Source organism: Astatotilapia calliptera, chromosome 14, assembly GCF_964374335.1.
Source record: "Astatotilapia calliptera chromosome 14, fAstCal68.1, whole genome shotgun sequence".
Lineage (NCBI taxonomy): Eukaryota > Metazoa > Chordata > Actinopteri > Cichliformes > Cichlidae > Astatotilapia > Astatotilapia calliptera.
The window spans coordinates 36,626,421-36,770,599 of NC_137435.1; the positions used below are offsets into that span (position 1 = coordinate 36,626,421).

General features: G+C 40.1%; 4 protein-coding genes and 1 long non-coding RNA gene across 10 annotated transcripts; 3 read left to right on the forward strand and 2 right to left on the reverse strand.

Moving 5' to 3' along the window:
- Nucleotides 1-15,350: 15,350 nt before the first annotated feature.
- On the reverse strand, nucleotides 15,351-49,523 carry ngef (neuronal guanine nucleotide exchange factor). Its single transcript, XM_026193035.2, has 15 exons — nucleotides 48,604-49,523; nucleotides 43,668-43,773; nucleotides 37,003-37,350; nucleotides 36,613-36,677; nucleotides 32,680-32,930; nucleotides 31,645-31,805; nucleotides 31,391-31,543; nucleotides 29,466-29,595; nucleotides 23,295-23,369; nucleotides 21,616-21,705; nucleotides 19,390-19,547; nucleotides 18,228-18,386; nucleotides 17,519-17,598; nucleotides 17,334-17,438; nucleotides 15,351-17,200 (listed from the first exon to the last, which is right to left on the reverse strand). Exons 1-15 carry the CDS (start codon nucleotides 48,809-48,811, stop codon nucleotides 16,986-16,988), a joined length of 2,304 nt encoding a protein of 767 aa, XP_026048820.2. The 5' UTR covers nucleotides 48,812-49,523; the 3' UTR covers nucleotides 15,351-16,985.
- An 8,814-nt stretch (nucleotides 49,524-58,337) lies between these two features.
- mrps23 (mitochondrial ribosomal protein S23) lies at nucleotides 58,338-66,473 on the forward strand. 2 transcript variants are annotated; one of them, XM_026193335.2, is made up of 5 exons: nucleotides 58,338-58,743; nucleotides 60,434-60,613; nucleotides 61,828-61,905; nucleotides 63,926-64,049; nucleotides 66,071-66,473. In XM_026193335.2, the coding sequence occupies exons 1-5, from the start codon at nucleotides 58,700-58,702 to the stop codon at nucleotides 66,182-66,184; spliced, it is 540 nt and encodes a 179-aa protein (XP_026049120.1). In that variant the 5' UTR covers nucleotides 58,338-58,699; the 3' UTR covers nucleotides 66,185-66,473. The 2 variants fall into 2 exon arrangements, with proteins under 2 accessions (XP_026049120.1, XP_026049121.1); XM_026193336.2 differs by lacking the exon at nucleotides 61,828-61,905 and having other exon boundaries at nucleotides 58,556-58,743.
- On the reverse strand, nucleotides 66,255-79,297 carry LOC113035656 (gap junction delta-2 protein). Of its 2 annotated transcripts, XR_003274368.2 has the most exons (3): nucleotides 79,121-79,297; nucleotides 70,195-70,366; nucleotides 66,255-68,021 (listed from the first exon to the last, which is right to left on the reverse strand). XR_003274368.2 is itself a non-coding variant. In XM_026191257.2 (2 exons), exon 2 carries the CDS (start codon nucleotides 77,180-77,182, stop codon nucleotides 76,076-76,078), a length of 1,107 nt encoding a protein of 368 aa, XP_026047042.1. In that variant the 5' UTR covers nucleotides 77,183-77,190; nucleotides 79,121-79,295; the 3' UTR covers nucleotides 75,309-76,075. The 2 variants fall into 2 exon arrangements, 1 of the variants encoding a protein (XP_026047042.1); XM_026191257.2 differs by lacking the exons at nucleotides 66,255-68,021; nucleotides 70,195-70,366 and adding an exon at nucleotides 75,309-77,190 and having other exon boundaries at nucleotides 79,121-79,295.
- Nucleotides 79,298-81,024: 1,727 nt separating this feature from the next.
- Nucleotides 81,025-119,571, forward strand: vezf1b (vascular endothelial zinc finger 1b). Of its 4 annotated transcripts, XM_026191968.2 has the most exons (7): nucleotides 81,037-81,170; nucleotides 86,901-87,658; nucleotides 103,858-103,927; nucleotides 104,366-104,534; nucleotides 113,171-113,212; nucleotides 113,816-113,881; nucleotides 114,072-119,571. In XM_026191968.2, exons 1-7 carry the CDS (start codon nucleotides 81,138-81,140, stop codon nucleotides 114,437-114,439), a joined length of 1,506 nt encoding a protein of 501 aa, XP_026047753.1. In that variant the 5' UTR covers nucleotides 81,037-81,137; the 3' UTR covers nucleotides 114,440-119,571. The 4 variants fall into 4 exon arrangements, with proteins under 4 accessions (XP_026047754.1, XP_026047755.1, XP_026047753.1 ...); XM_026191969.2 differs by lacking the exon at nucleotides 113,171-113,212 and having other exon boundaries at nucleotides 81,025-81,170; XM_026191970.2 differs by lacking the exon at nucleotides 113,816-113,881 and having other exon boundaries at nucleotides 81,026-81,170.
- Nucleotides 104,545-107,253, forward strand: LOC145419995 (uncharacterized). Its single transcript, XR_013901272.1, has 2 exons — nucleotides 104,545-104,878; nucleotides 105,300-107,253. It is a non-coding gene; the product is annotated as an uncharacterized LOC145419995 (long non-coding RNA).
- Nucleotides 119,572-144,179: the final 24,608 nt, after the last annotated feature.

Here is a 144,179-nt window from a genome sequence, read left to right on the forward strand (position 1 = left end):
TGGGTGTCTAATAATTTTGTTAGACACCCAAGTTATGTTGTAGAGAAATTGATCAATTTCGTTTTTAGATGGGTTTATTTGTGGTGTATTCGTTTCAGTTTTGCCAGAAAACATCTTGATGAAGACTGAGGAAAATACTCTGTGTGACGAGACAAAAGCTGAACATTTTGGAAGATGTGTGTCCCATTGCATCTGGTGTAAAAGTAACACAGCATTTTAGAAAAGGAACACATTACCAACAGTAAAATATGGTGTTGGTAGTGTGATGGTCTGGGGCTGTTTTGGAGTGGCCTAGTCAAAGTTCTGACCTGAATTTGATTGAGATGCTGTGGCATAACTTTAAAAAGACAGTTCATTCTCGAAAACCCTCCAATGTGGAGGATTTCTGAGCTCATTAACTTTTTTTTATCTGGTCTGGTCCTCACAGGACACCTACTGCAAACATGTGCTCTATAGCAGTCCCCAAGACCCAGGCCACGGACCTGACAGAAATGACCTTTTAGAAATGGCAGTTGGTGGAGGAATTATTCATATAACTCCTTTAGGAAAGGAAGCAATAAAATATAATGAAAACACCTCACTACATGTAAAACTATATAACTGGAAAGTTGTACATAAAGCATTAAAAAAGTAAAAATTGTAATTCTGCAAGAAAAGTTCCCTATCAGTGTTAAATGGATTTATATTACTGCTGCATATGTTTACAACTGAGGTCAAACCAGTACTGTTACCAAAAAAAGAAAGAAGATTTATTCATAACACACAGGAAAAGACCCAGGGAAACCAAGTTACAATAAAAACAATAAAAACCCTGAAAACCATCAATTTCACACCCGAACCTCAACTCTCGCGTCCCGGTACCAAACGACTCACAGACCGGTCCGGGGGTTGGGGACTGCTGCTATGGAGCTGGAGCCAGAGATGTAAATATGGGAAAAGAAAGGGGAAACTGTCATGATTTGGGTGAGTGGGTGAGTGGATATTTTTCCATAGAGCTGGAGTTTCCACCCCTGGGTGGAGCTACTTCATTCAAATCACGATCTATCTTCTGCTAACCTGTGTTAGTGTGAAGCCACCAATTTGTTTCTATGCATCTTAGTTTTTGGCGTATGCTTACCTGATGTTCTTCTCCCTGTGGTTTTCAGGAATCCTCCGGTCCACCATTTCACTCTCGGCCACTTCAGGATAGAATAGAATAGAATTCAACTTTATTGTCATTGCACATGCACAGGTACAGGGCAACGAAATGCAGTTTGCATCCATCCAGAAGTGCTTTAGTGATATAGATATATTACAATATATATTAGCAATAATATAGATATGTGAATATATTACAGAAATAGGTCTATTATGGTATGTTATAATGTACATGGTAAGAAGTATGTTGTGAATATTCTATAACTATAAGTATGTACAAGCTATGTACAGGCTATGAAAAGGATATAAATATGAAAAACTATACAGAATATGAAATAAATAACTTTACAGAATCTGAGATATACAGTTATACAGAAATGGGAACTATGCAAGTTGTAAACAGTTGTAGGATTAAAAATTATCAAATGTACAGAATGATTATTTACACAGAGCTATACAGTAGTGCAGTTAAGATAAGTGAGATATACTGTAATTCCTACAGAGGCTATATAAAGTGCTAGTGGTTGTGAGTGGTGGTTCAGTCCATGTTATTATTGTGTGTTTGAGGGTACAGTTGTCCATTGTGGGTGTGTGTATGTTCAGTCCATGTGTTAACGTGGGTCAGATGTCAGGAGGCAGAGTTCAGGAGTCTGACGGCTGTGGGGAAGAAGCTGTTCCGGTACCTGGTGGTCTTAGTCCGGAGGCTCCTGTAGCGCCTCCCAGAGGGCAGGAGGGTGAAGAGTCCATGTGATGGGTGACTGGGGTCTTTGATGATTTTCCCAGCCTTTTTCAGACACCGCTTCCTGTAGATGTCTTTTATGGCAGGAAGTGGTGCTCCGGCGATGCGCTGGGCAGTTTTCACGACCCTCTGCAACGCCTTCCGGTCCGAGGCAGAGCAGTTCCCGTACCAGACTGTTATACAGTTGGTCAGGATGCTCTCGATGGTGCAACGATAGAAGTTCACCAGGATGTCTGAGGACAGGTGGTTCTTCCTCAGAGTCCTCAAGAAGAAGAGGCGCTGGTGAGCGTTCTTGACCAGCTTGGAGCAGTTGGTCGTCCAGGTGAGATCCTCGGAGATGTGGACTCCCAGGAACTTGAAGCTGCTCACACGCTCCACAGCCGTCCCCTTAATGTGGATGGGTGGATGTGGGTCAGCATTCCTCCTGTAGTCCACGATGAGCTCCTTGGTCTTCTCGGTGTTAAGCAGCAGGTTGTTTGTGTCGCACCACTCAGCCAGACGATCCACCTCCTCCCTGTAGGCGGCCTCATCGTTGTCACTGATGAGGCCAATCACCGTGGTGTCATCTGCAAACTTAATGATGGTGTTGGAACCATCAGCAGGTCTGCAGTCGTGGGTGAAGAGGGAGTAGAGAAAAGGGCTCATCATTGTGATGGTAGATGAGCAGCGGTTATCCAGCCGGACGTGTTGGGGGCGGTTGGTCAGGAAGTCCAGTAACCATTTGCAGATGAGGGAACTGATGCCCAGGTCTGTCAGTTTCCTGATGAGTTGTGAGGGGTGGATTGTATTGAATGCTGAACTGAAGTCTATAAACAGCATTCTGGCGTATGTGTTGTTGTTGTCCAGGTGTGAGAGGACAGAGTGCAGTGCGATGGAGACTGCATCCTCTGTGCTCCTGTTCTGGCGGTATGCAAATTGGTGGGGGTCCAGGGTGGGGGGGGGGAGACAGGATTTGAAGTGTGCTAGGACCAGCTGCTCTAAGCACTTAGTGATGATGGGGGTGAGTGCTACTGGGCGGTAGTCATTGAGGCAAGATGGGTTGGAGTTTTTGGGTATCGGGACGATGGAGGTGGATTTGAAGCAGGCCGGTACCACAGCGTGGGCCAAGGACAGATTGAATATGTCTGTGAGCACTCCTGCAAGCTCCCCAGAACATGCTCTGAGAACACGCCCGGGGATGCCATCAGGACCTGCAGCCTTGTGGACATTGATCCTGCTCAGCACCGCTCCTACATCGGTGGGGGAGAGAGTCAGAGGTTGGTGGTCTGGCGTCACGTCTGCTTCGGTTGTGGTTGTGGGGTTCCCTCGCTCAAAACGAGCATAAAAGTTGTTGAGCTCATTGAGGAAGGAGACATCAGAGGATGCAGGGGAGGGTTTGGTGGTCCTGTAGTCTGTAATGGTCTGGAGTCCTTGCCACATGCGTCAGGGGTTGGAGTTGGAGAAGTGTTCTTCTACCTTCTTTTTGTAATGGTGTTTGGCTTTTTTGATGCCCTTCTTTAGATTAGCCCTGGCTGTGCTGTAGGCGTGTGCATCTCCTGACCTAAAGGCAGTGTTGCGGGCCTTCAGGAGGAGACGAACATCCCGGTTCATCCAAGGCTTCTGGTTGGGGTACATGGTGATCCGTTTCTGGGTGGTGACACTGTCTGTGGTTTCGGAGATGTAATCCAGTACAGATGAGGCGTACTGGTCCAGGTCTGTGTGGGTGAACATATTCCAGTCTGTGTTTTTAAATCTGTTCTGGAGCACTGCGTCTGTCCCCTCTGGCCACACTTTCATTGTCCTCACAGCAGGTTTCACATGCTGTGGATGTGGATGCTGGTCTACTTGGTAATCACAGTCACAGCCAAGCTCTGTTGGGTTTTCATTCACCTGCCTGCCTCCCTGCTGCTGCTCAAAGGGGCCCTCGGCTTCTGGACACTCACCCGGACCACTTTGACTGCCTTCCACTAACGCCAGCCTCCACCTGCAAAACCTGTAAAACACTTCCTGTTTACTTACTCCTCTTACATGAAAAATCGCTGCCATCACTTATATTTCTCTTTCTGTGTTCCAGTGCCACTGACCTCCGCTGCCTGAGCCACCATTCTCTCCCTGAGTTGTCTCCATAGCTTATGTGTTCACTTCATAGTTTCTAGTTCATGTTCCATTTCTTAGTTCAGAGCTCATGTTCAGACATATTGCTCACATTCGAGATTGTGTAGTTCATAGCCATCACCTGACTGTCAGAGTGATTTCTAAATAAAAGTTTGGTTATCACTTTTGAACCTTTTGCCTCCGTTGTTTCTGTGTTTGGGTCCAATGAACTGGTTTTAGCCAACCGGCCATAATAGAAAGACCGAACACAGAGCATGTGGGGAGGACGCAACAAAGATGACACAGGAGATTAGGACAACACAGCTGAACAAAACGTAACTAGGAAGGCAGAGGAAGCTACCTGAACACAACACGCACACAAAAAAGCTAAACGGGAAGAAACAGAACTCGGAAACACAAACGCACCTTGACAGAGTAAAGAGATGGTACAGGATACACAGGGATAAGATGCAGGAATCTCTGAAGATGACTTGGGGGACAGAGGTCATTGACCCAAGACATGTTTGAGTTTTGTTTTTTGCCTAAACCAAGTGTAATGTTTCTAAAACAACCGGAAATAAAGCTGTTTCGTTTGTGGGCAAACAACTGAGTATTCTGTTTATGACCAGTGATAAAAAAAAATAGTCTCCTTCGTGCGTCCAGAAATGCACATTTCTGAGTTTGAGCTTGCGGGGTTTTGTTTGTTTGTTTGTTTGTTTTGTTTTTGCCAGCTAAAGCAAAAACAATCGGTGGGGTATCTGAGCTGGTCAAGTATAACATTGCTTACTTTCCAAGACCTTTTTTTTGTGAGTGTTGTATGTGGGCTGTGATGCTTCTCCTAGGGCCATACCTGAGCTTGTCCTTGCAACTGTTTCTGTTCCTCGGGTGAGGGAGGCTAAGGTTCAGGCAGTCCTTTCACCTATTCCTGTACCTCAGGTGAGCCTGGGTTGTCAGAAGAAATGGCTCCGAGGCCCACCTGCCTGAACTGTTGCAGTCCACACCACCATAATCTGGGCCAGAGCTTGGACCAGCTTTCCCACCACCAGAGTCTGTGCTGGGGCCAGAGGTCTCCGCTCTGCACCTTTGACCAAGTCTAGCCCAGCTCAGTCTAGTCCTGAGCCAGAGCCAGTGCCAGACGGTCCTGTGTTTTCTGAGCCAGCTCCACCTCAGCCAAAGGGTCTCGGGTTGCCTGAGCCAGAGATCTTGGCCCAAGATAACCCCTTTGAAAATATGTTGCAGTAGAACAAATACTAAAGAAAATCATCAATCAACATATGGACATTACCAATGCATGACTGATGCTGTTGAAGTGAAAAACAGCATAGCTTGATGTTTTTCAGTTTGGCACAATTCAGCACCATCTCTGAAAGATGAAATTGCTTAGGTATTGAATAGCAGAAATTAGGCTTTCCTGTTGGTAATTCTAGCAAAACAAAAAAAATACAAAAGAAGACAGCCATGCTTTAAACAACGGCGGACTGGGGCTTTAAGTGTAAACCACTGAGCAGAAAAATAATGTTTTCAATGGGAAACTGCTCTTCAAGCACAATAGGAGATAGATTTTCTTTGGAGCAAGACAGTAAAGATAAGACAGAATTCATGCTAACGTTCTTCAAACGTAAAAGGTAATTTTGGTCTCTTGTTTCTTGTCTAATGAATATCTGCTGGAGCGGACAAAAAACTGATATCTGTGAGATCTGTGCATTCAGCAGAGACATTGTTTGTCCATTTTTATATGCCATCTTTTGAACGTAGAAATCGGCACTTTGTGTTTAGATCTTTTTGCAGAATCTGTTTACCTGCTCTTTAATTATTTGTTGTTTTAGCTGTGTTTAGTAATCAGGAAATTGTTTCCTAAGCTTTTAGCTGATATTCTGGCATTTCTGTAAATACCATAAACACCTATATTTAAATAACGGAACTCGTGGCACAGCCTGTAAAACCAGATGTTCCCCATCTGCCCTGGTACAGGGGGCATTGGGGTTCAACGGGTTAACAATTATAGGAAGTGCTGGCTTGGAAACAAAAACAGGATGATTAGATTAGCAGCAGAAGACATTGTCTCTTTCCTAATAGTTAGCATAGCAATAGAAATGTCAAAGACTGGTTTGTAGTCTACACACACACTGGTGGGCAAAGAAAAAATAAACCTCTTTTTACTTTCTCAGAGACACCAAACATTGTTTTATTAGAGGGGCTCTCTGACATGCCAAACAATGTTTTTTTAATTGGAGATTATGTATCTGAATTTCAGGAGCGGGACCACGCCTCCAAACACGCTCCTTTCAGTTGCCATCTATATAGGTTCCCCCCAGTTCTGCAACTGTTCATTCTCGTTTACGTGCCCCACCCTCCCTCCTTGTTCTCAATTCTTTAACTTCTTCACTTCTATTTAGTACATGGGGATCTGCCAGGCCCGGGAGCCGTCGCCAGTCCCCTTCGAGGCCTTCCCCAAACCGCAGCTCAATTCATGTCCAAGCATTCAGCTAGTGTGTCTTTTCACAAACACATGAAAAGATGTTGCTGTAGCTCAGGAGACAGAGCAGATTATCTGCAAATCAGAAGGTTGTTTGTTTGATCCCTGGCTGCGCCAGTCCCCATGCCAAATATCACTGGCAAGATACTAACCTCAAGATACTCTCTGATGCATCAGAGTATGAATGTGTGTGAATGTTATATAGAAAACACTTGCACAGAAAAAAGTGCTTGTATGAATGTGTGAATGAGGCAAGTTGTGTAAAGTGCTTTGAGTACTCAGAATAGGAACGCGCTATGTAAGAAACAGTCCATTTACCATTACAAAAATCTGCTTCTTTAGTTTGGAAAAAGTCCACAGAAACAAAGCAAACAGTCTTTGAAATAGTGGCACACTATCAGTTCTTGTTTTACTTTTTGTACGATGACAGCAACGACAGTCTTCCCTGGGAAGAGGGGACTTCTGGTGTGAACATCCAACATGCTGCATGGGACTGTTGTGGCAGAGTTGATGGGCAACGACGAGGTGGAGGAGTAGACCCTGAGGTTCCTTGCCTTGTTACTGCCTTACAGCTCTCCAGGTGTCACCTTGCTGCTTTCCCGCCATCAGACTAGTCCTCCCCAGCTGCGTTTATGGCCAGAATGTGGGGTGAGGATGAGGAGTCAGCTGACCCAGTGGCTTCCTCTACACCCTTGGCAAGAAAGAAGCGGTGCCTCCGCTGTCGGCTCACCCCATCGCCATAGGAAACCATAGCCTCTCTGAATAGAGTGGACATCAAGCCATTGGATCAAGTAGTGGGGTAGAGTAATGGCAGCTTCTCGCCATCAGCTCTCTCTAGAACTGAGAGAGCTGGGATTCCTTGGGGGGTCCTAAAAAAAGTACCCCTTATGAGGTCCTAGAGCCAAAAATCGACCTTGCCATAAAAAGTGCTATAAAAAGATTATACATTAATATTTTTTTCCACTTTAAATTAGCCAATATTTTAGACCTACTTCTCCTTGAAATATTCATATAAAGTTTTAATTATATTTCGCGGATTTTAACCCTTTATATCCCGGTTTTGTCACATGAGCGCACGGCCGTTTTTGGCGAAAAAAAATGAAAAAATGAAATATTTTCCATAAAATACATTTGAAAGTTATATTTTATTGTACTTTTAATTAGGCCTTTGGATGGACCAAAGATTGGCACCAACAGTCATTTCGATCGCCTTTTATTTTTTTTGCAGGAGCGCATTTCATAAAATGCACACACTATCGGTCCCAATCGACCACGCCCAAAAAAGTGCTATAAAAAATTTATACATTAATATTTTATTCCACTTTAAATTAGCCAGTCTTTTAGACCTACTTCTCCTTGAAATATTCATGTCAAGTTTTAATTACATTTCGCGGATTTTAACCCTTTATATCCCGGTTTTGTCACATGAGCGCACGGCCGTTTTTGGCGAAAAAAAATGAAAAAATGAAATATTTTCCATAAAATACATTTGAAAGTTATATTTTATTGTACTTTTAATTAGGCCTTTGGATGGACCAAAGATTGGCACCAACAGTCATTTCGATCGCCTTTTATTTTTTTTGCAGGAGCGCATTTCATAAAATGCACACACTATCGGTCCCAATCGACCACGCCCAAAAAAGTGCTATAAAAAATTTATACATTAATATTTTATTCCACTTTAAATTAGCCAATCTTTTAGACCTACTTCTCCTTGAAATATTCATGTCAAGTTTTAATTACATTTCGCGGATTTTAACCCTTTATATCCCGGTTTCGTCACATGAGCGCACTGCTTTTTTTGCCCCAAAAAACATAAAACTTGAATATTTTCCAAAAAAAACATTTGAGGTAATATTCAATTGTTATTATAATTAGGCCTTTAGATGGACTAAAGATTGGCATCAACAGTCATTTCGATCGCCTTTTTTTTTTTTTTCAGGACCAGAAAATGGTCTCCAGGCGGCAAATGCTCCTCCTCTAGGCCGAATTAAGTGCATTCTTGCCGGGGTAAGTCGCGACGATTACCGGGGCACGATCACCGGGGACTCATTTTTGCAGCACACACATCCGATACCACGTGACAACAAATACGTCATTTCCTGTTGACTAAAAAAAAAAAGCACCCTCATATGGTCCTAGGGGCCGAAAATGGTCCCGCCCGATCAGCGGGCGAAGCCGCTGCTGCACGCCGGAAATGAGGCTTCATTCCCCGCAGGTCTGTCTAAGCAGCCCGCTGTTTTCCAGCCCCGGGTCAAATGTGGAGCAAGGGCGCCACCCGGTGGACAAATAAAAAAATTACAATTCTAAGGCCTCTTCTACAAAACAAAAACGAAACCTAAGCCGTCACCCAGATGTTAACGGTAATAATTCTGCAGTGAAAAATAGCGTTTATAATGGAAGTCAATGGGGCGATTTATGGCTCTAGGACCTCAAGTGGATGGCGGTTTGTAGCTTAGCCACTTTAAGCTAATCGAATAAACGGAGACTGCAATTCTAAAGAAAAAAGGAAAAAAAAAAGTGTTGGAAGGTTTGGCTATATTCTATTCAACACAGTGAAAATGGCCTAATATTAAAAAACGCTGAGGACGAAAAAATGGCCGTAGGTCTCCCTGAGGGTTTAAGACAATACTGATTTCAGATTCTGTCTGTCCCATGCACCGCCGATCCAGCGGAACTTGATTCACTAGGTTTTGTTTTCAGGTCGGCAAATAGAGAGATTGTGTTGCTTTCCTCCGTGTTGACAGAGTCGTAGGCTGTAAATGAAAGACTAAAGTCAGATTTTGGGAATATCAGGGCTGAGAGGGAAAAGGCTGCCTTTCTAATAAATGAGACTGCTGTCTCAGAGTGTGAGCTTAAGAACAACTTTGCATCTTGGAATCTGTTCGTGATACCTTACCTTATGTTTCCAAGTTTGCCAGTGTTAATTTGTCCAATTCTGAATCAAATGTCATGCCTGTATGTAACATGTTGGGGCCTGTCATGTTTCCTTCTGAACCAGAGAGATCGGTTAAGAAGTAGAAAAACAATTAAGCAAAGCAGCAAACAATTAATTTGTGTTAAATATCCTGCCAAGTTAAAGATAATTTTACCTTCCAAATGAGCATTTCCAAAGACTTTTAGTTCATTACAGTCTGCTGTGAATGAAACAGTTTGTCGGAGAGCACATTCCAGGACTGAATATTATACTTCTGAAGGGTCAAAGTCAGCTTTCATGGAACTAGGACTTGTGTGTTTAGAGACTGGCTCTGGTGTTTGTGCAACCTTGGCAATGTCTAGAGAGACAAGCTTTGCTGCTAACTTGGTGTCCTCAGAGACTAAGGCTCAGCCCAGGCCCTGTGCAGAAACTGAACTGGCAGCTTAATTTCTCGGTCTCAGCTCGGTGCTCAGGAGAGTCCACCAAGCATCTTGTTGTGTCAGCTGGGAGTTTAGGGCCCAACCAGCAGCTTCGTGTGTCATGTTGGGGTTCAGGAGAGCCCAGCCAGCAGGGGGACAGGATTTTTGTCATGTTGGATGTCTGTTATGATGTAATGTTTGTACATTTAAGATACAACACCCCAAACACTGGATGAAAACAAACCCACATACACATAGAAATATATGTATATTTCTATGTGTATTTGTATACAAAACAACAGCTTATGTCACTACAGAAAAGAATATAGCCCATATGGTTTTCACTGCCCTATGCATAGCCAAGAAAACAGTCCTCATGAAGTGGAAAATAAAAATAATCTTAATTCTAACCAATATAGAAATTATCTAATAGATTACATTAGTCTTGATACAGCCTCTGCCACCACATCAGATCAATTGCTCTGGGCTCCTTTGATCAGCTCCATCACCTAGTGGGGGTGGGGGGGTCATAGTTTGGTCCCACCTTCGCTGTTGTGATTGGTGTGGGGGTAGGGACAGGCTTGGGGCGTCGGGGGATTCCCCAGAAGCGTTTTGCTTGGAGGGCTCAACCCGGGGTTGTGGTCATGGCCTGTTGAATGAATATTCTTTATTGTCATTGTCACAGGTTAAGGGCTCTGTTGGCTCTTAGGTGACGGTTTCCTCATGGCTGCGTGCAGCGGGGCTAGGGGAGGGTCTGTGCTGACGGACGTGGGTTACTGACCTGGGAGCCTGGCTCTCCCTGGGTGGGTCCAGGGCAGGCGGGGGGTTCTGGGGGTGCTCCGTCTCCGGGCTGGGGCCCTGGCTGGGCCTTGGGGGCTTGGGTCCTGGTTGGTGTGTCACCGGGGTTGTGGGCAGGTGGGTGTATGGGGGCTCAGCCCTGGTGCAGGGTGCCGCCGGTGCATCAAGCCACCTGGGGGGCTCTTCAACTGGTGGGGGAAGCTGTTACATCTTGCAGGAGGTCTCCTCTCTCCAGGAACTGACTCTGCAGGTGGGGAGAGATATAGGAGAGGTGGAGGAAGATCCTAGCCTGGGCGTCTATGTCTGGAAGATAAGTGGATGACGGGGTGGGTGCAGTTTTCTCTGTGGTGGGGTTGGGTGGGCTGCCCCGGGCTCTGTGGGGCCGGGCGGCGCTGCTGAACTGGGCCCCGGTCCGGATGGGCCTGGCTAGGAGGAGGAGTTGGCCGTCCGATTGGGGTCTGGAATGTGGGGCCTCCCTGCTGCTGCCGAGTCGGGGCAGTCTGCTTCTCTCCACCCCAGGGAAAAGGGTAACACTACCTGGGTCTAGGTGCAGTTTCCCCCTCCAGGGGCAAGGGTACCTAGACCTGGGGCTTAGAGTACGCTTGGGGAGTGTGATTGTGTGTACAGTGTCTCTTTATGTCTGTCTCCACGTTGGGTGAGTGCTGAGTAACTGCATATGAGAGCATGAGGGTGGGAATGGATGTCTGTATCTGCGTGTGCCTGTTTGTTTGTGTCTATATGTCAGGTTGGGTATCAGACGCCACCTCACTAGGGACATCTCAGGCCCTCCATGGTATGGAGGCCTTTCTCCCCCCACCACTCCCCCTGCCAGTGGCAGACATCGGTGCATTGGTGGTTCTTTGTGTCCGGGGATGGGCGTCCAGGTACCCACCGGCTCACTCCTTGGCGGCCGCTTATCGGGGCCTGGAGCCTGGGGCTCGCTCGGGCTCCTTCGGGGGTGGGGTGCCCTCGGCCTCTCGGCCTGGGGCTCGGTCACTCTGGCACAGCTGGCTGCAACCCCCCCTGGCTTCTGCTCCATGGCTGCTGAGTGACCCCTCATCTGGGGCTCTCCTCAGCTCTTTCCGGGTTAGTGGCACGGTTTCCCCTCCGTTGGTCTTCCTTGGTCTCCTTTGCTCTTACGGCCTCTGGATGTCTGGAGCCTTGATCTCCTCCATACCTGCTTCATGCCCAGGAGGATGGGGCTTTGGCTCCCCACACCCTCTAGCAGATCATTATATGAAGGAACCTTTTAAATACAAGCGTGGTCACGCTCACAGGTATACACACGGGTGCTCACACAAAAAAACGACACCCTTTTTGGCTCCTACCTCAAAGCACACTGTGCGCTGTGGATCTTACGTGCTGCACAATAATATTTAATATTTAGTATTTACTGTTATATTCACATAGATCATCGCGATGTTGTTTGGTTTAAAATGGAGCACTGTAACAAAAAATAATTTCCCCCAGGGATCAATAAAGTATTCTGATTCTGATTCTGATTCTGATTTATTATATTGCTCTCTTTTTCTTTGCTTGTTTTCTCTTTTTTCTTTCTCAACAGGTGATCCAGGTGATTGATATATGTATTTTTTGTCTGTTTGTTTTGTTAGTTTTTGCCCCTTATCACCGTCCCTCTTCCCCGCTCTTTTTCTTTCCCTCTTTCTTTCTCCCTTTTCTTTTCCCCAGTCAAGTCTGTCCCACAGTCGATGGTCATTGTGAAAAATAAGTCATCTTTAAATAATCAATCCCAGGTGTTATGGGGAACATCATGGGAAAATGTCAACCATCGCCATTGCTGAATAAGTGTATTTGTAATATTTTATTATAAGTTTATTCAATAAATGAGTTCAGGTTACTGAGAATTTAATTTGGAGAATAAGAGTTGTTTTAGCAAATCTCTACAGCCCCCTCAGACAATAAATGTTTTTTGTTTGTTTGTTTTTAAAATAATCCTAATCTTCTAATAATCTTTATTTATTTATTACTTGGAAATAATCATAGGAAAAAAAAAGACTTGGTCTGAATAGTGTCAGCCAATGATTTTTGGGAAGTGTTTATTACCCTCTGTGTAGCTTACCTGTTCTCACTAGTGGCCCCTAAGTACACTGCACCCAGGCAGTAGGAGAGCATGCTCTCCACTGAGGAGCAGTGCTGCCGGCAGCAGCTTCCATCCAGGTTATTTTTCCTCAGGACATGGAGGAAGTGCAGCCACTGCTGGGTTTTCTTTACCAGGGCATTGGTGTTCTGGGTCCAGGTGAGATCAGCAGAGAAGTGGATGACCCGAAACCTGAAGGTGGAGGCAGATTCCACCTTTTCTCCATTTATGATGAGAGTGGAGTGGATCTGTCTGTGCCTCCTGATATCCATGAGAAGTTCTTTCATTTTAAGGACTTTCAGCTTCAGATTGTTTTCTGGTGACAAATTCTGTACCTCCTCCATACCTGTGCAGAGGGGGTGGCAGAAGGGGTTTGAGCACCTGCCCCTTTCCAGAAGGGTGCCCTAAGTGCCCTTTTCTTGAGACATTTATTTTATTTATTTTTTTTTAATGTGTGTGTGTGCGTATGCAGTCCTGCCTGTACCCCTCAACAATAACATTTTATTATTAATTACAATTTTGCTAAATAAAAGGATCTGGCTTGTGTTAGTCACATGACGACCATTAACCAATGCTCGTCCTTGAGCAAGCGTGCTCTGCCATCGAGGGTGAACAAGCTCACAACGAGCATGCACATTTTTTGCTGTTTTCAAACATGAAAATTGTGAAAAAATTATGATAACTATGAAAAAACTATGATGACTATGAAGAACTGTGGCAACTATGGTGAGCATAACAGATGACCTGACAGTGAACAAAGGAAAACAGAGGACTTAATACACACAGGAGGTGATCAGGGGAAGTGGGAACACATGGGGAAACAGCTGACTGAAATAAACATAATGACACCACAGGGGAGGTGAACCTCTGGAATATTATCAAGAATTTGGAGACTACTGCTCAATTCCAGGTTCTTAAACATCAGTGTCTCCGGTGTGGGTAGGAGTGTCCCATGAAACGTGTTGTCTTCTCCCTGAAGAATGTCGAGGGCCACTGTAAATGGCCTCATGACAGTGCAGTACTCCCTTTAGGACTCATGTTCCTGCTCTGTCATGGCTGTCAACCCAAACTTGGAGAAGATGGTGTTCAGCTCAACCAGAGAAATCTCGCAGATTTTAGCCATGGAGTCATAAAACGAATTCCATCTGGTAGTGCAAGGAACTAGCAGTTTCTTTCCAATAATGCCATCCACTGTCTCTGCGGCCACTTTTGAATGACTGGCCTTGTTCCATAACCCTGTGCACTTTGTGGTAGCACTTCTATATACCACTTTTACTTCTGGTCGTGATAGTAACTGCTTGTCAACATCATTTCAAGAAACAAGGTTTAATGTGTGCGATGCACATCTCTGATGTGGTCGCAAAGTGATCACCACACCAACATTATCATCATTGTCATTATCACCAACACGGTTTTTTAAGGCATCGTTCATGTTTGTAAAAGTTACCTCATCCTCATCCTCATCATTCTTAGAGTCATCCTCCTCAACTGGCTGGTACTTTTTGAAGGCCTTGACAAAATTAAGGCCCTTGTCCATCACAGTTGATGTTATTTTGTGGGATATGCCGTAGTGTGAGTGAATCTTGTCCAACTCAACAGCAATATTATGGTAATTTTACACCAAAATTGCTTTTATTATTTGCTGTACAGATGTTTGGTGACTAGTTTTGTTGAAGCATGTGACGTTGAGAGGTGCTTTATAAGATTCGAATTGCTTACAACTTCTGTGTAGAACTTCAAGGTGAAATAAGTGAACTGAATCCACTTATGAATAAGGCTGAAACCTGACAAAATCTGGAAGATATGAACTGCTGTGAATATTATATTTCCCTGTAAGTTCTTGTTTCCTCAGAACCAGGCAGTCAGTGATGGGAATAATGACGTTAAAATAAACGGCATTACTAACACTATTACTTTTTTTAGTAATGGGTAATCTAACTAATTACTTTTTCTATCATTACAAGGCAAATGTGGTGCAGGCACTCAATCAACAGAAGCCCCCAACCTGTTCACATCTCTAATCATTTTGTTCTTCCCCACTCGGTAAAACACCAACCGATATTGTTTTCCACTGTTAGTTTTCTTCCAGGAGCCAGACCAGGCGACACAGAAGGAACCCTGAAACTGCTGCCTAAGGATAAATATGTTTTTTCAGCCACTGTCGTTTCCCTCTCTTCTTAGATTGCCTGAGATCTTCAGCCTGATTAGCTCCTATGCCTTGTTATTTTGCATTGTGATTTACACAACTCTGCGTGTTTCAGTGATATTAGGGTGATTATGGTAATCCCAGGCAGTGTCAAGCAGCCCAATGACAACGAAGGTTGGTTAAGAGAAAAGAGAATGATTGAGTTGGATGGCAAAAACAGACATTTTATTGGGCATTTAGGGTTATTTTTATAATGTTTTTTTTTTCTTTTCTTTTTTTTTACTGTTTTGTTTTTGCTGTTTGCTGTGTTGTTTTCTGTGTTACATACCAATATTTGGATATGCACTGTTTACTGTAATGACCCTAATATCACTGAAAAGCACAGGGTTGCTGCCAAAGGTTCAAGATTATGGTACTTTGGCCTAAACGTTTGACCTAAAACCAATGGGAGCACCTGCGCTCCCATCAGATTTAAGCTGTTCTGTTTTTTTGGGTCCATCTCTGTGACACATGACAATGGCTGCAAGTGCAAGAATGCAACCAGAGAGTGGAAAAAAAACAAAAAGGATTTTTAATATTTTCTAAACCAATTATATTTTCTACTCTAAGCACGCCATTAGTTCCACTGGCATATATCAAATCAACAAGGGCTTCTGGAAGTGTGTATTGTTCCTTGCACTGGGTAGACAAAAACAAACTTTCAGATTTCTAAATTCAGTTGATATCAGCAAGTTTCACACATCTGTTTTTATTAACATTAGTATACATCTTACAAATTACTAATTGTAATCCTTTAGATCCAAGGATGAAAATGCTTCATTACTGTGCACAAACATTATATTATAACAGAATTTTGGAGTCATGCATAGTGAATAGCTGTTCATAGTTACATTCTAGACAGTTAATTTAAAATCAATTGCTTTTGCTTTTTTTTTTTTTTTACCCTTTTGTGTTTGTTTTCATGAAATTTTGTGTTTTATGTGCTATTTCACTCCGAATAGTTTTTTCTTTGACAGCAAACAAGAGTTGCAGCTTGAGGTTATTGTGGTAGAACAGAAATCAGGAGAAAATCAGGAGAACTGTGTGTGTTCAACACACACTAGAAACAAAATAGCCCCTTTTTGTACAACAAAAGCCATGCATGTGGTTTTTAATTACTTGTATCTGTATATATATATATATATATATATATATATATATATATATATATATATATATATATATATATATATATATATAAAATTGTACATACGTACACATTTAAAGTGCAGAAAATGTTTATCACAATTATAGTACAGGTCTGCAACGAATCAAGCAGATAATGATGGTTATAGAGAAATGGAGAGCAGCAGAGTGGTCTTGACATACAAATCACTGGCAATGTTGTAATCAGAAGTTGTCAAATTTCTTTTTCATTAGTTGTCAGTCTAAAGAGGGTAGAGCTTATTGTATGTGAAACTTGAGACAAAACAGAGTGAGTTTAAATGAACACTAGGAATCTTATTTCTGAGTACATTTTAGTTCTTGAATGCATTCTGTTGAACTCATTAAACTGAAGTCAGCATTAGGTCCTCCTTCTTGGTTGCTGATACAAGATTTAATTTAATAATTGAAAACTTCATTACTTTATAATATACAGTGATAGATAGCTTGACCGCCAAAGAGAAACAAAACAAAGCGTTCTTTGTTTTTATTGTTATAGTTTCCGTAAATTCTGTAAATTGATGAACATCTTTTCATCATTTTGTCCATTTGTAGTGTGTTGGGTCTTTTTATGTAAGTGTAATGAAAGTAACTTTATAATGAAATGACTACAGCTTTACAGTTTTAAAACCTTCTCAATAAGGGGGTTTGACAACATTTAACTTATTAATCCATTGCACACAAATGTGCGGTCCTGCAAACACATGTAAACATTTATGCAATATGAAGCATTTCTTGCACCAGTTGTGCATGGTGACTTTTAGTTTTAGTTTTATCTGCCTTGCTTGCCCTGAAAGAATATCACTGGTTTGAGTTTTTGACTCAAGTACTATATTTTTTTTCCCTTTTCACGCTACAATTGTGGAGTTTCAAAAATATTTTATGTTGTGAGGGCATACGATGCAATTGTCTAAAAATAAAGTTACATTACTGTTATAAATTAACTGCTATTCTTCACTGCTGCCCCCATTTGATTACTTCATGATTTGGAGAAGATGGAGCCTTTTAGTGCATGTCTTCCTGCCCTTACGCCACTCTTGGCTCCAGCATGAAGGCCACCTTCATGGGCCTGTTGGATCCTGATGGCTTCTCTCAGGTTCTGAGCTCGGACTTCCTTGTTCTGGATTTCCTCTGCTACTCGACTAGGGAACCATCCCCTTTCACCATCATGGAGCCGTTCACCCATCATCCAGCCTGGAATAAAGAAGACCAGACCCAAGGTGACCAAAGACAAAATTACAGAAAATAATGCAGAAACCAAAACGTATTAGGTAGAAAAAGCAATTGTTTTTGATAACAAACATAAGCAGATTTTGTATCTACATACCATCATCTGTTCTCTCTAGGAGGTTCAGAACATCAGCCATTTCAGTAGAGAGTTCATCTGGTTCCTGAGCTGAGTATGACTGAATACACTGCACCTGTGGAGAATCTGATAAAAGTCATAGACAACTTAAATTCATGTCTACACAGACAAAGAAATTTACTTGTGGGTTCCGTATTCTGTCTCACCTGGTTGGTGGGCACTAGTAGACATAAAGCGTGTGCGCCGGTTAGGAGTGAGTGCACATATCCATCGAAGCTTATCACTCCTGCCCACATGATAGTACTGATTAATAATCATTTAAAGAAAACCGACTACCACGTTGCTTTATGGTATTTTCACCTTTTTTTGCAAGCAGACAGTCCATACAAAACAATTTAAACCTGTAAGATCCAAGCCAATGCCATGACTCCTTCCATAGAGGGAATTGTAGAACATGTGATCTTGGACCATACTTGGAGCATGATTATTCCTGCTCCCCACTGACCTGCACTTACTCTGCATTTAATGATCCAGGCAAATGTACACTTTAGTTTGTCTCAGTAGTTCAGCTTATCAATATCATGCACAGACTTGTTTCCTACATGAACTTATGGAAATTTCTTTACAAACTACAATGAAGTTCATGATTTCACCCATTCTGTGGCATAACTGGAGACATTTCAGAAGTGGTAAAAAGCTTCAGAAGGACTAAATTGCTTTACTTAAACAATTTTGCAAAGTTTGCTCACATACAAAGGAAGGCCCAGTCCTTTAGGTTTCTTGACTGTCGCAATATTTTTCTTGCCTTGTCATATTTTTCCTGTCTTTACACTGTATTTTACAAATAATGGAAATAGAAGACATGATAGAAACTGCTTAATGGAATCCTAAGAGGATTCTTCTCTGAATACTCACATACTGGAGGTCTTGAGCATATAGTTGACCTCACGCTCATCTTGGTTCTCAAGCAGCTTAAGATTAAAAACATTGGCCAGCTGCTGACCTTGGTCTTCAAGATCTTCTGTTCTCAACATGGCCCGTGTACAGGAGTCAATAACCTGGAACTTGTCCCCACTGGTAACAGTGTAACAGAATTAATATCCCCTGTTTTACAGAGCAACAGTAAAATGATCTGTTGTAATCTAAACATTTCGCAGTTTCCACTTTATTTGGCACACTTTAGTAAAGTAGTCTAAACAGTAATCCTTAGTAAAGATAGCTTTTAGTTTTTAGTGAAGCTGTTTTAAACACATTATTTAATTTATCGTCAGTACAGTAGGAGGGAATATCAGCTTATTATATAATTATATAATTGACTAAACTAGCAAAAAAGGTAGACTAATTAACTAGTCTAAAACTAAGAAACTAAGAAAATTTGAAAACCATTTATGAATAATGCAAGCTGTTCAAAAATTCATAAAAATCACTTAAATAAGAGTTAAAATCTAAAATAACAAAACAATAACTCATCGATACATTTTCTTCCGCTTATCTGAAGTCTAGACTAGCTAATCTTAAGCTAGCGTGTTGTAGGTTCGACCCTCCTGTTCCAGAAAGAAATTAGCAGGAACACCAGAGGGGCAAAATACAAGCTACAACACAACGCTCCAGTGGACATCAACATATATGTCCTACCAAGCATGGCCAAACAATTTTCTACATGTATATCACACCACAAACATAACTAAGTGTCTTACTGAACATGATCCGGAATCAGAATCAGATTACCTTAATAATCCCTAAGGAAATTATGTTATGTTATGTTATGTTATGTTATGTTATGTTATGTTATGTTATGTTATGTTATGTTATGTTATGTTATGTTATGTTATGTTATGTTATGTTATGAATCCTACCATCCATGAGCAGGAAAAAGATCTCGGCTGTGGGTATACCCTGGATGTTTAGTTTGGTTGATGAGATTTTTAAGAAGTGTTATATTTGACCAAGCAAATAAAGGTTTTTGTCAAAAGACTGAAATTCAGAACTGAACCTAAATCAATGTCAGGTGCCAATTAAATATCTATTCAAAAAATTTACAAAACTATTGTGTTAGAGTACTTTACTAAATGCTTACCTGCGTTTGGTGACCAGCAACAGATTATTGAAAAGGAACAGGTAGACAGGCTGGTAGAGCTTACGGCTTCGCATGGTCCTAGTACTCTTTGGTCCACCCATTTGCTGTACGTCGCCCTTCTTTAGCAACCAGCGTGAGTGGGAAATGATGGGCACAGACTACAAGGTTAAGAGAAATAACAAACAAAAAGGGGTACAGACTTACTGAATTGTTCCAAAACAGAATACATTTGGAAATTCAATTAACATAGCAGTGACCATTTACCCACAAGCAAAGAGAAAGCAGTTGCTTTGGGTGATATGGAAAACATCTCAGTCAAAGAGATAAACACAACTGTTTATTAATGAATGTTTAATTAACAATGAGAATAATAGCCAGCTCAAGATGTCCATAAATCTAAATCAATTATCTGAAACAATACATTTTCTCTGTGTGTCAAAAAGAAACAGGTACATGTTGGAACCAGAACTTGACCAGAATTCTCCTTAGACTTCTCATTTGCTGCATGTCTTGCAACAAATTAACAAATGAAGGTCAAACAGTTCTTGATCTCCGTTAGGTGTTTTCTTTGCTTCAATTTGAGCAAGAAAACCTAACTCCCGATGTTAAAAGGAGTCTGCTACTTGACCTCTGTGAAGCATTGATGATTAGGATGGTAATTGTATCCTCATTACCAGAAGTACCCTACCATTAAGACCATGTCTGATGAGGCTTTAGTGGACATGCATCTCTCTTCTCCTGTGTCAGGTCTCTGCTGAATGTTTTTTGTTTCCTATTTTTAAGGACATGACTTTTAGGTACTTTCAGGTACTGTTCATCTACTGCAGATCAGTTTTTATGCCACTTCTTCTTTTACCATCCACTTGCTAGTTTCCTCAAATTTCAAATGTGTTCCACATAATGCCAAAATATCCCAAGTTTTCAGCTAATAGCTATTTGGTAATCACCTTTTGGGAGAAAAAATATTATATTCTATGCCCTTCAAACTGTGTTATTATTGATAAATATGTGATGATCATAGATTCAACTAAAAATATTGGGGAAAAAAGTGTTTTTCACAGTCCCCTGGTCCTCCCTTGCTATCGAACCTGTAGCCCATGCCGTCATTCACAGCTGTCATCTTAAGGCTGACGTTTCTCCACAGTCACAACCAGATTGTTACAGTCCCAGTCACAATTTAATGGTCTAAAACAGTTCTTAGTTTTGTGTCTGCTTCCTGGTATGAAATCTTTTTATCTTAGTGCAGACTGACCCTTAATGCTGACCTTTTGTGTCCAGCAAGTGCATCTTGGCCTAGCATTGGCTTGGTGACAGAATGATTATGGCCATTATGAACTCACTGGATTCAGACTCCCTCCAGAAACCCCTCTCCACACATGGAGCTCAGCTGGAAAAGCAGAGATGATGGTTCTCTACCACCTCACTTCCAAACAGGAAGTAATTATCATCTCCATGTATCCCATTAGAGTCCTATTGTGTTTCAGTCTGGTGAGAGGCAGAGCACTCAATGTGGCCCAAGCAATAATTAACTCCAATGATGACTGCTGCTATGCTTTGACTCAACAGAACTCTGACTTTTTGTCATCCTGGCTATAATGCTAAAGAGAACCCTTAGCTACAGCACTTTCAGAAAGACATCTACTGTTGATGAAATGTGTTCCTCATTATTGTAAATTTAAATATTATTATGAAATAATACACATAAACAGCTCCATTCAAAGTGCGATGGATGTCTCTTCTAACAAGACCAGGTTTTCCCCAGAAAGTTTCTCAATTAACTTTAAAGTCCACATCAGTTTTGGACACCACTCAGACAGACAGAGAGTGACTGAAGGGGAACTGGGAAGGGGAGCAGAGAAAACTATAGAGTCCGGCATTGTTTTGGCCAAGTTACACACCAATTGACTAAAAGTGATACTGTACTGCAGAAAGTCAACACCAAGTGAGAGTGCCACCTAAACGAGGATCTCAATCCTAAAGAAAACCTGTGGAGTTAGCTGAACCTTTGAGTTGCCAAGAGGCAGGCAAGAAAGTCATTGTGCTGTGAGTTTCTATAAAAAGACATGGGCCAGCATTTTTCCTGAGATGTGTGCAAACCTGGTGACCAACTACAAAAAAAAGTTATTTTTTGTTTATTCACTCTGTCTAATGAGTGTGCACTTCGGTCCAAAAACCAATATACTCCCCCTTGATTGAAAAAGCTTGTTACAATAACATGTATTTTACCTTGGATTTAAACTCAAGTGTCTTTTCAATGCTGATAAGCTCCTCGGTGCGACTCATTTTCCGCACCCCTTCATTACACTCTTTTACAATCTGAGAAAGAAACAAAAATTAGAGACAAAGAAAAAAATGATTTACCCCATAAAACAGGAAAAGACTAAACATAAATTCAAACTGTCCATAGTGTTATATTATTATGTATGTTGTATATATTGCAACCCCAACTCTATAACATTTTAATGGAATTAAACAGAATTCAAATACCTGCAGATCTCATAAACCAATATTTTAGCTACAATACAACACAAGGAATGAAATAAGTATAAAATAAAACATTTGACTATTTCATGAAAATATTTAATCACTTTGAATTTGTTACATTCTCTAAAAAGTTGAAAAAAGCCTGAAAAAGTAATGCTAAAAAGAAACAAGGGGAGGAACATTTTGCAGCTAATTGGTTTAACTTGCTGTAGACAAGTTAGCAAAAGTAAAGATGTGATTCACCAGTTTCCACAAAACTGGCCGTCCAAAAAATACAGTTTAATACTCTAAAGCCTAACATGTTGCTGGTGTCAGACAGTTATTTTGCAAAAATTTTTTAAAACATCTGTAATGATTTTAATGTGGCACCTTGACTGGGATTACTGTAATGACCCAAATATCAGTTGTTGCTTTCAGGAACCATTGGAATTTTACTATTGCACCAGTGGTACAAAAGTTACCGTACTAGTTTGACCTAAAAGTTCTATCGTGCAAAGAGCATTATGAATCAAAATTTGAAATTTGTTTTTTAAATGATATTCATTGTATCCTTCAGTCTAAAAACAAGAGCGATCATCTGACTAATGGGAGCTTGCTTCAAAAGCCTGCATCTCTGACAATATGAGGCCTCATTAGTGATACTGGCAACCTTGCACACCAAGGTATATACAACAACATATGCGCTCATCCAGATAATGCCTTATGTGAATTCCATTTTAAAAATGCTGAACTGCTTACTGTAGATATTTTTAAAAATCAAGGTTTCATCGTATAAGAGTCTAGATTTACCTGCCTGCAGTCAAGACTTCTCACTAACTGAAAACACTAAACATAATGAAACAAAATGGGAAATAAGACCTTTTGATTGTATCTCTTAGGATTTTATATCAGACAAGAATGGGAAAGCATTCTTCTCCTCAGTTCCCATACATTTCCAGACTGTTGTTAAAAGAAAAGTCGATGACGCTACACAGTAATAAACCTTGTCAAAACTTTTTCGAGACATCCCATATGGAAAAGAAATAGTAAAAACTTATATGTGATTACTCATGAAAGTGGCCACTTTCATGAGTAAATCATATAAGGCTTACATGATTTACTCATGAAAGTGGCCACTTTCTCATTACTTTCATACATTGTTTTAGTAAGTATCCAAAACATACAAGTTTCATTATATAATTTTTCAAGGGATCTTATATCTGTTTTCACTCTTGTATGCTTTTCATACAAGTTTCACACAAGACAGATACAAACTTTATAAGATTTATATATATCTTTTCCATATGGGATGTTGCTGCCACCAAGTTCAAGTTCAACTAAAAATGTTTTTAAAATGGGGCAGTAGTAATAGTGTCATAAATCAATTAATTATTAGAAAATCAAACGCTGAAAAAGGAAATAAAATGAAAAATGTTGCTCACCTTCTCCAGTTCATGATGTGCTTTTATGGCATTTGCTTCCCTCTCTGAGTTTTCTTCAGCTTTTTTCAGAATGTTCTGTCGAAGACAAAGTGGTCATCATCATCATCATCATCATATACATTTTCTTTGCAAGCGTTCACTGCTTAAAACGTTAAAGGAACACTTCAAAATCACATCAGATTTCACTGGAAAAAAACAGCATGGTAGATAATGTTGAAATTTAAAGTCAGTTGGGATAGAAAGGACCACATCATTTGATGGAATGTAAAACTATTCACCTATAAAAAGTCAAACTGAAACAAAAAAACAGCAGGCTACTTGTGATGGTCCGTTTTGAGTTTTGGGGATGCTTAGTGGTTTCTAGTTTTGATTATCTTTGTATTATAGTTTTTACATTTTGTACTGTTGTAATTCTGACCTTTTATTATAGTGTCATTGTTATGTCCCAGTTATTTCTGCATTGAGTTACCGCAAGGTTGTTTTTATTTCCTTTTTGTGTCCCCATTCTGTCCCCTCAGTCTTGTCTCTTGTCTCTTAGTCTTGGTCTCTGTGTTCATTACTTCCTGTTTTATTTTGACATCCCTTGTTCTGTGTGCATTCAAAATGAAAGATTCTGAGGTCTAACCTGGAGGCATTGGATGGAGTGAAAGATAATGTCCTAGAGGTGTTCTACTGTATTCAAGTAAGTGTGGGGGCCAGTCAATAGTATCAATTCCTTCATCCTCCAGGAACTGCCCGCATACTCTAGCATCATAAGACAAGGCATTGTTGTGCATCAGGAGAAACCCATGAACCACTACACTAGTGTAGAGTCTGACAATGGGTCCAAGGATCCTGATAACCCTGGACCTCAAGTTGCTTTTGCCTAGCCTGTAGGGGTCTGTACGTCCCTTCAATGATATGCCACCCCAGACCATCATTGACCCATCAAAGTGGTCATACTGAATGATGTTATAGGCAGTATAATGTTCTCCCCAGCTTCTCCAGACCCTTTCACATCTGTAACATGTGCTCTGAACAAACCTGTTCTCATATGTAAAAACCACAGGGCACCAGTGGTTTGGCAATACCAACTGGGATCCAGAATTCTGGGTAGAGAGTAGAAGGGTCTACTACAGGATGTGGGGCCATCAGGCCACATTCATGAAGTCTGTTTCTGATTGTTTAGAGACATTCACACCACTGGCTTGCTGGCTTATCCTTGAACTCATCCTGTGCCTCCTTGCACAGAGGAACAGATTACGGTCCTGCTGATAGGTTGAAGACCTAGAGCAGGGGTGGCCAACTCCAGGCCTCAAGAGCCGGTGTCCTGCAGGTTTTAGATATCACCCTGGATCAACAAACCTGAATCACATGATTAGTTCATTACTAGGCCTCTGGAGAACTTCAAGAAACGTTGAGGAGGCAATTTAGTCATTTAAATCAGCTATGATGGATCAAGGACACATCTAAAACCTGCAGGACACCGGCTCTCGAGGCCCGGAGTTGGCCACCCCTGACCTAGAGTAACTTTCTGTTTTCTTATGCTACAAGTAGTGGCACTGGCAAAATGCAAAAAATAGTGAAAAAACAATCAGGAAAAAAATGTCAGTGGCTTTCACCTTTTGAGGAATTGTCTTGTTACACATCTAGTGAACCTGTTGTTAATTTGATTAACACCAAAGCAGCTTAAACTGTTTAAGAACCCCTTGTTTGTGTGTTTGTGTGTTTGTTTATTTGTTTGTTTGTTTGTTTGAGGTGTGTGTTTATGCAACACTGTCTTTGGAACAAAATCATGGTCCCCCATGGTACCTAAGCCTACCTCAAAGTATGAACAAGAGACAAATAACTGAAGTCTAACTGACTCAGATATTGCCCAGATTAACAAGGTCCACGTCAAGTTTTCAGGAAACAGGACATACTGATGAGTAGTGGGATAGGGATACTGGAACAAACCATACATAACTGATAACACAGAATGAATTGGTTGTTACTATGCCAGCAAACCCACTGAGGGAGGTTATTTACAACGCATATGGGAACTGTGGATGAAGTGAGAACCAGCATTCCTCACTGCCACCTGCTCCTGGATCACTGTTTGGTTAGAAATAACCAAACAGCATCAATCAGTCCAACTCAGTGTGTTCCTTCTTCCTAATGTTGCTCTCACTTGGTATTACTACGTCTATCACTACAGCCGTCTTATTCTGCATGTCTACCACTACTATGTCCAGTGGTTAGCCACCACCATTTTCTCTGCCTGTATCTGGAAGTCCCACGGGATCTTAGTTCGGCAATTCTCCACTACCCCTGGGGTGTCTCACATTTTGACCTCGGGACTTCCAGGCCATATTCGGCACAAACACTTCTGTATACTATGCCGGCCACTTGGTTATGGCGTTCCATGTATGTTCCTGCCTGCTAGCATCTTGGACCCTGCTGTTATGTGCTGGATTGTCTCAGGGGCATCTTTACACAGCCTGCACCTGGGTTCTTGCCTGGTGTGATAGACCCCAGCCTCTATGGATCTTGTGCTCAGAACTTGTTCCTCTCCTGCCATGATTAGTGCCTCTGTGCTGTCTCCTTCACTCCAGGCATACAGCTTGATTTCGTCTAGCACTCCAGCTTTGTCCAGCCACTGGTGGGATTTCTGGATGTCAGCCAATTCCTCTATCTGCCGGTGGTACATACTGTGCAGGGGCCTGTCCTTCCATGATGGTTCCTCCTCTTTAGGGATGGGTATCGAAAACCGGTTCTTGTTGAGAACCGGTTCCCACTGTTTCAATTCCTTGGAATTGTTTGCCATTTTTGCAAACGATTAAATAAATAAATAAATAAATAAATAGAAGTAAATAAATATAGGCTTTTTTATAGTCCATCCAGGCAGTGCACAGGTTGGTCTGGTTTTATGGTCTCGAGTGACTGCTTTATCTATCAGTAGATATAGCTTTGCCCCTCTGGTTTTTCTGTCTATTCCTTTCTGAGCCATATAGCTGTTCATCTTAGCTGCTACAATGACAGGATCTTTCATGTAGTGTTGAAGCAGGTCTTTAGGGTTTAGGACTGTCCTGCCTTCACTTAGCCAGTCTGGGTATGTCTCATCCATTAACAGCTGGTTCATTTGTGCTGCCAGGTGCAGTTAACTTCTTTAGACCGTAGATGTACATGTAAGAACTGTCCAACTCTTCAAGCTGTCCAGCTCTTCATGCTTGAGTCTATTTCTTGGATGTCTTCTCATTATGATGGTTACTTAATCCTGTTTAGGGAGGTTACTTTGGTCTGTTATTAGCTCCACGGGCCACTGAGCATTGTTATTATAAGTTGCCGCCGTCTCCGATATGCTCTGTCACCACCCTTGGTGGGGCTGTTCTCATATTGTTCCCCTGCCACTGAGAGCACATCTTGGATGGTTCAGTGGAGTACAGCTGGTTTATGCTCCTGGCTCCTGGAAACAGCCTACATACCAAATGAAAAGGATGGGCATGGCTCCAGACAGTTCTGTGATATAAAGGTCATTTGAGGTCAGCTTCAGTCTGAGATTTGATTTAGCATTCAACATGCTTGTCACAAATGGAAAAAGAAAGTGCATGGCTTTCCCTAAAGTATTTACTGGGCAGCTGTGTCCAAAAGTCCAACCATGTCTGATTTCTGAAAGGGGACTTCAGTGTCTCGTCACAAGACAGTTCTATTAAACTCTCCTGCTGAACAACTGTAAAATCTTCAGACATGTCAGATGCTTTGGTGCTGATGCCGTTTCTCATCCAGCTATTCACTTCTGCTGTCCCTGGAAAATATTTACTGAACTGTTGTCTGAAAGAGACAAAGAATGTATTTTTTTTGTATGTAATTTGTATAGTTTTTTTTCTCTCTTATTTCTTTTCTAAATGTACTTGTATATTGTTCACATGTTGAAATAAATTACCAACCAAACCAAAGAGACAAAGAATGCAACAATGTTGTCTATGACTCCATTGGCAAGGTTTAGGTTGTTGTCAGACAGGAAACTCTCCAAACTGGGGACAGCTGCCTTTTGCTGCTCTACACACCCCAGTTCCTGCATCCTACTTAAATTCAGATATTCAAATAACCTGTCTTAGGAAATCAGCCACAAGCATCTGCGCCCATGGCCTATGGATCACCTTGAACTTAAAAGACTGGAGAGCCAGATATCACTGGTTGATCCAGGTATTGGCATTCTTCATGCGATGGAGTGAATTCAGCCGGGATCTGAACAGAGGGTAAAAGGGTTGCCCAGGAGGCAATAACGAATATAGTCGACTGCCCATTGCATGGCGAAGCACTCCTTTTCCACTGTACTGCCCCCAGCCCCTTATTCAGGCATCAGTAGGCAGAATGAAAGGTAGGAAAACATTAGGACTGTGGAGCAGGCGTTCCCCATAAAGAGCCTTCTTTACTTGCACAAACCCTGCCTGCCACTGCTCTGTTCACTGGACCAGATCTGTGAGGGGCTGGTCAACTAAGTCGGGCATGAACCACCAGTAGTAACCAGCCAGCCCCAAGAGCCATCTCACCTCTTTTTTGGTCTTGGGATGCAGGCAGAATGTGAAGGCTGCTGTTATTTCTATCTGAGGGTGTATCTGACCACTTCTTAAGTGGTACTCCAGATACTGTACATCTGGTCGTCCTACTGCACTCTTCTTTGGGTTGGCTGCGAGCCTCAGAGACTCCAGGACTGTGGCTACTCACATACTCTGGTCAGATTCCACTGGTGATGATAACGTCATCCAAGTAGATGGAAGGATATGCAGCATGACACAACAGCCATAAGGCATTGAAGGGTGGTTGGGGCTTCAAACGAGCCGAACAGAACTGTGACTTATTTTTACAAACCGTACAGAGTGCAGAAGGCTGGTTTTTCCTTGAACTATAGAGGCAAGGTAATCTACCAGTAGTCCTTAGTTAAATCCAATGTTGTGAAAAAACAAGCAGTGCCAAACCGATCCAGGACCTGGGGCATGGAGTAAACGTCAAACTGTGACACTGTCACTGGCTGCAGCTGCTGTCATTGCTGTAGTAAGGACCCAAATGCAGACATTCTGAGGGCAAAACTAGGTTTTAAGGCTATTGAGGCTAAATAAAGATGCAAAACAATGACAAGAGGTCACTAGGAAACATTAACTGGGCATGAACTAAATCATTAAGGATGTGACACATGAAGCAAGGAACATGAAACTAGAAACATGAAAACCTGGAACACGTGAGGAAGATGAACAGATGATCTGACAAAGGGGTGAGGAAGACAGAGACAATATATATGACATAATGAGACAGGGGAAGCATTACTGCACACATTTAGCACAGGACGAGTGACTGTCAAAATAAAACAGGAAGTACATGAACGCACGAACATTGACAAGGACACACAAGCTTGACAGTAGAAATGGGGATCTACAAAACATGGAGGCATATAACAGACTCGGGGAGACAAAGGATGAAACACAAGGTGAGGAAAATGGGAACAGGTGAGGGAGATGAAACACAGAGACACAATTAAGGAACCGAGAAACAAATAGGGAACACAAACATGAGACGGAGAGGGAATAAACAGAGACATGACAGGGAAAACATACACATAGGACATGACAGACTCTCAGAGGAGACACAGAGATGAGACAAAGACATGAAAACATGAACCAGAAATAAAAATAATCTCTGAGGGATGAAAGAACTAACTCAAGACTAATCTGTATAAACTTGAACTTAAAACATCTTCATGATGCAACGGAAAGAATCACGAATACAAAATAAACTAAAAATGCTGGGTCAAAGACCCAACACCCTGACTGACACCTCATTCACCTACCAGTAGTCTACACAGAACTGTATAGACGTATCTGTCTTCACCACAAGAACTATGGGGGCTACACAACATGCTATGTGACTTGTTTTACTCCCAATTTTAGCATTTCAGCCAATTCTTTCTGACGCTTTGTCTAGCAGGCTAAAAAATTCCAAGGAACTGAACTACTGGAACCAATTCTCGATTTCCATCCCTACGGATGGATGGATGGATGGATGGATGGATGGATGGATGGATGGATGGATGGATAGATAGATAGATAGATAGATAGATAGATAGATAGATAGATAGATAGATAGATAGATAGATAGATAGATAGATAGATAGATAGATAGATAGATAGATAGATATAACAGTGTTGGTAAACTCACCTGAACAAGAAGCTTGAGCCTTGTAATCCTTTGAAAAGGAAGGATGAGGAAAGATGTAAAGGACAGGCCCTTGACACATGGATGGTTTTCTAGTGTAGCCATGGTGTCCCGAAATTGCTGGTTTCCGTCTCTGGACAGACAGTCATAATCAGAACTTGGACATTCAAACACATTGCTTATTTGAATACTATATGTTCTCCATATACTATATGTTCTTCTCCTTATCTCTATATGTGTTGAGAGTTAAGGAAAGTGGCAGTGCAGCAGTATGTCTATGACATGTCTTTGGCCTGTACATATTTAATGGTAGGTTAAAAGGAGGTTCTTTGGAGAGATTCATACTAGAATCAAGAGCAATCAGCTGCACCCTTTAGGGTTCATAAAAGCAAATCATTAGCCTCCATCTCAATCTGTTCCTATCCTTTTTTGCATACCCACTTTCTGCATATCCTTCTTTACTACATACAGTACATATATCTCCTCTCTCGTCTTCTGCTATTCACCCTTCCTCATTGCAAAGCATCTTTCCAAATCATTCAATCTGAGGTGCCCCTCTGATGTATTCATTTCCAATCTTGTCCATTCTCATCACTCCCAATAAAAATTTTAACATCTCTGCCACCTCTAGCTCTTTCTCCTGTCTCTTTTTAGTCATATATAACCAAAAGAAATATGGCCCTACCAAAGATGATACAAATAAGGTCCCTATATGGTCACTAATGACATCAAACCTTTAGTGTCCACCTACATAAAATCAATAACTGCAGCCTTTAAATGCAAAATACTAAACATTTGAACAAGAATGCAAAATAAAAAATAACAATACATGGCTAACACCAAACATTGTGAAGAAAAAAAGCAGTCTTACATGCAATTAAATATGAACTGCCTTTTGCATGAATAAAGCAAATAAAATTATTTTCCCATGAAACTTGTATATGAAATGAAACCAAAATTAGATATGAGATAGGCAGAAAAGCTACAATACAAACAACCCACAATCATTACCTATCCAAACTGACAACATTTGGAGAGCACATTTTGAAAATCACTACAATGACATACATATGAACCCCGTTAATTAAGACAATGTAAAAACACTTTCAAAAAAGTAAGAAAGAAACCAGAATCCCCTTAAAAATTTTCCAATTACCTGGAAAGAAGTGAAAACAAAGGAAAAAAATTAGAAGCTAGAAAGGGATTAAGCCAATAATCTGGGTTTTATAAATTGGGTTAGGGGTTAGGTTAGGTTAGGTTAGGTTAGGTTAAATTGAGTTTATTAAAGACTTTTCTTAAAGACGTGTAAGCCAAAATCCCTCCTGAAACCTGGTGACCAACTACAAGAAATGTCTTTCTATTGTACTTGGTAACCAAAGTTGACCCAGTCATGTTTTGCTTAGAGATTAAATACTTATTTCAGTCAATGGCGTGCAAATAAATGTATAACTTTTATGTAAAAGCATCTTTTTTTTGTTGATATTTTGTCTGTCTCTATTAAAAATTTATTAACAGATTTCATTTATAAGCAAATTTACAAAATTCATCAGGCATCAAATAATTATTTCTCCCATTGTACTGGTCATACCCAACAACACTGTGCATTTTCTCAACATTTGTCATTACAAAAACTTGCTTAACAGAGACTTAAAACATTAACAGATGATATTTATTTTAAAACTTTCTCTAATTCCAAGCATGTATTTATCATTAACAGCAATGCTTACAAAAATAGCAGGAACTATATTGTGTTGTTTTAACAGAAACAAAAACACTATGAAAAATGAATTTTTAAAAAATATAAGTGTAAATAAATATAAATTACGATCATTCATATTTTTCTAACAACAACAAAAAAAATGACTCATACAACACTCCATAATTTAACTATTTGTGTATGAAGAAGGCATATGAAATATAATACTCACAAAATGCGTCTGTAGTTCTTCTCCTGGTACGCCTGATTAATGACGTATGTGATAAACACATTGAAGTGTTTTGCTGCATGGTAATAAACAATGTCACACACATCAGGAATCAAAATAGACTTCTCAATTCGGTGTTCAAGATCCATCAGGAACCTGAAAAAATTATGAGATTTCTATAACTCAAGCACATTGTGTGGCTAAACTTCACAGTTAAGACTTAATAAACTGATTTTGGTTAACATATACTGTCCCACCTTTCACTGGCTTTCATCACTTCCTCGATGTTGGAAAACAGAAAATGCATGTCGGACTGGCTTAGCGTGTTCACTAAAACAGGGTTACGTAGGAAATGTGTCTCTAAAATTTCCAGACTCTTGTAGTAGGATGCCTCTGAAGTGACCAGCTCAAACATGGCCTAGGGACAAAAGGAAATTTCAATACAGTATAAACAAATCACTACCAGGGCAGCTGTCTTTTAATTTGTTTCTCAGCAGCATTGTCAGTCTGTCTACCAGTTGGGCAAATAGTCTTTACTTAGTCCTTTCTAACCATTGCACTTTACAGTGTGTTTTTACTATCTAACCATTCACACACCAGTTCTAGTGGTTTGCTTGGGAGCAACTTTTGGGTTCAGTGTCTTGCCCAGGGCAATTTTAACTTGTAGAAGGATCAAATACCAAATGACCAACACCACAATTAATTGATTATCCACCTTATCACATAAGCTATGGTCTACACTGAAATATTTTAGTATCACTTGGTACATTCGTCTATTTGTATGCCATTTATATGTTTTGCATGCACACATATGCTAAGATCTCTTTATTAAGTGCCTGTTGTGATTGAGTCTGCTAAGGTCAAACGTACATATCGTTACACTTCCTGGAGCTTAGTGTATTTTTTCTAAAGGATTTCCCAAGTTTATGACTAATAAAGTACACTAAACATAGTGGGCCAGTCCTTTTAAATTTTAAATGCAGGTGTTTTCAGTCCCATTGCCACAGGTGAATAAAATCAAAACCTTGGATTAATATAGCGAGTTCATAACCAGCTTCATGTGACTGTTTATCCTGATTGTCATTGTAGGGTAAGTGAATTCAGATAACAGACACATAATCTAGTTACACTTAACCCACTTTGCAATAAAGGTCTCTCGCCATACAGTCTGCCTTTACAAACATTTGTGAAACAAGGAGTTGTTCTAAAGACGTCATTGAAATCAAACATGTTACTGTAATAAATAACGTTACTCAATCCAAATAACTTTTTGGCATCACAAAATTGCTCACCTCTTGCATTATAATTTCTTTGTGCGGTAACTGAGTAAGCAGACCGCTTGCCTGCACAGCTTCCAGGTTCTGCCACAAGGTCAGTGACTGAGCACTATTCCTCAGCTGCAGCTGTAACACTGGTGGAGACATTACACCAGAGTCTGTCCCCACAGTCCCTGCCTTGACCCCAGGAAAAAGGTTGTCACGCTGACGCCGCTGCTCAATCTCCTGCTGCTTGGAGGTGTCTCGGTATTCCTGGTACAGGAAGGCTAAAGAGTCAAAAAATGATTAGTGCGCGTTAAGTATGCATATACAGCTTATTTTTTCAGTGGCTTCAATTACCATTCTTTCATACGGTGTCTAGACAGAAGGCATACACTATTGTATATGGATAAAAGTTCTGGGTTAGTCAGTTAAACTGAAAATGTACTTGTTTCTTTAGTCTCATTGCCACAAGTGTATAAAATCAAGCACCTAACCATTTAGTCTGCCTTCACAAACATTTGTTATAGGGTTGTTTTAAAGAGTTCACTGAATTTGAGTGTGGTGCTATAATAGTATGCCACTGTTAGAACAAGTTAAAATTCCATCACTTCTAGATGTCATTGTAAAATGAAATTGGTTAGAAACCACAAAACCTATACTATAATTCAGTTTTAGCTCAACTGACCACTAAATCAGATAAAAGGTCTGCGAAATCAGATAGAAACAGTGAGGATAGATAGCAACAAATAAAACTGACTTTAGAGTTTTCCATTTAGGGTGGACAAAGGTAAGTGTGTTAATTCAGGATCAAATGAGTTAACACTTGGGAGTTTGGGGGCATTTATATAATTTACAAACAGTCATTTAGAAGAGAGACCTTGTGTTTAATAATCCACATTTCACTTTTAGGTACAGTTGAGGATAGGGATGGGTATCAAAACCCGGTTCTTGTTGAGAACCGGTTCCCACTGTCTCAATTCCTTGGAATTTTTTGCCATTTTTGCAAACGATTCCCTTATCGATTCCAGTCGCCCCGAATGACGTCACCACGTTGCGGAGCGTCATTTACCTGGCAGGAAACACGGCGGCTCAAACGCTCAAAAGTTTGATTATACTTTACGAGAACGGATGACAACAGGGCAACTTGCAATACTTGCAAAGTAGATATTTCATTTAAGGGGGGAAACACTATGAATATGCAAAAGCATTTGCTCACAAAACACGTGATAACCTTAAATGAATGTCATGTTTTTAATTCCGCTCCAGACTCGTGAATCTCAACCCAGCACCACTCAGGTACCCGAGTGGTGTCCAGAAAGTCCAGAATGCTGTTTATAGAAAACATGTGCTAAAGAGTTTTTTCCTCAGCAGATGTGTGAATGGGGAAAATCAATTTGAAATGTGCAGAGACTGGCGGTGTACCAGGGGCTTCTGTTTAGGGCTACACTTCACTGTCACCCAGCTGGCCTAATGTCCCATCTGCTTGGGATGGCTAACAGTGGCTAATTTACAGTAAGTTGTTCCCCTGTGGTAATTTGTAAATTTTTTTGAAAAGTCGATTTTAGCAGTTATCTCAAAATTAACTGTCATATAGTCTATCAATCAATTCACTGGTTGTGAGGTGCCAGTGCTAATCACCATTCCACCAAAGATACTTACAGATTAAATAAAAATAAAACCAAAATATACAGGAATTGTTTTTGGTATTAGTATGTGTCGGTGTTTCCAAATAATCAATAGAACCACGATCCAGAATTTAGGCAAATATTTATTGAGAATGGGGTGTCTAAATTACTTTGTGTGCATGCTCTTTGTATTGTTATATTATCAAACTCTCATGACATTTTTTAATTTCTGTGTAGGTTCTCAGTCATCCGGGCCTTGATAGTCTAAGAAGTTTGGAAGAAAGTGACTGGACTTCTTTAAGTTTTGAGAAGACACCTCTCATCCAGGAGGCTTATTCAGTTCTAAATCAAATGGTGGAGAGTCCCAGGTATTTAAACCCATACTGGGTGTTGTCCCTTATCACCAGAAGTTTCAAGTGAAACCATTGTGAGATATTGTCTCCACCTTTTTTGTGACCTATTGAGGACACCTGACCTAAGATGTGAGTGCAGTTTGAGGCGCCTGGGAAATGATCTCAAAACTGCATTGTAGGTGGCTGACAGTTGGTGTCATAACAAACCCTCGCTGTTTAATGATGGTTGTTCACAGTGGACATAGATGGCTCCTTTTAGTTTTCAGTCCAAAATGTGAACACTGGCATCCTCAAAAGAATGACCTTTATCCTTTAGTTGCAGATGTACAGCTAAGTCTTGTCCTATTGAGGTGGCTCTTCTATGTTACATCATGCATTTATAGAGTGGCTGTTTGGTTTCTGCATTAAAGAAATGTAGTGCAAATGTGCTGCACTGCACAGAATACGTTATGTTGCTTAGTTCGTATTTTTTAGTTTTGTCTTTGGATTGAACCAGTTTTTCTCTGAGAGTGTAGCTGGATCAGTTTGTCTGAGTATCCTGCTACATGAGTGACAACAGTGTTATGTTATGTCATGTTATATTATGTTATTCTGTTTTTCTCCCTGCTTGGGGTCTGACCTTTTTTCCTGTGCATCTTTTCTGATTCATCACAAGTTGTTGTTCCTGGTGGTGATGGGAGTGAAACACTAGATACCAGACTGTGTGGGGGGCTTCTGGTAAACTCGTTAAACAGTGTTAAGGCTTATATGCTCCTCAGTGCATTATCTTTTGAGTCTTCCCTGTATCTTTCCTGGTGAACTATGTTTCTATCTACTGAGTTGATATGATATGTGGTGATACCTGGGTCAAAATCAAAACCGAAGAAGTAGAAAAACTGGTTCATTCCATGGATAAGTTTTAGAACTGAAGAAAACGTTTAGAGGTGAGACGTCTTCACAAAACATAAAGAAGTCCATTTACTTACTTTTCAAGCTCCTTAGAAAAACTTAAATATATACTAACAAAATATTAATAGAAACTCTGGATAATTAAAATTTGTTATTAATAATTGACTGGTTGGTTCTTATATAGCTCGTTTCTATTCTGCTTGAGCATGCAAAGCCCTTTACAAATTCACACATTCACACACAATCAATCCCAAACCCAAACAATCATTCAAGCACTATTTTTCCTACACCCAAGTGCTTTCTATCTAACATTCACACACATTTATACTTGAGGAGCATATCTTCAGAGACCACCTTGAGATTAAGTATCTTGCCCAAGTATACTTAGGCATGCAGACTGGAGACTGGAGCAGCCAGGGATATAAACTACCAACCTTCAAATTATAAGATGAACCTCTCCACATCCTGAGCTACAGACACCCCAACACAGCTAAACTGTGCTTCTCACAGGTGGGCTGAAAGTTTGCTGGTGCAGAAATTGGAACATGTTGTGTAATCTTCCTCAGTCATATACTGCAGATTACTTTTGTGGGTGTAGAACTGGACTTGAATTACATAAGAGCAGGGTGAAAGTACAGTCTCACACATAGCAAAAATAAATGCACAGACTTTAGAGAAACATATGGTCTATGTGTACTGTATTGTTCCACTTCTTAGTCAATTTTCAGGCTTCCTCTTCTTCATTTAAGATTTAGAATTCTTTATTATATTCTTAAATGCTGCCATCATGAGTAAATTTCTACTAATCCCTGTAAAAATCATCCAAAGTGAATTAGACTGTGTGGAGTAGTCTATCAATCCAGGAAACTCTATATGAGGCACAAAATTGCTTAACCAGTCAGCGATCTGAATCTACATACAGGAAGATTTTATCATGCATATTATTGAATTAGTAAAGTGCTAGAGAGCTTACATGAATGGTGTGACTTACCACTGCTTATATTAGCCATAATATAGAAACAAATACAAAAGGGTTTTCTAGCAATAGCTCTGATGGTGGGTGTAATATATGCACTACTCTCACCCTTTGTCAAACTCACCAATATTTTTGATGATTTTGAGACTGTGGCAGATTGTCTGTGAGCATTCTCCATTTCTCAGCACCCTACGAAGAAAAAAAGGACATACCTTTGTGAAGAGAGCGCTTATCTCTCGCTTTCTCTGGGTGTGTGTGTGTGTGTGTGTGTGTGTCATCACTACTAAATTTCAAATCTTTTCATAAGATAATATAATTCATAATATACATTCTTACAATGTGTAATTTTATTTTGTGAAAAAACAATAAGCATTTTTATCTTATTTATTTGTCTAATTTCTCGTCATATTATTTGCTTTCATCAGAATTCAAATGATTTTTAATTTTTTTTATAAATTTATATCTCTATTTCTAAAATATTTATATCTCTATTTCTAAAGTAATTTGATCTGACCTGTGGTTCATGTGGATATCCTGGTCTCCTTCAGAATTAGGCTGTTGTGAGTTCATGGTCTTCCTTCTGGTATCCTTCACAGTGCAAGCTTTAGCTGTTTGCTCAGAAAGCTCTTCTATGGCTTCACTGTCACTGTTGTGAGTCCAGTCCGTGCTCATTTCTGCTGTAAAATCTCTTTGCTGGCTGTATGAAGCAGCTGATATTTCCACAGTCCTCTTTCCTCCCACTCCTCCTCTTCTCTTATCCGCAGCATTCTGGTTGTACAGAGCATGTGTGCTACTGAACTCACCATTGCTTGGCAACAAATCTCTGGAATGATGAGGCTGCCGCGAGAGCTGAGGACTACATCTGACAGAAGAAAAACAAGAAACACACCTTAGAAATACATGTACAGAAGCCATTCACATCATCTAAAGCTTAACTGACAACAGCAAATTCTTAAATTTGTGTGCATATTTACTGGATATTATAATTAGGTTTTTTCATTATCACAGGAAAATATATTGCCCTTGTGCATGAGAAATCTTTAAATTAGCTGCTAGTTTATATAACTAGTTTCATGTAGATGTAAGTGAAGAAACTTGGAGAAAGACTTGGATTAACTTGGTCAACGTATTGTTAATTAATTAGCGAGGTGAGAATGGTTCAGGCATTATTGAAGGGCAAGATGAGAGAGGCTAAGGACAATTACTGGAGAAAGCTGGAGTGGAAACTCCAGCAGAATAGCATGACAGAGGTGTGGAGTAGCATGACCACAATCACTGCATCCAGGTCATCCAACAGCAAAGAAGCTGGGGCAGTGAGGACAAAGCCAATGAGCTGAATGTGTTTTTTAACAGATTCAAAACTGAGGTAAATGCTCACCCCTCTGACCTGACCTGTAGTCAGCCTGCAATCCACTCTCCCTCTGTCTCCACATTCCACCATAGCCTCCTGTGAAAGTCCTGACACCCCTCCCCCACCTGTCACTTTCACTCATGACCAGGTTCAGAGAAAAATGAGAAGACTCCACTCGGGCAAGTCTGCTGGACCAGACAAGGTGAGTCCCTGTGCCCTCCAGCTTTGTGGAGTCTTTCATAAACTGTTCATGATGAGTCTAAGTCCGCAGAGGGTCCAGTGTTGTGGAAGACATCATCCCTTATTTCTGTACCAAAAACGCCATGTCCCAGTGCCCCCCCATGGTTAGAGACCTGTGGCACTGACTTCCCACATCATGAAAACCCTGGAAAGACTTATCCTTGACCAGCCCCGACCTATCCGGTCTGTAAGTCTGATGTCATTAGCCATGTCTGGGCCCAAACTCCGCTGCAGGTCCATAAGTCAAACGAACACTGCAGCATTACTGAGAGTTAAAAACTGTCTAAATTCTTTCATCTGTAATAAAATGATCAACGTTCTGCTCTATCAGGTGTAACAATTAAGTTTAACATCCAAGCATCCATGAAAATGGAATTTATGACATTTAACAGAGTTAGAAGTTAGCAGGGAGTTCGCTTGCTAGCTTCCCTCTAAATATAATATACAATGAGGGATTTCTAAAACAAATTAAAACATACAGCTCTACTATCACTTCCAACATAAATGAAGACAGGAAAGTAAACAGCAGCAACGTTTGTAGGGTTACTGAAGTTGGGCTAGTTGGTATATAATGATGTGCTACGTGATCGCTAGCGCGAAAAAGCTATGCTAGCATAACATAAACAGTAAAGCTGGAGGACGAACGCTAACGAACAGAGGACTTTTTTCCACTCGATAAAAGTTAATGTGAGGGTTCCCAATGATTAGGAGCAAATGCAATCGCATGGCAGGATGCTGTAAACGGACCAAACGTCAGTCAGGAGAACCACAGAAATAATCCATCCACAATACGAGGTTAGTCATTAATATACTGCTGCTCTCCCCTTTCCTCTTCACCCGCTACACCACATACTTCAGCCACTACACAGAGACCTGCCATTTTCAGACGTTTTCTGATGACTCTGCAGTGACTGAATGCATCAGAGAGGGTGATGAGACAGAGTACCAGGCTGTGGTTGGCTCCTTTGTAACGTGGTGTGAGCAGAATCATCTGTAGCTCAACGTAACAAAGACCAAAGAACTGATCGTGGACTTTAGGAGGACCAGGAACCTGTGACCCCTGTTTCAATCCAGGGGGTCGATATTGTAGAGGACCATAAATACCTCGGAGTACACATAGATAATAAACTGGACTGGGTTAAAAAAAAATACCACTGCACTGTACAGGAAGGGACAGAGTTCTGTCTATTTTCTAAGGCGGCTGAGACATCTTTGACGTTGGACAATGCTCAGGATTTTCTATTAGTCTGTTGTGGCCAGTGCTGTCCTCTATGCTGTTCCACACTGGGACATCAGGTTAAGGGTCGCAGATGCGAAGAGACTCAATAAACTGATCCGCAAGGCTGGTAATGTTGTGGGGATGGAGATGGACTCCCTTAAGGTGCTGTTGGAGAGGCAGATGATGTCCAAGATAAGTACAATGCTGGACCAACCACTCCATTACGTGCTGACCAGTCAAAGGAGTTCAGTGTGAGACTGAGATTACCCAAATGCACCACTGAATGACACAGGAAATCATTCCTGCCTATGCCTCCCTGTACAACTCCTCCATCTAATGCAAAGTACACACTGCAATAGTTAAACCCTTTGCACTTCATCTACAGTAAAAAATAACAAATAAAATTTCACAGTTTACTTAAAACAACTGAATTGAAAAGGGGAAAAAGACATATTCTGACAATGTTGAAAGATGAGAAGTGCCCAATGACGGAAACTAGGACCACTGAATGAGATCAGTTCCTTGATCATTAATATGCAAATTATCATGACCATTGATCAACAACTACTGATCAAAGACCACTGATCAATGGCCATGACTACCATTCACAGAGGGTTGGGAAATGGCTGCAATCACAGCATTGTAAGATGGTGAAAGATGTACCCTTAAGCCACCTCCTTGATTCAGAGATGGTCTTTCCTTTTTCCCGTAAAGGAAAGACTCGACGCTCAAACCAGCGTTCCTCCCTGTCCAGGATTTGTACATCCTCATCATTGAAAGACTGCCCGCTGGCCTGTAGGTGCAAATAGACTGCAGAGTTGGTAGGTAGCTCTTCTGTGTTGTGCCATCCGAAGGTTGCTTGGTTTCCCCGATACATAAATCATGGCACTTAACAGCGTACGCTATATTACTCCGTTTGTGTTGGGGGACCCGATCCTTGGGGTGGACCAATTCTTGGTGCAGCGTGTTTTGGGGTTTAAACGCCACAGAGGGATAAATGCATCTCAACTGTTCTGATACTCCTGACACATATGGCATCACCAGGGTTTTTTTTTCCGCTTAGGCAGTGGTTGTCCTCCCCTGGATCGACTGGAGCTTTCTTTATGCGCCTTCCCAGCTTCAACAAAAGTCCAGCTGGGATAACCACATATTCTCAGGGCCTTCCTGATGTGACGTTCTTCTGCTTCCCTGGCCACTGTGTCTGTGGGGATGGTGTGCATGCTCCAGTGGATGATGAGAGTCGAACGTTAAATACTAATCCGTATGCGTAGGTTTATGGTACACATCAACTTTTAAATGTCCCCCATTAGTAACCTGGCACTTTTCATATTCTCCCTGGTGAACTTTATGTGTTGGTCCACTGAGTTAATGTGATCAGTGAATTGTGGTTGGTCCTGAGATTTGATTTTCACCCAGGTGCCATTACATACCTGAACCAATGACTTGGTGGTGTTCCAGGGTAAGATAACAAAGCCCTCTTTTTCACTTCTTCCATGTACAAGTTGGCCACAGTGGGTGAGATTGGGGAATCCATGGCACACCCATGTTTCTGTCTGCAGTACTGACCCATGTATGTGAACTACATACAATTTTAACCCACTTTGGCAAGGACTGCCTAAAGCTTGTACATCAGTATGAGCAAACAGCACATAAGATGGCTAATTGCAGGAACCACCTGAGAATTCAGCCTCAGATGAAGACAAAACAGGATTACTTCTAAAAGTCTGCAAATGAGCTCTTCAGTTAAGGACTTCCAGGCAACAAAAATCCTCCAGAAGGCACAGCACCAGCTGCTTAATGAACAGGTGAGACAAACAAATTTTACCAGAGAAGTGCTAAAGAAGAGCAGATCCGAGACTTTCTATGCTTCTAGATGAGAATACTCTTAAAAAGGTGTTTGAATTCATGGAGAAGGCTTGTTTAGCACAGCATGAGAAGTCTAAGACTAGGCAACAAAGAAAGTTTGACTTATTTGTTGTGTGTCAGAAACCACAGCAAAATACACAGAGTGTCTTCAACAGCCAGTAAAGTGAAAGTGGACACTTGTTTTCTTATCATAAAAATCTTTGTTTGTTAGTGTCCTTATTTTCTTCTGAGTTATCAATTTTCTCCTTAACTAGCTAGCATAAATTAATTTAAGTCTATTAGCCAACCAACCAAGCACATGACATCACTTATTGACAGAAGATGGCACTAAACATGTTTTTAAAACTTTAACTTTAAGCACTTATTTCTTAAATCCAGCTTCACAGACAGTGTTACATCTCTGTCAGTTTTTTAAGAGCAAGGCTCCATGATGTAAATGACATGTCATGTCATTTCTTTAAGTTTTGTGAAGAAACTTCAAAAGGACCAGTCGCTTTCTTTTCAAGCTCCTTAGATTATTTTACTTTTTATTCACGTTCGTCTTATACATGTTTATATTGCAGGTCCATTTTTAGTCACAAATGTAGGTGAAACGCTCACGTTTACATGGTGACAACTAAGTGTTACAGAGCTGTGCGTTAAACAAAGAATCAGAGTATCTGTGTAGGTTCTCAGTCATCCAGGTTATGGTAATCTAAGGAGAGTGGTGGTTTAAGTTTCTAGTTTTAAAACGAAATGGTGGAGTACAGATGGGACTGGGACACTTTAGTTTTGGAACTAAAGAAGCTTGTCGGATGAGAGGTGAAACATCTTCAAGAAATTTAAAGAAGTCCTTTACTTTCCAAGCGCCTTACAAAGAATCAAAGCAAAATAACAAACCAAAAAAAATGCATCAAGAATTATTAAAATTGAGAATTAAGTTTAAGCTGATGATGCTAAGATTCATTCACTGAGTTTCCCCTTCATACCAAAGTTATACCACCTACTATTAATACAGTATAAACAGTATGCTGTCAATGTAGGGGAGGGAAATTAGTGAAGACTGCTCATAAATGTGCTCACATCTTGCTGAATGGTCAGCTGATCACAGCCAATACACTGAAAATCCGATGGAGCCCACAAAAGAAATTATTGTGAGTTGTGATTTTTTTCCCCACCCTGAGCTGCTACAACCGATTTTAGGATTCTCCCACCTGCTGAATCCCAGTTTAACCCCGGAATGTACTCATGTTTCTGTTTAGGTGTGGAGGCAAAGTCACCATCTTTAGACGCAAGTTACAATACAGGCCTTTTTACTGTCATATGTATGGTTGTCAAATGTCAAATGTGACTAAAAAGTCAAATGTGACTTTTTAGGTCAAGCCAGCATATCTGGCAGGTAATCTACTAATCAGAAGGTTGGTGATTTGACCCCTGGATGCTCCAGCATGGCAAATATCACTAGGCAAGATACTAATCCCAAGTTGCTCTCTATATGAATGGATGAATGAGGCAAATTGTATAAAGCACAATGAGTGCTCAGGTAGAGCTCAGAGCTCATTAGAAAAGGGGTATATAAGATCCAGTCAGTTTAACATCTTTGCATTTTCAAATTTTTTCTTAAAATGCACCACTTTAGACATACTTAATCAGATTATCTTACACCTTTCACCACATGAATCCTTTGTTCTTATTAGTAATTTCAAATATTATAAATTTGCTTGACTTGATGGGTATTTTTGTCTTTTATTTTTTAACTCTTCTGTCAACAGAAAACCTACACTGGGGAAGACCACTAAAAAACAAGCACTCAGGAACTTGAAGACAAAAAAAGGGCAAGTGCTCTGACAAAGGACAGAGGGAAACAGAGAATATATACAGGAGACTAATTAGGGAGATGGGGAAATACCAGGGAACAGAGCTGAAGCTAATCAGGGTAAAGAAATTGGGAAAAGTAAAACTGAACATAAAGCACATGAGGCAAGGAACTATCAAAATAAAACAGGAACTAATACCAAGACTAAGACACCTGAGCTTGACACACACAAAAGGGTAAACAGACACAAGACAAGACCGGCTGAACATGGGAGATAATAAAGGCAAAACACAGAGATGAAACTAAGAGACCAGAAGGGAACTAACAAACATAAAGTAATTTATGACTATATCAGTTACATAAAATAATACAATTGGAAACAAACAGAGATAGGAAAACTCATAAGTGCAAAGATAATTAATAGAATCTAGAAACAAATCCCACTTCTTCAATCAAAACAATAATGAATTAACACGATTCAAAAGTCAAAACAGAAAACTCTTGATTAACGACCTAGAACCACGAGAAGAACAAAGACTTAACTTTCACAGAGACTTGTGTGCTTATCACAGATATGATAAGCCACTAAGAGTGCCAGGTGTTAATTATAAAGCAGTGTACAATGTTCAAGCAAGCATTGTTATGTGATTGTTTGTTTTCTGGGTGTGTTTGGTTACAGGGTTGGGCAGTGAAGGCATGCAGACTCACCGTCTAGCCCCTGGCAACAAAGGTGACTTGTGGGGTAAGGGAGAATGAGAGGAGGAAGATCCTGCACTACTGGATGGACTGTGGTCCAAAGTAAGCCTGGTGGAATCTGGAAAGTTAGAAAGGTAGAGAGTGTATTTATAGATATAGTAGGGAGGAATTTGAAAATTACACAGTAGTTAAAATGGCTACATTTTAATCACTTATTTCTAGTGGGTTACAAAAAATCTATCTGTTTTTCTGTCTTTCTCTTTCACTCACACCTGTTTCCTATGTGAAGTAGTTTGGGGGTTTTTTTATGAATTTTTGTAATTAAACTGGCTGAAGTGTTAGATTGTCATTGCTTTTCTAGGTTTTCAAACACTCAGAGCACCTTAAAAAGTTAATTACTCTGTACAGACACAGGTCACTGCCAGCAGCCATGAGATAAACATTTCAATTTTGAGGTAAAGTATTTTGTCAGAGTAAAAGGTGTCTACTGGTAATAGGAAATGAAAAGAATACTAAGCCCTCTTTGTTGACCTGTAACTCTGCTATTCAGTTATCACTAAAGTACTTTATCACTTGAATGTAAACATCCCTCCGCTATGAGTAACTGTCTTATTATGTTAAAGTGATTTAGGTGCCAAAGTGATCCTAGGACCTATGTCTTCAGAGGCAATTTGTGCCTGATAGGCTCTCCAAAGGCAAATTGGTGAGGGGCTAGACTAAGTGTAATTCAACAACAAGGATTCAGGAAATCTCACTGGGACCAGTAGTTGGATGAAGACTGAATGAATCAATCTCCATTTTTTCTTCTGGCTTTATAACATTTCAGCCCTGTGTTAGATTCCAGTCCCCCCGCAACCCTGATAAGGATAAGTGGAAGAGAATGGATGGATTAAAGGCCATTCCACTTGAACATCAGAGATTTGCTATAAAAATTGCAAGAGGAAAGAAACATAGCTTAAGGTAAGAGTGCTTTTAGACATGTTTTGAAGGTTTATATTAAAATTCCATTATCTAGGTCTGTAATTGTTTTTAGGTTAAATAACTGGTACCCAGGTCACCCCTGCGGGCGGTTTATCCTTCAAGCTCGGGTCCTCTACCAGAGGCCTGGGAGCTTGAGGGTCCTGCGCAGTATCTTAGCTGTTCCCAGGACTGCGCTCTTCTGGACAGAGATCTCCGATGTTGTTCCCGGGATCTGCTGGAGCCACTCGCCTAGCTTGGGAGTCACCGCACCTAGTGCTCCGATTACCACGGGGACCACCGTTACCTTCACCCTCCACATCCTCTCGAGCTCTTCTCTGAGCCCTTGGTATTTCTCCAGCTTCTCGTGTTCCTTCTTCCTGATATTGCTGTCATTCGGAACCGCTACATCGATCACTACGGCCGTCTTCTTCTGTTTGTCTACCACCACTATGTCCGGTTGGTTAGCCACCACCATTTTGTCTGTCTGTATCTGGAAGTCCCACAGGATCTTAGCTCGGTCATTCTCCACCACCCTTGGGGGCATCTCGGCACAGATGTTCCTGTACACTATGCCGGCCACTTGGTTATGGCGTTCCATGTATGCCTTGCCTGCTAGCATCTTGGACCCTGCTGTTATGTGCTGGATTGTCTCAGGGGCATCTTTACACAGCCTGCACCTGGGGTCTTGCCTGGTGTGATAGACCCCAGCCTCTATGGATCTTGTGCTCAGAGCTTGTTCTTGTGCTGCCATGATTAGTGCCTCTGTGCTGTCTTTCAGTCCAGCTTTGTCCAGCCACTGGTAGGATTTCTGGATATCAGCCACCTCCTCTATCTGCCGGTGGTACATACCGTGCAGGGGCCTGTCCTTCCATGATGGTTCCTCGTCTCCCTCCTCTTTCTTGGGTTTCTGCTGCCTGAGGTATTCACTGAGCACTCGGTCAGTTGGGGCCATCTTCCCAATGTATTCTTGGATGTTCGTTGTCTCATCCTGGACTGTGGTGCTGACACTCACCAGTCCCCGGCCCCCTTCCTTCCGCTTAGTGTACAGCCTCAGGGTGCTGGACTTGGGGTGAAACCCTCCATGCATGGTAAGGAGCTTTCTTGTCTTTATGTCAGTGGCTTCTATCTCCTCCTTTGGCCAGCCTATTACCCCAGCAGGGTACCTGATCACGGGCAGGACGTAGGTGTTGATAGCCCGGATCTTGTTCTTACCATTCAGCTGACTCCTCAGGACTTGTCTGACCCTCTGCAGGTACTTGGTGGTTGCAGGTTTCCTAGCGGCCTCTTTATGGTTCCCATTCGCCTGCGGGATCCCCAGGTACTTGTAACTGTCCTCCATGTCTGCAATGTTGCCTTCTGGTAGCTCGATCCCCTGACTACCTTCCCTCTCTTTGTTACCATCCGACTACACTTCTCCAGCCCGAATGACATCCCGATGTCATTGCTGTATATCCTGGTAGTGTGGATCAGTGAATCGATGTCTCGTTCACTCTTGGCATACAGCTTGATGTCATCCATGTACAGGAGTCTCGGCTGACTGTTCTGTCTACCAGTAGCTGGTGTTTTGTGCCTCTGGTATTCTTGCCAATCCCTTTCTGTGCCCCGCTCATGTATTGACCCATGTGCCTGTTCATCTTAGCCGATATGATGCCTGACAGGAGCTTCCATGTAGTATTGAGGCAGGTTATTGGTCGGTAGTTGGATGGGACTGGTCCCTTCTTGGGGTCCTTGGGGATCAGGACCGTCCGACCTTCGGTTAGCCATTCCAGGTGTCTCTCGTTAACTAGCAGCTGGTTCATTTGTGCTGCCAGACGCTCGTGGAGTGCAGTCAGCTTCTTCAGCCAGTAGGCGTGAACCATGTCAGGGCCTGGTGCTGTCCAACTCTTCATACTAGAGACCCTTGCATGGATGTCTCCCACCGTGATTGTTACTGGACCCTGTTCAGGGAGGTTGCTATGGTCTGCCCTCAGATCCACTAGCCACTGAGCATTGCCGTTATGGGTTGCGTCCTTCTCCCATATGCTCTTCCAGTATTGCTCCGTCTCTCTCTCTCTCTCTCTCTCTCTCTCTCTATATATATATATATAGAGAGAGAGAGAGAGATAGATATAGATATATATAGATATATAGATATATAGAGATATATAGATATATAGATATATATAGATATATAGATATAGATATATAGATATATAGATATAGATATATAGATATATAGATATATAGATATATAGATATAGATATATAGATATATAGATATAGATATTAGGATTTTAAAAAGATCCCTGCGTAGGTTTTCATTCATTCTGGTCATTGTAGTCACAAGCCACTAGTAACCATCTTGGCTGTCACATGAGCTGAGATGTGGGGAAAAAATAATTTTGACTGTAAGGGACCAAGGTGTAAAACCTCTGTATGACATTACTCCAACACACAATCATGTGAATTACTGATGGTGACTTGGAGCAAGGTGTAGTAGAAGTAGGAGTATAGCTGACTAATAGCTGGTGTCATAATCCACCCCTTGTGTTCAATAATGGTTGGTCACAGTGGACTTACTTGGCTTCTTTTTTTTGACAGTGTGACCTTTCTTCTAAAACACAGCTGAGTCTTTTCCTGTTGTGGTCAATACTTAGCCCCAAAATACAGTGAACCTGAACTTTCTAAGAAAGTAGTGACGGTGGTACGTCTTCTGAACAAGGAAGGATGTCTTGTGACTCCAGAAAAGGTCCTCTTAAAGATGTACACTGAGATCCTTACAGCTGGAGTCCTCTTCAACAGCTACTCCCTCGATGTATAGGAGTGTGACGGGGGGGATTCTACACTTCCTGAAATCCACAATCATCTCCTTGGTTTTCTAGAGCACCAGCCTGCTGGTTGTTTTGTAATTCCTGCCTGTAGTCAGACGCATCACTGTTGGTTCTCCATCTCACCACTCCTGTGTCATCTACAAACGTCACAATGTGAGAGCTTTGATATTCTACCGAGCAGTGTATGAGAGGTCTCATACACAACCTAGGGGGATCTAGTGATTAAGAAGTCCAGGAACCAACTGAAGAGGGAGAAGCTCAGGTCAGGTTTTGCAAGTTTTTGCTGCTGAGTTTGTTGAATTATTGTACTGAGGGCATAAGTGGTCCAAGAATAGGAGACATATATACAAGTCCTTATTCTCAAGGTTTGCAGGCTGTATGAAACACTGATGAGATCCCATTATCTGACAGCTGACTGGCACAATCTCTGTGTCCATTCTAGTATACTGTCAGGGCCTGCAACTTCATGTGGGCCACTTCTGCTGAGGTCAAGCTGAGTCGTAGTTCACCTGGTGTTGAAGTGAGTGTAGTCCTAGAGGGGCTCATTGAAGCAGACATGAAAGTCATTGGGGAAATCAGGCAGAGACAAATCCCAGTCTTATTTACACAGCATTTAAACAGCATGCTTGTTTGTTTGTTTGTTCAAAATTGGGGTTATATATTGGGGTTATATATATATATATAGCAAGACATTAAGTATATATACTTAACAATATATCGTTATCCAGGTAGGTTCATTTTAACATTTAAACTCAAGGTTGTTCTTGCTTTGATGAGGTCATAGGTTGAACGCCAGTCCATTTACCCGTGGGAAATACATTATTCACCGCTGTACGCGGTTCAAACAGAACCAGTTTCTCAGGTTGTATTCATGTAGATTTCTACTGAAGGATAGAAACTGCCTTTGTTCTACTTTCAATAACAACTGCACCATTAACTACAGCAGTCCCTAACACGATGCCTTTGATAACAACGTGTGAGAAATGAATTCATAACCTAGCTTAAGCACAGTTATATATAAATGATTAATTTAAAGTTAACTATACATCTAGCATCTAAGTAAAAAAAAAAGATTTTAGCTGGGCTTTTAGCCCAGCTAAAATTAACTTCAAATTAACTGCAAATTCATTGTTGAATTGTGGTCACAGCCAAATTCTGTACTAGTCTTCTTGTCTTACTTTCAGATTGCTCAGATGAGATCAGTCTCTTCTTCCTCATTGACCGGTAAAAGCGGGAGTTTCTGCGAATAGGTTCTCTACTAAATCCAGTGCTGGAGTCATCATCATCATGTTCCTCTTGGCTTGGTTGAACCACAACTGGTTGCTTTTCTGTGACGTCTTTTGGTTTCTGTCCCCACTTACCCCTGAACAGGGTAGCTACAGACATAGTGAAATCTATTGCTCAATTTTCGTGAAAAACTAAGACTGGAAAATGTTGTTTGGTGTTGAGGAAATGAGTGGAAAGAAATTTGCCATAGTTAGCCAGAATCCAGGAATAAATCCATCACTTGGAATCAGAAATTCACGTGAAAAATGAAAAGAAAAAAAAAGAATACAGTTGAAAACAATTTTAAGATCAGAAAAGGGAATCCTCAGCCCTCTCTTGCTCCTATCCGTACAGCAATAATGTTGTTAACTACATGGGTAACCTGTGGAAAGAGTGCTTGACGCTTATTTATGACTACAGTGTAATTATTACATTTATGACTCTCTCCTGTTCTTTGTCCCTCCTCTGTTTGTGTCCCTCCCTCTTTCTGCCTCCTTGCACCACCCTGTTATGTGCCAACATTCCTGAACTCAACCTAGTCTTACCAGCTTATAATGCCTTTCTGCTCTAAAACTTTCTCTGTTGCAGAACCAGAAAAGCCACTTGGAAATGCTTATAAATGTCTGTGCCTTCTACATTTCTCAGATCCCTTCATGAAATCAAGGCATGTTTTTGTTCTTGGCCTTTGTTCTTCAAGAGTTTCTGACCCTGTTGATCCGTTGTCCCACATAATAGTTTTATCTCTAGTCAGCTGACAAGGAGAGTTTAAAGTTCATCTTTTCCTTTTTTCAACAGAGCAATAAAGTTGCTTTCTCTGCCTTTGAACAGTACCAACCAAAAAAGGAAGTGCAAAGAATTTGTTTACTGGAATAACCTTTACTGTAAAATAAAGATCCTGCACAGTTTCTACAAACAGAAGATGGTTTACTGTGGAATTCACTAACCTACATGATTCCTGCTTTATTTACTCTTAAAGGAAAACAGAACGATTATGTTAATAATTATCATATAACTAAATAAAGAATGTGGAATTGACCGAATAGAATGGATGGATGAATGAATAATTATCACCTATCCATCCATTCTCTTATCAGGTTTGCAGGTTGCTGGAGCCTATCCTATAGGGCGAGGGGCGAGCTTCTCCCTGGATAGGTCACCAATCTGACGTAGGGCTAACACATAGAAACATAACCATTCACAACTATGGCAATTTAGAATTACAATCACATGTCTTTGGACTGTGGGAGTAAGCTGGAGTACCTGGAGAGAACACACACAAGCATAGGGAGAACATGCAAACTCCACACAGATGGTGGCATTGAACTCAGGCAACATTGCTAACCAATGCACCATCTCACTTCCTTGGATTAGCTTGAAGTAGCTAAGCTGGCCGATAACCAACATTTGCTCCCACATTTATCTTAACATCAAGGAATATTTTGCTCTTGTACTATTTACTTTGAATTTTTTTTTCTATATTTTTCCACCAGGTGGTAGTACTTTTTAACGTTTAAAGCATGCAGCAAGATTTCCCACTTTTTATTGTTTTCTGCAAGGGTGTCTTGCTACTGAAATGATAAGTGTGTTGTTACTGATGTTGGACAATGGTGGGTGCGTGTATGTGTGGATTTTAGTTCTCGCTACCTTATAGAGAAGTCTATAAGTTGGGGAGCAGCATTCCCACCATTCAAGTTAACCAAATCTCCATTGCTCACATAGAGGAGCCGTTGGTAAAGCAATACAATCGTGACTTCAATGAGAAAGCAAGAGAATTAACCTCAAATGTCTATAGAAGATCTTGAATTTATGAAAATCATGAATAATTCAGTTGTGCTTATCACTGAACATTACTGTTAGTGTGGCCTGAAAACCTTTAATTTGTTCATCCTACTGATGAACTGATGGTGTGGTCATGACTTTTTGACTGTCCTGAGTGTTTCTGCCACCTCCTTTAAACAACTGAATGCAACCATTGTTACACTTGTCCTTTTGTGCAATTAAAATATGTTATGTCCATATCCAAGCTGTAGACTGCACTAGTATTTTGCTCCTCCGACAACTGAAATCAACTAAATGTAATGTAAGAGTATGAACCGATAGGCTGAATCAATAGGCAAGCAGACTTGCGATTACAAGAAATTTAGACTACTAGAAAACATTTCCTGTAGAGAACAGGTTCTCGATTCCCATCCCTATACATGGATGATTAATGCCTTTGACCTGTCTAGTTTGCCTGCACTAGAGATGGCACCAGAAGGTACAAACTTTAATGCTGACTACTAGAGAAAAAGCAGGGCCATAAATCAGGTGTTATGGAATGGGCACTTTTCTCTACAGCCCTGAGCGGAGGATAGGAGCTAGTTGCCATGGTGATGTGAGAAGTGTCATCTCCTTATAGGGAGATATCCAAAAGGTGTAGGAGATGAAACTCGAGTTGGACATGGGGTCTAAGGGCTTCCCTTCAACTTTTTGATCAATCATGTTAACATTCTGTTTTTACCACATGCAATAAAAGTGTTTACTGCCTGGGTGCGCCAGCTTTTGTCTCTGAGCCAGAGAGATGAAGGTCCATCACATCATGTAAAACAATTTAAAATTCTAACCATAATTTATATATGATATAATATTTTCAATTTAAATATAGAAAGTTTAAAGTCCCCTGCCTTAAGGAGAAAAGCGACAACATATGTGTTGAGATTTTCCTTTCAGAAGCACGAGGACCTTATAAACTTTGTATAGCATTTAAAGCCGTGTAAGCTAAATCATTAGAAAAGCAACGACTACACATAATCGGCATAAAAGATATCGTATAAAGATGTTTGCAGGGAAAATTGAGGTCCGGTTAAAGCAACAAGTAATCACAGGATTTGAAACTGTGGGAAAAATTGAGGCCGGTAAAATAGTGGTCACTGCTTTTTGAGTTGTTTAATTTAAAAAAAATGTTATGAAAGCAACATGGTGACAATTGTATTGATATATCCACATGGTTTTTAAGTCATTTGGGTAACATACTTCCAATTTTTTTAAAAGAAAGTGGTGTAAATGTTTGTTATTGTTCTATGTCGTGTCTTTGTTTTGTTTAAAAGGTGCACGACTTCGTGTAAGCACGGGTCTATTCAACAGAGTGTGACATTGTGTGTTCAAAAGAGGGTATTACACATAAAAAAAATGCAACAGTGCTAACTAGTAGTAGGACTGAGCTAAAGCACCACCATCCAGTAGAAGGAGGGTGATACTGCAGGCCACTCCCCAGCCCCTGGTAGACATGGGTAGAATGGAAAAATAAGATTAATTAATTAAAAAATTAAGAAATATGATTTAAGGATTGAGAAAATAAGAAATTAATTAACGGATTAACAATGACCACAGTAATAACTAAGCATAAACTAAAACAGACAAATTTAAAAAAAAAAAAAAGTAATGAGAGAAAGAAACTGATGATGATGATGATGATGATGATGATGATGATGATGATGACGAAGTTGAAATAAATAACATAAAAATTAAACTTATAATTTGAGCAAATTTGTCTTCTCTCATTTAAAAAAAACCCCCAAGATATATAAACATGAATCCGTAAAGTGAATAAAACCCCTAAATCTAGTCTAAAATATTTATTTAAATCTAATTTGTCTGCAAATGAGCTCTTGAGTTAGGGGAACTCCAAGCAACAAAAATCCTCCAGAACACACAGCCAGCTGCTCAATGAATGGGTCAGACAAACAAATTTTACCATTGTGTGCTAAAATCAAAAGAGGGGCAGATCAAGACAGAGACTTACAACTCTTTCAGATGAGAATACTCTGAAAAGAGTTCTGAATTCACTGACAAGGTTCGTGTACCACAACATGAAAAGTCTAATACCAGGCAACAAAAGACGTTTGACCTACTTGTTGTGCGTTGGAAACACCAACAAAATACAGAGTGTGTCCTCAGTGGCTAGAGACAGGATGTCACACTAGGGACATGGACAAGTGGGGGGGAAATTTGTCTGACTAACTCACTCAAGCAGAGAAAAACATCCTTGCAAAGGGATGAACTTTACTGTGATGCTGAGACAAATCCTGGTGGTTTTCTAAAGGGAGACTATCTTGAGAATTTTGTCACTGCTCAGTGACAAAATCAGTGACATCTCTCTTACTTGTGTTCCAGTCACCGAAGCAGTGGAGGTCGTTTAAGAGTTTACAGGATGACCCCAACCTCAGCAACAGGACCACTGTCAGCACCAACCAAGTGTTTCACATACAAGGGTCAGACTCAGCACTATAAGCAGCAACATGTGTGCACCAAGGGTTCCCCAAAACCGTTCCACGGGTTTCCTTCTCTTTTTGGCTCTCGGAGGAGGCGGACGCACTTTTTCTCCTCTCCTCTCCCTTATCTTCCCTGCTTAGCCCTTATGTCCTTGTCTAGTCTCGTGATTTTTGTATTACTTTTTCCCTGGAACACTCTCTCACAGTCTGTTTCTAAAACCTAAAAGAGAATTATGGATTCAACTGGTCTCTGAATGCTATTGACACCCTTTTCTCAACGAGAAGTCTGGGCTCAGGAGAGCCTGAGTGCCCTGGAGGGACTTTCCCTGCCGGATACACGATGGACGGGTGGCAGAAATAGAGGATCGTGTGCCTGGCGGGACTGTCGATTGAGGACGCTGAAGATATCTACCTATTCAGAACCATGATAACAGGGTTCTTGCTGATCGGAGCTGGCTTGGCCCTGGCTTATCGGAGAATTAAGAAAGTGGAACCGGCTGTTCAAACCCCCCCAAGGCTGCCCGCTGGGATTGAAATGATGGGACGAGGCGTGACTTCTCAGAATGCGCTCACTGAATGCAGCATGGTTAAGAGCTTGGAGGAGCTAACAGCTGCAGTGAATACTCAGAATAACACCTCTGAGCGGAAGTTGGATTACATCTTGGAGCAGTTCACTGCGGTCGTGAGGTCCCAGAATCTGCTCTTTGAGCACAAGAATGACAAGACCACCGAGCGGAAATTTGATAACATCATGGAGAAGCTCGCAGCTCTCCAACGGGAGATTGAGAGTCCAGTGACGGAGTGTTAAAGAACAGCTTTGAAATTCTCATGAGTTGTTGCAAAAGAAAAGAAAAATCACCATCATAATGCGGTTACCCCTTCGGCGCCAGCCGTGGGCTCAAGGCTGGAGCTGAACAAAAACTCCCTGATAACGACTGTGTTTAGTCTGTTCCTTCCCGTTCCATGCAAGGCCACCTGGGTTGGCTGGAAGACTGTTTACTTAGCCTGGCAGGGCGAAGGACACTGTCTCAGCTGAACTATGGACACGCACACACATACATATACTGATACTGATAAGCACTCACTGATGCATCACCCTCCCTACCCCGGATCCAACGCCTCCTCCAACGCTTACCTACCATCCGATGTGGACACTGGATCAGCTGGAGGCGCAATCAAAGATTGCAGCGGTCCCAGATCAGTTGTACACACTGGAACACTTTCCCATGTTGCTTGTCTGTGTTTACTGTGCTATGGTGTGTTGATATCTGTGCATTCCTGTATTATCATTTTTGTGTTACACATTTTGATGTTTTTTTCCTTGCTACCTGGCCTGACCTGTCTCCCCAATGTGATGTTTGTGTATTGTATGTACGGTCGGCAAGGTCTGTCATCTCGGTTGTGGGCAAAAAAACTGCAACTAACAAATAAAGGCTATCTCTCTCATCTCATCTTATCTCTTAACAAAGAAAATAAAGGTAAATTTTCTTTCACAGATTCACCGGTCAGAATCACTTTACACACAACAATAATAATAATAATAATAATTATAATAATAATAATACATTTTATTTGGCCTGTATAAATACAGGCCATTTTGCTCTTCTAAAAGCCAAGGTTACCTTACAAAGAGAGAAAAACATATCAATAAAACAGTAGATTAAAATAAATTAAGATACAAAAAACAAATAAACAAGATTTGACAACAAGATCTGTATTAAAGTGAGTAAGCCAGGTTAAACAAGTATGTTTTGAGCTATGACTTAAATAAGGGAAGGGGATCTATATTTCTTATGACTGGAGGAAAGGGCAGTTGACTGGTCCAGACCACTTTGAGCTGGGAGGCATGAAAAGAGAAAAAGAGAAAAAGACTAGGTGCAAGCTTTTTAGATTCTGTTCATAGAGGGATATTTATTGGACAACCACTCTCTGGTCTGGTTCATAGCAGGGCAGTCAGCAATGCATTTATTCTGTTCCTTATACTGTTCTGGCACAGATGCACCTTCATAGACAGCGGCAACAACAAATGTGGTGCTGGACAGAGGGAACAGAGTACTTTTGAGTTTGTAGGTCATGGAGTTATGGGCATATTCCACCCAGAAAAGCTAGAAAATCCAAAGAGATAGCTTAGTAGATGTAATACAGCAAAAAGTGGCCTCATGCTCTAGATTAGCCAGCGCCACCTGTCGATTAGTCTGCAGTTGAAAACCAGAAGAGAGGCTGACCTGGGCCCCAAGTTTGGAACACAACTCCTTCCAGACACGAGCTTTGAACTGAGGCTCCTGGTCGGAGACAATATCCTCAGCGAATGCATGCAAGCGAAAAACACTTTGAAGTTGAGCAGTCTCAAGTTTTAAGGAGAACTATGAAATGGACAGCTTTGGAAAAAATATCACTAATAGTTAATATTACAGTATTACATGAGGGTGGTAGTTGTGTGACAAAATGAAACACAATATGTTCCCAAGAATGACCCAATGTGGGTAATAGCTTTAATAACCTGGTAGGTGGAGAACTGGAGGTTTTGTTGCATGAAAGAAGCAGTTAGATTCTCAACCTGATAGCAAGTGAATCTGGCAGTATGAGCCCAGTGAATCACTTTCCTCTGACCTTGGAAGGACCATACAGGAGTGGCGAGGGTCATGCAGAGATGTTTGAAGGGGCGGGTGCTCAAAGTTAAAAAGGAGCACATAGAACCAGGCTGAATAACAACAACCGACATGCATGAAGAGTCTAATATGGAATCGCATCATACTATATCTTTGTGATCACGTGGAGACAATGCAAAGCAAACCTAGCCTATGTTTTAGCTGATGGCATACAATGTTGCTGTTAAAGGGTTGCTGGTGGTGCTCATGCTGATAGTGCTGGAGGGCGGGACTGTGTTGATCTGAGACTGTAGACATTAAAAAGTCCATAGGAGAGATGGTAGCTGATTAAACAAGTGTTATGAGATAAAAAAAATATAATGCAAAGATTGGTGACAGCACTTGGAACCATATGGTGATGAAACTGATGAAAAAAACTGTGGAAAATAAACTTGCCTCTGCCTGTGACTCACTCTCTTCCTCCTTCCATCTCCTCATCTGATCTGTCACTCTCCACTTGTGGTCCATCTGAGAACAAGGCACAATTTGCTATTGCATTAATCTATTATTTAATTGTCCACACTTAACAACTCTTGCACCTAATCCTTAATAAAGTAATGATAGAAACATGTTATAGAACCATAACATTGCAGTTGTGTTTATTATTGATTTCATTCTTGAATACCTCTGCAATTCAACAACTGGTACATGTGTTAATGTTACCTGTGCTCTTTTAATCCAGCTGGTGAGGTGCTCCAATACCTTTAGCAACCTCACATAGCTCCTTTTGTAGCTGTTTCCTCCCCCTGTCCTTACAGGGCATATCTGGTCAATGAGTAATAATTTTTAAAAAATCTATACACATAAAACACACACATGCACACACAATGACATTTTTACCTTCTCCAGAAGACTATATGTACTATGGCCACAGGTTTGCATCATAGCGCTGATCCACATCCTTCCCTTATTATTTATTCCTAGTGCTATAATAATTAAGTAATGAGAAATTTAATAAAAAGTAATAAATATAAAATACTGTATTTATAATGATTCAATTAGTTTCACTATCCACTCTGTGCTAGGCAGATGGGTGAGCTTATTACACATTTAAACTGTAGAGATACAATAATTTTGCTGCTGTAAAATCAGCATTTTTGTCATATTTGAAATATAAATCTAATATATTTAATTGGCGTCTTAATGTATTTTCTTTAAAACTGTGTTGTTTTTAAATATCATTATTATAATAATTCATAATTATGTCAAAATTCATTCTGGATAGTTTGGTTGTTATTGTTATTGTTAATAGTGAAATATAAGCCCCCCAGAAAGGCAGGGAACAGCCCTGTATCTTACTGTAAAACCAAATATGTTCCCTAAAACAGTGGACAGTGCTACAGGCCCATGACACCCTTACCCAGTTAGTTAGCGGCTAATGATCACCACTATTGCAGTTAATAAAAGGACAGGTAATGTTTGTCACACTGTTGTGCACACAGCACACTCATTTGTTTCAATCCGTCAGTTCCCACAAGACACCTTACCACCATGTACATAATAATGGAAGAGGACGGTTTCTTTCTTCTCTGGCAACAGTTAAGAGAGAATTTTGTGTCTGTCCAAACAACCAGTGGATACTCTGTCCCCTCCAACCAATGCCTCAATTCTTCCATTGCCAGCTAAATAGAGAGCAATTCCTGTTTACCAAAATCATAGTTTCCTTCTGGAGCACACAGATTTATTTTACCTTCAGACTGCTGAGAAACCACAGCCCTGACCCCAGGATCCAAGGCATCCACCTCCATAATGAATGGTTGTGTGGTGGCCCACCAAAGGGCTCCACTCACACTCAGGTCGGGGGGAGGGGTTCTGCTGGTTTTTGGCGCAATGTGTCCAGCTGTAGTTTGGAGATGAATAAAGTCGGAATGGAAAGTTACAGCTCCTGTGTCGTCTGTACAATACCTCCACAGTTGGAGAGATCAGGCTGGAAAAGGATCCAGCATTGTTGGGATCCAATACCAAGTAAAATTCAGGCTGGTATCGATACCAATACTTTGCATAAGTACAACGTTTTCGATAGAGAGTTGTTGGCATTGATCAGAGGACCCGGTGGCGCCAGTCTCCGGCAGCCTCGCCTCTGTCAGTGTGCCCCAGGGCAGCTGTGGCTACAACACCAGTGTGTGAATGGGTGGATGGCTGTATGTAGTGTAAAGCGCTTTGGGGTCCATAGGGACTAAGTGCGCTATACAAATTCAGGTCATTTACCATTTGCGTAAAAACTTGATGTGTTTGGTAAATAAAAATGAAAAGTAGTGTATTTCAAACCGTATTCGGAAATACAACTGTATGACTACAAGACATCAGACTATTGTTCTTCTTGCTTAATTATGAAGTAAAGCTGAGAAAAAACATTATAGATACATGTCATTGTCTATTTATCTTATGTATGAAATATTTTGAGTTTTTTAAAGCATACAATGACCGTTTTACTGTATGTTTTATATATACCTAGTCTATATAATACGCAGTAAATACTCTGCAATTTGAACAAATGGGATTCTGCAGTTTTAAGAATGCGGCGAATTCCCGTCATTTGAACACAATGCCTAGACACAAAGTCTCTCCTCCTCCAGTTCGCCTCATCATATTCTGTTACAATTTACTTTTGTTTGTGTTTGACAAGGTTTGTGGCCTTGCCACATGTGTCACAAACCGCATCTTTGCTTTTTGTGGAGCTCAAATAGCCCCATACTTATGATAGAAAACTGAACTAGCGCGCACACGTGAGCCGTGATGCATTTATACAGTCGTATTTCCCAACTCACTGTGATAGGCAGAAGAAGTAGTTCCTATTCAGACAATCCAATAATATAGTTACTTTCCACTGTGTTCTTGTAAATTATAAGCTACAAATTTACCCTAAATTACTATAATATCGATAATGTAATAGCAAAGTCGATTCTGGAACATAAATGTCTGGTATCGGAAGAACCAATATTTCAGTATCAATGCGCACAATTTGACCATTCAAGGCACCCGTACTATAATCGCATGACAGCATCCGAACGGGTTGTTTCGACAGTGTTGCAAACAATGGTCAACTTTAATGCAGATTTTTTCTAGAAAAGGGGAATTATATAGCTAGATCTGTCGACGAAAAGCTCCACATGGCAGGTAGTAGACTAGAGAGATTTGGAACGGTATTCACAAGGTAAGACCAATGTTTACGCTTTTTATCAAGTAATGATGAAGCTAATGTGGCTTTTAGCTGTATCCACAATGTCGATGATGGTGATACTATTTCCGGCACTATAAAGAGTCTTTAGTTGGTACAGTATATGTGCTAGCCTTGGGCAGTAATACGTGTTTTATTCAGCCAACACGTGGGTTTACAACTATTAAAATAATTTAATTAATCAAGAAACATTATTCACGGGAACTGTGACCCTTTAAAAAGGGGGCGACGTGATGACGTCATCGGCATGCGACCAGTTTTGCGACATTAAAAGCTCTGCTCTCTATCTGATGCGCCGAAACAGCGCTTGCTGGATCCTGATAAATATTGCAAATACGTGTACCTAGTTAGCGTTAAAATTCTTACAAACATATTTATTACATTCTTGAAATAATGTGATCATGAAATAGTAATGTGGGAGTTTGAGTTTTTAACAAATAAATAACAAACAAACAAAATAACAAATACAAATAAATAAATGAAGATAGATAGGGAGACAAAATATGGAGATTTGAAACAGGGATGTGTGCAAACGAGCTATAGCTTAATATGCTGGCTTAATATGATATATATATATATATATATATATATATATATATATATATATATATATTACTACTGTCAAAAATAGGTCATCTGTTCAGGAGTCTGATGGCAGTGGGGAACAAGGGGTTGTTGACTCTGGATGTTCTGGATCTCTCACTTCTGAACCTCCGCCCCGAGAGCAGAAGTGTGAACAGTCTGTGTTCGGGGTGTGTGGGGTCTTTGAGGATGGAGGCAGCTCTCCTCTGGACTCTGCGATGGTAGATGCTCTGCAGAGAGGACAGCGGAGTCCTGATGAACTTCTCCACAGTTGTTATCACTCTCTGCAGGCGTTTGCAGTCCATAGCAGTAGTGCTGCCATACCATGCAATGATGCAGCTGGTCAGTATGCTCAATACAATGCAGCTGTAGAACCTGCTGAGGATCTTGGCCAACATACCAAAATTCCTCAGCCTTCTCAGGAAATACAGCTGCTGCTGAGCATTCTTGACCAGCTGTGTGGTGTTCAGTGACCAGGTGAGGTCCTCAGAGATGTAGACGCCCAGGTACCTAAAGCTGCTCACCCTCTCCACTTCAAGGCCCCCTGATAAACAGGCCTCCTCTTCTTCCCCGTGTCCACTATTATCTCCTTTGTCTTGTCAGTGTTGAGTGTGAGGTTGTTGTCCTCACACCATGACACCAGACCGGTGTCTCTCCTGTAAGCCGCTTCGTCCCCCCCAGTGATGCGACTGATCACTGCAGTGTTGTCTGCGAACTTCAAAATGATGTTACTTTGTTGGAGGTGACAAAGTCGTGGGTGTACAGGGTGTAGAGGATGAGACTGAGGACGCAACCTTGTGGAATGCCAGTGTTTGTAATAATGCTGGCTTTAGTCCTGTTGCCAATCCTGATGGACTGGGGCCTGCCAGTCAAAGTCCTGTAGCCAGTCACAAGCAGCAAACATTAAAAATCATGGGATGTGAGAGATGACTTGGTAAAAAATATCTGACTTTATTTTATTTTTAAAGCATAAACAACTTGTGCAAAAAGAGTTTCAGTATTAGAAGTTGTAATGCCATCCTTTGTAAAGCATTCTCCTGTACAGTTAATGATAAGGAATTGTGTGTTTTCACATTATCAACAGGGTTAGAGACCTGATACGCTCTGGAGTCATAAAGCCAAAGGAAAAACCTCTCTGGTATGATGTGTACAAGACTTTTCCACCAAAGAGGGCCCCACTTCATGTGAAACCAGTTACCAGCCCTTCTGCTAAGAAACAGGAAATTGTGCCTGAAATCTTCTACAGTGAGGATAAAATTAGAACGTAAGTTCATGGCACACTCATGGCAATGAAAATAACTTTTTCCCTATATCTGAAGGCTCCTTTATAAATATTGTGAAAACGGCACCTTAGCACACACATAATATACATTTCTGGCTTTATCAGTCTCTCAGATTGATAGCATTCATTTAAAAGTCGGAAGCGGAGCATCTAAGAGACTGGTATTCAGATACTCTATTTGAATTCTTTGAGAATAAGTTTCTGTTCACAGTAACAACATGCAAAGTATTATACTTCATACATTATCCTGAAATGCATGTTACATTATTCCATATGCAACCTGGTCCATGGGCTAGGTTCATTTATATTATTATAATTAAAAATTTATTTCATTTTGATTACATATAGTTCCTTCAAGTGCAAGATGAGCCAGTTCACTGAAGATTGATAAGTCATCAAATTATGCAACAAGAAAGGGAAAAAATCACCTGAAACATTGCTAAGATAAGATAAGATAAGATAAGATAACCTTTATTAGTCCCACACGTGGGAAATTTGTTTTGTCACAGCAGGAAGTGGACAGTGCAAAAGTTATGAGGCAAAAATTAGAATACAATAAGAATAAATACAGTACACAACTGTACAGAATAGAATAAAATACTATATACAGTAGAATAAAATAAAATAAATATACAATAAGATAAAAATAGAATACAAATACAAATACTATATACAACTGAGTAAAAATACAACGATGACAGTAAGGATTACTAATACCTACTTGTTGCCTTTTGAATGGGCGCTGTAAAAAAGAAGAAAAAAAAACTCTGTTCTGTAAAGTAAAATGTTAAATGTCTCGACTGAGAGAGGAGAAATGAATGGTTATTTGTCACAAAAAATGAATATGAATATGCCATAGGTCCACTTTGTTTCCTAAATAAATAACACTACACAGAAATGGGAGAAATATTCTTCAGATGTTAACCCAGATTTTTTTTCTTATATAAATACAGGAATATAGACAAAATACATGTAGTTTGCATATTCTTCTTCCTCTTTTTTTCTACCAAAACCATAATTCTGATCAGCACAGAGTGGACACATGTTTTGGGCATTTAGTCTTGGTTTGGAACAATTTTACATTTTAAACAGTGATAACTAAGTGTTGATACTAAGTGAAATATTTTTGTAGGCCTCACTAACTTCTAACTTGTGTTGTTTTTGGGGTTTTTTTGTTTGATTTTTGTTTTTGCTAGGGGATTCTATGAGCAGTATGGGAGAGGTTTGCGGGCTCTTGATCTCTCCAAATCAAACTTTGTTTCTACATGTCAGAGGTATGTTTGACTGTGTTCAGAATAGGGATGGGCGATATGGCCTAAAATCCATATCACGGTATAATTTGAAGCATATGCGGTAACGATATATATATCGCGGTATATTATTTTCTTCTGCATAATGTATTTTACACACTATAAGGCACACTTAAAATCCTTTAATTTTCTCAAAAATCGACAGTGCGCCTTATGTGTGAATTCTGGTTGTGCTTACTGACCTTGAACCGATTTTATGCAGTACATGGCGCGCAGAAATCTGTCAAAAATGCTTTAGTACGACGTGCGGCTTCATAGTAGTAAGCTATGAAGCCGCACCGCTTGATGGATTGCCGGAGCATTACGGCTGCCGTAGTCAGGAGCCTCGCGGAGTAATCTGGGTCCAAAACTCTGTCAGCTTCAGGTCCCAAAGTCAAATGAACACTGCGGCATCACTGAGAGTTAGAAAGTGTCTAAATTCTTTCATCTTTAATAAAATGATCAGCGTTGCTGCTTTACCAGGTATAACAATCAAGTTTAACATCCAGGCATCCATGAAAACAGAATTTATTAAATTCAACGGAGTTAGAAGTTAGCAGGAAGTTAACTCGCTAGTTTCCACCTAAACATGATATAGCATGTTCTGACTGAGAGATTTCTGAAAAAATTAAAAAGTACAGCTCTGCTATCACTTCCAACATAAATGAAGACAGAAAACTAAACAGCAGTGACATTTGTAGGGTTACTGAAGTTGAGCTAGCTGGTATATAACGATATGCTATGTGATTGCTAGCAAAACAGCTATGTTAGCATAACATTAGCACAGTGAAGCTGAAGGATGGCCGCTAACCCTTTTCCACTCGATAAAAGTTAACGTGAGGGTTTCTGGTGGTTAGGGACAAATGCAATTGCATGGCAGGATGCTATAAACGGACCAAACTTCAGTCAGGAGAACAACTGAGATAATCCATCCACAATACGAGGTTAGTCATTAATATACTGCAACAACATGGGAACAGAGCAGCTGCGAGAGAATTCAGCCTTAATGAATCAATGGTAGGGAAGTGGAGGAAGCAAAATTTTTGGCTTTCCCCATCTTCCAAAAGTGCTTCGTCTCTTTGCTATTACTGTCGCCCGGCATAATTTGCAGATGATGATGTTGTTTGTAGCCGCTGCGATGCTTTCGACCCAAATAGCCGCAGCTTGATGACACCATCAACATGCGCTATCGCGGTAGAGCGCTATAATCAAAATCTCTACCGTTGGCCAAATTTATATCGTTTCTACCGTATACCGTTTCTACCGCCCACCCCTAGTTCAGAATAACACACACAGTACTCCAGTCTTTCTGAAAACCTTTTAAAATTGTCTCTGGATATTAGATGCTTTTAAACTCATTTTCAATCTATTACTTGCATTTTTGTTTAGCAGTTTATCAATAATCTATGACTCATTCAAGTAGAGCTTGGTGACAAATGGTTCATGGCCAGTAGAAATTCAACATCCATGTTTTGACAGAGAACACAACAAACCAGTGACTAAGGGTTTAGGGTTTAGGGACTAAGTGACTAACCCTAACCCCACAATGCCAAAGCAATCATGTAGTTGGAATAAAGTTTGATCACATCATGTTAGGTTGATACACAGATCTTAGAAGGGGGGCAGCCACCAGCAGAGCATGTGTTAAAGCTTAGGCTACTGCAGTTGTACACATCAGTACAATGTGAGGACAATAAAAGACAAAAGGACAACAGAAACTTTTAAGGAATACTTGAGTGACGTTACTGAATATGAGACCCCAACAAACAAGGCTCAAAGACAAGGACATTGTTGAAAAGAAGGGTCAGAGGAATTCAGTAGTGTGAAGAACCAGTTTTAGCATACATTGCAACTGTGTCAAAAGCAAATGGAAGTAACGCCATGAATCATTTTTACTACACATACACCTACCATTCGTAAGTTAAGTTAAATCTATGAAAAATGCAACGATAACAGTTTGACAGGCAATTTTCACACTCTTCCTCTTATCTTTTTAATCCCGCAGGTTTGTTGACAAGTACAGAGAGTTAAAAAGCCATGGCATGCTGGATAAGTCCTCTTTGTTTGAAGAGACTGGGAAGGCTTTACTTAAAGAAGGTATCATCCTGAGAAGGCGAGGAGCTCCTCCTGTAAGACTCTTGTTATAATTATTACTTTGGGTTCCTACAAAAATGTTGTTTGCCCTGTTTTGACATGGTCACATTTTTGCCAGCTGCAAACTATGTTATGCCAGTCAGCTAAATTATGTAGTCGTGTGAAAACGAAAGGTTTTTACTAAAGAAAAAGGTGCCAAGTACATCCAAAGATTCATCTAACCAGTCAAAAGTTTGGTCACACCATCTCATTTAATAGTTTTTCTTTATTTTTACCACTTTTACATTTTAGAAACATACTAAAGAAATCAAATATATGAAGCAAGATATATAGAATTATGGAGCAAAGGGGAAAAAAGATAAATAACTCTAAATATATGGTATATTTTAGATTCCTGAAAGTAGCCACTCTTTGTTGGCATTGCTGCAAACCCCTGGCATTTTCTCAAAGAGCTTCATGATGTAGTCACCTGAAATGGTTTTCACTTCACAGATGTGCCTTGTCAGTGTTCATTTTTGGAATTTCTTGCCTTCTTAATGGGGTTGGGACCATCAGTTGTGTTGTGCAGAGGTCAGGGTCGTACACAGCTCAGAGCCCTATTTGACAACTGTTAGCTGATTGGTTCTTTCCATAATATGAATTCTAAGTAAAGAGAAATGACAGTCCATCATAACTTTTAAGAACTGAAGGTCAGTCAGTCTGGAAAATTGCTAAAACTTTGAACGTGTCCCCAAGTGCAGTCGCAAAAGCCATCAAGTGCTATGACAAAACTGGCTCACATAAGGACCGCCCCAGGAAAGGACAACCAAGAGTCACCTCTGCTGCTGAGGATAAATTAATCAAAGTCAAACGTCACTGTCTCATCTGCTGTTCACAATATTAAATGGTGATCTTAAAGAGGTTATGGACAATTTTGTCCATGCTTGGTGGAAAAAGAAATGCTTAGGAGCCCCTGAAATGATACCCAGGAAGTGACTACAAGAAGAGGGTGAAAGATTGTCTGAAGCAGTTACAACAAGACAAACCCCTTGACCAGACCTCCTACCACAGGCTACACCCAGGGGAAGCTACACCAAATCTGTATTGTTTACTGAAGAAGGATAAACAGGGTGTGCCTTTAAGACCAATTGTCTGTATGATCAGCTGGGTCACCTATAAAATCACAACGTTTCTGGCTTCGATCCTCAACCCATTGGTAGGCAGCTCTGAACACCACATCCAGAACAGTTTGGATTTTGTTGAGAAGGTGAGAGATGTCACTATGGAGGCAGATTGAACAATGGTCTCACATGTTACATCTCTCTTACTTGTGTTCCATTCAGTGAAGCAGTGGGGATAGTTTGTCAGAGATTATGGGATGACCACTGTCAGCACTGGCCAAGTGTGTTTGCTCTTGGAACTGTGTCTTCATTCCATATAATTCATGTATACGGGTCAATGCTACAGCAGAAAAATGGGTGTGCAATGGGTTCCTGAGTGGGTTCTCCTTGACTCCCTGCTCAAACCAGCGTTCGTCCCTGTTTAGCCAGAGGTTGTTTGGTTTCCCCAATGTCTAAATCATATCAATTCTTCTGGCACTGGCAATGGGAGACCCAATCCTTGGGGTAGACCAATCTTTGGCACAGCGTATTTTGGTGTTTAAAAGCCACTGAAACGCTGTGTTTAGAATAAATGCGTCTTAATTGTTTCAATACTTTTTCTCCTGTGAAAAAGGCCTAACCCAGGGATTTCTCTGGATGAAGGGAAAGTGAGGGGAAGTTAAACTCATTTTTTGTTTCAGAAATGTCTGAAATTATTTTCTTTGACTAGTTCTTGTCATAAATTACTATAGCCACTTTTTCTTAAACCAGCAACTTTGTCAGGTAATGGATTAAATTCATTTTATTCTTCACCTCAAAACTCACCTTGAAAAGGGAAAAAGTTTGCTTGCTTTTTTGCTTTTATTACAAAATAAAAACAAAAATATAAAGAGAGAGAGAGATTACTAATTCACAAGTACAAACACAGTTTTGTTTTGATTATTGCATATTATCATTGTGTTGCTTTTATTCTGCAGGTTTTGGCCGAGTCCAGGGATCCTGTGCTTGACCTGAAACTGATAGACATGTTGGCAGAGCAGCAGTCCGCTGGGACTGACACAACGAAGACAACAGAAGATAAAAATTCATAGATCACAGTAGCTCAAGAATCATTTGGTGAACTGCATATTTTCTCTCTTACCAGCTGTTATGATCAATGTATTTCTGTTTTTGTTTCTGACACCCAACAATTGTCTGTTTTTAATTTCTTGAAAGCCCATTGCACACTGCACCAGCGGCAGCATGTTGCCATTAAAGATTCAATGGCGCTATAAATCATGTCAGTGCAGGTGAAAAGTTACAAAAAAAAACCCAGAAAAGAATGTTATAAGTATTTAGAGGTCTTATGTCTGGCAATAAAACACATTGTTATAACATGTAGAATTGTTGTGAAATTATTGTAATAGTTTTGAACTTTTCTGATCTGAAATTTCCCAAGTTTTTTTTAGTTTTTGTGGTTTGCACCTCATCTATCTTGCCTTCTTGCTGACCTGGAAATTAATTTCTGCGTAACATGTTGAATGATGCCTCAATACCTACAAGCACCACGTGGACAGAGGAGGAAGCGAGTATGCACAGGGTGTATCCTTTGCACATTAACTTTAAATATATAAAATAGTCTTACAGCTTGAATTCGGGAGAACTATGCCAACAGCTACTTTATCATATCTATAAGTTGTTTTGGTTGTTAAGATGATCAACTGCCTTTAAACTTTGGCCTTCATTTTGTGTGTGAGAGAAATTATTGGGTCTTTTGTAAGATGGTACTACACTGAGAATTTAATTAAAAGTCGCCCTTAAAATAAAGCATATCATCAGTTCAGTTATGCCAAAGAACACAAAATGCAGAGAAACAATGCAATAGTTTTAATGCAGCTGTGCCATTCATCTTTTGACATAATTTAGCTGCAACAAAAGGATGGCATTAATTCCTGTTAACTCTGCCTGTTTCTTATGTCTTCTTTGCACCTTCCAAACCTCGAGGAGAGGGACAAGTTACAAGGAAAGAAATCGAGGATGTACAGACTGAGAAAGAGGAAAACAGTTTGAACTAAAAGCACTCACTTGGCCGGACCTGTCTTTATTTGGGGACATAGAATGTTTGTCCACTGTTTGTAAACTACTGCTGGTTTTAGCCTGATATAAACTCAATAGCCACTTTGTTAGATATACCTGTTCAGCTTCTCAGTGGAAAACAGGGCTCTGTTGTCCTATTCTAGAAAACCAAAAAAAACGCATTGGTTTGGGTACGTGGATGACACCTGGGTGAAAATCAAATGTCAGGATGTACCACAATCACTGATCACATCAAAATAGATAAACATCAGGTTGAGCAGGGAGAATATGAAAAATGACAAGCTAGCTTTTCCAAAAGTATTGGTAATATTTAAAAGTCCAAGATGGTGCCATCTCTCGGTTCATTTTTAATTTCTATTTGCCAATTCGTCTGATTGGGACCCGATGAATGTAAAAACAAAGAATTACAAGATTTATTTTTTTTACCTGATTTTTGTTCCTGAGAAAAATTAGATCCACATATGAGGACATTCATTTTAAATTTTGATAGAACAGTGGCAGTATAACGTCCTCGTAAGTGGGTACCAGGCCCAAAATGTGATGTCCACATAGATGGATGCCAGGTCCTAGGAGGTTAATATCCGTGACTCAATGCTGATCCTCCCCTGCATTGCCAGCGATTTGGAGGACTCCCACCACCTCTGGTGTTGGTACCAGAGGAACTGCATCGACGTGATCCACCTTGGAATCTTTCGAAACAGAAGGGCTGTAGAAGTGGTTAAAATACGTGGCATGTGTGTACGGGTTAGATCTTAGATGTGGTGGATCCTTGCCATCGGTGATCCTGCCTTTTTAGACCTTTTTCTGCCCTCAGACAGCGCTGCCAGGGGAGGAAGACAGGACAAAGATATACTGTGGAAGAAAGCCAGAGATAAATAATAACTAATAATCAAGTACATAGAGGTGTATAAACAAATGCATATCGAGTGAAAAAGGGGACTGAAGAAGAAACAGTGTATCATGGGAATCCCCCAGCAGCCTAGACCTATTGCGTAACTAAGGGTGGGTTTAGGGTCACCTGATCCAACCCTAACTATATGCTTCAGCAAAAAGGAAAGTTTAAAGGTAAATCTTAAAAGTAGAGAGGGTGTCTGTCTCCTAAACCCAAACTTGAAGCTGATACTACTTCTACCACCTTCTAATGATACTACCTAAGAGAAGCACATATAATGTAAACAGACCTAGTCCTGGGCGCCTACCATACAGATCAGAATGTAACGTTTGAATCTAATGATCCACTGGTGCAGAAATTGGGTGTCATCAGGACGCTATAACATAGAGCTAACAAAATTCCCACAGCGACAGCGGCCAGGGAAGTAGAAGAACATCATATCTGAGTAAGTGTAGTTATCCCAGCCAGACAAAGCTGGAAAGGTACCCAAGGAATGCTCCAGGAGAGAACAACAATCTAAACAAAAACTTTTAGTGATCCCTTATGTGCCAGGGGCATTGGAACAGAGACATAATTTTCTCAAAACACTGCATCTCTGTGGATTTCAAACCAAACAACCTTTGGCTAAAGAGCACAATATAGAAGAGACTCTGCAGTCTAGTTAAACCTACAGACCAGTGGCAACTCTTTCAATGATGACATTCTAAACAGGCAGGAAGCAGGCACTTTGTTCCAGAGTGGAGGCCATTTATTTAGGCCATTCATTTAGTCCAGGCCTTGTGCCTGACACTTTTCAGGGAAAAGGGTGGTTTTTTATTGTCAAAGCGTTTTTTGTACACCATCTCTCATTCACCCATTCATACAACAACTTTTTTTGTATGAAGGAAGTGCTTTCTATCATCTGTCTGTCTTACACATTCATATTCCGATTAATGCATCAGAGAGCCCAAGGAGCAGCCAGGGGTCAAATCATGAGTCTTCTGATTAGTAAATGACCTGCTGGCCTATGAATTACTCAAGCATAAAAAGGTACCCAATACAAGGAAAGAACCATTGTTGTTCATTATTTGGGTGCTAGGAAGTAGAGCAAGTCATCTACTAGTTCAGTCCTTGGCTGCTCCCAGTCTGAATGTCAAATATCCTTGGGCAAGATACTAACCCCAAGTTGCTCATCGAAGCATCCATAAGATTAATAATGTGTGTGAATATTAGATAGGAAGCACTAAGAGCTAGCATAGAAATAAAGAAGCATACAGAAAAAGTGCTTGGGTGAATGGAGCATGTTGTATAAAAATGCTTTGGGTGCTCAGGTAGAATAGTAAAATGTTATATAAGAACAAGTCTATTTACCAAAATTAGTTCTAGAAATGCAGGAAAATCCTGTTAACTCATGCTCTATTACAGGTACAGCTGCTCTCTTACCATTACTACCAGATAAATTTGCATCTGTTAAATTGTACAAACACTTTTACCACTACTGCACCTGATTTCCCAGTCTCGAGGTCAGCCACCTCCATTTCCAACTCTACAAGGTACACACAGGCAGCTCTCAAAAATTAGACATTTTCTGCTCCATTGAAACTTAAAGGACTGTTGCGAATTGGAATTGCTTGTGGAATTTTGTCCACCCACTACCAAATTTTTGAACGTTCTAAGGTGCTGGTGAGTAAATAGCAGTGGTTTACAAGAATAGCTTAAACTGTCTTACTCTTTACTCTACTACTACCCTTCAAAATTCAGTGGGAATAGCTAGTTTGCTGTATGGTAACCAATCTACCAACCTCAAATTCTGCAAGGATTTTCTGAATGAATTCTCGTGAATAACATTAATCTAGACCAGGGGTAGGCAACTCCTCGAGTGCTGGTGTCCTGCAGGTTTTAGATCTCACCCATGTGTCAACACACCAGAATCAAATGATTAGTTCATTACCAGGTCTCTGGAGAACTTCAAGACGTGTTGAGGAGGTAATTTAGCAATTTAAATCAGCTGTGTTGGATCAAGGACACATCTAAAACCTGCAGGACACCGGCCCTCCAGGCCTGGAGTTGCCCACTCCTGATCCAGACACTTAAAGTACATTTAAGAATGTATTTTAAGTGGCAGAACAAATGAACAAACTGTTAATCACTTACCTGAGATGAAATCTGCTCAGCTGCTTTGAAAATAGCTTCTAATTGGTTCCTTCAATAACAGGATGGCTTCTCAGGAGTAAAGCCATCATGCAGTTCAGCATCCTTAATGGTTCTGCTATAAACTGGTAGGGGAGCCTTTCAGTGCATCCTTTCAGAGGAGGCTGGAGGAACTCTGAATGGTTGGAGGCACACAAACATGTATTCACATATTCCACAGTTATTTACAGTTTACCATTTTGATTTTCTCATCCCGTGGACAATAAAACACATGGATGCAGGTTTATTGTTAAATTTTGTAAAGCTTATTTAACATATCCAGCTGCAGCCTCACTGTGATCCTGAACTGGAACTGCTGAAGCAGTTAAGATCATACATCAACTAACTGTATTTATCCAAACAGGCTGAACTAATCGAGGTTCACTGAATTAGAGACTTTAAAGAGTTTTTTCTATGTAGGAATGTGTCGTACTGATATACCTGCAAACTTGACAAAACTGCTGTTTTTCAGACTACATGTGTTAGGAGCTGGGATGGCATGTGTGCTTGCATTTCCTTTTTTGGAGCAGGTAGGCGAGGCAATGATCCTCAGGGTTCTCTAGGCACATCTGTGGAACATCATCAGATGGGCTATTTAAAGAGCAAGTATCAGATTATTTTCTTAGCCTAAGTGGTAATGAGCCAGCCGTCTTTATATTTAACTACGTTCATCAAGGTATTCATGGATTCCCTCATTCTGTGTTTCCTGCCAGCTTGACTTCCCCATCTGCCAGCTCTACTATGCTTTGGATACATCAACTCAGGACCCCGCAACCCAGCTCACCCGCATGATCACTGGACCACGTCTGTCTCCACCACGGCTCCCTGCCCTTGCCCCAGTACAGAGTAAACATGTGACAAGTAAGCTCTCCTCAGGTACGTAAACTGCTCTCCTATGCCCTGTTTCGTTTACTCGCAGACCTCATGCTCCTTTTCCCTCTCTAGATAGTTAGAGTTTCCCACCAGCACATCTCCCTCGCCTCACCATCTTGTGTTTCCCATGACTACACTGTAAAAAAAAAAACCTGTTTCACTCCAGTTGTGGTTGTCTGAGTAATCTGTCCACTTTTATTTCACCTAACAACATGTAGCTATCCTTGTTTGTCAGTTTTATGTGACACAATTACTTCTTATGTTTGTTTTCTCATTGTTATAATTGGTAATTACTTACATTTTGATTAGATACTTTGAGTTCACAAATGATCCGATTACACAATTGGAATACAATGTGTCAATGCTGCAGGGGGGTTGACTATCCCAGCTGCCACAGGGCAAAGGCAGGACAGACTGCCAGTTTATGCACGGAGCTAACACAATGTATGTGATAGAAAATCCACTGAAATGTACAGCCTCACGATTCTGGACTTGGGATGAAACCCTTCATGCATGGTAAGGTGCTTCCTTCTCTTGATATCAGTGGGTTCTATCTCCTCTTTTGGCTAGCTTATTATCCCAGCAGAGTACCTGATCATGGGCAAGGCATAGGTGTTGATAGCCCGGATCTTGTTCTTACTGTTCAGCTGACTCCTCAAGAGTTGCCTGACCCTCTGCAGGCCCTCTGACCCTCTGGTTGCAGCTTTCTTAGCGGCCTCTTCATGGTTCCCATTTGCCTGTGGGATCCCCAGGTACTTGTAGCTGTCCTCTATGTCTGCAATGTTGCCTTCTGGCCATTTGATCCCGGCCCCGCTGGTGTTTTTATTCAAGATTTTACCGACTTTTTATCTTCCATTATTAAACTTGAGAAGGTCTTAATGATTGGGGATTTCAACCTCCACGTGGATGATCTTAGCTGTAGCATGGCCTCTGACTTTCTATCCATTACAGACTCTTTTAATTTTATTCAGCATGTCTCTGGACCCACCCATGTTAAAGGCCACACCTTGGACCTTGTGTTTTCTCTTGGCTTAGACATAACTAATGTGTGTGTTAAGGACGTACAAGTGAGTAACCATTCCTGTGTTACTTTTAATCTTAGCTTCCCTCTGTACACACCACCTTCTAATCTCATGTTCCATAAGCGGTTCATAAATCAGGATGTTGCTTTGAAGTTTTCTAATATGTTGGACCCTCATGCGATCAGTGGCTGCACTGATGCTGATGTTGCTACACAGTGTTTTAACAATCACTGCTTGGAAATTTTAAATTCAGTGGCACCTATGAAATCTGTCATTGTTGCCTCAAAAAGAGCTCATCCATGGATAAATGATGACGTAAGGAAGGTCAAAAGAATCTGTAGGAAAGTAGAACGCCTTTGGAAATCAACTAAATTCGAAGTTCACAGGTTCCACCTTAGGGAACTTTGGGTTTCCTTACATGAAACCATATCTGCTCTTGCTCTTGACGAAGGCGGTCACACTTTTCTCCTCTCCTCCTCCTCCTCTCCCTTAGCTTCCATGCTTAGCCTCTTATGTCCTTGTCTAGTCTCGTGTTTTTTGTATTACTTTTCCCTGGAACATTCTCTCACAGTCTGTTCTCTAAAACCTAAAAGAGGAATTATGGATTGGATCAACTGGTCCCTAAATGCAATTGACACCCCTTTCTCAACGAGAAGTTTGGGCTTGGGTGAGCCTGAGTGCTGAAGATATCTACCTATTCTGAACCATGGTAATAGGGTTCTGGCTGATCGGAGCTGGCTTGGACCTGTCTTTATCCTGTTTTCCTTCTCTCACCCCAACCGGTCGCAGCAGATGACCGCCGACCGCCCCTCTCTGAGCCTGGTTCTGCCCGACGTTTCTTCTTGTTAAAAGTGAGTTTTTCCTTCCCACTGTCGTCAAAGTGCTTGCTCATAGGTGGTCACATGATTGTTGGGTTTTTCTTTGTATCTATTATTGTACGATCTACTGTACAATATAAAGCGCCTTGAGGTGGCTGTTATTGTGCTATATAAATTGAATTGAATTGAATTGAATTGAATTGAATTGAATTGAAATGAAATCAATCCAGGCAGTGCACAGGTTGGTCAGTCTAGTCTTGTAGTCTCAGCTGACTGCTCAGTCTACCTGTAGCTGGTATTGCCAATTCCTTTCTGTGCCCCGCTCATGTATTGAACCCTGTGCAAGTTCATCTTAGCTCCTATGATGCCTGACAGGAGCTTCCATATAGTACTGAGGCTGGTTAGTGGCCGGTAGTTGGATGGGACCCTTCCGGAGGTCCTTGGGGATCAGGACCGTCCAGGCTTCGGTTAGCCATTCCAGGTGTCTCATCGACTAGCAGCTGGTTCATTTGTGCTGCCAGAAGTTCACGGAGTGCAGTCAGCTTCTTCAGCCAGTAGCCATGAACTATGTCAGGGCCTGATGCTGTCCCACTCTTCATACTGGAGGTCTGCTCTTTAGATCCACTAGCCACTGAGCATTGCCATTATGGGTTTCGTCCTTCTTAATGCTCTTCCAGTATTGCTCAGTCTCCACCCTTTGCGGGGCTGTTCTCATATTGTTCCCTAGGATTCCCATAGGTGGATTCCCATTCATTTGCTATGGCGGTCACTTTTCTGACCGGGAACACCACAGATCTAACAAAGTTGATTAAAACACTCAAAATTCAACGAAAGAGGTGCTCATCACTTTTATATGTTCAAGTGCATAGTGTGGAGGATGTCATAAGGACTCGAGGTAATCGGATCTAAAACACAATATTTATGAGTTTTTTCATTTGTAAATTGGTCGGATTTGACCCGAACACAACAGGAAGGTTAACTATATCTATATTTATGTTAAGATAAGATAAGACAAGATAAGATAACCTTTATTACTCCCATGCGTGGGAAATTTGTTTTGTTACAGCAGTGGACAGTGCAAAGTTACATAGAAACATTAGGAAAAAAAACATTGGAATAAGATATCAATAAGATACTGTACACAACTGTACACAATAGAATAGAATAAGATAAGATGCTATATACAATTGAGTAAAATACAACGATGCCAGAAAAGATTATTGCACTTAGTGTTATTGCACATGTATGGATGTGTGTGTTTGATCAGTTAAAGTCTTTATTGTGGAGTCTGACAGCAGTGGGGAGGAAAGACCTGCGAAATCTCTCCGTCCCACATCGTGGGTGCCGCAGTCACTGAAGGAGCTGCTCAGTGCTGTCAGAGTCTCCTGTATGGGGTGGGAGATGTTGTCCAACAGGGATGACAGCTTAGCCGCCATTCTCCTGTCACTCACCACCTCCACTGGGTCCAGAGGGCATCCTAGAACAGAGCTGGTCCTTCTGATCAGCCTGTTCAATCTCTTCCTGTCCCCAGCAGAAATACTGCTGCCCCAGCAGACCACACCGTAAAAGATGGCTGAGGCCACCACAGAGTCATAGAAGGTCTTCAGGAGTGGGCCCTTCACTCCAAAAGACCAGAGTCTCCGCACTACTTGCCTGTAGAAGGCGTCTGAATTATGAGTCCAGTCCAGTTTATAATATTTATCTATTGATAAATGTTTTATTACTTCATTTTATATGGGTTCTTGACTTTTGTTGTATGTATGCTGCTTTGACAACTCAACTTCCCTCAGGGATTAATGAAGTCTGTCTGTCTGTTTTTTTATATCCATTTATTATTTTCTCTTTTTAAATTGCATTTTCAAAAAGACTTTGAAAATCAGCTTTTTAATTAAAAATTAGAAAAATAAAAAATTAAGAGATTAATTTAGAATTTAGAATTTAAATGAATTTACTAATGTACTTTATTGTACAATTCATGATGAAAGCACAAAACTCTTTATTTCATGACTCATCTGGACTGCCACAGTACTTCAGTCCATGTTTGTCAGGAAGGGCATTTCGTCTAAAAAAGAAAATCAAGTATGTGAAGCTACCTTCTGTGGCAACCCACTGTCAAAAGGGAGCAGCTAAAAGTTATTTTTTTAAATTTTAAAATTACATTTCTACATGCAGCAACAAACGATTACACTGACCACAATTTTTAGGTGTTCCTGAGTTACGATAGTGAATTTCAATTCAGATGCATGTGTGTAATGCAGTAGTGCCTGAAGGCCCAAATTAGACAACCATTAGATATTGACATGAACTGTTGTGTGGAATGTAGGGTTTAATTGTGCACTCAAATGCAGTACACTGAAGACAGAAGTAACATAAAGCAACATTTTATTTCTGGTGATTGCCAAGGTTTACAAAGTGCAAAAGGAATAAGTGACGTTTCACTGGATAGTGCAACAGAAACATACTTAAATAAATACATATAAGGAGCAACACAAGGCAATCTATAACAATTCTAAGAAGCCCATTGACAATGCAGATTACAGCCCCCTCAACATTCACCTACTATACACTCCAATAATAAAAATCTACACACGCTTTAAATCCAAAGTGGAGCAAAGTTGTACATACAGATTTAAATTAGCATTAGCAATTCACCAAATTTCACATTTTTAACTTTTTATACATGTGTTTGTGAAACTTGCAACTGTCAATTGTATATAGTGATTGTATCATTTGCATTGTGGGTTTTTTTTCATAGTTTTTGAACTCTTGGATCTCAAAATGTTAAAATAATAAAGTTTTAGATACAAGATACTGCAAATGAAATTTCCCTGGTCCAGTTATGAGTTATTACATGTCTAGTAATATCATTCCATGACTCCAGGTTTCCAAACAAAGTGTTCTTTGCATAATGATGTACTTTTGGTGTTTAAGAGGTATTAGCTGGGTTACTTTAGAGCACTAGATTTCACAATAGCTAAAACTAATAGTAGAGTCCCACACAGAAAGTCCCTCCCATAATATATTCAATTATTTAAATGAAAAGCAATTTTTAAAAAAGGGGTACGCTAGGCCTTAGTTCCCTTTTCAGTCCGTTTTTTTTTGTTGTTAATACAAATACAAAAAATTTCTCTCTCATAGCCAAGACTTCCTAGTCCATCCCAGCCTGGCCATATTAGCCAGTTTAACTTTTACTTTGTCTTTGCTGTCTGGACTTCTCTTGGAGGTGCATTCCACAGTTGAGTCTGTTTCAAACGAGATAGCTGGGGCATGTCCAAGTAGGCTTCCTTTCTTTTCCTGGGCCATGGTTGCTTGAGTCTGCAGAAACACCTGACCCCTCACAGAATGCCTGAGTTGCAGCATCAGGGGGTTATGGTTTGAGTATAATTTGACAGGATTCTGCTCCTGACGGCAGCAGGTGGAGCAAGCTGAGCAGAGTATGCGAAAAATATAAATCCACCCCAGGTAGTGGAGCTCTGCAATGTTAAGGATGAAACAGCCCAAGCTGATGCTGAACATAAAGTTCAGGAAGATGGTCTTCTCAGTGGCACGTGATACAAAGCAGTCTGTACGAGTAGGGCAAGGATACGAGTCACAGCGATACAGGTGAGGCACTTCAAACCCAAACAAGAAGTACTGGCCGACCAGGAAGGTGATCTCCAGTACAGATCGTAGTAATACATGAAGAATGTAAATAAGAAGAACCTGGTTGGACTGCTGGGTGGGGTCCTCTCCCATTTCATCATAAGCTTCTTCCAGAAGGCTTTTCTTTACATCTTCCCTCTCACTTGTATTCCATTCCCCACTGTAATGAGGGTAGTAAGTGGGGATGTTGACCTTTATTGCTTCCATGCCATCTTTCCTAATTTCCCCGGACCTTTGTTTGGGAACTCTCTGGGATAGCAGCTGTGTCCTCTGGCCATCAAGCTTCTCATCCTTGGCAATCTTATGCAGTACAAAAACTATGTAGAAAATAGATGGAGTAGAGACGAGTACAATTTGGAAGACCCAGAACCGTAGATGTGAAACAGGAGCAAATGTGTCATAACAGACGTTGTTGCATCCAGGCTGTTGGGTGTTACAGGTGAATTTGGACTGCTCGTCACTGTAGACAGCATCACCCACCAAGGCTACCAGCAGAATGCGGAAAATGAGCAACATAGTGAGCCAGATCTTGCCTATCACTGTAGAGTGGTTCTGGACCTCAGACAGAAAGCGACCAAGTATGGACCAGTCACCCATGGCTTAATCTTAGACAGAAAGTAAAAGGGGCTATTAATAATAGGACAACTTAGGGTGTACTCAGACTAGGTTCAACTGACTGAAGTAATATATACTAGCTTAAACCTATTGCCAATTTCTTGGTAAAATGATAAGCAGTAATATTATTCACTGATGAAGACTCTGATATGTAGCTGAAAACTCTGGAAAATATATTAACTTATATTAACTCACTACTGTATATATTACATTATAATATATTATATATTAGATTTTAAATACATTATATATACAATAAAGCATTTGCCATGTAAAAACACTTTTTTGTTATCACTTAACAATTGAAATATATAAATATATTTGTTACAGTCAAGTTTGTTGAAGCATCTCAGGATCACAATTATGCTTTTAGAAACATCTGTTTTAGAGATCAGAAAGAGACCTTCCAACAGTTCTGAGTGGTTTGTCACCGTAACTAAGTTCATTTATTGAAAACTGTATTTAGGTACAAATTTGAAGAACTTACACTTAAATATGAAAATATCTAAATATGTCTTAAATATGTACTTAATGTGTTAATTTCTACTTCTGCTGCACTTCGTTTCAGAGGGAAATGTTGTGCATTTCTCTTGTAACATGGTCGACTACAGTGCAGCCTATGTAGCAACTCACCTTCATAAACTCATCTCCATATTTGCTGTGGGAAATGGCTTTGTGTGTTTCACAATTGGTCAGCCAATCGCTGTGATTGGCTTGAGTTAATTGAGGGCAGGTGTATCTGACTGTACTCATAATCTACACTGTTTATATTCCACACTGAAAACAGTGCTGTCATATTTTTCTGTCTGCAGGTATGTGCCCCAGACTCAAGATGGCTTAGATTAAAACAGTTTATAGTAATCATTTGCTGTTATTCTGTGAAATATATAATTAATATTGGTGACTGTCAGCCTATTACGTATAGGGTGTTGAGTCTGGGGGGACAACTGCTGTTCTCTGTTGAAATTTGGACTGTATTTTTTATTCCGTTTTGCAAGTGGGACACTGAACTGTTTCATTCCCCAACTTTTATGTGATGAATATAGTACCTGGGAGTATTTTTCATTGATCTCAGTGATGTGACTATTGTTTTATATTTTACAATTTTCTGTCTATCATCTTTGCTCTTAACTGCGGCTGTCAAACCTAGAATCTTTGTATAAAACTCTCAGTTTTATTAGTTTAGGGCTAGGGTTAGGGTTTTTTGGAAATTTAAATTTACAAGCAGACAAAAATTTAAAATAAAATCAAATGGCCAAAGGTTTTTGTTTTATCTGTTTTACATCTTCACCCAAAACACTTTTACTTGTTAAAATATAGGACTGGTTCATTAAGCGTATTCAGCAGCTTAACCACATTACTGATCATGCATGCTCAGGCAAATCAATAAAGCATTATAGCAAATGAAGTATTGTGAAACCTAATGTCTGACACTGGTAATATTATTGTTGTATAGTAATGGTGCTTCCCCCCCCCCCCCCCCCCCCCCCCTTCAAAAGAAATATATCAAGGAACCATTCTCAACCCTAAACAGTGGATTTTACAGGAACTCATTTCAGTTTTCTTTTTTTTATCTTTTTTATTCTTTTTTTTTTTTTTACAGTATTTAGCTCATTATTGTTATTGTAGAAAAAGCTATTTACATATTTATCTTTACTCTGATGGTGGTTATTTTTTTCTAAAATGTTTAAATTATTTATAATCTACTGAAAGGTCTCACTGAAAATCTTTATATTAATAACAACAAATCATATAGAGAAAACTTGACCTTAGGATACCCAAATTTTGGTCATTTTCAATTTTCTTCCTGGACAATAACATACTTTTTTAGTGCATTTTTAGTAGACTCAGAGAAGTGTTAAAAAAATACAACCATGAAAAAGCAGCATTTGAACTCAATAGAATCCCATTTGAACTCACCTAACCTTAAGGTTTGCAGCATAAATCCGCATAATGTAGCCTTTACTGCACCATTTGCATGGCTATTTTTGATTTAAAATGTTGATGAATTGAATCCCGCTGAGTGTGGAAAGAGAGAACACACATTAAGCCAGTCTATCTGAAGCTGACATTGTGCTATTTTACAAAAAGGCTGGCAATGTACAATACAACAAAGCACAATGAGTGGGCTCATTTTCTGAACACCCGGGAACTGTAAAACAAAAAGCATATGGAACAGGCTGGAAAGTAAACATAATGCAGGTCTTTGCAAAGGCTCTGCTTGAACCACCTCGAACAGTACAAGTTACAGACAAATTTTGTTACTTTCTAGACTATAGCAGGTTTCAGCTGGAGTCAGTATGTTCACATCTGTTGTATCCTTTGATAGCATGCAGCAGCGGAGTTCAAAAGGGAAAAAAATGTTTTGGTTTTTGCATATGTAATCAAGTCCCAGACTCTGTAGATCATAACACAGACTCTCTTCTCTTGTCACAAGGGCCTTAACAGTGGAAATAATTGTGCTGGAGAAGTGTTCACGAGCAGCTTCTCCGATGAATTGTGTCTTGTTCTCAAATTTGTTACTAACTTGTGATTTTATACCGATTTAGAAAAAGGCTGATTTAGCTTCAGCAAAGCAGGATAAAACTAAAATACCCAGTTAGCTAAATGTGAACAACATCATAAATCAAAGTAAAATAAAATGAACTGAGTACATTTATTCAAAAATAATTGATAAGTGACCTTATAGCTAATAAAACAGAAGATTGCCTGATTTAAATTTGGCTGATTTGTTGGTGAGGTGGTCAGCACTGCTGCCTCACATGAAAATCCTGGGTTTGGATCTATTGGGCTGTTTCTGCTTTCACTGCTCTGAGACCAGTTACTCTCTGTGAGTTCTGTGAAAAAAGCTAAACATGTAAGTGAGCATTCTGTGATTTATTATAGTAAATCACAGAATGACTTAAGTTCTGTATATACGTTACACAGTAAGTTTAGATCTGGAAAATTATGAATTTTGTATCGCTTTTTTGCAACACTCTTGGCCTTTAATGGCCTTTGGAGTGCAGTGAAAAGAATTTTTATAAGTTTTTAGCATTTGGCAAGTAAATGGTTGATTAATTAGAGGAATTTGTGCCATGTTTGATTTCAGACTCAACTATCAATTTTGGATTAAAGGCCTTTACACACTGAGCGTGTAACAAAAAAACAACATGAACTTCCAAATTTTCTGGATCTGAATCCGTCGCTCAATGTCGCGCTTTTGTGAAAAGTTGATCCTCAAAAAACGCACTGTGAAACAAAGAATGAAGTCAACATCAAGCAAGATGAGTTGGTCCTGATGCTTGTAAACAAGAAAAGCTAGAAATGAAGATTCTGGGTTCACTCAATTCCCAAGTGAGTGAATTACCTACTTCACTCACTTAAGAATTTTTTAGGAATAAAAAGAATTGCCCTCAACATCTATCAGAACCAGCTTTACTGACCAGTAGTTATTTATGGTCAGTAAAGCTGATACTAGCCTGGTTACTTATTAGTTCTCAATGTAACATAATAGAAAACAGACAATATTTACAATAGAAACATATATTGCATATTTATGTTTATGGTGCAGTTGTGCAGGGGGCAGAGATATTGGATTAAATTATGGAATAAATAAAGGATAGATAACTTGTTATTTGTTACTATTAACAGTACATATAAAGACTGAGAGAGAAGGAGAGAGATATATAACGAAATAGTCCGTACAGCACAGTTTGATTCAGCAGCACGTATGTCACATGTTTAAGTACATCTGTCTTGTAACATTTTTTTTCAGTCTCTAGTGACAAAATATATGTGAACTATATGAAAGGGGAATTGTTTAAAGTAAAGTTTAAAAAAAGTATATTGGACTTGATTTAGTCCTTGGGGTTACAGGAAGTTGTCGCTGCCATATTTAGCTGCTTTGTTGTAGATTCCTTATAGGCTTCCTTCAGATTTTAGCCCAAGTGTTGCAATGGAACCGAGCTGGAGTACGTTTTTATTTCAAGTAAGTGGCACAGTCTCCATAAACGTTTGCCATAAAGCGTAAATATTGTTTGCTAAATGGGTTTTATCCGTTTCTGAAATTACTAAGAATTAGCCAAGAAAAACAAAGGTGTTAGCGATACCCTGCTAGATAGCTCCGCTGAGTGGTTTCCTGTAACGAACTGCTAACTAGCTTTGTCGAATCCAAGAGCTCCGGACTTTGTGTTGCCAACTTAGATACAGTATAGTCTTGGTATCAGTTAAATAGCCAGAAATCTGTGTCGGTTCATAATTTGCAATTTGTACCATTTACAGCTTAATGGTCACATTATGTGACTATAAAGCTAATTTGTAGCTCGGATTTTGGTGCGCGCGCTAGCAAATTAGCTTTAAGCAAAGCTTTTGCTATTGTATATAGGTAAGCTAAGCTAATAGGCTAACGGATTCGCTAACCAGACACTTTTCCCGTGTGCACCGTGGCTATTGCAATAGTACAGAGGGTTAACAAAGCAAAAAAGCGGTGGGGAGCTTAAGCTCTTGACTGGCCCCGTTAACAAGAACGGAGCTAACCCTAGCACTATAACTAAGGGGCTACTTAGCACGCTAAGAGAAGTGATTAAATCACATTCAAGGCTCCAAACGTTACCCTTTATCTTATCAATGATCAATAGCCACGACTTGCAAACTAGAAAAATAAACTATAAAGTCATCTGGTTCATTAGTTTTGTAAGTAAGTTCAGAATCAATTCACATGCTGTTTGATCATTTAATCTTGTTTTGAGAAACGAAAAGGAGGTTGTAAATTGTATATAGTCTATATGCCGAATAAATTAAGTTTTATGAAATAATCCCATATTATAGAAGGTCGGTGTTTAATTTTTGCTTAATTTTTACTGTCCGCAGTCAACTTTGTATCTGTTTAAGTATAACTGACACGCACTATTTTTATAGTGTATCATGTTCTCTGAACAACTGGTATTAAATCTACACTTTGTGTACATCTTAACTGCAAAACCTTAAGAAACCCTGCGCCATAACCTGATATTTTTTTTCTAGTCTTTTCATGAGATCTGAATATAAACAGCAAGACAATATTTACCTGCATCAATATAAGATTTGTAGACATGCCAACAGTTTTTCAAATAGGAGTCTTACCATAATTAATCTATACATTGTATTAACAGTGGCAGTTGTACAATTTTTTTTCCATTATCTTATTTAATGATGTTTAGCTTAGAAGATTTGTATAAATATTTTTTTGGAGCAGCATAATAGAGCAGCTGGCAAGCAAGCTTTATTTGTCACATACACAATCATACAGAGTACATGGGTCTATCCAGGACCCTTACTGGATACCCGCTCCAAAGGTGTGTAGTCTTACTACTACACTATCCAGCAATCTACTCTACTTGTTGTTGCTCGGAAAGGAGGAATTTGGCCGACCCATGCCAATTGCTAAAATGCTAATACAAATGCGGTACTAAATAGTCATGATAGGTAAAGTGAGCCTTTGTGAATCAGTGAAATAGTCAAAGCAATTACGCTGCGATTGTGCCAAGGTTTTAAATCAGTTCTACAGCCATCTTGACAGGGACACCTGCTGGCCATTGTGGCTATGATCACATATTGAAAATTATATTTGGTGATCATTGCAAAATTCTAAACAAAGCTATATACTATACCAGGGTTGCAGCAGAAGTCACCTGACATTCGTTCACACCACAACAAAATCAATCACATCAACATAAAAAACATAAGCACACAATATGCAGACTCTTGCATCCTTCATTGCACTTTGTTCTTTGCTTTTAGTTCTTATTAGCTAACATTCACACACATACTCTGAGGGATGCATCGGAGACCAACTTTGGGTTATTAACTTTCCCAAGGATATTTGGCATGCAGACTGCGGGAGCCAGGCATCATTGATGACCGGCTGTACCTCCTGAGCTATCTCCCCCCCCCCCCCCAACTTGGCAACCTGTTGGTCATGTTGAGAAATCTGATGGCTTGTAGAATAAATATCATTTGAAACTGCTTTTTCAATATCAATAATTATGATCAATGTATGTTTTGGAAAACTCCTTATACAACACAGTAAGAAAAGTGTTCAAATATTGAAAGAGTTAAAATAGTTAAATAATGTAATGCCTATACTACCCCCTCGTATTGTGTTAATTAATTCAGTGCATCCAGTTCATAAAATAAAATGTATTGAGAAAAGGTTGCTAATTTCTATTTATATTTTGATAAGTTTTGAGGATTTGAATGTTGCCTACTTTATTAGGTAAGTTAAGCATAGGCCACAGCAATCAGTGTGGAAGATGTTTGATGCTGATAACGCTTACGGAAATTTAAAATGAATAAGAAAAGTATCAATGGCTATATTTGTCATATGTAAATGTTTGTACAGAAAAATATTAGTTTTCAAGTTGCTTTCAGGCTGGGTTGGCTTTCTGTGAGTTTGCAGTGTCATCAGGTTTTGCTCTACATTGTCAAAAACAGCCACGAAGCAGCAGGTAAGCCACCGGGATGAATTGCACCAAAATCTGAGTTAGCTGTGATCACATGATGTGGGGTTTTGGACCGCACTTTGGAACAGTGTTTCAAAACATTTGTGGTTTATAAGCTTGACACAGGGTCGAAATGTCAGTGTTGATGGTTCCTTCCTTTTTTGTAAAAAAAAAAAAAAACATGGCTGGGAGCGCCAGTGCGACCAGCCGTTTGAGTAAAAAAGAAAAAAATCTCCGCAACTCTGAAAGTCTCTGTGTGGTCAACAACAGACACACATTATATCATATCATATCATATTTTAAGTTAAAATTTCAGCTCAGCGAAGAACTTTGATCACAGGAACTTTTTCAGTACCATATTTTTTTGGACTGTAAGGTGCACTTAAAATACAGACTTCATACAAATGTGTGCCTTATGTATGAATTCCGGTTGTGCTTACTGACCGCGAAATGATTTTATGTGGTAACTGGCACTCAAAAATCTGTCAAAATGTTTTAAGTACAACTTTGGTAAGCTTTGAAACCGCACCACTTGATGGGTTGTTCACGCATTATGGCTACAGTAGTCGGGAGCCTCACAGAGTAATATGTACCATGCCTCAGCATAATATTACCGTTAGGGCTGGGACATATTATACCGTTCACGGTAATACCGGTACAATGATACACAACGATAAGAAAATAAAATTTCACGATAGAATTTGGGTAAAACGCGCATGCGCAGTTCCTTGGTTTTCATACGCACATTGCCGAAAAAGCATGGCGGCAACGGAGAATGAGAAGGGGGAAAAACGGATTGTTGAGTGAAACAGATGACCCAGAATCGGTTTGTAAAAATGGTGCAACTTCAGTGATGTGAAACTGGTTTGGTGTTTGTCCATCAGAAACAACACGGGAATAGAGCAGCTGTGATAGAATACAGCATTAATGAATCAATGGTACAGAAGTGGAGGAAGCAAGAAGAATGAGTTGAGTAAAGTTGGACTTACCTGACTGCTTTGTTTCGCTTAATCTGCGGCGCACTTTATGGGCCGAAAAATACTTTTTTATTTGGCACACTGCAGTTTAATGTTGCAAAGCACCTCTTTTTAACTTTAGTGGATATTATACATGGTTATGCTCAGGATATTTCAGCTCATTTCCACTAGAAATGCCTTTTGGTTAAACTTTAAGCAAGGAATTTGCATTTGCACATAAATGCACATTAAAAAAAAAACAGCTGCTTGTTGAAAATAAATTGATGGGGTTTTTTTGCGCTAGTAAAGTTGTGGAGTTATATTTTGTATTTTGTCTCGCATTAATTATATCGTCAGTTATATCGTTATTGCAAATTTTCAAATGTATATAGTGATAAATATTTTTGGTCATATCGCCCTGCTCTAATTACTGTATTGTGTGTATGTAAGGACCCCAAAATGGCACCTTTTAAGAGACATGCTTACAAAGCGGATTTCAAACTAGAATGAGTTGAGTAAAGTTTGACTTATCTGACTGTTTGGTTTTGCTTAATGCGCCTTATAATCCAGTGCACCTTATGATCCAAAAACTATGGTAACTTATGTTTCTTGTAAAAATGTGCTCCAAATAAAGAAGTTTGTTGACAAGCTTGTTAGTTAATCATATACAAGTCAATATTGCCTGTATGGACAGCAATTTTTTTTAAATTTTTTTTTTTTATAAAGTGTACATTTAAATCTGCGGTGTTAAACGATGCAGTTGAGAAATTCGGGTGCACCTAAGAAAAAAAAGTTAGGCACACCAGTGCAGGGCATGCAGTCTGACAACATCACATTTTAGTACCTGCTCAGATTGCTTGGAACACCCATTCGAGCAGGTACTATTTTAGTACCTAGTACCAGGTACTATGACCTAATTGGAAAAACCTGAAACCTGTGGTAAATATGTACCAGTGACTGTAGAAAAGATTGCCGACTTGGTTGCACTTCTTCCCATTATACAAAAATGAAGCCAAAATGTCCTGTTTGTGGAAGCTGCCATGTTGCACTTTTGAAGCCAGAATCTGCGCAGTAGTGACTTGAGGTGTAGTGGCTGCCTCGTGCTCCTGCCCACACACCCGCACACATACATTTAGTTTTAGTTTCATTTAAGTTCAGTGATTTTTTTTTTGATTATTTTTTTTAAAATCAAGCCAAAGCTTCAGTTTAATTATTTCATTTGTCATCTCATCCGATAAGTGCTGCAGATAATCACCAGAGCAGAAAATGTTTGTATCATCAGCAAATGGTACCCTTTTTTTTTTTTTTTACCGCTTTGAACACTTTACAAATGTCATTAATGTATAAGTTTAAGAATTTGGGGCCTAAAACTCACCCCTGCAGTACACCACAAGCAGTGTCCATACGTAAGGAGCAACAACCATTTAATTTCACAAACTCCTTCCTGTCTCTTAAAAAACTCAAACCCAATTTAAAATTACCCCCTGGTGTCCTTTATTTCAGTACAATAGCACATGTATGGCTTTAGTTTTTGTTGGTTTTTCCCCACATACTGTATGACCTTAAAAATCAGTAGTAGTAGTAGTAAAAAAGGCTTTTACTGTGAAAACCACAAACATATTTAATAAACCTTTTACTCCTCAGCCGTAAAAGACTGATGGGGTATTGTCGTCGCCCTACTAGGCGGGCAGCATGAGCACCCAAGTTTGTGAATGTGAAAACTCAAGAATGAAGTCACCTAGGTTTTTCACCATATGTCAGGAGTGGGCAACTCCAGGCCTCAAGGGCCAGTGTCCTGCAGGCTTTAGATATCACCCTGGATCAACACACCTGAATCACATGATTAGTTCATGTGTTTGATCAAAGACGCATCTAAAACCTGCAGGACACCGGCCCTCGAGGCCTGGAGTTGCCCACCCCTGCCATTGCTGCATTTACTAAGTTTCAAATGAATTCGAAGTCACATTTTCTGAAAATCTTATGAATGTGATAACTCGAGAACAAGGCAGCGTAGGATTTTTAAATTAATACCGATAGGCATGTCTACAAGGAGGCTATAGGGTAGCACTGGTGGTCATCAGTATTTTTTTTTTTTTGTTATTTTTTGAAATTCTATTTATTAATGTTTTTTAATTTGTAGCATTTCTATGATCCTCATGACCGTTAGAGTAGATACACAGTACTTTCTTAACTTTACTAATCCTTGATGATATGTGTATCTATTAACATAATTTTCAAAGGTCCTCTTCTTGATTTTTATTTTGTTTTATTTTGTTATTACAGCAGGCCAATGAGGCTCTGCATCACCAACACCAAGTAGCTGGAAACAGCCTGTTGCCTCTTCTTAATTCTGGGACAGAGCCACCTGATCAGAAACCAGTGCTGCCAATCCCGTTGGACCAGAAACCACCTGTCAGTGCTACAGAACTTCTTAAAAACAATGTGGCTACTGGGGCTGTTGGAGGAGTTGGTGAAGTGGCTCCAGTTGCTGTGGTTAAAAAGGAACCTAAGTCAAAGACTCCCTTTATCTGTGGCTACTGCAACAAAGCTTTCCGGGACAGCTACCATCTACGGCGGCACGAGTCTTGCCACACTGGCGTTAAGATGGTGTCACGGCCTAAGAAGGCTCAGACTGCTCCTACCATGGTGCCACTCATATCCACTGTACCACGTGAGAATAGTGGAAATCCGTCATACATAACTACTGTAGCCACAGGTGTCCTGACTACAGCAACAACATCAGCATCCACAGGCACTAGCAGCATGACCCCAATGCAACACCAACAACTACAGAGCATCCCTAAAAAGCCTCCCAAGCCAGTGAAAAAGAACCATGGTTGTGACATGTGTGGTAAGGCCTTCAGAGATGTGTATCACCTCAATCGCCACAAGCTGTCACACTCAGACGAAAAGCCGTTTGAATGTCCCATCTGTCAGCAGAGGTTTAAAAGGAAGGATCGCATGACATACCATGTCCGCTCCCATGATGGGGGAGTTCACAAGCCCTACATCTGTTCTGTCTGTGGGAAGGGCTTCTCTAGGTATGTGGTTCTGATTTCTCTATTGTTATAGTTCTTCTAAATTTGTACAATTTAAGGAATCATAATTGTTACACTACACTGTTTTTGAGGGATCACACTAATAGCCAGCCCCCCAAAAAATCACTTCAATTTTATATTTCAGTTTTAGGCTGTAGACAGGCTGCTGTCGCACTGTTTTTTCCATTTGAGGGTACACACTGTTTTGGTTTTGGGTTTTTTTTTGGGGGGGGGGGGGGGGGTTGTTGTTGTTGTTGTTGTTGTTGTTTTTTTCTTTTCTTTCCTTTTTTTTTTTTTCTCTTTTCTTCATTTACGTATTTATTTCTGTCATTATTCATGAGTGCATATGTAATATCCCAATGCCAGTATTGACAGAGGACAGAAAAATGGGGGGGGGGGGGATATGAAAGGATAAGAGGGCAGAGCAACTAGTGCAGAAAGAAAAAATTTATATCTCAAACAAGTGGCACCTAAAAAGAAAAGGGGCCTAAGCCACTAGTCTTGTGTCGGTTGCAAACGAAACGGCTCCTAGAGTCGGATCTTTGAAGTGAACAAAGGGTGTTTTTTGTTTGTTTGTTTTCTTTCTCTCACCCTCTCTCTCTCACTTTTTTTTTTGTTTTTTTTTCTCGCTTCACGCCCACGTGAGCCTTGTATTTGCCGTGAACAGGGGGGGGGGGCGGTAGCTACACTCCCAATAGCAGAGAGAGGGAGAGAGAGAGAGGGGGGGGGGAGAGAGAGCGAGGGGGGGGGAGAGAGAGCGAGAGAGAGAGGGAAAACACTCTTCCAAAAAATCATCACAGGCCTATATGATAGAGAACGTGCATCTTCTTTTTGTTTTGCATATTTTAATTTATATTTTATTGTGTTGTGGTTTGCAGTGTTTTGTGTTGTTTCACTTTAAATTTGTTTAAAAGGAAAAAGCTGAAAATTTAAATAGAAGTTGAAATGTAAATAGTTGTTTTTTTGTATTTTATAATTTATTTTTTACATTTTATGTGGAGTGACCGGTCAAAGCGGGCACGCTTCATTTTGCGTAACTATTTCTAAATCCCTGTAAAACTGCAACCACATAAGCTAGAGCAATAATTTTTTTTGGCATATGAAACCAGAGGAATTTCATGCCATCACCAAGTCATGGTTTCCTTCCACATATGGCCTTGCAAAAATTTCCTAAAAAGCATTTGTAGCAACAAAAACATAATATTCTAGAAACATGCTTTGCCGATCCAATCAGCTGTTCATAACACTTCCTACGTTGGAATAGACGTCAGCGTGAACTATTGCATGTCTGCCATTGCCTGCCCAAAACCTGAAGTTATGTAAATGTAGTTTCTTACCTTCGGGGCCGTATAATCCTATACTGGTGCTTTTAAATCATGTTGACTTGATGCTTTTCTGTATCGTTTCTGGGATGCTTAGAACTCAAATTGCACTGCTGGAAATAGTTTATTTTGATGCACATGCTGGTTTTTGTTTTTTTGTTTTTTTGTTTGTTTGTTTTTTGCAAATTTACATTATAATATTTATTTTCGATTTTCCTGCAGTATATTAAAATTGATGTCTCCAAAAAAAAAAAAAACTATGAAGACACTCAAAATAAATTTCCTGTGGTGGGAAACTATGTTTTGTAACTTTTTTGTATTTACAGTTTTGAGGGATAAACCACTTAAATTTCTCGAACTAGAAATATGTTTGTTTTTTTTTTGCTTTTTTTTTTTTTTAAAGATTTTCAATTTTTTTTTTTTTCTAGTTTATTGCACTTTCTTGTAATTTATGTAGTTACTATAGACTTAATGCATACATATTATTAACATTTGGGATATAACAATTGTATTGATGTTTAGCAACTTGAAATGCTCCCAAAAATGGTACTACAGCATGTAAAAACATAAAAATAAGCTCTGGCGGACTTGCTCTATGCTAGGTCTTAAAGGGATAAATAAAAGCATATTTATGTATAAACATATATAAATAAAAAACATTTTTTTTACATTAGTAATTCATTTTGTGCATAAATTTATATTGTTGCTGATAATAAATTAATTAACAAAGCAACAAAACAACCTGAAGAGCCGGTTGGGATCCAAAAGACTCGGCTCTTTTTAGTGAATGGAGCCGAAGCGGAGTTGAGTATGTGGGTTGCGCACACAAAAAAAAATTAACAGATCTCCACTGCCAATGCTAAACAACCTATTCTGCTATGGACTCTTCTTTGGTGTCATTTCTTGGATTGAATAATTGAAGTTTAAAGAAAGACATATTGGCAATTTAACAATTTATTCATTTAACAAACAATGGTCAAAAGCATGTGGAAGAACCATATATATCCATAACAGCCTGGCACCACCTCTTCATTCTTGTCATCAGCTTAGTTCCTGCTTGGGGATGGCATTTCATTCTTCAACCAGGATTTTTCGCAAGTCGGTCAACATTGTTGTGTATGTTACTCTGGCATGAACAGCACATCCAAGCTCATTCCACAAGTGTTCATTGGGGTTGAGGTCAGCACTGCAAGCAGGCTATTCCAGCCCCTCCAACTCAAAATTCTCTGATAAGCCCTGTTTTGTGTGGACGAGCATTGTCATCTTGGAGGATATACAGTCCCGATCACCAGTTTATGACTACTTGAAAATGGCCAAAAAATAATAATTTGCATGGTTGGATCTTAACATGGTTCCAATCTAGTGCTGGGCCATATTATACTGTTCACGGTAATACCGGTACAATGTTAGGCAACGATAAGAAAATGAAATATCGCGATAGAATATGGGTAAATGCGCAGTGCCTTTTGTTTTCATACACACATGAACGAAAAAGCATGGTGGCAACGGAGAATGAGAAGGGAGAAAGCAGATCGTTGAGTGAAACGGATGAACCAGAATTGGTTTGTAAAAATGGTGCCACTTCAGTGATGTGGAACTGGTTCGGTGTTTATCCATCAGATGCCCACCAAAGCACTTTTTTTTTTCTTTTTCTTTTTTTCTTTTTTTTTGGGGGGGGGTAGAACATGCAAGCAGGCGTTGTTATTGCCATATTTGTCAGACTAAGGTGCTCGTCATTCTTGGAGTAATCTGGGTCCTAAACTCCGTCTCCTTCAGGTCCCAAAGTCAAATGAACACTGCAGCATCACTGAGAGTTAAAAACTGTCTAAATTCTTTCATCTTTAATAAAATGATCAGCATTGCTGCTTTACCAGGTGTAACTATGAAGTTTAACATCCAGGCATCTATGAAAACAGCTAGCGACACAGCTATGTTTGCATAACAAACACAGTGAAGCTGGAGGATCAACGCTAACACTTTCCACTTTCCACTCGATAAAAGTTAACGTGAAGGTTCCTGATGGTTAGAGACAAATGCAATCTCATGGCAGGATGCTGTAAACGGGCCAAACTTCAGTTAGAAGAACAACTGAGATAATCCATCCACAATATGAGGTTAGTCATTAATATACTGCAACAACATGGGAATAGAGCAGCTGTGATAGAATACACCATTAATAAATCAATGGTACGGAAGTGGAGGAAGCAAGAAGAATGAGTTGAATAAAGTTTTATTTATCTGTCTGCTTTGTTTCGCTTAATGTGCCTTATAATCCTGTGCACCTTATGGTCCGAAAAATGCGTATTTGACTTTTTTATTTGGCACACTGCAGTTTAATGTTGCAAAGCACCTCTTTTTAACTTCAGTGGATATTATACATGGTTATGCTCAGGATATATCAGCCCATTTCTACTGGAAATGCCTTTTGGTTAAACTTTCAGCAAGGAATTTGCATTTACACTGTTACATTTTTATATAGCTTTAATACACATAAAAACAGCTTGTTTAAGTGAAAATAAATAAATGGGGGGGTTTTGTGCACTAGTAAAGTTGTGGAGTTGTATTTTGTATCGCATCAATTATATCGTCAGTTATATCGTTATTGCAAATTTTCAAATACATATCGTGATAAATATTTTTGGCCATATGCTCTAGTTCCAAGTTGAGCTCCATCGTGCAACAAGAAGAAATGGGAGTCAGATAAAACATTTTTAGGAGCATGCAATTTATTGAAAACAAGAATGAAACTGCTGATCAGAAGTTTAGGACCACACCTCCAAAAAAAAACCCCCACAGAAATTAGAGTTTCAAACATGAACTCAGTAGTGAGTAGCTCCAACCTTATTGTTGATCACTTCAAAAATTCATTTTGGCATGCTTGATGCAAGCGTTTCCATGTGGTGAGTGGAAACATTTCTCCAAGTGGTGAAGACGGCTGCACGAAGGGCATCTACTGTCTGGAACTGTTGTCCATTTTTGTAAACTTCCCTTGCAGTCTATCCCCTAAGGTTCTCAATTGGATTTAGATCAGGGGAACACGCAGGATGGTGATCCAAAAGAGTGATGGTATTCTCCTGGAAGAAGTCCCTTTTCTTGTGGGCATTGTGTACTGTAGTGTCGTCCTGTTGAGGAAAAAAAAAAAAAAACCCAGTGGACATAGCCTACAGCCATTTGACGCCCCTGCACCTCCTGAAGCTCCATTGTTCCACTGAAGGAAAAAGCACCCCAGACTACTATGACGCCCCCTCCACTGTGGTGCATAGAAAACATCTCAGGTTTTTGTCATGCCAATAATGTTGGGAAACCATCAGGACCATCAAGGTTAAAAATAAATAAATTAAAAATTAAAAATTTCTCATCAAAGAATAAATCCCCAAAGGTTGATTCTGTTCATCTGGATGTAGCGTTTTCAGTGGAAGAAATGTTTTGTCACTCATCCAGGTGACTTCTTCAGTCTCAGCTGACTGCAGCTTTCCCCAATCTTAAAAAAACATTACATAATGACTGAAACTAGCACCACTGAAAGAACACTGGGCTCCGAGGTCAGTTCATTCATCATAATTATGCCCACTGATCAAAGACCACTGATCAATTGCCATGAGTACCATTCACAGAGAGTTGAGGAATGGCTGCAATCATAGCATTGTAAGATGGCAAAAAATTTACCCTTAGGCCCCCTCCTCGATTCAGAGATGGTCTTTCCCTTTTCACATAACTGGCCTCCTTGACTCCACGCCTAAACCAGCATTCCTCCTTGTCCAGAATGTGTACATCCTCATTATTGAAAGAGTGTCCACTGGCCTGTAGGTGTAAATAGACTGCAGAGTCCTGGCCTGACGAGATAGCTCTTCTGTGTTCTGTCTATGTTACTCTGTTTGTGACGGGGGAACCGATCCTTGGGGTGGACCAGTTTTTGGCGCAGCGTGTTTTGGGGTTTAAAAGCCACAGAGACGCGGTGTTTAGAAGTTTGAGTTTTGAAACAGTCCTTAGATCAGACCTTACCAAAGTGTGGGGCCATTGGCGCGGTATGAAAAGGGGGGGGAAAAAAACAAACGTTTGGACACTGCTAGCACGGGTGGCCACACAAACACAAAGCAGGAGCTGAAGCATAGCTGAATATGTTTCCAAACCAACTTCATTCTAAGCCAAAGACTAGAAAATATGGTGAAGCATATCTTCCCTTTGGTTTCACCTGCACAAGTGCCGAGGTAGGTCTCCCCTTCAGAATTGGTTTTCCCTTCGTCGGGAGCAGCACTGGGATGTTCAAATCACAGACAAACAGTATCCCACATTCTTGATTTTTAGTTCGCAAACACTTCTCATAATAACTAACTACTCCTGACATTTTTGGAGGTTTTAGCTCTTTATACAGTGAAGTTACAGTGGGATACAAATAATATCAGGCTGATCCTGCCACGATTTGTTCACCCTGTCCAAATCACGGACAAACAGTATCCTACAACTGTTTATGTTTTTGAACCCATTTTGCACAGAGAGGCATTTTTTTTTGAAAAATGTATTGATAGCAATGTTGAATATTATTACACAGGAAAAAAACTACATGTAAAATAATTACACCGTGATGCCTCTGCCTTTCTAAATGGAGGGACAGTGACTGCGTGTGTGTATGTAAGCGGATATTGTTATTGAATACTGCAGATATTCAGCTTAACAGTATTTTCTCTATCTGCCATTCTGCAATTCATCTCATGTAAACAATAACGTGGCGCACAGCGTGACGTGAAAAAAGGCACATAACTTTGACATTGCGTGACGAACTCTGTATTCCTCGTCCACACGTAAACGCAAAAAAGGAGTTTTTAAAAAATCTCAGTTTTTGGTGATTCGAAACGCCGTTTGTGTGGACGAAACAGCTGCGTTTTCAAAAATACAGTAGGTGTGGACGTAGCATAAAAGAGTTAGTAGTTTATTTTATTACTACCTGTAATTTATTGCAGTTTACTTGTATTAGCTTAATTGTTTACTAAATGTTTGAGGTGTGAAATAAACAAAATATGGGTGTGTGTGGTTGGAGGATGCGTTAGTGCGTGTGCGCGTGGGGGGGGGGGGGCGAACATTTTTCTTGTAAAACAAAGGGGGGCCTAGCAAAAAGCGTTTGGGAACTACTGCCTTAGATGATAAAAACAGTTCTGAACCAGTCATTTGGAGTGATGCTCTAGCAACACTGAACTGTCAAATATGACACTGAGGTTTCTGATGCTTGATTAAACAGAACAGTCTTAAGCAGCTGATATGCGGCCTAATTTCTGAAATCATATGGTCATGAGCAATAATCAAAGTTCTTTTTTTTTTTTTTTTTTTTTTATTTAACTGGAAGAAGTTGTTTTAACCACTACTTGATATCTGTCAGGCAATTACTTAAACTAGACAATTTTACAAAACTAAAGAGACTTTGAAAGAAAAGTATAACTGGATGTCATCAGCATAGAGATAATGGGAATTATTATTGTAATGCCTAATGATTTGGCCTGGGTTGTAAATATTGACCAAAAAGAGAATCAGACCCAAGACAGATCCCTGAGGTACCCCACAAGGCAAAACTGTCGTTTCAGACGTCACTTGATTCACAAAAACGGCAAAAGATCTCTCAGATATGACATAAACTATTTTAAAACAAAACCAGTAATCTCAAACAGTCCTTGAGCCTATTAATCATAATACTGTGATCAATGGTATCAAAGGCAGAGGCTAGGTCCAACAGAACCAGAACTGTGTACTCTCCAGTGCAGCCATCACGATGTCACTAGACACTTAAAGTAAAGACGTTTCAGTGGAGTGCAATTTGCTAAAACCAGACTGAAAAATGTCCATAACATTATTTTTCTCCAAGAAATAGTTGTTTTGCTACTGTTTATTTCCCCAACATTTTTAACACAAAAAGCAGTTTGGATATTGGCCTGTAACTGTTTGGAGACTGATCCAAATGAGGTTTGTTTAATATTTGCTCAACAACAGCATGTTTAAAGAAGCTGGGAAGTAAGCCAGTATGAAGAGAAGTATTCATCATTTCCACTAAACAGGGGCCAATTGTCAAAGACACTAATGAAAAATGCAGCAGGTAGGACAACAAGAGGGCGTGAAGTTGGTTTCAAATGACCAAGCAGAGCCCTGATTTACTGTAATGTAACAGGAGCAAAGAAGGACCAAGTATCAAAGGAAAGCAAATTGTAAGCATGATACCGAGCACACTGTGGGGCAATATTAGACTTGATGGCAGTGACCTTATTTGGGAAGTTCTTCCCTCAGTGATGGTGTTGGTGACCGTCCTCACTCAACCTAAGCTATGACATGCTGGCTGACAGGGTCAACACACTGTTTGGCTTCAATGTCAGCTGTTGAGATTTGAGGGAGTACTAAGGCTACGTCCACACTATCTGGAGCATGTACAAACTGATATTAATGTTTTTTAGGGGTGTCAAAATTGAGAGCAATCAAAACAACTGCTATATAATGCACTCCACTATCTTTGTTTAATTGGTCACATGACTGCATCACATGACTGAAATGCATCATCGTTTTAGAAAGTCTGCGTTTTCGAGTGTCCACACTGTGATGGGACAGCTCCGTTTTGAAATGTATGCGTTTTCGAGAGCCTTTTCAAAACGCTGCGTTTTTCCTTGGGGGAAAACGCCGTCTCAGTGTGGACGGGAGGCCAAAATGGAGAGAAAACGATCGGTTTTTGTTTGAAAACGCATTAGTGTGGACGAAGCCTAAGAAAGCGACCTGGATGTCATTCGTGAAACTGTCAGCCAGACTGTTTCACGAATGTGGACAAAGATAACACAAAAGCAAGTTTCATAAAGATGTTCTCTCCTCTGTTTTACCCTCTCAAAGAAAGAGTACCTATATGGCTCTACAGTTGGTGATATTGTCCTCTGTCAATCCGATCGTTCAGTCTGACGTCACTAGCAGTGTCTGGGCCTAAACTCTGCTGCAGGTCCATATATCAAATGATCACTGTGGCATTACTGAGAGTTAAAACACTGTCTTAAGTCTTTAATCTTTAATAAAATTATCAGCGTTCTGCTCTACCAGGTGTAACAACTGGAAACGGAATTTATGACATTTAACGGAGTTAGAAGTTGGCAGGAAGTTAGCTCGCTAGCTTCCATCGAAATACAATATAGCATGTCCTGACTGCGGCGGTTTGGAAACAAATTCAAACGTTCAGCTCTGTTATCACTTCCAACATAAATGAAGACAGAAAACTAAACAGCAGTGATGTTTGTAGGGTTACTGAAGTTGGGCTAGCTGGTATATAATGATGTGCTACGTGACCGCTAGCGACACAGCTATGTTAGCATAATATAAACAAGCTAACTTTTTTTCCACTCGATAAAAGTTAACGTGAGGGTTCTCAGTGGTCAGGAACAAATGTAATCGCATGGCAGGATGCTGTATAAGGACCAAACTTCAGCCAGGAGAACAACTGAGATAATCCATCCACAATACGAGGTTAATCATTCATATACTGCTGCATGGGCTGGGCTGTAGTTACATCGTAAGGTTTTTAAAAACTGAGCTTAAATAAATGATTAGCAGTAATAAACGCCGAGGGAGGTCAACGGTGATCACTGACTTTTTTTAGGAGCTTTTTGAGATTAAATAGAAGAAAATACAAAGCATTAAACATGTTAACAACACAAAAGCCATATTAAGTGCAGACTACTTTAGGCCCAGAAGTAGGATTCGTCACGTCATCGCTTAATAATCGGATACCACGTCCAGTTTACCACTTAAGTTGCTGCTTGCCTTTGGCAGTTCAACCAGGACACAGTGGGTATTTGCAGACTGTTTAGCACTTTCCTGCAAGATATGTGGAGCACCTTCACATCCAGCTTCAGCTTGTACCATCCCAGTACAAAATAATTCATAGCCCAGTGGTTCTCAAATTTTTCACAATGAGTACCACCTCATAAAATACAGTGGAACCCCGGCTTACGAAGACCCCATTTAACAAAAAATTCAAGTTACGAAGGCACTGAACAGCAATATTTTTGCCCGTGGTACGACAAAATGCCTGTGTAACGAAATCCGTTTGCGAAATGTGCTTCACTGTTCCACGTGAAAGACGTATTGTTGTTGCAGTGCGCTATTTCGCGTGCTTTTCGTTTGCAATTAGCCTATCGTAAGGCATAAATATGAGCGAGTTTAAAAAAAAAAAAAAAAAAGTTAAAATATATCATTGCACAGTGTACATACGTACATTAATTAATGTAAATGTAAGTTTTAGTTTTAATGTTTAGAATTAAATTTCATAATGTTATGTACACATACGTACGTATTAGGGGTGCAACGATACAGAAAATTCACGGTTCGGTTCAGTTCGATACTTTGGTGTCATGGTTCGATATTTTTTTCGATACAAAAAAAATGTTCATGCCTTTTTAATTTGTCATTTATTAAATTTTCACGGCACATTCCGCACCGCATCTCTGTGCGTTCATCATTTGTTTGAAGCCAGCTCACCTCCTGCAACTACTTTTCCGAGAATACGCGCTTCTTTTGTGGTTCGGACTCCTTCTGACATTTGTTTGGAGGTGGAGGAACACCAAAGTAATTGCTTAAAGGAGCTTCTTCGACATCTTTAAGAGGTCTAAACAAATGTCTGTCCTCCTCCTGAAAATCTTATGTGCGCAAACACGCGTTGCAACTTCTTATCTTGTGCGCGTTTTTTATTTTGACAGCGAATGCGCACCTGCGGACCACTTATGTGCACCCCTGGTTATTTAGCTTGTCATATTGCAGCCACAGAAATTCTTTTGTCCATGAAACCATAAAGCTGCACTTTCTTTTTGCCTTATAGTCTGATTTGTCATAACTTTTCAGTTTTGTGGTAAGCTTTTCTTTGGCTGTCACTTCTTCACCCTGACCTGTCTTATTTGGCTCAGCAGAACTAAAATATATATCCTGCTGCTTTTACTCACGCACTCACATAACGCTCAGCGATTCTCTGCACGATCAACCTCTCACATGTTTAAGCTGCGGGAGATTTCACTTGTCATGTTTGCATAGTAAGCTAACGATTAATAAGACGATGTCAGAGGAATTGGTGCGCAAATTATCATCACTCACCAATCAGTGCTGTCGCTCTCTATACACAGTTCGCGCAATTGCAAAGTGAAAGCAAAAAACAAGCGTATTGACAGTGGCTCACTGATGCCAATGACATAATTACCCAGCTAAATTTCCGAAAGAATGCAAAAGCATTGACATATATTTTTCCTTCCTACGATAGCCCGACGGGCAGGGCAGAGATAGATTTTGGTAGCCCGACTGGAAAAATCGCTAGCCCCGGGACGTCGGGCTAGCGATTTTGCGAGCCCTGTATCTGATTGAGGAATCACTCATCTTTGGAAAAGAGAGTTTATTACAGAGAAATGTCTCTTTTCAAAATAAAAGCTATACTATACGCTTTTTCTGGGCTATATTCTCAGCAGCATATTAAACATATCAGGTCCCCATGAGGGAGAATCATGTGCTAAAGCTGTCTAAATGACTCGGGTAAAGTTTGTAGCATGCGTGCTTGTTGTTTTTGTCTGCTTCCACTTGTCTTTGCACTAGGATGATGTCGGCGTAAATGTGCAGTCATATTCGTTGTGTTCCCACTAGTGCTGTCAGCGTAAATCTCGTTGAAATGACGTTAACGCCACAACACGGCAAATCTCCGTTAACGAGCTACCGCGGATCGCCCCGTGTATGGGGCTGGACGGCCAACACGTTAATGAGCTAACTGCGCTAACACACTAGCTCCCACCCATGTAATTGAGCATTGCGTGGCACATCCAACATACTGTTTTACTTTTGTCCATGACGCGCTTACCTTCAGGGTCATACGTCACATGAAAACCCAAATAGTTCCAAACGCCAGATGAATGAGGGTGGGGGAGGTTCAATTTGCCATGTTGCAAGGAGAGCTTAACTTCTGTCTCGCTAGCTTGCCCTGCACTCAGTGAATCTGCGTTCGACTACTCCGCCTAGGCTGCACTGTCGAGCGCAGATCCACTGAGCGCTCAACACAGACAGCATCGTCAGAAGTTGATAAAATAAATTAAAACTTTTGTATTGTTCGATACGTACCGAATATGCGTACCGATCCGAAAGCACTGTATCGAACGGTTCAATATCGATACGAGTATCGTTGCACCCCGTGTGTGTGTGCGTGTGTGCGTGCGTGCGTGCGCGCATGCATGAAGAACTTCGTCTTCAGCCAGCATCGCCTCACTCAAAAGGCGATGGAAAAAGGTGCTTCAACTTAAAAAAAATTTGACTTACGAAAGACCCTCTGGAACGAATTAATTTCGTAAGTCGGGGTTCCACTGTATATGGCTCTTCAAGTACCACCCTTATCACCAACATTAAAGTACAGTAGTATAGGCCTACTTAACACCACATACAGTTTACACAGACAATTTTATTTCTTATATGAATGTTATTTATTTTAACTGTCATAAACAGGATGTGACAAGTGATAATAATAACTACTGTACTGCACTACAGGTGGGATATCCAATCTTTAAATGATGACCTGATGTAACCTGCTTCTGCGCCCAAGCTACTCTACACTGAATAAAACTGTGTTTTTAACATGTTTTAATGCTTTATATTTTGTTGTATCTAATCTGAACAAGCCCCCCAAAAAAAAGTCATTGATCATTGTCGGCCTCTCGGTTTTTATCATCATTATTCATTTTAAAGCTCAGTTTTTAAAACCTTACAATGTAACTACAGCCCAGCCCATGCAGCAGTATTGTTCTCCTCACTGAAGTTTGGTCCGTTTACAGCATGCTGCCATGCAATTACATTTGTCCCTAACCATCAGAAATCTTTATCGTGTGGGGGAAAAAGTTAGCGTTCATCCTCCAGCTTCACTGTTTATGTTTTTTATGTTAACCATAGCTGTGTAGCACATCATTATATACCAGTTAGCCCAACTTTAGTAACCCTACAAACGCCAATGCTCTCTCTCAGGCCTCGGTGATGGTACTGCTCTCGAGCTTATGGAGAGGATGCTGTCCTTGTTAGGAACTGATGACACTGGAAAAAACGTTTTCTTTCACTCTATCCAAGGTCACCATGTCTATAATGGCTTCACCTCTTTGCTCTGCGCTGTGTGCAGACCGACTCCACATGAAACAATAACAACATCATCATCAGCTGTTGTGTTATCAGTCTTTTCTTTGAAATACTGGGGCTGCGTGGGCTTAATGTTGTCATGCTTTTTATTCACATGCCTGCTCCTAAATATTTTTTTTTATTGCAGGTATATTTTTAGTTGCAAATGTGGGTGAAACACTTGAATTTACTTGGTAACAACTGAGTGCTACTGAGCCATGTTATAAATGAAGCATGAAAGCAAAACATTTGTGTCGAGGACTTTTTATAATAGTTATTCTAATTCAATGAATTGTTTCAGCCCTAATCTCAGCCTTGCAAGATGTTGTCACAAAACATCAAAGGCTTTGTTTGTTTGTTTAACCTACTAGTTAAAGTGAGCTTAAAAATAAATGTGGTTTAATTAGTTTAATTGTGGTTTAAAAACGAAAACTGACCAAAACTAGTGTGAGGACTTCATAAGCTCAGCTCTGAGGTTCTCTGACGCTGCTGTCAAAAGTTATAAATGGCCTGTAACACTACCAGTAAGGCCAGGGCTGCCATAATGAATTAATTAAATACGCCATTAAATAATTCATTAAATGTAGCAATAATTATTTACAATCGGAAATAATTAATTACATAAATATTTACGACGCATGTAATTAATTATTGACATATTTAATTAATTATTGACACATTTAATTAAATTATTAACACATTTAAATAATTATTGACAGGTTTAATTAATTAATAATTTATTTATTTAATTCATTTTGGCACTTTTGTCCCCTTCATCTCTCTCCTTGAAATAATTTTATCTGTCAGCCTCACCCATCAAACGAAGTGGGCGGGGTTAACGCTGCCCAAGCAGCTTCTCTAACATTTGATTGGTTGCAAAGTAAGTCAAGACAGGTCAATCCTAGATAATCGATTGCTTGTGTGGACTTGGGGCAGCCAGGTATCCTAGAATGCATTTTAAATCACAGGCAGCAATGGTGGTGGTGTAAAGTTTTAAAATACCCCATTTTTCTGTCACCAACTACACTTTTAATAGTGTTTTAGCCGCTAATGTTGCGGCGTAATCTTCACATGTCTGGTCAGGTTGTCGACATAGAACATGTTTGCAAAAGTGCTCAGATGTTTTCAGCTCTGCTAACAGTCAGCTGACAGAGTGCACCGAGCTCACAGCCCCGGTGTACCAGCTTAACTGTTTTTGTTTTGTTTTTTTTAGTTTGTTTGTTAGTTGTTGATTGATATAGAGAGGGAGAGAGAGAGATAAAATTATTTATTTATTTATTTATTTTTTTCTCCTTCCCCGGTCATGTTATGTTTAACTGTCAAAGGCTTGTTACAAACTATGAAACACATGGTGCAGACTTCTGGATGTTAGAAGAAAACTAATACTGCTCATGAATGAGACTAAAGGCAGGAAGGTGTCCTTTAAATTTGTTAATAGGACCTCCCTATTTATATCATAGTTTATGATATAGCACGTGTATTTCAGTTATAGCCTACTTATTTCAGTGTAGTGGTGAACAGTTACACAGCTCACGTGGGCGTTATCTGTAATACTCCTTAACTATAATTTATCCAAGTTAACTTCAGTTGACCATTCAGACAGTTCTTTTGCAATGAAAAACATAAACACCCATGCTGCCGGTAGGTTTCAGCTGTGCCAGCTGTTTACATTACAGCTGCTTATGCAGTAACCATGGTAACAACGGACTCTGAGCGGCTGGATCGACACAGGCCAGACAACAATTTTACATATATGATCTTAAAACAGGACACAGCCATTATCTGTCCTGGCCTCATATCAAATGTGAACGCAGACTGAGTCTATGTTTGACGTTTGCTTTATATCTAATCTTCCTCTCAAACATTTAAACGGCAGCGAGTCTGCAGCTGAGGGAATACAAACTCAAATTGTCGGAACAGGTTTGCTCGTTTCTTGCGTGTATTCATTTGGTGATTTATTAAATGTATAAATGTTATTCTAATCTGCTGCTGAGTCTCTTATGCTGATGAAAATGCAGAAAACACAGATCACAAACACCTGTTCAACTAATCACTTTTATTCCACTTTGATCTGTGACAAACTGACGGTTCATCTCTGTTAGTGTTGCGTTAGACTGCTATATTTTCTTGTTCTTTATGCTGTAGATTTTCACGTCTCTGGAATAGTTGGCATTAATAAGGATGATTTTCTGTTAAATCATATTAATATGACCCGTGACATATTCGTAGATGACAGTTAGATTAGTCAGCCGGGAAACTGGGCTAACTCGGAGAGCTGAAGATATCATGGATATGCTGACCTCGCTCCGTGGTGTACAGGGCCGTTTACCCTCATGATTAATATTCACAATAAAAATATTAGCCGAACATCATGAAGTCTGTATGCGTTTCATAGTGTTGAACAACCTTTGTATAGTTAAAGCCAGCAGTTACTACATGACAGAAACGCCAACGTTATCTCTTTTATGCATTTATACGCAGGTCACGCTGATTACTGAACAAAAACCCAAAGATCAGCTGTTAATTGAATTTATTTCCCCTCTCTCCTCCTTAAACATGTTTTTAATGTTATTTATAATTCAGAATTGGCGACTGAAACACGTAGGACACATAAGAACATCAGGAAATAAAAACCCGATGAATATAACCTCAGTAAAAGAAGTCAGTGTCAGCGGGGGTTATTATAGCTGTGTACCGGGGTCTGCGCTTTGTCGGTGGTAATAACAGCTCGATTGCTTGCGAGGCAAGCGGGTCTGTCCCACGCTTTGCCGTGAGACTGGGCAGACATCTCCGAAATCATCGAAGCACTTTTGCGAAGAGGCTCTATCTTGACAAACCAACCAGACATATGAAGATTAAACCACTACATTCTCGGCTAAAAAAAAAAAATATTAAAACGGTATTTGGTGACACACAAACAGGGTTTTTCAAAGTTCAGTTCTGTTAGTTTCCACATGCCGGTTGTTGTGTGGTAAAAACAATGGCCACCAGGCCAAAGCAATGGTTTTGACTCGATCAGTGTTAACCCCGCCCCCTGAGTTTGATGGGTGAGGTTGACAGATAAAATTATTTCATGGTGAGACCTGAAGGAGTCAACTGTGCCAAAATGAATTAATTAAATACACCATTAAATAATTAATTAAATGTGGCAATAATTAATTAAAATGTGAAATAAATAATTAATTAAATGTGTAATTAAGTAATTAATTAATTAATTACATGTGTCGTAAATATTTATGTAATTATTGACACATTTAATTAAATATTGCCACATTTAATAATTTCTTTCACATTTTAATTAATTATTGCCACATTTAATTAAATATTTAATGGTGTATTTAATTAATTCATTATGGCAGTCCTGGTGTTCCATAAGTATCTACCTATTTATGCAGTGTAGGATTTCTCAATCCTAAAATACATAATATTTCATTGTGAGTATTTTACTGATTTTAATTAAATGATAAAACTTCTCAATAAAATTAGGTGATTCGTCCCAGATAGATATTAAGTTTGTGTTACCTTCTTCATAGAAAACCATGCATCTATATTTCTGGCCTCCTGACAAGCAAAATAATGTTTGGAATTGTTTTTGTGATCGGTTTTGTGTTATTTGGGTTTTATGTAAAGGGAAATCTAATAGTATAAGGGATTCTTGGGTTAAAACTTAGCCTGGATTTTTCAGTTACTGTAACTACCACATTACCCAGCCTTAAATTGGTATGTATATATCTCACCTTTCAGACCTGATCATCTAAGCTGTCATGTCAAGCACGTCCATTCCTCAGAGAGGCCATTTAAGTGCCAAGTAACGGTAAGAGTTGTGACTGGGTCTCTTGCTTTCATGTTTATTTTAAGTTTACATTGTGTGTCTTCATCACAGGCCAATAAAGGGCAGTTTTGTTTAGAGATTAGCTGCCACTCAGAAACTGTTAATTTCCATTTGTATCATGTCTTATGGTTACTTTGTATATTATAATATCTGAGTTCTCTGTGCTTCAAATATGCATTTTCTGAAATGTAGTGGCTGGTAGTCCATGGTTTTTGGCAAAACACATTTGTGATCAGTCATGCTGCTCATGAAAGTAACATGAACAATCTTGAGGTTGATCACAGAAAATGGCAACCAATGCAGCACAAGCTGCACTAGTTATCTAGAGTGTCCTTTTTGCAAAGTGTTTTGTTAATGAAGTGAAACTACAATACAAGTTGAAAAAGAAAAATTGATTTCCTGATTTCTCATTTTTCTCAGGCTTGTACGTCTGCTTTTGCTACCAAAGACCGCCTGCGATCTCACATGATCAGACATGAAGGCAAAGTGACCTGCAACATCTGTGGCAAAATGCTAAGTGCTGCCTACATCACAAGTCACCTCAAGACCCATGGGCAAGCTAGCTTCAACAGCCCATGTAACAATAAAGGTAGGTGCATATCTCCTTCCCTTATTTGCTCACTTTTGCATTTGCAATAATATTGCTGCGGTAATGATTACAAATATGGAGCATTTAGACGGACAACGTGGCTCCAATTCCTCTCAAAATGAAGTCAAAATTACCTTTTTGTGGGGGCTGCCATATTGCACTTTTGGAGCCCAAGTATGAACAGTAGTGACTTGAAGTGGAGTTGCTGCATCACACTCCCACCCACACACCCGCTGGACGAAACCGCGAACAAACCCGCCTACACTTTTTATATAGCCCAGCTGCTCCAATTTTGAGGATATCTGCTGATGGGTTTACCACGACTGATGGTTCGTTAAATGAAGGTGAATACAACCATGTTGCTATAATTTAAAAAGACACAGCTTAACATCTTATAGTTCTACAACATCTGGCATCACTCTGTAGCCCCTATTGTTAATGTGTTAGCTAGATTAGCCTTTAGTGTATGCACTGTGTTAGAGGCTTGTTGCTAGCTAATTAGTGATGCTACACGCCTATGTTACTTTCATAGACTTGGTTTGAATGATACAGCACTACTTAGATTTTTAAATATTGTCCTTTGAGATTTTAACGTAAGCCTGAGGATGATATAAAAATGAAGATTTAAGCAGTTTTAGATCCATAGCACTCACAGAGCACTCTGCAGTCTGGTATCATGGAAACTTTAAAATAAAATATTAGATTTAAAAACACAGCAGTGGAAGGTTAATAGAAGTGTAATTTGTTCTTTTCATTTAATACCAGGATCCAGAGTTCACCTTATTACTCACAGACACATTTCACCAGGGGAAAATGAGTGAAGGATACCATCAGGACCAAGCTAGGTGTTGTGGAGCCAGAGGTTTCCAGAAACTTTCTCCCTTTCTTTCATCACTGCTGTCCTATGCCAGATTTTCGGTTGTCCCACTGAGAGAGACATTATTTCAGAAACATCAGGAGGAATGAAGCAGGACTCATTATCTTCACTAGCAGCTCCCTCAGAGGGATATCTTCTTCAGATCTCCATCGTAGACCCATCACAGAACATCTTTAAACCCAGCACTTCATAAACAATGTGATGGCGACCTTTGCCTTGTGTAATGTTAGCAGTAGTGCACATCATCCTCAGATAAAGCACAGAGGACCTGGGCCCTGTGCTTCGTACGTCGCTTACTACATCCAAGATCAAATGAAACATCCAAGACCAAATCATCGCGCTAACTCTGAGCTCGCTATTCCGGTTCCCCGAACACACCTGTTGTTGACGATTAGTATAGCTGGATGAAGTAATGTGACATCACTGGGTGGCCCAACAGGGGCTACGCATCGATAGTAGAAACATTGATCGGCAACCCTTTGATTGGTCGGCGAAAATGTCGAAGGAGCGCGCTCGGTATTTTTCGGCAGCAGAGCAAGAACTCTTGAGTGAGGGATTTCAGGAGTTTCAGAGTTTAATTAAAACGCAAGGGAACACTGCAAAGGCTGCAAAAGCAAGGAGAGAGGGCTGGCAGAAAGTTGCTGACAAATCAAACTCGTAAGTAATTCAATAATAACAATAATAATGGAGTGGATTTATATAGCGCTTTTCAAGGCACCCAAAGCGCTTTACAATGCCACTATTCATTCACTCTCACATTCACACACTGGTGGAGGCAGCTACGGTTGTAGCCACAGCTGCCCTGGGGCAGACTGACAGAAGCCAGGCTGCCATATTGCGCCATCGGCCCCTCTGGCCAACACCAGTAGGCGGTAGGGTAGATTTATCATATCACACCATATTATCCAATATTATATTACATTATATTATATTATAAAATGTTATATTATATCCCCTTTCACATTAGAGCCACAACAGGACCCACTAGAACATGGGAACAAGTAAAAGTGAAATATAAGAATATTCTACAGAATGGTAATATTTATCACTTATATTGCTTGTCGTCTCTTGGAAAGAGACCCTGGAATAATCTGTTTGTTCATAACAGCAACCAAGAAAAGGGCAGAGCAAAAAAAAGACAGGTGGTGGTCCTGCACCCCCTCGTCAACAAGTTGGTTAAGTGAATAATACCCTCACGGGAAAATCGATATCTCTCTATGAGCACACTGTCGCGCTGAGCTAAAGGATCCTGTCTGTCCCGCAATATACGCTGAATTCTGAGGACTCTCCTTATCAATCTTGCACCTTCCGCAATGGGTTGCTCGCGTAAACGGACAGGACATGGCTGCGACAGACTTCCCAAATCCACCTTCACTTTTATAGCCGTGGTCTCTCATCTTGATTACACGAAGTAATTTACAATTACTACTCTGAAATATGACTTACATCTGAAATAATCACATACATGTAATAGAATGTTAATAGTACATTTCCCTTTTTTAGGGAATGACCTGTATGTATCTGTGTGAAAGCAATAAAAGGATCAAGTGCTGCATTATCTTTAGTTACATTGATGTTATTTATTTATGGTGAAACAGTGGTGGAATATCGCTGTTGCTTTCGTATAAATGAAGCGGACATACAGTACCTGCGTGGCCGCGATCTAATCCTGTTTACATAAAGTAAACCTGCTCCCCAGCAGGTTTACGCTTACGGCTCTGTTGCTATGACAGCAAGTCCCGGATGGGCTTCGGGGAACCGAACGATCCAGGATCACGCGAAATCGTCAACAATCTCATCCAGCTAACTCACTTAGCGCGGTACGAAGAACAGGCCCCTGGACTTTGACATAACAATGTTGTATTCAGTCCAGTAGAAACATATTAAAATTTAAAATACACATTATTGTCTCTTGTTACTCTTGTATGAATGGCTCTTAATTAATTTATGATAAATAACACACTATTAGCAAAACACAGTGTGAAAGTTTTTAGTTCAATATACAAGTAAAGACCTTTGACGTTCCAAATCATGTCCTTTTCATGCTGCTGACTACAGTCAGTGTTAAAAGCAGAGGCTGTGCAGATCTGAGATCAGCAGGTTTCTGCTGAGTTACTGCTTATGCTCCTGTATAGTGAGACCAGTCACCTGGATGTTAGACTTTTATCAATAAAACGGCTGCAGCCTTCACTGACAGCATCTCATGTGGTACTTTTTAGTCTTAGTACTGTTTTCATCAGTTAATTTTGGAGTTACTACAAAGAGTGAATATATAGGATCATTTGTCTGTTGCCACTTGGGGGTGCTGAGGTCGGAATCTCAGGGCAGCATCTGTAATCACAGAGAAAAGAATCATTGCAAACAATGAAATGTTTATTTCATTTCAAACCCATCCAACCCACCCTCTGTTTGGATAGTTAAATTTGTGATTGACATGACATTGGCCAATCAGATGAAAGGAAGAAAAACAGGGTCAAAATTCGTATTTGTAACTTGAAACTTGAGTGCAGAGTTTCACAAGTATTTTTGGGCTAAGTCCACACACAAATCTTTTTTACACGCACACAAATTCTTTTTACACATACAAATCCTAATTTACAAGTACAAAACTGATTTACAAGTACTAAATATTTATGACCACAATTTGAGCCCATAGAGTTTGAAATCCTTTTTGTAACCATGTCTCTTACAGGTGCCATTTGTGGTCCTTATACACACACACAGTACGGTAATATTACGTTGAAGCAGAGTACGTATTACTCCGCGAGGCTCCTCGGTAGCCGTAATGCTCCGACAATCCATCAAGCAGTGCAGCTTCATAGCTTACCAAAGTCGTACCAAAAAAATTTTTGAAAGGTTTCTGAGCGCTGTGTACCACAAAATCAGTTCGCGGTTAGTAAGCACAACCAGAATTCATACATATGGCACACTGTCGGTCTTTGAGAAAATGAAAGGATTTTAGGCGTCAATGCGTTAGCGCAGCTCGTTGATGCCGTCCAGCCCTACGCACAGGGTCATCTACGGTAACTCATTAACAGAGATTTGCCCCGTTAATGCAGCTATGGCGTTAATGTCACGCTGACAGCACTAAAATGGTAATCTCCAAATCTTTTCTTTTTACCGACCAGCTCCTCTTTGATAGCTGCTGTGTCCATCTTGTCGTTGCCTGCAGGTGAAGCGATGGGGGAGTGGGAGTTGTGTTCAGTGAAGGAGAGAGCCGAGGCAGAGTAACGTTGCGTAGAGACAAAAGTGGGCGAAAGAGAGGCAAACTTGCGGTTCCACAAGTATAATTATAACATAACATAGACTATATCATACAAACGATATTGTCACATCTCAAATCTCATATAAAAATATATCGATATATTTAAAAACTTGATATATTGCCCAGTCCTAATATCACAGTATAATTTGAAGCAAGTGCGGTAATGATATATATCACGATATATTCTTTTCTTCTGTAGAACGTATTTTACACACTATAAGGCACACTTAAAATCCTTTAATTTTTTCAAAAATCGACAATGTGCACAGAAATCTGTCTTTAGTACGACTTTGGTAAGCTATGAAGCCGCACCGCTTGATGGATTGTCGGAGGATTACAGCTGCCGTAGTCAGGAGCCTTGCGGAGTAATCTGGGTCCAAAACTCTGTCAGCTTCAGGTCCCAAAGTCAAACGAACACTACGGCATTACTGAGAGTTAACAACTGTCTAAATTCTTTCATCTTTAATAAAATGATCAGCGTTGCTGCTTTACCAGGTGTAACAATTAAGTTTAACATCCAGGCATCCATGAAGACAGAATTTATTAAATTCAACGCAGTTAAAGTTAGCAGGAAGTTAGCTCGCTAGTTTCCACCTAAACATGATATAGCATGTTCTGACTGAGAGATTTCTGAAAAAATTAAACGTACTGCTCTGCTATCACTTCCAACATGAAGTGGAATGAAGACAGAAAACTAAACCGCAGTGACGTTTGTAGGGTTACTGAAGTTTGACTAGCAGTGATGTCCTACGTGATCGCTAGCAAAACAGCTATGTTAGCATAACATTAGCAAAGTAAAGCTGAAGGATGAATGCAAATTTCTTTCTACTCGATAAAAGTTAACGTGAGGGTTTCTGGTGGTTAGGGACAAATGCAATTGCATGGCAGGATGCTATAAACGGACCAAAATTCAGTCAGGAGAACAACTGAGATAATCCATCCACAATACGAGGTTAGTCATTCATATACTGCAACAACATGGGAACAGAGCAGCTGCGAGAGAATTCAGCATTAATGAATCAATGGTATGGAAGTGGAGGAAGCACCGTTTTTGGCTTTCCCCATATTCCAAAAGTGCTTTGACTCTTTGCTATTACTGTCACCCGGCATAATTTGCAGATAATGTTGTTTGCAGCCGCTGCAATGCTTTCGACCAAAACAGGCGCAACTTGATGACACCATCAACATGCGCTATCGCGATAGAGCGGTATAGTCAAAATCTCTACCGTTGGCCCAATTTATATAATTTCTACCGTATACCGTTTATACCGCCCACCCTTAGTAGCCTGTGACAAAAACACATAATTTGTTCCCAGTTCTCCAGTTGAATCTTTGAAAAAATGCCAAACATAGCAGTTTGACAGCTAGAAGATACTATTTTTTTCTTTTCTTTTCTTTTTTTTAATGAATACACTTTACATACTTAAAAATGCATCATTATAAGATTATTACCTAACACGAGACCTGAAAGATGCATCTGGCTCTTCAGCTGATCATTCCATCTATCCATCTATTATTCACTGAAGCTTCATCAGAAATGGTCTAATTTGAAGGGTAACTTTTCTTTAACTATTCTTAAGAAAGGGGAAACGGGAAAGGTGGAGGTATGCTAAATTACACAAGAACTGGACTAATAATTAGTGACATCAGGTCTTATGAAGTGATACACAATTTCAGATTTTTGGTTTAATTTGTCATCAGTATGTAGAGTGGAGGTCAGGAGTGATAGTCTAATGCAATCTTTACCACAAGGTGGAGGCACTGTTATGGTTTGCAGCTCCATTTCAGCCATTGGTATTGGGGATCTTATCAAAATGAAGAGAATTATAAATGTTGAAAAGTACTGAGAGATTTCGATCCACCGTGCATTACCATCTAAAAACGTATTTGATTGGAAATGGCTTCTCTCATTCTTCAACAATGATGCCAGAATAGACTGCCAGTCCTTTTGGCATCATTGCTTAAGCATACTTCAATTGAAAAACAGACACAGTTATGGATTGACCTCCCCAGAGCCTGGACCTCAACTTTAATTTGACTGTGGTATCATCTTGACAGAGAAAAGAACAAAAGGCAGCCAACGGCCAACAATATTCCTGAAGACTACTTAAAGAAATTTAAAGAAAGCTTGCCTAAGAGAGTTCAGGCTGTGTTAAACTGTAAAGGTAGCAATATTGACTTGTATATTGACTTTCAAGCCTGTTAAAATTGTAAAAACTCAATTTTCCCCTTATATACTGTATTTCCATTTATTTTCTTGCATTTAAAAAATGACTACACCCATTTCCAGTTTTCCTGGAAAGTCATAAAGAAATGAAAGCTGGCTCAAGACATTTGCACTGTACTGTATACTTGAAATAGTCTTTAATGATTTTTTTTGTTTTCTTGTGAGATAATGGACTCCACAGAACTGTACAATATCATGTTTTAATTATATTTTCTTACTGTGGTTGTGCAGGTTTAAGTGCTGGTGGAATTTGAGATCACCTTTTTTTTTTTTTTTTTTGTTTGTTTACATGTTTCTTATAAGTAATCCCTAACTACTAAACTGCACACATCACATGAAAGGGCAAATGTTAGAAGTTGGACAGTTTAGGTGATGTCTACAAAGCGTGTGGATTATAAAGGAAAGCTTTCAGAGGAAAACCTGGTCTTATTAGGGGAAATAGCATATCTCTAACCTTAGATGGTAGGTTTCATTTCTAGATATTTATAGTATTTATTAAAGCTTCCAAAATGTGACCACCCAGATTTCCAAAATCCTATCCCAAAGACTGTCTGCTCGTAGACCAACGAAGTGTCTCAAAGAAACCTGCTTCCAGGAGAAAAAAATGTTGGTGTAAATGTATCAACACCAATTGAGAAATGTTACATAATAGGAAAGTTTTTAGGATAAAAATTTGACCTTGTATTTTCACATTTTTACTTTTAAGATGTTTTCACTTGTGTTTTAAATTTACAGTTACCTAAAAGTAAAAAGAAAAAAAAAATTTTTTGTGGTAAACATGTTGCAAAACCTGCTGAACGAGCAGTTTATTACAAAGCAGAGGACCAAGATGTCTCATTCTCAGCTGTCCTGTGTCCACCACATGGATTTGTAACCACAAAGCACCTGTGATTCATGAGCAAATCACTGCAGACACAAAATCCCTCATTCTTTCAACCAGCAAAAATGAAGTTGAAAGAGAATTTTGTATATCTGCAACTGCTAACGAGTTATCCAGCATAAATGCAGTGACCAGTATGCTTCTGTGACATTAGTATTTGCTCAGATATTTGACAAGCGTTCAGTCCACATGCCAGCAGTGTCTTCTCACTTAGTTTCTACCAGCATTGTCAGTTAAAGAGGACTGTTAGTTAGTTCAATTTTATTTATATAGGGCCAAATCAGCCTCAAGCGCTTTATATTGTAAGGTAAAGACGCTTAATGGACCCAGCAATTAAATTACCTCTTTGAGTGAACATTTGTCAACAGTGGGAAGGAAAGGGCAGAAACCAGTTGGGTGTGATGGGAGGAAAACAACATAAAGACACACTGTGGAAGAGAGACAGATATTATTGATAACTACTGATTTAATGCAGAATGCTGAGTGAAAAAGGTGAGTGAAGAAGAAATGGTACTGGTCTCCAGCACCATTGGCTTATTGCAGCATAACTAAGGGAGGATTTAGGGTCTCCTGATCTAGACCTAATTATATGCTTTAGCAAAAAGGAAAGTTTTAAGCCAAATCTTAAAAGTAGAGACTGTGTCTGTCTCCCAAATCCAAATTAAACTGGTTCCACAGAAGAGGAGCCTGAAAGGTGAAGGCTCTGACTTCCATTGTACTTTTAAATACTTACTGATCCATTTAGAAAATCTTTCTTTACGTCTACTTTCTATGGACAGAATAAAGGTGTACAAGCATGCACCATGTGTGTATTGTAGTAACAAAATTCAGTGTAGGTTTGAAGTAACTGGGTCAAATGAGAGACAAGCCATGATTTAAATGTCAACCTACACATTTTTCAATATTTTTGTTCTGTAACTGTAAATTTAAAACACAAGTGTGGGGAAAAAAATACAAGTAAATATGAATGTTTTGTACACGTTTCCAAATTTTATTCTAGAAGCACTGACATTCTTGCAACATATTTAACTTGATACCATGAGTCATACTGTCAGAATCCTCGAAGCACAGGCCAAGATGGAGGAATGTTACCCTCTTTAGCCCTAGCTAATCAATCACCCAAAGACCCAGACATTTATAATTTATTTGAAAATCATATATTTGGCCTTGCTTACCCTAATAGAAAAAAAAACGCACACACAAAGTTTAATTTGAGAGACTAACATTTTGGTTTTATTTTATACTAGAAAGGCTAAAACCCTGGTCGAGGTGTTGTACCCCATTCCCACCTACACACAACTTGACTAATTGATCAAGTTGATTCCAAGAATAATGGCAGTGCTCCCCTTGTTTATGTAACCCAATATGTGTCTGTATTTCTGAATAGGCATAAGTGACTGGCAGTGGAACCACTCAGGGCCACGAAAAGGTAATCCCGTAGCAGAAATAGCAGAAATCCCTAATTATTTAAGCATAACCTCTGCAAAACATTAGTGGCCAGTTTTAATTCATGTTGTACCATGTCACCTAAGTACAAAGAGATTTTTTTTTTTTCTTGAAGCACTGGTACAGTTGAGGCTATTCTCATGTGTAGATAATAGATATTTTGCTAATGTAAGGTTAAATTTCATGAAGCAGGATCAGTAGATCAATTAAATTAACCACAAAAAGGACCATAGCACTCGGGGTAGATGTGCACTCCTTTACATTTCATCACAGGCCATCTGCTATTACCGAGCTGTCATTTCTGTCTGGACTTCGAAATTTAGATTTTCTTTTTGAGAACGGATCACAAATGACCCAGCAATGTGCCAATTATCTGTGGGCAAGAGTGAAACTAGTCAGTGATCCTAAGCTTACCTAGGCCTGCTAATTACTGGTCTAAGACCTACACTGCAGTGTGTGTCCAACCTTAGGAATATGCAGAACTTAAGATGTCCTTAATATGTTTCTGTTTAAATTTTTTAATTATAACATTAACAATAATTAACTGGTTAGTCTATTGATCCTGCTTTTTGAATTTACCCCTCAGGTGAGTTGACGGTAGGAGAGATTTTAAATAACTCCTTCCAAGTCCTAATTGACAACTCTCATAAAGGTAGGTTTCTTCAAATATATTACCACAGTTGACACTATGTGATAATGATGTATTGATATTTTCAGTCACCCACAGCCGAGGAGCTGAGAGGGCTGTTGTCTCCTTGTTTTGAAAGGGTAATATGTATCTATAAGGCTGACCAGCCCTAAATGTGTTTTTTGTTTGTTTGTTTTTTTCTTTTCTAATACAGATGCCAACAACTTACACAACAGCTCTGCGGCTACGACACCTGTCACCAACTCTGCAGCCAACACCTCTGCTGTGAACCGCAGTGTCAATTCCAGCAATGCTGTTACCATCACAGCTCAGATTAATACTGCCACCAGCACCGTTAACATTACATCGCCAGTTAACCTGCAGCACCCTGTCACCATCACTGGCCCTGTGAACCTGACCTCTGTTGGAATCCCTACAACAGCACACATGAATATTGCCCACCCGGTAGCTATCACCACTCCTATGCCCATGAATATAACTGGGCCACTCAATATTGCTATGAGGCCCATGGAGTCTATGCCTTTTCTTTCCCAGGTTCTGCCATCCTCCCCTCCTTGGTAGATCTTTTGTTCCTCATGTAACAGTTAGTGATGTTTTAACTGCCTAATAACGGACAAAGCCATTAGATATTAGTAAAATCTCCCTCTAAATGAGTTGATAGTGTACTGGGCATAAAAAGGTGAACTAATGTGTCACGTAGATGGTAACCAATGATTGTTACTTACAGAGGTCAGCATTATTACAACATTATGTGGTAATTATGAATTTTATTTTTAGTTAATACAGAAAATACATATTTTTGTAACTTAGCAATGGTCAGAAATTAATTAATCAGAGTACTAGCATGTACATAAATTGTTCTTTTATAGAATATATATGCATTTTGTTTTATGCATTTTACCTTAGGACATTAGTAGAAATGTTTTAATAGGGGAAGACTTTGTTGATTGTGAGTTGTTTGTTTTGTTTTTTTGTTTGTTTGGGTTTTTTTGCCTAATTCAGTGAACCTGAAAAACCACAGTCCTACATCATATTGATGCAAAATCTGTAAATCCAATAATATGTCCAATAATATTGATAAATAGTTGTCAAACCTATTAGTTGGATCCCTGAAGGCAGAGCCAGTCTTACATGTCCATGTTTTAAAGAGCTGTCATTGCTTGCTTTCAACGTCACGAATGAGCTCTCATGCTCAGGTAATTCCAATTTGTTACATCGTCATCATTTAACCAGATAACATGTGATTTCATAGTTTGGGAGAAGTGGAAATAGGTTTAAGCCAAAGAATTTTATAAATGTAATTTTGCCCATGAATGATATTTTCAAAAAGAAGTGGGGGAATCTTTTAACCAGTATGGAGATTTTTTTTTTTCATCTGAAAACCAGAGAGAATAAATTGTTGCCTTTAAAGAGACTAACACAGTAGATGCTAACGTGTCCTGGTCATCACACGATTACGCTCAAATGTTTCCAGGACCCAGTATATTGCTCAAATATGAATTCTACTTTTTGTACCATTTTAATGTTTGATAATGCTAATATTGATGTATTAGTCAATTGTATTACTCACAGTTGATCATGTGAACAGTTTTAATTACACCTATAGACTCAAACCAAAAAGTAGGTTCTTTCACTTAAACATGGTTTTAAATTATTGGGCAGTTATTACACTTCCAGCTGTTCTATGTTAAACTACTTTGTATTTGCATTTTACCCTTTTACAAATATGTATAATTTTACTGTAATGGTTGACATTGAGCAAACTCAGTGCAGGAGTCTTTACCGTAAACGCAATATACTGTAGGGAGGCAAACCATTTAAGATCGTTATTGTCAAGTTATTTGACAAGACACTGTTGATCTTATCAGAGTGAGAAGTAAAAATTATATTGTGCAACTGGACATCTTAAAATATGGATAATGTGTGATGCTATACTGATATTTAGGAAATGTCTTAATATTTGTGTTGCTTCTTCTTTTCTTTTTTTTTGTCCTTTTTAGCTGATTTTTATTTTAGTGGACTTCTCAGTATTTTATATTTGATATGTTTTAAAGTTAAAACAAGATATGTTTATTTGGAGTATGTTTTGATAAATTTTGCGCCCCTCCCCAGTAGAATTTCTACAGTTAAAGTTGCTGGAAGCACAATCATTCCTTACTGCTGGAGACAAGTTTATGTGGAACTAAGTTTGGAGGGGTTGTATTATTTTGTATTTGAACGTGACAGGTGAAAGTATTGCTTCCTGAAAAATGTCACTTAGGCTTTGCCTGTTAAAATCCTGGTATTATCAAAAGTCAAACATTAAATTTAGCTTTTTTTTAAGACTTTTTAAACGTGAAAGCCAAAAGAGAAGACATTAAATTTAAGTGGCGCAGTCCCAAAGTTTCTGTGGTGTGTTCAGTTGGTTAGATTTTTAATTTAGCAGATAGTGGATCCCATCACTGTCCATCATTTGTGTCAACATGTCAGACATTTTACACTGACCTTTTTTCTTTTTCTTTCCTTTCAAACCAATAATGTAAAACACTATTTTATTGCCTTTACCCATGGTAGATAAAGCCTTTCTATTAACTACATGTTATTGGTGCAAAAACTTCATCAACACTGATGTGGCCGTCCAGCCTGGAGAGAAAGGAGAATAAGGAGTCTTATACATAAGCCTGGTGTCACTTTATTTTTATTATGAGAAAAATCCCACTAAAAAGGAAAACATGTTTTACTTGCTGCAGTTTTTATACAGCTGCAAATGTCCAAAAACATTTGGACGCACTCACAATTTTTTAAATTTTGCCCTTTGTACACCATCTCACTGGATTTTAAGACAAATAATTAGGATGTGATTAAAATGCAGACTTTCAATTTTAATTTAAGAGGTTTTACATACATTCTGTATTAACTATTATGAATTACAGCAGCTTTTTTTACAGGCCCCAATTAGACAGCTGACAAACAGTTTCATGGCAAAGTGACACCTCTTCTTTGATTATTTTTAGCTGGTAAATTATCTGGACATCATTACAAATGTTGAATTTGCATGTGGTAGTTATTAACCTCAATATGAGTGGGAATCAAACCATTGGTTACACTCAAGAAAAAGAAGACCAGGTTAGAAAACATTTTGGTTTTGTCTTGGACAAATAAAACCAATGTTATCATTTACCAGAATAGTAGGAAGAGATCCGAAGCATACTACATAATTTGTCAAACAAAGCCTTGGCACGGGCATGTACGGCTTCCACAAATGTTTATTGATGACGTGGCTTCTGATAGGATTAGTAGGATGAATTCTGAAGTGTACAACTATACTTTCTGTTTCTATTAATGGCAAATAGATAAGGTTGCAAGGTAGACTGCAAAACCAGCCCAAGAGAAAAAGAAGTGAGATATGTTCATTGGCCAAACCAGTCACCTGGTGTCAATTCATATTTTCAGTTAGTAAAGACAAAACTGGAGACCTAGGCAGATGTCCACATCTTGGTGATGTCCATGGGTTGAAGACTTCCAGCAGTCATTGACTGCAAACGATAATCATTTTTATTACCGTTGCTAAACATTAGTAAACAGATAAAGCAATACTTTTGCTAAACTATTGACTTAAGGCAGAAAATGTCCATCTTAATCACATCTTGGTTATTTTTTTTAATTTAATTATATTGGTTTTTAATTTTTTGGTTTCAAAATTAAAATTGCCAGTGTGGTGCTTTAAGCGCAACATAATAAAAATGTTATTCAAATGCTTGTGGATTTAACTATACCTTATCCCTCCAATACGGAATACTGAGTGTTGTCTGTCATCTAAGATTACCAAAATAGGAAAATGGTCATAGTACAAAGTTATCTACATGTTGTCCACTCCAAATGGTGCCACTAATTAGAGCTTGAACATGAAACCATTAATTACTTCTAGAATAATCCCCAGTGCAATAGTATAGTAGGACATTAGGTCTTGCTTGTATTTCCATTAGCCGTGGCACAGTGTTAGTAATATCAAACTATAGCAGCACAGATCAAACCTGTCAGCAGAGAAATGTTCTCGATGTTTGTAATTTGTTTAGGAAAGTTATCTGTTGCTAGAAAGAGAGAAATAAACTACAGCCTTATTCTGTGTAAAAGAGTTTTCTCTGTAGGTTTCATATGCTTCCTTATTTTATTTATTTTATTGTTGTTGTTATTGTTTTCTTGTCACTCTAGCAACCTAGATAATTGGGATAATTAATAAAGAACATTTGCCTAGGTGTAAACAAAAGATCAAGATGCTAAAGGATGGGTGTTGTGTTACTGATGTTATTACTTAGTGGTTTTGACAATTTGCAACCATGTGCATGCAGCATCCACTAAGTTGCCCTTAGAAGTTACAGGCTCATGACTCTAAATGTTTACATACCTTTTCCTGCTGTTTCAGCCATTTAATTTTCATTTGTGCCCCCTTCAGTTGAGACTTGTGAGCTTGCACATATTCTGCTGCTCTCTTGGGCAGGAATAGGTTTACAGAGCACATTACATCTGGAGATGTCTGCTTGATTGTTTGAAAGGGTGAACATGTTTCCTGGCTGTGAGTGTCTTGAGCAACATGAATATACAGTTTTTTGATACTTGGATTTTGTAGTTTTTTACCCTTTTACAGTGTAGGAACTCCGTAGCACCTGCAGTAAATGGTAAGATATAGGGACTACAGGACAATGGTACATAGAGGGGCATTCCAGTTTGGTGTAACTGGACAATGACTGTCAGTCCCACTTCACCTGGCTCATCTGTATGTTGTCAACTCAGTTGTTTAGCTCATTAATTTCATTTTATGTATGCTAACAGTCCACAAGGGAAGGTGCTTTTAATTTTAAATGGCATTATTTGTTGAAAATATATTTCCTGGTTCTTTTGTTTGTTTGTTTGTTTGTTTTTATGTTGCCTGTGGATGATGAGTTGATTAGAAGGTAATTAGAAGGGTGAAGACTTTTTATAAAAACACTAAAAAAAACAAAAACATACAGGATGAAAGCTTAGTATGTGGTGTCATTTGTCCTTCTTTAGTGGCTGGTTAACAAGTGTGCCTAAAATACTTTACAAGACTTTTCTCACACATTGATACTTCCTCTTCTAGTTAAGCTGTGCAAGAGAATAGCCTTGTGAAGGAATCCTTCATTAGTTCAAATGGCCTAGGGTCCTGCATGGCCAGTTTTTGGCTTTGTTCTTTAAAGCTAACAATAATGAACTTAATGTTTTCTACTTAAGGACTAATCTTGAAACGCAAAGTGATTGATCTTTAAAAGCGCATGCTCCTGTTAACGTATCATTGACATTTCTCTGTGTGGTTTCACTTTGTAATCCAGCCTAATATGAAAAACAATTTGTTTGGCCAAATAATTATTTGAGTTTTGTTTTGTTTTTTGGTGAAGTTTGTAATTTGGCAGATGTGAAGGCAAATGAATGTATATCTTTGTATAAACCATTTAGTTCAGAAGACATGCTAGTTATGACACACAAGGAAAAAAAACTTTTATAAATCCTTTTTGTATTAGAACATTAACAGTGGTAATTTTTGTATATATGAAGATTAGGCTTTCTGATTAGCAGAAAGGTAAAACATTCCTACATTTTTTTAAATGTATGTCCATTGAGAATAATTATGTAAACATATTTCCAATGTTTTATGTGCCTTTTATTTTAATTTGTTTAAATAAAAGAAAAGAATCAAACTTGTTTGTGGACCGTCTGATACAGAGGAATTTCAGTGCTCATTCAAGATAAATTTCTGGAGTGATGCAGATCATCTAGATGCGAGAAGTTGTAGTGACTAATAATTTTTGTTGCTTTTACTAGATTTAGTTGAGATTTCTGAAAGGTTATCTTTGTCGCCCACAACACAAATAAATAGCAGAAAATGAGTAGATGGAGTCGCTGATCTTTTGCAGTGGAGTGGCTGCTTTGAACTCCCGCTAATCCTAACCCACCAGACAGGTGTCTGCACTCATCATAATTTTGTCAACATGAAACTGTTCAGTAAATCTTGGCATCGTTATTATTCTTCACACAAACCTTTCTGTGATGTGAGGATTGCCAGCCTAACTACAGCTCACACTTTATGTTATCTGCACTCAGACTGGATGTTAGTCCGCGCATGCTACACTGTCACTTTGACAGTCCAGCCGGATGAACCTGTGACACAGCTGCATTCTGAGCATATTTCAGATCAACACTTCCTGTTTCATGTTTAACACATCAGACTCTGCAGCTGTCAATGTCAACATCCAGAGCCTTCAGGAACTCATGGCAAACCTTATTCACCCCAGGGCCTCTGCCACCAAGAAGTTGTTCAATTGCCTCATTGGCCTCACCCCCCTGTGATGGACGAGTCATCCCCCTCTGCTTCCTCTATAGAAGATAAGGAGGTCCTCCAAGTATTCCTTTCAACACCTGACAATATTCTCAGTTAAGGTCAGCAGCGCCCCACTGTACACAGATCAGGCTTTCCTCTCCTGAGTTGCCTGACGGCTTGCCTCATACTCTTTGAGGAATGAGGCTACGCATTATTATAATGGTGATTTTTCTTTTACAAACAACTCATGAGAATTTCAAGCTGTTTTTAACACCGACACTGGTCTCTCAATCTCCCGTTGGGTAGTTGTGAGTTTCTCCATGATGTTATTTACCTTCAGTTCCGTGGTCTTTTCAGTCTTTTGCTCACAGAGCAGATTCTGAGACCTCACGACCGCAGCCAACTGATCCGCGATGTAATCCAGCTTCCGCCCAGAGGTGTTGTTCCAAGTGGATTCTTCCCTGATGTAATTCAATATACGCTCAGAGGTGTTATTCTGAGCCTTGACTGCAGCCGTTAGCTCCTCCAAGCTCTTAACCATGCTGCATTCAGTGAGCCCATTCTGAGAAGCCGCACCTCGTCCCATCATTTCAATCCCAGCGGGCAGCCTTGGGGGGGGGGGGTTTGAACAGCCGGTTCCGCTTTCTTAATTCTCCGATAAGCCAGGGCCAAGCCAGCTCCGATCAGCAAGAACCCTGTTATCATGGTTCCGAATAGGTAGATATCTTCAGCGTCCTCGATCGACAGTCCCGCCAGGCACACGATCCTCCATGTCTGTCACCCGTCCATCGTGTATCCGGCAGGGAAAGTCCCTCCAGGGCACTCGGGCTCTCCCGAGCCCAAACTTCTCATTGACAAAAGGGTGTCAATAGCATTCAGAGACCAGTTGATCAAATTGTATTCACTATAGCTACTGTACATTATCTCTTACACTTTAAAGTATTATTAGAATAAATTATTATTATTATTATTATTATCATGATTAATATTATTCTTATTCTTATTATTAGCTGTATAAAGTGATACATTAAGACTGCAGCTTTGACATTTCTGATGTGTACCTGGAGTAGGTGCTGATCCAAACTTTACTGTGTCGTGCTCCTGGCTGCCTCTAGATGGTGCATCTGTGAAGGAACTGCTGGCGATTGAGAAGGAGGGCTTTTCATCGGTGCTCACACACTCCTCCTGGGGCTCTGTCTGGCTCCTGTGGTTCTGTTGGCCACTGTGGGGCCATATCGTGGGGGCAGTGGGGCAGTTCTGTTGGGCACATGCATTTACAGTGCTCTCGGGTCCCTTCTTAACCGTTTCTATCCATTGGCTCTGGGAGGCTGAACCAATTCCAGAGGCCCATTAGGTTTCCTACAGTTCTGACATGGTGTCACGGTGCATTTGCAAAGAACTAGCCCTGATGAGTCCGCGTCCAGAGTTGGGACCAGGAAGCAGAGTTGCAGTCTTACACGCCTCTCTGCAGCTTCTCTCCTCCTGCTACCCCCCAAAAACCCATCTCCATAGAGACTGTGTCAGCTTCCAAAAAGACAAAAAACAAACTAAAAACCAGCAACAAACAACTTAAACATAAACAATTACAAAGAAAGAACAATACAGTATCCACATCTGAACCAAAGAGTAAAACAGTGAAATGTGGATTATTAAATATTAGGTCTCTCTCCTCCAAGTCTCTGTTAGTACATGACTTAATAATTGATCAACAAGTCGATTTACTCTGCCTTACAGAAACCTGGTTGCAGCAGGATGATTATGTTAGTTAGAATGAGTCGGGGGTGTTGATTCATTTAAACTACCAGAAATCTTGAAGCACAGGCCGAGGGGGCGGTGTGGCAGCAAATTTTCACACCAGCCTATTAATTAATGAAAGACCAAGACAGACTTTTAATTCATTTGAAAGCCTGATGCTTAACATTGTCCACCCCAGCTGTGAAACTCAGAAATCAGTCTTACTTGTTATCATCTATCGTCCACCTGGGCCTTACACAGAGTTTCTGTCTGATTTCTCAGACTTTTTATCTGATTTAGTTCTGAGCTCAGATAAAATAATTATTGTGGGTGATTTTAACATCCATGTAGATGCTAAAAATGACAGCCTCAACATGGCATTTAATCTGTTATTAGACTCAATTGGCTTCTCTCAAAATGTAAAAGAACCCACCCACCACTTTAATCACACTCTAGATCTTGTTTTAACATATGGAATAGAAACTGAACATTTAACAGTGTTTCCTGAAAACCCTCTCCTGTCTGATCATTTCCTGTTAACATTTACATTTACCATAATTGATTACACAGCGGTGGAGAGTAGACTTTATCACAGTAGATGTCTTTCTGAAAGCGCTGTAACTAAGTTTAAGAATATAATCCACCCACTGTTATCATCTCCAATGCCCTGTACCAACACAGAGCAGAGCAGCTATCTGAACACTACCCCAACAGAGGTCGATTATCTTGTTAATAATTTCACCTCCTCACTACGTATGACTCTGGATACTGTAGCTCCTGTGAAAACTAAGGCCTCAAATCAGAAGTACCTGACTCCGTGGTATAATTCTCAAACACGTACCCTAAAGCAGATGACTCGTAATCTGGAGAGGAAATGGCGTGTCACAAATTTAGAGGATCATCATTTTGCCTGGAGAAATAGTTTGCTGCTTTATAAGAAAGCCCTCCGCAAAGCCAGAACATCTTACTATTCATCACTGATTGAAGAAAATAAGAACAACCCCAGGTTTCTCTTCAGCTCTGTAGCCAGGCTGACAAAAAGTCAGAGCTCTTTTGAGCCAACAATCCCTTTAACGTTAACTAGTACTGACTTCATGAACTTCTTCACAAATAAAATTTTTATCATTAGAGAAAAAATTACCAATAATCATCCCACAGATGTAATATTATCTACAGCTACTCTTAGTACCATTGATGTTAAGTTAGACTCTTTTTCTCTAATTGATCTTTCTGAGTTAACTTCAATAATTACTTCCTCCAAACCATCAACGTGTCTTTTAGACCCCATTCCTACAAAACTGCTCAAAGAAGTCCTGCCATTAATTAATGCTTCGATCTTAAATATGATCAACCTATCTCTAATGATCGGCTATGTACCACAGGCCTTCAAGCTAGCTGTAGTTAAACCTTTACTCAAAAAGCATCTCTAGACCCAGCAGTCTTAGCTAATTATAGGCCAATCTCCAACCTTCCTTTCATATCAAACATCCTTGAAAGAGTAGTTGTCAAACAGCTAACAGATCATCTGCAGAGGAATGGTTTATTTGAAGAGTTTCCGTCAGGTTTCAGAGCTCATCACAGCACAGAAACAGCTTTAGTGAAGGTTACAAATGATCTTCTTATGGCCTCTGACAGTGGACTCATCTCTGTGCTTGTCCTGCTAGACTTCAGTGCAGCATTCGATACTGTCGACCATAATATCCTATTAGAGCGATTAGAACATGCTGTAGGTATTACAGGTACTGCACTGCAGTGGTTTGTATCATATCTATCTCATAGACTCCAATTTGTGCATGTAAATGGAGAGTCCTCTTCACACACTGAGGTTAATTATGGAGTTCCACAGGGTTCAGTGCTAGGACCAATTCTGTTTACATTATACATGCTTCCCTTAGGCAGCATCATTAGAAGACATAGCATACATTTTCATTGCTATGCAGAGGACACCCAACTCCATCTGTTCATGAAGCCAGATAGCACACACACCAATTAGTTAAACTGCAGGAATGTCTTAAAGACATAAAGACCTGGATGGCCGCTAACTTTCTGCTTCTTACTTCAGATCAAACTGAGGTTATTGTACTCGGCCCTGAAAATCTTAGAAATATGGTCTCTAACCAGATACTTACTCTGGATGGCATTACCTTGGCCTCCAGTAACACTGTGAGGAACCTTGGAGTCATTTTTGACCAGGATATGTCTTTCAACGCACATATTAAACAAATATGTAAGACTGCTTTCTTCCATTTGCGCAACATCTCTAAAGTTAGAAATATCCTGTCTCAGAGTGACGCTGAAAAACTAGTTCATGCATTTATTACTTCCAGGCTGGACTACTGTAATTCATTATTATCAGGATGTCCAAAAAACTCACTGAAAAGCCTTCAGTTAATCCAAAATGCTGCAGCAAGAGTCCTGACAGGGACTAGAAAGAGAGAGCATATTTCTCCTGTTTTGGCTTCCCTTCATTGGCTTCCTGTTAAATCCGGAATTAAATTCAAAATCCTGCTCCTCACATACAAGGTCTTAAATAATCAGGCCCCATCTTATCTTAATGACCTTGTAGTACCATATCACCCTATTAGAGCACTTCACTCTTGCTCTGCAGGCCTACTTGTTGTTCCTAGAGTATTTAAAAGTAGAATGGGAGGCAGAGCCTTCAGTTTTCAGGCCCCTCTTCTGTGGAACCAGCTTCCAGTTTGGATTCAGGAGACAGACACTATCTCTACTTTTAAGATTAGGCTTAAAACTTTCCTTTTTGCTAAAGCATATAGTTAGGGCTGGACCAGGTGACCCTGAATCCTCCCTTAGTTATGCTGCAATAGACATAGGCTCCCGGGGATTCCCATGATGCATTGAGTTTTTCCTTTCCAGTCTCCTTTCTCACTCACTATGTATTAACAGACCTCTCTGCATTAAATCATATCTGTTATTAACCTCTGTCTCTCTTCCACAGCATGTCTTTTATCCTGTCTTCCTTCTCTCACCCCAACCGGTCGCAGCAGATGGCCACGCCCCTCCCTGAGCCTGGTTCTGCTGAAGGTTTCTTCCTGTTAAAAGGGAGTTTTTCCTTCCCACTGTCGCCAAAGTGCTCATAGGGGGTCATATGATTGTTGGGTTTTTCTCTGTATCTATGAAGCGCCTTGAGGCGACTTTTGTTGTGATTTGGCGCTATATAAATAAAATTGAATTGAATTGAATTGAACTGATGGGCTTTCCTTGGAAAGAGAGGCCCCCTGGGAGTCACTGGGTGTACTGCAAGCTTTAGAGCAGGGGTCAGGGGAAGAAGTCCTTTCTAATGAGGCCTGAGTTTTCATGTCCTCTGATGCTCCACTTGATTGTGTATTTGCTTTCTGCTCAAAGTGCCACTCTGTTGATGAGGCCTTATGTTTGATGGATAGGTGTCGCATGATACTGCACTGGAGAGCGATGACATCCTGAATCCAGCTGAAACTGAGTGGGGTTTCTCTCCATAGCAGCCGCTATGTCGGGTCAGAGCAGAAACTGTAGAACTCTCAAGCTCTGCACCCTGAACTTCATCCTCAGGCTCTGCTGCCTCCTCCTCTCCATCGTTCTGCTCCTCTGAGGGGGTTGGGGTGGATGAAGTGTTGGAATTTGGAGTCCCAGGTCGGCTGCTTGGCCTGCTGCTGGTTCTGCGGTCCAATAGTTGTACCTGGGCCACTCGTAGACCAGGACCTGCAGCTCCGGCCCCCGGAGGAAGACCGTCAAGCTGCAGCCGGCCAGCGTTGAGCTGCAGCTCCACGGATGGAGAAGCAGAGCGCTTGGAGGAGGATTTCTCTGGCAGGTCGTTGGTCTGTTCAGACTTCTTTTCTGTACATAGACACACAAAAAAACCCAAACACTGATTTAAAAAGCCACCTCTTGACCCTGCTGTCCTACCTAGTTAGAGGCGAATCGCCAACCTTCCTTTTATCTCAAAAATTCTTGAAAAAATAATTTTTAAAAAGCTAACAGATAATTTTCAGAGGAATGGCTTATTTGAACAGTTTCAGTCAGATTTCAGAGCTCATCACAGCACAGAAACAGCTTTAGTGAAGGTTACACATCATCTTCTCATGGCCTCAGTGCAACGTTCAAAACTTTTGACCGTAATATTTTATTAAAGCAATTAGAGCATCCTGTAGGTATTGATTTCTGCAGTGGTTTGTATCATATTTATCTAAGGTTAATTATGGATGTGCTAGGACCAATTCTGTTTACAATTTAAATGCAGTATCATCAGAAGGCATAGTATACATTTTCACTGCTATGCAGAGGACACCCAACTTTATTTATCTATGAAGCCAGATAACACACACCAATTAGTTAAACTGCAGGAATGTCTTAAAGACATAAAGACCTGGATGGCCTCTAATTTTCTGCTTCTAAATTCAGATCAAACTGAGGTTATTGTACTCGCCCTGAAAATCTTAGAAATATGGTATCTAAGCAGACTCTTACTCTGGATGGCATTACCTTGGCCTCCAGTAACACTGTGAGGAACCTTGGAGTCATTATTGACCAGGATATGCCCTTCAACACACATATTAAACAAATATCTAGAACTGATTTCTTCCAATTCCAATCTTTGTGTAATATCTCTGAAATAAGAAATATCCTGTCTCAGAGTGACGCTGAAAAACTACTTCATGCATTTATTACTTCTAGGCTGGACTAGATGTTTTCTAATATTTTGGGACATCATTTTAGAGACAGAACATTACTTTTTACTTACCACATTGTTCATTCTCGCCAATGTCTGAGATGCAGAAGATGATAATTTACACTTTGCACTGTCTTCATGGATTATTGGTTCATTTTACGCAGATTACATAATAAAGTCAGTCTTGTATTCCTTGCAGTCATATCAAACACACAGGCCAGCACCAAGAAATAAAGAAAAGTGCAAGACGCACTGAAAACGCTGACCTGTGTATCTCAATAATAAAAAAAACTATATACATATGTACAGAAATAACTCCTCAGACTAGCCACATCATGATGGTCTCTGTGTAAGATGGAGAGATGTTTCCAGCCTTTCCAGACACAGCGCAGACATGAGGAGTTAGAAAGTTTGCTCCAAAGCACGAGGAAACATCCATATGTAACATCCATGTTCCATATGTCCAGGAAAGGCTTCATTGCTGATCACAGCCGGAGACGTTTCCTTGGTGGAGTGGGGCTCCTGCTGCTGCTCTCCTCCTCTGCAGGCTTCCTCTTTGCACCCTGTGTAAACCTCTTCAGAAACTGGCAGAGCACCGACATGATTACTCTGCCATCAGAGGTGTAGTCCGTAACTCTCCATCGATTTGTCATTTCCCTTTCCTCTGTGCAATACACAGTGGAAATGACTCTGGTGATGGTGTCGCCGTCGACATCCAGGGTGCAGACGCAGTTCCTCTGATCTGCCTTGAGGACAGAAAGATCTGCTTTCTCTGGAAGCAGAGGTGTGAGGAACCATGAATGGAGGTGGGACCCTGCAGGCAGCACCATTAAACCAGCTGGTGAGTTGGTAGGAGGAGATGGAGTGGTGTTCTCCAACTGGCTCTCTGGCACATGGGTGAAAGGTGTCGTCAGCAGCAGTTTGTTAAAGAATCCCCTGAAGGCAATATAAGGAAACGCCTTCGTCCCCATAACCAGGTTGTGGTTTAATGAGAGGACCAGATTTTTCATAGAGTCCACATGGCTGGGGCTCAAAGGACGGTTCCTCAGGTTGGAGATTAACATCTGGCGTATGCTGACAGGACTCACCAGCTCAGCTACGAGAAAACAAAAAGATCATCTGTGTTAATCGTGACATAATCAGACAAATTACGGATTTAAATGTCAAAACATGGCTTTATATCATCATATGCTATTTCTACACACAGCAATGAGAGGCCCGCAGCAGAACTCACTCTTTATGAAAGCCTTAAGATTGGTAGAAGGTGAGAAAAATGGCTTTGCACTGTAAATGACTAAATTTCATGTTTTAAACCAAAGATCACAGCACCAAACTCTGCTTGTTAGCATGTTTAAACAGTAAAAATGTCCTGCTGATAGAATTCATTTGCAAATTCACATTTTAGCTGCATGTAAATTAAAAATGTACAGCTCATAGTAAAGAATAACTTTGTGTGTTCTTGGTGACTGTGAACAACATTTCATGATAAATGAATGTCATCCATAATATTTGTGAATTATGGACACATTGTCAGTAAAGCTGCATAGAGTTTCAGTGATGTTTAATAATGAATTCATGTTCAGCACTTATTCTTATTTTATTTAAGCATCAGTCTGTTGGAAATAAAACAGCTAAAGTCAGGTGAGAAACCTCCAACCTGCTTATTGCATGCACACAGTTTCAATTTCTCACCGAGCACATAACATACATCTGGACACCTGTACAGACACGGCAATACACAATGCACTCACATAAATATGATATACTTAATTCAGCATCAGTAGCTATAACTGATTTTGCACATAATGCGTGCAAGATCAAATTTTGGCCACATCTCCGAGGACTCCCTAACCTCCCTCAAAATTTCCCAGCTTTATAAACGCAACGAGTGCCTCTGTGAACTCTCACAGCTCCATCATGCTTCTATACAGATTCGTAATTTATTAACTTTATCGTCTAATTCAGGGCCAGTTGCTAAAACATGTAAACTCAAACCCTCCACATACAAAAACAGGACTCCAGGATGACCGCACTGACGTCAGACGTCAGCCTCCCGCAGGTTCTAATGAGTGACGTCGTTTCCATGGCGCGTGCATTAAATTGAGTGTTTTTAAGCATTTTTCAAACAAAAATTGCCCAAAATTGATGTTTCTAAAGTTTGACATATTTCACCTGAAATGTTCACACTCATGAAATCTTCCTCACTTTAAAGCAGGGGTCGGCAACCTTTCTGATGGCGAGTGCCATTTAAAATTTCCTCAGAGGTCAGTGTGCCATATGATTGCATTAGCAATAAATTTAATAACGCTCTATATTAACAGTTACACACTATATAGAACCACTTTCTAGAATTATATTTGTTTGCAGATGTTGACAGCTATCAGCGAATAGTTATCAGCTATTTTGAAACAAAAGAAAGACACTTGTTATCCATAACAACAAATGAACTGTACAACAGAAAATACAAATGCTATTTATGGTCTCCTCACAAGAATGATAAGAAAAATTAACTAAGCCAATATGGCATGTCTGTTAATACAGAGACACACATGTTAATATGATCTCTGGTCTCCCACTCAGAGACACAGGTCTACGAGTGTCCAGCATTCAGACGGCTACCTGAGGACACTCATTCATTATTATCAGGATGTCCAAAAAACTCACTGAAAAGCCTTCAGTTAATCCAAAATGCTGCAGCAAGAGTACTGACAGGGACTAGAAAGAGAGAGCATATTTCTCCTGTTTTGGCTTCCCTTCATTGGCTTCCTGTTAAATCCAGAATTAAATTCAAAATCCTGCTCCTCACATACAAGGTCTTTTCAGGCCCCATCTTATCTTAATGACCTTGTAGTACCATATCACCCTATTAGAGCACTTCGCTCTTGCTCTGCAGGCCTACTTGTTGTTCCTAGAGTATTTAAAAGTAGAATGGGAGGCAGAGCCTTCAGTTTTCAGGCCCCTCTTCTGTGGAACCAGCTTCCAGTTTGGATTCAGGAGACAGACACTATCTCTAATTTTAAGATTAGGCTTCAAACTTTCCTTTTTGCTAAAGCATATAGTTAGGGCTGGACCAGGTGACCCTGAATCCTCCCTTAGTTATGCTGCAATAGACATAGGCTCCCGGGGATTCCCATGATGCATTGAGTTTTTCCTTTCCAGTCTCCTTTCTCACTCACTATGTATTAACAGACCTCTCTGCATTAAATCATATCTGTTATTAACCTCTGTCTCTCTTCCACAGCATGTCTTTTATCCTGTCTTCCTTCTCTCACCCCAACCGGTCGCAGCAGATGGCCCCGCCCCTCCCTGAGCCTGGTTCTGCTGAAGGTTTCTTCCTGTTAAAAGGGAGTTTTTCCTTCCCACTGTCGCCAAAGTGCTCATAGGGGGTCATATGATTGTTGGGTTTTTCTCTGTATCTATGAAGCACCTTGAGGCGACTTTTGTTGTGATTTGGCGCTATATAAATAAAATTGAATTGAATTGAATTCATGTGAGAGAAAACCTGCTCACACAGACATTAGAGCCAAATACTGTCAATAATGCCTCTGCAATGTTCTGAAGACAGTTAAACTTGTCAGGTAGTGATGTCCAGCAGGTGAAAATGCAGCTCCATGAACACGCACAGCTGTGGATTCCAGCTGCTTCGATGTTGCATTAACTGGCATTAACTCAGCCAGTTAATGCGAGACAAATCCAGCAGCTCATTAAAGATTTCTGGTTTGATTAGAAAATAAAACACTGGTCCATATGCCTGAAAGTCCCAAAAATGCATTGTGTCTCGAGTCCGTGTATCTCCGTGGTGCTGATGCTGTGCTGAGCGGAGAGCTCCTGAAGCTTTTGAAGTGTCAGAATGTGGAAAGCTAACAACGTCCCCCTCACCAGTAGGTGAAATTATTTTTAGCCAATTACAAGTAGAATCTGGTAGTTGGGGTTGTTAGTTAAGATACCGTCATTAAGAAGAGGCACAACTAATGTGTCTATGCGAGCTGATTTGCGATGTGCACCGCTGGCGTGGCCATTTATTTTTTAATGCACCCTCTCAGATTAACTCACTGTGTGTCGTGCACAGGGCTGGACTGGGACAAAAAAACAGCCCGGGCATTTTGACTAAAGACCGGCCCACCAGGTATTAAAGCCATAAAGCCTTTGAATGAAAACAAACGCTGTTGTGACAGTGATGCACAGTCTTGTTGGTATATATGTATGATTTCTATACATTTTACATCAGATAAAAACTTTGGTTGTAAGCTTCAGATAATTATTTAATAACAGCCAGACATTTTAAATGAAAATAAGAAAGTATTTCTTTGTGCCCCCCTCTCCTTGTTAATGCCCCACCTGGCCCCTGGCAAAACTTTGCTAGATCCGCCCCTGCACAGTTACCAGCTGTCAGCTACTTAGAAAATGATATTGGTGTTATTTGTCTCTCAGAAACAGTTCATAACTTCCCTTCAACTCATTCATGTCACCTAAAAGTTAAACCTGTTTCTCCTTCACCTGTTCAGCTCTGATGATCCAGTAAGGACATCTCCTGGTTTCATCTTCATGTTTCCCTCTCACCACATATACAAACCAATATCATGACCAGCACTATTTACAGCTGTGGCTCCAGAAAACATCAGCTGACACTAGAAATTAATATTAAAGAAATTCTAACAACAGCTGATCAAGCTTAAACGTGCTGCTGTTGTTTAGCTCGACATCCGCCGGTTTCCTCTTTCTGGCGCAAAGTGAGCGATAAACAAACAAGAGAGAAAAGCCAATCAGCTGATCATTGATCAGTTTCATGATTGAAGTAGCAACAGGAGAGGGAGGGGAGAGAATGAAAGGAGAAGAGGCAGCTGTGCAGCAAAGACACAGAATAACTCCAGCTTTGTGTCTTTTCCATTCTAGCTGAAGTCCGGGACAAACTGTGTTCCCTCTCAGCTTAACACGAAAGGCGTAATATTTTCTCTGAATGCGGGAGGATTCCGTCTTTTTATGGGACGGTTGGCAACTCTACTAACTAACCTTATGAATTAAATAAAGTTCAACATCAGTAACATCAAAGCACCCACCCAGCTGTATAGAAACTCCATCATGCTAGCTAGTACGCATACGAGTTATTGTAACTGACTGTAAAAAGTCAGCACAACGAAAATAAACTCCATCTAAACTTGGTTTATATCTGACCCAGATAGACTGCAGGTCATAACTTCTTACCTGAAGTTCAGTTCACCTGACGCTCGGACCGGCGGCCGCCCCGGGTCTCTCCTCGTCCTGCCTCCGATCTCCCTCATCCACCTGCTGGCCTCCACCACTTGTTAATTTTTTTTTTTTTTGCCTGTCCCCTTTGGCTCTTTTGCCATCAGAATTGTTGTCTAAAGGCAAAGAAAGATGCCCAACGGATTTACTTTACCAAACTGACCATCCCAGCCTTGCCATAATGGTCCATTTGATTCACCTTTTATTGTTTATTTTATTTTCATTTACTGAATACGGGACAGACTTGACTGGGGGAAAGAAGGGGAGAAAGAAAGAGGGAAAGAGAAACAGCTGAGAAGAGGGACGGGGGAGAAGGGCAAAAACCAAAAACCAACAGAATGGGCAGAAAAAAAAAAGAAAAAAATGCATATATCGATCACCTGGATCACCTGCTGAGAAAGAAAAAAGAAAACAAGCAGAAGAGAACAACAGTAATAGAATAAACAACATCACAATGATATATGGGAATATGACAGTAAATACTAAATATTAAACATTATTGTGCAGCACATAAGATCAACAGAACACAGTGTGCTTTGAGGTAGAAGCCAAAAAGGGTGTAGTTTGTGGGTGTGATCACCCGTGTGTACACCTGTGAGCATGGACGCGCTTGTTTTTTTAAAAGGTTCCTTCATGTAATGATCTGCTAGAGGGTGTGGGGGGGCCACAGCCCCGTCCTCCAGGGTATGAAGCAGGTATGGAGGAGATCAAAACTCCAGACATCCAGAGGCCCCCAGAACACAAGAGACCAAGGAAGACCAACAGAGGGGCAGCCGCGCCACTGTCCCAGTAAGAGCTGAGGAGAGTCCCAGATGAGGGCTCACTCAGCAGCCGCGGAGCAGAAGCCAGGGGGAGTTGCAGTGACGCGCCCGTGAGCTCCGCCGGCAGCCAGCCGAGCCTGAGTGACCGAGCCCCAGGCCGAGAGGCCGGGGGCACCCCACCTCCGAAGTGGCCCGAGCGAGCCCCAGGCTCCAGGCCCCGATAAGCGGCCGCCAAGGAGTGAGCCGGTGTGTACCTGGACGCCCATCCCCGGACACAAAGAACCACCAACGCACCGATGTCTGAGGGAGTCCGCCACTGGCAGGGGAAGTGGTGGTAGGGGGAGATAGGCCTCCAAACCTTGGAGGGCCTGAGATGTCCCCAGAGAGGTGGCGCCTGACACCCAACCTGACATATAGACACAGACATACAGGCACACACATATACAAACATCCATTCCCACCCTCATGCTCTCATATGCACTTACTCCACACTCAACCAACGTGGAGACAGACATAAAGAGACGCTGTACACACGATCACACTCCCCAAGCGTACTCTACAAACCGGGTCTAGGTACCCTTGCCCCTGGAGGGGGAACTGCACCCAGACCCAGGTGGTGTTACCCTTTTCCCTGCGGTGGGGGGAGGCAGACCGCCCCGACTCCGCAGCAGCAGGGAGGCCCCACACTCCAGACCGCAGTCGGACGGCCAACTCCTCCTCCTAGCCCCCCTGCTCCAGCAGGTCGCAGAGAATGGGGGTGAGAGAAGACTCCAAACCTCCCTCCACCCGCTCATTGTAGTGTTGATGCATGTGTGTTCTAAGGTGCATTTAAAACCCAGGAGGGCATGGAGCTACCTGCCAGAGAGCAGCAGGTAAGCGCATAGTCCCTCCTGCTAGCCCTCAATGTCTACGTGTATTTAACCTTGAGAGGTGGGCAACGACGCCAGGGGTGAGGTGTACACCCTGATGGTACTTTGGATTCCGTGTATCGCGCCCACCCCCAAGATCCTATATGTATGTGTAATGAGAGTGTGAGTAATGTGAATGTCTAAGTTGTGGGATAAAATTGAGGCAGAGGCAACCAGAAGGGGACAGAGGGGGGGGGGGGGGGGGTGGCCTTCTCTGCACCCTGGTGACATACCCCTACTCCAAGGTCCTGCGTGTGTGGGTGGTTGAGCGGGAAGAGGGAGGCAGCTGGAGATGGGGAGGGAAGGAAGGGAGGGGCAAGTGACCCCTCCCTGGGGCCAGCTCCCCCGCTGACCCCAGTAGGCACCCCCATACTCCGCGACCCGCCAGGGAAAGGGGGCCCAGGCCCATCCAGACCGGGGCCCAGTGCAGCAGCGCCTCCCGGCCCCACAGAGCCCGGGACAGTCCACCCAACCCCACCACAGAGAAAACTGCACCCACCCCACCATCCACTCATCTTCCAGACTACATAAGACAATAAACACCCAGGCTGAGATCTTCCTCCACCTCTCCTGTATCTCCCCCTCCTGCAGAGAGAGCTCCTGAGGAGAGGAAAGCTCCTGCAAGATGTGACAATCTCGCTCACCAGTTGAAGAGCCCCCCCAGGTGGCTCGATGCACCGGCGGCACCCTGCTCCAGGGCTGGGCCCCCATGCACCCACCCGCCCACAACCCCGGCAACACACCAACCAGGACCCAAGCCCCCGAGGCCCGGCCCGGGCCCCAGCCCAGAGACGGAGCGCCCCCAGAACCTCACGCCCATCCCGGACCCACCCAGGGGCAGCCAGGCTACCAGGTCAGTAACCCATGTCCGTCAGCACAGACCCTCCCCTAGCCCCGCTGCACGCAGCCGCGAGGAAACAGCCACCTGAGAGCGATATTCTTTTCTGAAGTGACATTATCTAAGCTGCCCAACAAACACACTAAGGGGGAAGTTGGAATGTTACATTTCAGACACTTTGATAAATCTTCACATATCTCGCGCCAAAACTTCTGAACTGGTGGACAGAACCAAAGAGCGTGGATATAATTGTCCGGTGAATTGGTTTGGCAGTGTGAGCAGTTGTTGGTAGACGTAAAGCCCATCTTGAACATCCGATGACCTGTATAGTGCACTCTATGTAATATTTTGTATTGAATTAATTGAAGACTGGGATTTCTAATTAGATGAAAGGTTTTTAAGCAAATCTGAGACCAGAAGTTTAGGTCTAAGTTAACTGATAAATCCGCTTCCCATTTTGCAATAGGAAGTGATATTGATTCATCTGTTTTAGAAAGCATTCTGTATATTTTGGATAGTAATTTGGGGGTTTTAAGAGTAAGAAATTGAACCACACTTGGTGGTGTTTGTAATTCAACTTGACTGAGGTTAAATTTCTTTTTTTACTATGGATTTAATTTGTTGATATTCTAAAAATCTTTTCTTGTTGATCCCATATTGTGTAACTAGTCCGTCAAATGAGATAAATTCTGTTCCTTCTAGTATATGTTCTAAATATTTGATTCCTTTATCACTCCAATCTGAAAAGTTTATCATATTATTGTTTTGTAATATGTCAGGGTTGTTCCAGATAGGTGTACGTTTGCATGGGATTAATGAAGACGCTGTCAATTTTAGAAACTCCCACCATGCTGTCAGAGAAGAGCTGATGTTGATGCTTTTAAAGCATTCATGTCGTTGGATGTTTGAGCTGATAAATGGTAGGTCTGAGATCTCTAGATTATTGCAAAGTGCTTGTCCTACATCTAGCCAAGGTTCATCTAAGAGGGTATGTTTTAGCCATCCTGAGATAAACTGAAGCCTGTTGGCTAAGAAGTAGTGCTGAAAGTTAGGCAGTTCTAGTCCTCCTTTATACTTGGTCTTTTGTAGTGTTTTTAAGCTTATACGTGGGGGTTTATTTTTCCAAAGGAATTTGGACATACATGAATCTAGAGATCTAAACCAATCTTGTGGCGGTTTAGTTGGGATCATTGAGAATAAATAATTTATTTTTGGTAAGACCATCATTTTTATAGCGGCAACCCTTCCCATGAGTGATATGGGTAGACATTTCCATCTAGCCAGATCATCTTCTACCTTCTTTAAAAGTGGGATATGGTTTAATTTAGTTAGATCTGCAAGCTTGGGAGAAACATTAATACCTAAATATTTTATATTTCCCGATTGCAGTGGTGTAGAAGAGGAATTATGGAAGGAGCAATTAATCGGTAGGACTGTAGATTTTGACCAGTTAATTGAGTAATCTGATATTCTTGCAAAAGAGTTTATCAATTCAATCACCCCAGAGATATTGGTTTGTGAATTTTGGAGAAAGAGTAACACATCATCCGCATAAAGGCTGATTTTATGTTCCACGTTCTTGCATTTTATGCCCTTAATTACTGAATTCTGTCTAATTGCTGCTAGTGGTTCAATAAAAATTGCAAACAGTGAAGGGGAGAGTGGGCATCCCTGCCTGGTGCCCCTCAAGAGACAGAAGCTGGAGGATGTCTGGTCATTTGTTCTAACACAAGCTGTTGGGGAATTATATAATATTTTTAACCAGTTTATGAAAGAAGATCCAAAACCAAATTTGTGTAAAGTTGCAAATAGAAATTTCCAGTTAACTCTGTCGAATGCTTTTTCTGCGTCTAAAGAGAATATTGTAGTTTCTAGGTTTTTACTGTATGAGTAGTCTATCATATTAAGTAATCTACGTGTATTTGTTGATGAGTGCCTACCTTTTATGAAACCAGTTTGGTCAGGATGAATTAAGAGGGGGGTTATTTTCTCCAGTCTCTTTGAGAGAGCTTTGCAGATTATTTTAAGGTCTACGTTTATAAGGGATATTGGACGATAGCTTGAGGGATATACAGGGTCTTTGCCTGGTTTTAGCAGGAGATTAATGTTTGCAGAATTCATATTTGATGGAAGTCTGCCCTTTTCTTTAATTTCCAACAACGTTCTGTAGAAAACTGGTGCTAGAATCGACCACAATTCTTTGTAGAATTCTGCAGGAAAGCCGTCTGGACCTGGAGCCTTATTATTGGGCATACTTATCAGAGCTTCCTGGAGTTCACCTGGTGTCAGTGGTGAATCCAGTGCCATTGCTTGAGTGTCTAATAATTTTGGAAGAGTTATGTTGTCCAAAAACTGATCAATTTCTTTTTTAGATGGGTTTATTTGTGGTGAATACAACGTTTTATAGAAATCCTTGAAAATGTTGTTTATTTGTATCGGATCATATATTGTGTTCCCAGATGAATCTTGAACAGCACATATAGTTGTTTTTTCTTTATTTATTTTTAGCTGGTTTGCTAGAAATTGACCGGATTTATTACCATGTTCATAATTTTGTAGGCGTAGTCTTTGTACTAAGAATTTTGTTTTTTTATCAATTATCTCATTTAATTCTAGTTTTGTTTTGCGTATTTTGTTCAATGTTTCCTGATCTTGGTGGGACGCATAGGCTTCTTCTAGTGATTTGATGTTTTTTTCTAATTCCTGAATATTTTTGTTTTCTTTTTTCTTTTTATGTGATGAGAAAGACCACTTAAAATTAACAAGACCACTTGTTAATTTTACTGAATCTCTGGAAGCTCCAAGATGCCACCACCAAACAACTGCGTTATTTTTACACACCGGCCAGCATCTGGCCAGTCCAACACCTTTCATTGTTTATACCGTTACAAAAAAAAAAAAAATCATTGGGCCACTGAGCAAATGCCCGTATGCCCGATGGCCAGTCCAGCTATGGCCGTGCCACCAGTTAACCCTTCGTGTGCCAACCCCCCCCCCCCCCCCCCCCCCCCAAAAAATAAATAAATAGGCTGTTGATTTTCTTTACTCATTTCAGGTATTACCAGCAAAACAGTTGCATGTTTAATCATCTGGGAATTTACCCAGATTTATTTATTTATTTAGACAGAGATCTTGACCCCCACCCCCCAATGTTCAGCAAAAAGTTACACCGATAAGGTCATGGCACACTACTCTCCCCCAATTAGCTCCCTGAATAACTTCAAATTATTGATACCGATATCGGCAATAATGGGCCTGTATTTACTTGGTATTGGATTGATACCAGAATTTGTTGTGTGGCATAGCACTACTGTGAATGAGGGAAAGTGTGAATATTGAATGTTTTTGTTGAAATGTTGAGGCAAGTATATACATGTTAAATGACAAGATATGCGTGTTCAAACAGCATCAGTTAACACACAACTTCAAGGTTTTTTTTATTTCTATATGATAATTCTTCATAATTAAACAACAAGAACGAGTAATCTGATGCCCTGTAATCATTATGAAGCAATAATTTGTACAAAGTATTGTATCGGATCAGTATCGTCGATACCACCCTGAATTTTACTCCTTACTATGTATGACACTGTCTTTAATCTTGTCTTCCTTCTCTCACCCCAATCGGTCTCAGCAGATGGCTGCTCCTCCCTGAGCCTGGTTCTTCCAGAGGTTTCTTCCTGTTAAAAGGGCGATTTTCCCCTGTCGCCAAAGTGCTTGCTCATAGGGGGTAATTTGCTTGTTGGGTTTTTCTCTGTATGTATTATTGTAGGGTCTACCTAACAATATAAAGCGCCTTGAGGCAACTGTTGGTTTGGTACTGTATAAATAAAATTGAACTGAATTGAATTGAACTGAAGTCAATTGAAAACTGCATAGTTTTAGTGGACCTCAATAGCTCACTGGAGCATTTGTTGAACTAAATCATTCATTTGTCTTTACTTCCTGATTTAATGTGTTTAAACTGCTGTTTGTTAGGAAGTCGTTGAAATTTATTAAATTGAACAGGAAATACTTAAAGATGTCCCATGCAAAGAGCAAAGAAAAAAAGACAAGTTACAGACTGTGTTAAAGAGGCATGCAGCTGTTTTCTCTAAAAAGCTAGGAAAAATGAAAAGGGTTAAAGCCGAACTGCCTCTAAGACCCACTGTACCCAAATTCTGCCCACCACGTAACGTGCCGTATGCTCAAAATCTTCTAAACCCACAGATCTGTGTGGATAAGTATCCAATTCCACACACTGAGGACTTGTTTGCTTCGCTAGGTCAATTGCTCCAACTGGACCAATTGCTACCAACTGATACCTGGACAACATGCTCGTCGGTGGTCCTGAGGATGCACCTCAAATGGATGAGGTCCTGAGCAGACTTAAAGAAGATGGCCTGCATCTCACGCAAGAGAAATGCCTGTTTTTCTTGGTCTAATGATATTCGTTTTGAGCCAGAAAGAACATTCCTGACACAAAATAGAATCAGTTTTTGGCAAAGTGACTTTTATATTTCCTTTATTTGTCCAGGTAAAAAGTGTCACTGACATTAAAAAGCGATCTATCCAAGAACGCAGCAGAAATATATAACATCACATTTCTATAAACACACTTTAAGTGACCAAGAAAGACTTTATTGATTGTAATAAAACTTAGGGTTTTTTGTCTTTAGTATGCGTACCACTGCCACTTACTTTCTTAAACTGGTCTGGTCCGCTGTTCAGAAAATCAGGATTATCAGTCAAATGCTTTTAAAACTTCAAACTTTTGAATTAGAATAACAATTATTAAAATTTATAAAACATCCTTAATAAAAAAAAATTCAACCCGGCCTTGATAAGCAATCTGCAATTAACAGTGGTTTTCCCTACTCACAGAACCCAAACACCACACAAGTAAATCCTCAAACTTATCACAAACCGCGGCACAAAAGAAAAGTGCACTTCAAAGACAGAAAAGCTCAACTGTGAGAATCACAGTAAACAAAAGGCCACTCTGTGGCCAACATCATTTATTTAGAGGAGGCCCCCGAAATTTAACAGAATTTTTTTATGATATATATACCGTGAAATCATATGTACTTCTATACACCATATACCTATACTAGAGTGTTTATATATTGGAATTACAATGTTAAGCAATTGCTCAAATTGTGATCCATATATTTAGGTCAAGCATTATTTACATTTGCAAGAACACCTGTTAATGCACAGTGGTTGTTTTGAGATTTAATAATTGGGACTTATGTGCAACTTTGAGAGTTTTGTGGTCTATTTTGACAGGTTTGTGGCATATGGTTGGTAGAAATTGGTAGAGAATCCTGGCTATTTAAGCACTTGTGGGACTCTCCACCATTTGCTCTTAGAACTGAAGAATCTTCTTGGATGAGAGGTGAAGCGTCTTCAAGACACCTAAAGAAGCCCAGTTGCTTTTTTTCCCAAGCTCCTTAGATTACCATGAACTGGACGACTGAGAACCTACACACACTATAACATGTTCAACCTCTGTTCACTACAGTATTTGCTAATATAAGTAATATAAGTAAAGGTATTAGACTTTAAAAACCGTAGAAACATCGGAAATCACTTTTTGGTAGATTTTGGCACAAAAAGTTTTATGTAGTATTTTATTTTGAAGGTCGTTGGCGGAAGTTTCCTTATTTACACGCTAACCATTTAACAGTAGTATTCCACCAAGTCTTCCACGGACTGCCACGTCGAGATCCGTGACGACAAGGTTTGTAACTATTCTTTCACACTGTGATTCTCTGCTATAACGAACCCGACTATTACGAGTCCGGTAGAAATATGCTGGCCAACAGAAACTGTCCCAACTCAGGACAGTTACTTGTAACTCACTGCTAATAATAAAGTAACTCAGTGCTGCTGAATCGTCAGCAGTACTTTGTCATCGATGAAGCTCACGCTTCCTAAAGTTAGAACTAACTGCTATACTAACTACTGTCACTGAAAGGCACCGGATACAAAACCGTAACTTCCTCGACAGTACGTAATACTGTCTAAGAGAAAATGGGAAGACTAGAAAACTCCTGTATTTAACGCAGTCCCCTGTGAAGTCAGCGCCTTCTCAGTGTGGAACTAATGTTACGAAGTGTAACGTTAGCATGATATGAATACACTGTGCCGCGATACTCACGATTCAGGTACTACTTTTACCCTAAGCCTAGTAAATATAGCATGGGGGGCGACTGTGGAAGGTCAGACTGCTTCGGAATCTTTTTTTGTATTTCTGCATGCTGGAGACTCTTGATGACTAAGTGTATCTTCAACGTCAGCGACTGAACATTTCTTGCCCTCCAAACTGCTGTTTCCCTTACCTCTGATTTTTTTTTTTTTTTTAATACACTCGTGAAACTTGCTTTATGTAGAACATACCTGCTTGGTTTGTTTGAATCTCGGTGCAGTAAAGGTTGTTTTTAAATTCACCTGGGTGAATTTGATTTGAAGCTTACAGTGTATTCTTTTGTAGCAATATGATTGTGGAGTAGTGCTTTATTGTTAGTTAAGGATTTCTCCAGGTAATGGTCTCACTGAGATTAAAATCTCTTTTTCAAAGAGAGACCTAATAAGGTTAATTAGTGACTCTACTTTGACCAATGAACAATGCTAAAACATAGTACATAGCACCAATAATAATATTAAAAGAGAAGAACGTATAATTTGCAATTCATTATAATAATAATAATAATAATAATAATAATATTGGCAAATGTGTACAAGTAAATGGTAAATGGCCTGTATTTGTATAGCGATTTATAAGTAGAGCTTAATAGGTATTCTGTCTCTCTCTAATAGGTTTATTTGGTTTTTATCCCTCAGTTTCAAAAAGGCTGATTGGGTATTGTCATCACCCTGCCAGGTGGGCAGGTAGGCAGATGGCCAATGTGGACACCCAAGTTTGGGAATGCGATAACTCGAGAACAAAGCAACATAGGAATTTCAAATGATGCCATAGGTGTATTAACTAAAAATCTCAGACGAGTTTGAATCTTAGTGACCCCGACCTCAAGGTCTGGGTCAGAGTTCAAGTTTTCTGAAAATCCTATGAATGCGATAACTCAAGGAGAAGTTAATGCTATAGGTTTATCTACTAAAAATCTCTTAACAGGTTTAAATCTTAGGGACCTCAGCCTCAAGGACAGAGGTCAGAGGACAGAGAAGTTTTCTAGTAATCCTGTGAATGCAATAACTTCAAAACAAATTTATAACTTAAGAAAAATCTAAATAACTAAAAACCGTGAAAGCACATAGATTTGCTCTCCTGATATTTAGACTGTAGTATTGATATTTTAACCTTTGCTGTTCAAAAACTGTGAGCCTCACTGTAATAAGAAAAGGTAAACATGGACTGTAAATCATTTGTAAATGTCATAAATACGTGTTATTGTTGTAAGCATTTGTACTGAAACTGAAGAAAATGGAAGGTTCTTGTGTGTTACATGTCAAGGCAGGTGGATGCCCCTTCCTAAACCCAAGTCTACCGAGCTCTATTTCTTTAACCTCCTAAGACCCAAACTCTTCCAAGGCATTCATTTTTAATTTCTCTTTGATATTTGGGCATGTTGGGACACGATGAATGTAAAAGCAAAGAATTACCAGATTTTTTTTTTTGTTTCTAAGAAAAATGAGAGCCACATATGAGGATATTCGTTGTTCTTCCTCTACACCCCCCCCCCCCCCCCCCCCAATTTTGGAGCGTGTCAGGCTACATTTCACTGTGTGTTATACTTGTATAACTATGCATGTGACAAATAATAAAGAACCTAGAACCTACCTAGAACCCTAAAATTTCAATAGAACAGTAGCACTATAATGTCCTTGTAAGTGGATATCAGGCCCTTGTAGAGCAAAATTGAGTATTTTGGCCTAAGTAATCCAAAATGGGACGTCCACATATGTGGACGCCAGGTCCTAGGAGGTTAAAGGGGATGCAACAAGGAATAATTTGATCATTGAGGTTTTCCATCTAATATTGTAGGTTTTTAACTTCAAGGTAAAGGCACCTTGATCAGATGTTGTGACTGACATTATAAAAATGTAACTGAATTGAGTTCGCTTGTCGAATTGAAATGGAAGAAATAGACGTTGTCATAATGGTGGAGGATCACATAAGGGACTTGGCTTGTCAGCCATTACCGGACAGTGTGGAATCGTTTCTGGTCCTTGCTAACTCTTGAGACTGCTATATCAGTATCATTTTTGTCTGCTTACTTCTGAAACTGAGACTTAAGATAAGATAAGATAAGATAGAACTTTATTAATCCCTCGGGTGGGATTAAAACAACTAGGTGTGAACTCATTTCTATTACTCCTTTGTGCCACCATGTAATTTACAACAAGTGTGTGTGTGTTTTAGTACTACAAATGAACTGCATAGAAAAAGGGTTTCAGCATAAGTAACAGAAATATTAATGCCAAAATTTAATGCTAACTATTGTATGCTTCCCCAGGTTCCAGTGAGCACAGCAAGACAAATCATCACTTGGTCGTAATGAGGCAGCTTAAAGGCAAGCCGAAGAAAGAAACCTCTAAGGACAAGAAGGAGCGCAAACAGGCAATGCAGGAAGCCCGTCAGCAGGTTGCTACTGTAGTCCTGCCCACACTAGCTGTAGTGGTCTTACTTATCATCGTCTTTGTCTATGTGGCCACCAGACCTGATGCTATTGAGTAGACACTAAAGAAACATCTACTTCCCAGCTGGTGTGGCAAATTGACTTGGTTATATCGAAAGGATTGACCCTATCATGTGATGACCATACTTGTGCAGGCCAGTTACTGGGCCTAGGACTATTGTTTATTTTAAGGAAACCCTTCTTCAAAGTGTGTCTTCATGCTGCAAAAAGAAGAAAACATTGCTCCTTGGTGCCTCCAAATGTATGAGGGTAAAACCACATTTAATCTTGGTTGTTAGAGTCTTACAGCCACTGATGGATTTGTGTGTATGTTTAACAAAACAATGCACTATCCTGCATACCAAAGTACTTATGCAGAGCTTTCAAAATGTGACCACAGGTGTTTAATGTCTAAAGTGTTCATTGTAAAAAATTGGTCTTGTGACTTGTGCTGTTAAAAATATTTCAAATCAATGCAAACAAGGTCCTTTACCACACCTTAGACATATCTCACATTTACAGTATCTGTACAAATATGTGTGACATGTTTAGAATAATTCTTGTGCCTACCTTGTGTGAATGTCACTGTGAAATATTTTATTTTAAGAGCAGTAGGATCACACATGAATTTCTTCATCTTCAAAATGTTTAGAAGCCTGATCCACAAAGTCATTGACATCCAAACATTTGAGTCATTCGTGACTTGTTCAAAGTGTAACAAAGTGCCTTATAAGAGATTTGCATTTTTGCAAATAAAGAGATAAAACACAATGTGATTTGTTAAATATTTTAAATACTACAACTTTTATCTTTGTCTGTTTGTTTGTGGGGGGTTTTGTTTTGTTTTGTTTTGTTTTGGTGAAATGCAGCAAACCACATTCGTATTGGTGTTTATTATTACAACAGGGGTTTTGCTACTTGTTCTCAAATATAATCTTGGCATCAAGCATTGTGAGAAAGCTTGGCCAAAGTGGCTGAAGAAGGCCAGGAGACAGATGCTGAAGAAGGCCAGGAGACAGATGCTGTTAACTCCAAAGTTAACTTGGTGCAAATAAGCATGGACCTAAACCAAAATTAATGTCAAGTGCACTCAGCCACACTGACCTGATCCTCCTCTGTCAAACACCTGAGTTCTCTGCTTAAATACTCGATATCCAAACACAATATTCTCCTATGGAATATTCCATTCAATGGGTAATACTAAACATTACATGATACTTTT

What these genes read in the sequence shown, in the direction of transcription:
- ngef (XM_026193035.2), bottom strand. Translation starts at nt 48,811, where the DNA reads ATGTCTGTAGCTACCCTGTTCAGGGGTAAGTGGGGACAGAAACCAAAA. An exon ending in CAAAATCATCAAAAATATTG is followed by an intron (nt 32,931 to 36,612) that starts GTGAGTTTGACA and finishes TTGACTCTTTAG; the next exon opens with CCTTCCTGTACCAGGAATAC. An exon ending in ATGCTCAAGACCTCCAGTAT is followed by an intron (nt 17,599 to 18,227) that starts GTGAGTATTCAG and finishes TCATGTGGGCAG; the next exon opens with GAGTGATAAGCTTCGATGGA.
- mrps23 (XM_026193335.2), top strand. Translation starts at nt 58,700, where the DNA reads ATGGCAGGTAGTAGACTAGAGAGATTTGGAACGGTATTCACAAG. An exon ending in TTTGGAACGGTATTCACAAG is followed by an intron (nt 58,744 to 60,433) that starts GTAAGACCAATG and finishes CATTATCAACAG; the next exon opens with GGTTAGAGACCTGATACGCT. An exon ending in AGTGAGGATAAAATTAGAAC is followed by an intron (nt 60,614 to 61,827) that starts GTAAGTTCATGG and finishes TGTTTTTGCTAG; the next exon opens with GGGATTCTATGAGCAGTATG.
- LOC113035656 (XM_026191257.2), bottom strand. Translation starts at nt 77,182, where the DNA reads ATGGGTGACTGGTCCATACTTGGTCGCTTTCTGTCTGAGGTCCAGAAC.
- vezf1b (XM_026191968.2), top strand. Translation starts at nt 81,138, where the DNA reads ATGGAACCGAGCTGGAGTACGTTTTTATTTCAA. An exon ending in GGAGTACGTTTTTATTTCAA is followed by an intron (nt 81,171 to 86,900) that starts GTAAGTGGCACA and finishes TTGTTATTACAG; the next exon opens with CAGGCCAATGAGGCTCTGCA. An exon ending in AATTGACAACTCTCATAAAG is followed by an intron (nt 113,882 to 114,071) that starts GTAGGTTTCTTC and finishes TTTCTAATACAG; the next exon opens with ATGCCAACAACTTACACAAC.